Source organism: Zootoca vivipara, chromosome 3, assembly GCF_963506605.1.
Source record: "Zootoca vivipara chromosome 3, rZooViv1.1, whole genome shotgun sequence".
Classification (NCBI taxonomy): domain Eukaryota; kingdom Metazoa; phylum Chordata; class Lepidosauria; order Squamata; family Lacertidae; genus Zootoca; species Zootoca vivipara.
The window spans coordinates 90,463,054-90,607,232 of record NC_083278.1 but is presented as its reverse complement, the minus strand read 5'-3'; the positions used below and the strand labels follow the sequence as shown (position 1 = coordinate 90,607,232).

Sequence of the window (144,179 nt, the reverse complement as noted above, 5' to 3'; positions counted from 1 at the left end):
AGGAACTATTCCGTGTAAGCCACCAATATACCTTGTCATATTGAGAGAAATCCATAGAGTACCATTGACTTGGAAATGAAGCTGTGCCAGCATTTAAATAATTGTAGGTGGGATTGTAAGAACATAAGAAGGAAATCAGCCCTGAGTGCTCACTGGAAGGACAGATCCTGAAGCTAAGGCTCCAATACTTTGGCCACCTCATGAGAAGAGAAGATTCCCTGGAAAAGACCCTGATGTTGGGAAAGATGGAGGGCACAAGGAGAAGGGGACGACAGAGAATGAGATGGTTGGACAGTGTTCTCGAAGCCACCAACATGAGTCTGACCAAACTGTGGGAGGCAGTGGAAGACAGGAGTGCCTGGCGTGCCCTGGTCCATGGGGTCACGAAGAGTCGGACACGACTAAACAACAACAACAGGTGGGATTGTAAGAACATACGAAGAGCCTTCTGGATAAGATGAGCATCCTGTTCTCCCAGCAGCCAACCAATGTGGATCATGGTATCAAAAATAAAACCTGCCTTCACTTTTCTCAGTGAAAATGGCAAACAATGTAGAAAAGGACAAGGTGAGGCTGGAGAGTAGATCATACAATATTGGGGTTGTTGGATCAAAAGCAAGCCAGAATGCCCATAATAACTGTATGTATGAATGCTGAACTAGCTGAATACCAGTGCATTTAATACTGCCTATGGAAAATACCAGAGGAGAGGCAATTTTCCTCCGAGTATCAGTGGTAGTCAGACTTGAACAAAATAAGGTAAGTAGTGGTGGGGATGATCACAGGTAACAGCAGTCAACCAATATCCAAGCAACTGTGTTGCATTGCGGGGGACGACATACAGCATACCTCTGAGCCCTTAGGGAAAGGACACGAAGCAACAGGTTGAAGTGACAAAGCAGATTTACGCTGGATATCAGAAACTGCTTCCTAACATTAAAAAAAGTAAGGCAGTGAGGTGAGGCCTATGCTCTGGAATTTCCTTTCCTGGAGGGTTTTAAGAAGACTCGATGGGCACATACTGAGTGCAGCAATTAACTTCCAGGCGATTGAAATAGATTACCCATAATCTGTCTTCCAGATCCACAGTCCTATGATTTGCTGTCATAGCAATCATCTCACCGGCTTTTTATTACAGTTGCAGTACCTCTGGGTTATCCATCCCTTACTCAATTTACAGATGGAAGACAGAATGACAAAAATATGTACATGCCTGCATGCTGCCTATTAGCACTACAGCCCTCATGGTTTTAACATCTGCAGAGGGCCAAAAGTTGTGCTTTCCAGACCTTGTTACCCTTTCATAAGAATGTACAGAGAGTCCTGCCTGGACCAGGCCGAAGGCCCATCTAGTTCAGCACTCTGTTCTCAAAGCAGCTAATCAGATGCTCATACGCAGGACCACATTGGAACGGTCCTCTCACCACTTCTGATTCTCAGCAACTGATCTCTAGACTCACAAACAGTGGAGTTTGAACATAGGCATCAGAGCCAGTAGCCATTGGTACCATAGGCTGATCCTCCATGAATTTGTGTAATTCCCTTTTAAAGCCAACCAAGTTGGTGGCCACCACTACTCCATATAGGAACAAATTCCATGGTGTAGCCATCTTCCGTGTGAAGACATACTTTCATTTGTTCATCCTGTATTCAGCTTCATTGGAGGGCACTGGGTTCTAATATTATGAGAGACAAAACTTCTCTATGTCTACTTTATCTACACACCATACGTAATCTTCTACTCAGTCATATCCTCCCTGATTCGCCTTCAAAAACAACACTGAAAGGCTCCAAATGTTGTAGGCTTCCCTCACAGGGGAGATGTTTCAACCCCTTAATCATTAATCATGTTGGTCCTCTTTTCACATGATTGTTTGGCTTACTCAAGAGCCATGTTCTTTGTCCAAAACCCTTTGGAAGTCTTAAGTACACATTGTTGACTGGATCGCTTCTATTTTTCATAAAGTTGAGACAGGGCTTAAAGTATCCTTGGAGAAGCCATTCTCGTTCTTGTGAGCCGCCCTCGTTCTTCTAAATGCTTGGTAGTTGTTGTTTTTTAAATAAAGAGTGTCAGAACAGTTGTGGTGTGCGTCTTTTTTGTGCTGCACCAGTAGCAGTGGTAGCCCAAACGTAAATTAGGAGTCCACAACAAGGCTCTTTCACACACAAGTGCCACTGCTGCTGGGGAATGTGGCATGTGGCAAATAGCGGGTATAATGTGGCACCTGCAAGGTGAATTCAGGCTTCTGACAGGATCAGGTAAAGGTAAAGGGGCCCCTGACCATCAGGTCCAGTCGTGTCCGACTCTGGGGTTGTGGCGCTCATCTCACTCTATAGGCCGAGGGTGCCAGCGTTTGTCTGCAGGCAGCTTCCGGGTCATGTGGCCAGCATGACAAAGCTGCTTCTGGCGAACCAGAGCAGTGCACGGAAACGCTGTTTACCTTCCCGCCGGAGCGGTCCCTATTTATCTACTTGCACTTTGACGTGCTTTCGAACTGCTAGGTGGGCAGGAGCTGGGACCGAGCAACGGGAGCTCACCCCATTGCAGGAATTGATTGCTGACCTTCTGATCAGCAAGCCCTAGGCTCTGAATTCAGGCTTCCGACAGGATCAGAAATGGCATGTGTTGCAGTGGCTCTCACACTGCTAAGGTAACCTCTGAAACGGCCTTCAGAAGTCACCTCAGAATGGTTCTGAAAATGATGTGCGAGCAGCTTCCTCATGATGTAGACTTTGAGCTCATTTATATGGAAAAATTCTTTCCCATGCTCTCATTTCATGCTACTGTTTGCTTCATAAATAAATAAACAATTCCCAAGCCATTTTTAGGTCCAAGATGGTGTGCATTCGTTCGTGCCAGAATACTCCATTATTGTGTTTGAGTGGCACACTTAAACAGTATCTATAGTCCAGAATGTTTCACTTCTACTGTGGAGATAAGATGGGACGATGACACTGACAATATGCACGGGTGCCATGTACAAATAAAAATATAATATTTGTACCCAACTTCAAAAGCTCTGTGCAGGAGTATCCCTTTTGTGCCAGATGATTTAGCCAACATGATTTACCAAGACAGCTATAACAAATCTAGGATTCAGATCTAGACAGCTTAACATATTTCAAATCAACACAGTTATTCCTTTCCCCCAGTAGTTTTCAGCCACCAGGAATGTAAAGTGAGGGGGAAATAGCAACTCATTCTGAAACTTCTTGCTTCACTGCTCTTATTAATGATGAGGGTTTAAAAAATAACTGCTACTTGAAAACATTCCCCTCTTGCTGTTTTTCAACCACAGCAGAATGTTATTGCTATGTTTAAAGACAATGACAAGGTCTGAAGCTCAGGGAGAACCAAACAAAACAATCATCTGTCTAACATGAACTGAGAGCTGACTGAATTAATATGTTCCTGATCTATTGCATCTACAGACATGTTTTTATCTGCTAAACTCAGATTCCATGCAAATTGCTTGAAACAAATCCATTAAAATATCATCATTCTTTTTGGCACTAAAATGCAGAAAACAGGATAAATTTCCATAGTCAGTGTTCAGAGAATATGAAGTTTTGATTCTGGCTTTAAAAATAAAAAAAAGGAAAAAAAAGCTAAATTTTGAAATGCTAACAAATCTTAACAAGATTTGGGAGAGGCAGAGGCCCCTCCTCTTTGAATCACTGATGCAACAGCTTCAGGGGATAATACATCAGTGAGTGGCAGGATGTAAAAGAGGCTTGAAAATTATTTTGGCTTCAGGGCCTGTGTTGCTGTTTTGGTTCATTTAGGGGTTAGAATCATGACACAATCTGAGCACAGATTCTGAAGACGTACCCAGTTCACTCTGGTTGCATTTGACATCAGTGTAGAAGATTCTTTCTCACACACTCTTGTTCATCAGCAAACGTGATATGAAATTGGACCAAGGGGCATGGGCATGCTTCAATTTCCCTACTCCATCATGCAAAGTCTGCTGGTGCAACCGACATGGGTGCAGATATGCACTGTCATTTTGGAGTTAATACTGTATGTAGGATTTGCTTCAAACCCCAGGTCTAAAGGCTGGCTCTCGTAGGCACAAAATACTGTAAAAAAATTCCTTCAGTAGCACCTTAAAGACCAACTAAGTTTTTATTTTGGTATGAGCTTTCGTGTGCATGCACACTTCGTCAGATACACTGAAACAGAATCAACCAGACCCTTATTTATATTCAGGGGGTGGGGGGGGTGGGAATGGGTGATGGGCTGATAGGAGTGGTGAACCTGTTGATGGCTGTTAACGACTGCTGATGACTGCAATAGGTTCTGCGGGGGGGGGGGGGAAGCAAGGCACAAAAGAAAGCTAGATCATGCATAATGAGGTGCAAAAGAAAGCTTGATCATGCATAATGAGATAAGAATCCGATATCTCTGTTCATCCCAGGTGGCTCCGTGGTTTTAAGCTTGGTAATGAGTCCCAATTCAGCAATTTCTCTTTCTTGTCTGTTTCTGAAAATTTTCTGTAATAAAACAGCTGCTTTGAGATCTTGTATAGAATGTCCTGAGAGATTGAAGTGTTCTCCTACTGGTTTCTCTGTCTTCTGGTTCCTGATGTCAGATTTATGTCCATTTATCCTTTGGCGTAGGGTTTGGCCTGTTTGTCCAATATAGAGAGCTGAAGGGCACTGTTGGCATTTGATGGCATACACAATGTTAGACGATGAGCAATTAAATAGTCCTGAGATGGTATGTTGGATGTTGTTGGGGCCAGTAATGGTATTGTCCCACCCTCCCACCCCCATTCCCACCCCCCCACCCCCTACCCCCTGATTATAAATAAGGGTCTGGTTGATTCTGTTTCAGTGTATCTGATGAAGTGTGCATGCACACGAAAGCTCATACCAAAATAAAAACTTAGTTGGTCTTTAAGGTGCTACTGAAGGAATTTTTTTATTTTGCTTCGACTCAGACCAACACGGCTACCTACCTGTATCTCGTAGGCACATTTACTATACCAGGGTCACAGAACTCAACAACATGCATGCTCTGCTTGAGGTTTGGTCACAGAGGTATGATCTTACATGTGTGAACTTGCCTTCGAGAGGTCTGGCACATTTGATAAAGTTTTAGGCATCTTCTCCCCCCCCCTTTCCCTGCTGGTTTCAGGTATTTGGACTCGCCTACGAGAAGCGGGAGACTGATAGCTGGCCAAACCTCTGCTCTGAGGCAAAGGTTTGGATTTGGACTTCCAAACCAAAAGATCTATGGTTTATTTTATGGGTTTGCCAGGAAACAAATTGGGCTCAACATCCTATTTTATCCCAAATATTCTCTTTTATAAGAAAAAAGAGGTTTCAGTACTGTACTTGTTTGGATAGAGTTTATGCATTTAATAGGCATCTTCTCACAACATAAAAAGAAAAAGAAACCAGCTCTGTTTGCATGGCTTTCCTCACAGCCGGTTCTGATAGTATTTTAAGTCTTTGAGTAATGTGGCTGTAGAATAAATGTTTTGGGGTTTTGATATGACATGCTCTCCATGGAAGCACATTTTGAGGACATCCTTTTACTGAGTAGGATTTTGGTTCTGTTTGTTCACCAACAACCCTTGAATTTTGTTTTTGGTTACTTTTTAAATAGGTGGGAAGATTTTATCCTTGCTCCATAAATATGGATGAATAGTATATAGAAACCCTGTTCCATATTTAGGATCAGCTAAAACCGGGCACGGCTTCCCCGAGTGATTTGCCTACAAGTGAGCAAACAATAAATATCTGTATAGGGCATGCTCCAGCAATTTAGTTCCATTGGTTTTAATAGGCTTTCCCTCTGGTGTGTTTAGGATTGCAGACTTAATTGGAGATAGCCAGAAATAGACTGGGCTACGTTCTCCACCATCCGCAAGTTACCTTCTGCCCACATAAACCGTCCCGATTATCCCCATATAAACTGTCCTGGACTCTGCATTCATCATCTGAGGCCCTTTGAGTGCCCCCCCCCACAAGAGGTCCAGAAGGTGGCAACACGAGAACAGGCTTTTCTGTAATGGCTCCCTGTTTGTGGAATAAAGGTTTGCCTGGCACCTTTATTATATATTTTAGGCGCCCAGCAAAAACGTCCCTCTTCAACCAGGCCTTGGGCTGATTAATATTTTACAGCCTTTTAAATGTGCCTGTGGGAAGGCGGGAGGTGGGGTGGGTCATGTTGTGCGGATGCCGGATTATCGTCTTCCAAAGCAACTACTCTATTCCGAACTTAAAAATGGAAAGCGTAATGCTGGTGTGGTCAACAAAAGAGGTTTAAATATTCTCTCAAGGCAAATCTAGAAAATATATAGTATAAACACCAGCAACTGGGAAACACTGGCCTGTGAGCGCTCCAACTGGAGAACAGCCTTCATCAAGGGCTTTGAAGATGCTCAAACTCGGGACGAAAGGAAGAAACGTGCTAAGAGGAAGGCGCGTTTGACAAACCCTCACCATGATCAACTCCTGCCCTGAAACTTACATCCCCACTGTGGAAGGACATGTGGATCCAGAATTGGCCTCCACAGTCACTTACGGAGTCACTGTTAAAACCGTGTTTATGGAAGACAATCTTACTCGGCTGCGAGTGATCGCCAAAGGTAGTTTTGTTGTTTTTGTTTCAAACCTTGTGTTTTATTCTGTGAACCGTCCTGAGATCTTTGACGTACCACCGCATATAAATTTAGTAAACAACAACAACAACAACAACAACAACAACAACAACCTTCCTCCTTTTCCTGCTGCCACCAGAGATTGCTTTTAGGTGATATGTGTCTTTTATTTGCCACTACAAGACCCACACACGGGTGGCGCTGTGGGTTAAACCACAGAGCCTAGGGCTTGCCGATCAGAAGGTCAGTGGTTCGAATCCCACCTCAAAGTGCAAGTAGATAAATAGGTACTGCTACAGCAGGAAGGTAAACGGCGTTTCCGTGTGCTGCTCTGGTTCGCCAGAAGTGGTTTTGTCATGCTGGCCACATGACCTGGAAGCTGTATGCCGGCTCCCTTGGCCAATAACGCGAGATGAGCGCCGCAACCCCAGAGTCGGTCACGACTGGACCTAATGGTCAGGGGTCTCTTTACCTTACAAGACTATTTGTTGGGCTGGCTGGTGGGGAGCTATACATCTACAGTACATGCCAGGAGGCTGAAAACATTACTTGGCCACCAATGTTGCCGTGCTTCTATAGGAATAGGAGTGGTGGACTGGAGCCACATTTCTCTTGGGCAGCTATGGCTACTCCTGTCTCCTGCTCATTCTGCTTCACTGTAGTCTAAGCCTCTTGCAGTCTGGTCCAATGCATGTTTACACAAAAGCAAGCCTTGTGGATTTCGGTGGGGCTTGCTCCCAGGGAAGTGTGTATGATTGCAGCTTTAGATGCTTCAGCTAAAAGTCTTACTTTTTATAGCCATAATTAACTTTTAAGGTTTGAGTTGCAGCTGGTGCCAGGTTCCAACAGGTTTGGAAAGCCACACAGAATGCATAAAAGGCAAGTGGCTCTGCCAGGAGATCTCGCCTACTTACCATGCTGAAACCTTTACTTCTCTCTCTCTCTCTTTTTGCACTCTGCCATCTGTGTCTGTGAGTACATCACGTTTCCTGTATAATCAGTGTTCTACCAATTAGGATAAATTACCGTTTCATTACTGTTAAGTACACTATTAAAATGCCATTCATGTCTCTTGCTGACAAAGCAATGCCTGCAACTCTCCCCATTTTCAGGGAGATTCATCTAATTTCAGAATGTTGATGGAGGAGCTCATTCAACTGGCAGGATTTGCCAGCATTTTTGCGCATTAAAAGCTTTCAGGGCACTTAGTTGCATGCCAATTTCACTCTGGGGACAGGCCTTCACAAATGGCAGAAGATTGCACTGAAATGTCTGTCCAGGGCGTGATTTACAGTGTGAATACTTGGGGCAAGGCCTTAGGAGCTATGCTAGTCGATGGTTGAGGAAACAACACTTAGAGCAGGGCTGGGTAACCTGTAGCCCTCCAAGGACCGTTAACCACAGCACCCATCACCCCTGAGAATCGGCCATGATGTCAGGTGACGGGCAGATGGGCAGCCCCACCCACCTCAAAGCTGGCCTATAGGAGCTGGGGAAATTAGGGATCCAGCCTGCTGGCTGGATCCAGTTCCCCACTGCTGACCTAAGACATCCTTAGCCTAAAGGGGAGCTTTCCACAGCAGGGTTGTGTGATTCATAACACCATTAAACTGTGCTACACCTACAGTAGAGGTTCCTCACGTGTTTTTGGTGGCATTGGGCCCAGGATGTTGTAAAACATTTAATCTCTCCCATAATTTGCTTGGGCAACAGTCTTCCTCACACAGTGTACTGTACATGTTCTGGCTAGGCACAAGCTGTGGTTGGGAAATACAGACGAGCTGCCAGCTCTTCTAGATGTAAAATCCCCAAGCCAAACCCTAGGGCTTAAAATAGAACGTGTATCTCTGAGCAAACTTCCTTGATGTTCCACCCCACCCCCAAAAAAGTTGTCAAATGAGTGTGCATTTAGTATTTGAATAAAACTGTGGACTTAAAAATAAATTAAAAATCTGTGAGGCCCGTGTGTTCTGCCACCTAAGAATATGATGAATGAAACTCTTCAGAGATGAACACCTATGAAAAGGATACTGTTAAGTAGAAATGACCACAGAAGCTAGAGCACATGCTCCTACAAAATTTGCACAGGTTCTAAGTGAACCGTGTTGTCTCTGGTCCTGGTGATTTGGAAAATGTCCTCCTTTCCTGAAGGAACTTGAAACAGGCATGTCTTGTGTCTATAATTAATAGGGAAGATACTTGAGGTAATAGACTAGCCTGCTGGTTGGGGGTAATGGGAGATGTAGTCCAACAGACAGAGGAGGGGGCCAGATAACAGGACAAGGTGAGAAAAGCTACTGCTGCCTCATATTGCAATGCCTTTGCTTTTAAAATGTGTTTGTACTTCTGCATTAAATGGCGCATGCAATATTAAGCAACCCTGCAGGGCTCAACAGTTGTCGTGAGCTATAGTTCCGTTCTTGGTAGAGGGTGTTTGTTCCTCAAATTGTTCTGAAGCGCTTTACGCAACGTGCTAAACTTTCACACGTTTCACAATTTGCTCGAATCTCTGTGAATTAAGTTACTGTTTTAACTCACTTTGTTACTGTATTTACTCGAGTCTAATGAGCCATCGAATCTCATGCACACCTCAATTTTTCAGAAACTAGAAGCCAAAAAAAGAATTTGCTGACGAATGTAAATGCACCATCAAATCTAATGCACACCTTTATTTTCAAAACGTAATTTGGCCAAAAAAGGTGAGCGTTAGATTCAAGTAAACACGGTAGTTGTACTGAGCTCATGGAGGGAAAGTGGGATATGCATGTTTATTTATGTGACTTTGTTAATCATTTAATGTAGAGAGTCCTGAGAGAAAAGTCTTGAACGTGATTTACTGTGGAAACTGAACAGAAACAGCATATAATTTGAGGAGAAAGGAACGGAAAGGTTTTGTCATCCTTCTTTCAGCCTTGTGCATAACATTCAACCAAACATAGGAGCCAACTCCTAGGGGCTGAGGTCCCTTCGCACTCCCATAAAATATTTGAGGGGGCTGCCCCCACCCCAAGTTGATGGACACTGCCATTCAAGTGGTGTGTCTTGTGATCAATTATGAGGGGCAGGGTTTACCTGCCCGCCCCACAAACAAAATTTTAAGTTGGCACCTCTGCAACCAAACATATAGAGGAAAACTCCCTCAAGAACTGCACAGCCAATCAGAGCACACACTCCCTCAGTGAACAACATGACACTTTGCCTGGTTCCTAAGCAACACCTCCCCCCCTCCCCTCTTGGCAAGGTGACTTTTAACACTAACAGAATGACCCCTGCTGTTGCACTTCCCACATAAATAAGACACCGCTGCCTAAAGGAAAAGGCACAAATCAGCCCTAAACCATGTCTGACAGTTTAAATTTCAGAGAAAGCAATTCCCTCCTCTTTCCTAACTAAGGGGTTATTGGTTAGCACATGGGCGTACCCAGGATCAAAACTAGGGGGGGGGCAAGGGGAGGGGCCAAGGCACGGGAGGGGAGGGGCCACAAAGTGGGCGGGAACGGCGAACTCGCGCTCCGCCGGGCTGTGCCCCTCCCTAGAAGCAGGGCTGGTGGGCGGAGGCGGAGCCCAGCCCAGCGGAGCGTGAGTTCAGCGTTCCCGCCCGTCGCGCCGCACTCTCTGGTTCCCCGCCGCGCTTGGCCTTGCCAGAGGGCGCGACGGGGAGCTGGAGGGAGGGCGCAGCGCGGCGGGCGGGAACAGCGAACTCGCGCTCCGCCGGGCTGTGCCCCTCCCTAGCAGCAGGGCTGGTGGGCGGAGGCGGAGCCCAGCCCAGCGCGAGTTCGGCGTTCCCGCCCACCGCGCCGCGCTCCCTGGTTCCCCGCCGCGCTTGGCCTTGCCTGAGGGCGCGCCGGGCATAGCTGCCAAGTTCAGCATTGAAAAATAAGGGATCACAGACTCACCCAGCGGTGTGGCACCGGAAGTCGTTTCTACGCATGTCTGGACATGCGCAGAAGCGACTTCCGGTGCCGGCTCTGCACATGTCTGGGCACCGAAAGGACCCAGCGCCGGTCCTTTTCTCTCCCTATCTAATGCGGAGGGTGGAGGGGTTGCCCTGCAACCCAAGCACGTATAAGTTTGCACCTCTCTTCAGAAGCCACCCCCCTCCTAGGAATCCTGGTGTTGCTGCTTGAGTTTCTGAAAAATAAGTCAGCATGGGTTTCTGAAAAATAAGTCGTGTCAGACTAATCTGATCTCATTTTTGGACAGAATTACAAGCCTGGTAGATGAAGGGAATGCTGTGAATATAGCCTATCTTAATTTCAGCAAGGCCTTTGACAAGGTGCCCCATGATATTCTTGTAAAGAAGCTGGTAAAATGCGGGCTAGACAATGCTACCATTCAGTGGTTTTTTTAACTGGCTGACTGACCGAACCCAAAGGGTGCTCATCAATGGCTCCTCTTCATCCTGGAGAGTAGTAACTAGTGGGGTGCCACAGGGTTCTGTCTTGGGCCCAGTCTTATTCAACATCTTTATCAATGACTTGGATGATGGGCTTGAGGGCATCCTGAGCAAGTTTGCAGATGACACCAAATTGGGAGGGGTGGCTAATACCCCAGAGGACAGAATCACACTTCAGAATGACCTTAACAGATTAGACAACTGGGCCAAAGCAAACAAGATGAATTTTAACAAGGAGAAATGTAAAGTACTACACTTGGGCAAAAAAAAATGAAAAAAATGAAAGGCACAAATACAGGATGGGTGACACCTGGCTTGAGAGCAGTACATGTGAAAAGGATCTAGGAGACCACAAACTAGGTAGACCACAAACTTGACATGAGTCAACAGTGTGATGCAGCAGCTAAAAAAGCCAATGCAATTCTGGGCTGCATCAATAGGAGTATAGTGTCTAGATCGAGGGAAGTAATAGTACCACTGTATTCTGCTCTGGTCAGACCTCACCTGGAGTACTGTGTCTAGTTGTGGGCACCACAGTTCAAGAAGGATACTGACAACGTGTCCAGAGGAGGACAACCAAAATGGTCAAAGGCCTGGAAACGATGCCTTATGAGGAACGGCTTAGGGAGCTGGGCATGTTTAGCCTGGAGAAGTGAAGGTTAAGGGGTGATATGATAGCCATGTTCAAATATATAAAAGAATGTCATATAGAGGAGGGAGAAAGGTTGTTTTCTGCTGCTCCAGAGAAGCAGACACGGAGCAATGGATTCAAACTACAAGAAAGAAGATTCCACCTAAACATTAGGAAGAACTTCCTGACAGTAAGAGCTGTTCGACAGTGGAATTTGCTGCCAAGGAGTGTGGTGCAGTCTCCTTCTTTGGAGGTCTTTAAGCAGAGGCTTGACAGGCATATGTCAAGAATGCTTTGATGGTGTTTCCTGCTTGGCAGGGGGTTGGACTGGATGGCCTTTGGGGTCTCTTCCAACTAGGGCTAGACTTTGTTTTCCTTCTGCAAAATTTCTGGCCGTTTGCCGGCTCCCTCCACTGGCTCAGAGCTTGTGGCAGTGGAACGTTCTGCAAAATGTCTCTCCAGAATCCCAGATGTTTTACTAGCAAGCCGGAGAACATTGCTCAGCCATCGTTATGGCTCTGCTCCTATTGAGGAAGGCTGAGCTCAGCAAGAGATTGAGGGAGGCGGGAGACCTTGCATTTGTGCTCATTCTTGAAGGATTAGGGAGCAAGGATGGCTTGATTTGAGCCCTTGGAAACTAGTAAGCACACTTCTGAGCATGTGCAGAAAGTCATCTCTGCCTCGCCACTTTGCAAACACAAGCTGCCTCTGGGCATATTTTGTTGGAAGACAAGGTACATGCATAGCTCAGTTGGTTACAGCGTGGTGCTGAGAACGTCAACGTCACAGGTTCGATCCCCGTATGGGACAGCTGCATATTCCTGCATTGCAGAGGGTTGGACTAGATGACCCTCGGAACCCCTTCCAACTCCACAATTATATACAGTATAAGGTTTTGAGCTCAAAGAAAGCCCCCAAAAGGTGGCTTCCAACACCGCCAAGCAGGCAAATTGCTCCTGGTATACCTTATCACAGCCCTATTTATTTAATAAAATCATAGAACTGTAGAGTTGGAAGGGACCACAAGGGTCATCTAGTCCAACCCCCTACAAGGCAGGAATCATTTGCCCAACATAGGTCTCAAATCCACGATTAAGAGTCTCATGCTTGACTGACAAATTAAAAAATGATTTGCTTTATTGTATTATTGACTGTAAAACACAAAAAACTCAAAACAATAACTATCAATAGCAAGAATGTTTTTACAACTTTCAAAAGGGGATATTAACCCCATAATCTTCATTATCAATTGCAACATATTTACACACAAAATAACAAAAATTTACCTTATACTCAGAAGACCAAGAATCTCTGCAAAATTTGACCTGTTTTATCAATGCAGATTTTTAAAAAAAATATTTCAAGGGTCATTACAATGAGTTCTACAAGAGATGTTTTTAAAGAACATCCAGGCACCAAATGGGCAAATTAAAATCTGCTTATTTGTTTTGATTTGTAATATCAGCTAACATAGCTCCCCAAAACATATGTGGTCTCATGTTATACTGCACAGTATGGATAAATCCCTCTTCCCCCTATCCAAAATACAGTATTTTCTAAATGCCAGGTAGTTGTTTATCTTTCTGACCTCTAAATTAGTCATTTAAAACTCCGCTATATATACCTGGGCTGGAGACTTTGCCACAGCAAAGAGGAGTTTAAAAATAGAAATTTGCTGCTGCCAACATTTGTACTGAAGTTGTAGCTATTTCCCTTCCCAGCACAAAGCAAAGTTTAGAGGGCAAGAAACGTTAGCATGTTAATTGTAGCTAACATCAGGCTGCCACTGTATAAGACCACCACAGCCAACACAAATGAACAACCATACCCTAGGCCAGGCATAGGCAACCTTGGCTCCTCAGATGTTTTGGAACTACAACTCCCATGATCCCTAGCTAACAGGGCCAGTGGTCAGGGATCATGGGAGTTGTAGTTCCAAAACATCTGGAGGGGCAAGGTTGCCTATGCCTGCCCTAGGCCAACCCCAACATCTCTCACCATCAAAGGAACACAAGCGAACAGCAGAGAACCTACACAAGCGACGCCGACAAAAACAAGGGGGGGGAACCCCCCAAAACCCACATATATTAAGCAAAATAGAAACATCGTCACCCCACCCACCCTTCCCCCATCTACTTCTTTTCCCCTTTTCTTCCCAATGTCTCAACAAATAAAACTGATTTGCAAAAACGTTACAAGAGACATTGCACATATTTCTGTAAACCAAGAAAATCTTTAATAATAATAATAATAATAATAATAATAATAATAATAATAATAATAGGAAGAGCACACACGTGGCTCTTTGTTTTTAGCAATGTGTGAGACTGTTACATCTGTACTAACGAACTCATATCTGTGATTCACGAGGTATATTAATCCTTATGCACGACTGCTCTGTTAAAACTTCTGCAATTTAAATTCCTGTGTCCAGACAGGAAAAGCTATTATTTCTGTTCAATAATTGTTCATTTCTTGCAGACTGTTTTCCATCCTTACTGCCTGTATTCAAAGGTTCTTATTAATAGAATAGCAAAGCAAACAATGGCTTACCTGGAAAGAAGGAAGGAAGGAAGCACAGTAGATAATTGGCCTTTGCATAGTGAAATGAGTTAGGTTATAGCTGGAGCACCTTCTGCATTTGAGGAAGCCAAGGATACTTTCATGCATCACTTAAATTAGCCCTCAATCAGCCCAAAAGCGAGGCCTGATTGAGCCCATTTTGTGATTGCAGCAATCACAGGAGATGACAGAGATTTGTACTTCTTCTGGCATTCTGTTCATATATCCACTGAATGTTTTTGCTTGCTGCAGTCTCTGAATACAAGGACTCCTGGAGAGCTGCTACTGCAACTTCCTGCTGAGCACCAAGTAATGGCAGAATGCTGTGCAGTCTGCCACAGCTGCAACCCAGCTCCATTTCTGCACATTCATAGTGGCACAGTTGTGTGGCAACAGGTAGAATAGCCATTCAGAATGCAATCAGTGCAGGGACTTAGCATCTTCCTCCTGCAGGTTGAAGGCCTCTTGGCATCCAAGTACCAAGGTGTACAAGGCCTGATTATGGGGTTGCTCAAGTTGGCTCCCTACTTCCTATTTGCTCGAAAGCTCAAAACACTGCAAAGGAAGGAAAGTCCATCTCTTCCTGTTGCTGTAGTCTCGTTGCCGAGCGACAACGTGCAGAGCTAAGTGGGAGTGGGAGGCCAGGCAACCAGAAGATTCTCTGAGGTGTATTTGCCTGGAGGCAGAGTCAGCATCCAAAGTCCGGTCCAGTCCCAGGGGCAGGTGAACAGCAATCCACATGGTCAGATGGTCTAGGGGTCAGGGATCCCAATGACCATGGGGTCAAGACTAGGAGGAAGCAGCTAGGTAGGGCCAAGAGCTACAGGCGTTGTTACCAGCATCTGAAGGCTACTGGAAGCTCTGCTTAGGAAGACTGAAGCCAGCTGGTTCTCATCAGTACCTTCTCCTTTGTGTCATTGAAGGCTGATCAGTTGCAGGTGGAGTCACTCCTCCTTTCCCCCCTTCAGGCTGCAGTTCAGCAGGCGAAGCTGACTCCTAACCCATGACACCCGAACTCCAAAGTAAAGCTCACATATCCCTGAAACCCCAAATAAGTGCTGGGGTGCCCAATGTCTTATATCATGATCAGAGGACTCCCTCCTCCAAGCACAACAATGCAGATAATCAATCAAAACTATCATGATTGCAAAATGCTCATAAGTGCATGGTGACATCATGAAACCATATAAAAATTAGTAACTTAGTGTGCACTAGTTCCTGTAGCAAGGACAGGGGTGGGACTGAGCCTCTTGGGCTTGCTGATCAGAAGGTTGGCGGTTCGAATCCCCACGATGGGGTGAGCTCCCGTTGCTCTGTCCCAGCTCCTGCCAACCTAGCAGTTTGAAAGCATGCCAGTGCAGGTAGATAAACAGGTACCGAAAACGGCATTTCCGTGTGCTCTGGTTTCTGTCACAGTGTCCCGTTGCGCCAGAAGCAGTTTAGTCCTGCTGGCCACATGACCCAGAAAGCTGTCTGTGGACAAATGCCAGCTCCCACGGCCTGAAAGCGAGATGAGCGCCACAACCCCATAGTCGCCTTTGACTGAACTTAACCATCCAGGGGTCCTTTACCTTTACCTTTTTTTTACTAGTTCCTGTGGGTGCATGGCACACACTCAATGGCAGAGACAAAAAAATAAATAAAAATAGCTAACTTATGTAGGGGAAAAATATGCTTTGGGACAGGAAGAATCATACCCCAAAGCAAAGTGGGGGGGGAGTATCCACTATGCATGCCATCTGGCCCAGACACATTGCATGGTCAAGGGGAATCTATGCATACGGTAGCAATAATAGGCAAAGTGTGCAGGGGAAAAAATGTAACTGGGGGTACCCACTCCAAAATATGCTTCATGTCAGGGCAAGTCACACCCCCAAGCAAAGGGGAGAGTGTCTTATACAAGATGCCAGTGCATCTCACCTGCCCTGGATCTTTTTGTGGGTGCAGGGCATGAATAAAGGCCTCTGTGCACACCAAAAACAGCCAAAATACGTGACTGGTGATGCCCACCTCAAACTATGGTTTGGGCCGCCCACAGATATGAGAGCATGTTCTGTACAAGATACCGTTAGATCCTGCCTGACCCCGAGATTCCTGTGGACAAATCATGAGCTTATTTATCCAGTAGTTCAGGGACAGGTGAACTTTCATTCATTTTCAGTGCTTTGAACTTTCAAGAAAGGAACTGGGAAGTGGGAACAAGCTTTGGTATTGTCTGATAATGCCTGATTTTTGTGCCTGCTTATCTGAGTGTGTTTGCCTGGGCTGGAACGGATTGTGTCCTTGCAGGCCGATACCGTCTTCAATTTGCCTGGCTGCAGAGGTGCATGTGTGTGTGTGTGCATGTGGAAATTAGCCTATCCCACAAAGGGGAAATTGCTCTGCTCGCTTTTGTCTCTGGTGCCACCCCTGCCATGTGGCTCCCTGGAGCAAATGCAGCCCTCGACCTGAGAGAGATTCCCCACACAGAGTTAGATGCTTGCATTGTTTCCTAACCTGAGATTCTGGGAAAAGGGTGGGTTATAATTTTATTTTATTTTAAAGAGAAAATGACAATCCTACTGGATATTCTTCCCCTCTGTTACCCTCTTTCCCTTGTTAGGGGGAGAAGAAGAAATGGTGATAAATAATGCCCCAGAAGTCTAGATCTTTGGGGAGATGGAATCCCGAAGGGCAGAAGAAGACACAATCATAGAACTCATCTTTACCATCTTGTGGTTTCTGGTACTGAGTCTCTGGTCTACATCAGTTTTTCTAGGTCACGTTGACAAATAAACTTAACAGAGAATCGCTCAATCATACTCTGTGCCCCTGTTGGAAGGCTACTCTCTTTTCACGATAACATCGTTCATCTTCTGAGCAAAACTAGGGAGGGCGTCCTGAACAGGTGCCATAGAATTCTAATAAAGCTGTAATGTTCCCACTGGGGCTAAAGGGAATCCAACTGATAGTTATGAGCCCAAGTCTCAATTTACATGGGCTCAATTAATCAAGCCGTTTAAAAGCACGCACTCCCAGCGAGAAGCCTGGTGCAAGTGCTCCTTTCTTCCATTGTTGAAAATTGCTAACGTAGGAGACAGAATTGAGGACACCAGTTTAATAGCTGCACTGATCTCAAAGGGAACATAGCTCAGTCGGGAGAGCATGAGGCTCTTAATCTCAGGGTCGTGGGTTCGAGCCCCGTGTTCGGCAAAAGATTTGTGCATTGCAGGGCTTAGATGACCCTTGTGGTCCCTTCCAGTTCTATGATTCAGCAACCATTTTACAGCCTGCCTTTTTTTGTTGTTGCGTGGGTCAAATGTACCAATGTTATCTAGTTCAGCAATGTACAAGAGCCACAATCTCTCCTCCTCCTCCTCCTCCCACCAACAGCAACTAGCCTAGCCCTTGCAGCCTGCACCATGAAATCCACCGGGTCCTTTCCTGAAGGTGCTTTTTCATACAGCATCTCTACTCTGTACATCGGGGACGCCAGAACCGACTCGTGTACGTACACAAAATAAACATTCCCTCCAAGAACTGCTTTCGCTAGAGCAGGAGACGGGGGATTCTAAGCCCATGACCAAATGTGGACTCTAGCCATTACACCACACTGCCTACCCTCTCCCCCAGCTTCAATGACACACTCCTGCCAGGGGAAAGACACTTGGGGTATGAGGAGTATGACCTGGGGAAGGAAGTGTGGCCTACAAAGAGTTTTGAGGTCCTGGTGAGCATGGAGGGCCACATTTGAACCCTGGGCTGGCACTTCCCCATCCATGGTTCAGGGCTTAATCGACAGCCATGCTACCTCTTCTCCTACAGATATTAAGTTTCCATAATGCCATGAGTATTATATGGTGTTACCCATTTTTGCTGTTGTGAATGGTCAAAATGCTACATTTCAGCTTTTCGTAGACATATCAGAGATTTGTGTCTCTTGAATTTCATGGGTTTCTGCCCCCAGCTAGCAGCTTCCCCCCCCCCCCAATATAACCAGGTGTGTGTGTATCTGTAAAATTACTGAGTCAAATTCATTGGCTTAAGTGGACTCTTGTTTGTAAAAAAGCAAATGCCATCACAAATCTCTTAGCCCCATAAGGAACCACAACATGCCTTTGCTGGGATTTATTTGTTTTGCAATAATTTGTCATTGGAGATTAAAATGGGAATGCATAGAGCTGGGTCTAGTGAAAAATGAAATGCAGCCTGATAGAGGAAGTCCCCCCCCCAGAAGTCTACTTGGCAAAATTGCCTATTGAAATGCAGTGAGCAGGAAACTTGGTGCAACTGGCAGGGCTTTTAAAATCCCACAGCGCCACCTGCAGGACAAGGATGGTGCCACCACTTTCTAATTTTCATTAAAGAATCAGCAGTTTTATGGACAGAACCATGAGATATAAATTCTTCCCAAAATCAGTCATTTAATGTTAGCTTGAGTGGAGTTAGCTGCATCTTAATAAATGTAAAGATGTATTTGTAACTCTCATTTCTAAATATATTTGTAAGTATATCAGCCTTTTGAAAGGAAAGGATTCACAACAGGGTGCGATTTTCCAATTAAGCAGCAGCTAACAAAGAACATAAAAGCAACATTTTCGAAATGGCCATAACGAAAATACAGTATTGCCTTCATCTGAGCAAACATCCAGCAGAACTTTTATTTTTATCCATTTAATTATACAAAAATACAAAATATGCCAATATCATTATAAAAATGAATACACAAGCACAGCCCTCCCCCACTAACAGACATCATACAAAAAATAAGACAAGGATATAATCCAAGCACAGGACATTCCATTGGAGGTGATATGCCAAGGGCCACATGCCAGAGGTACGCATGGCCACCCTGTTTCTGCCTGCCATTCCCTTCTCTCTTCCCATCTTTCTCTCTCTTCCTCCCAATCCACTGGGTTGCTGAAGAGGGACAGATCACTCTTGCCAAACTGTTTGCTTACAGATACTTTTCTATCCCTCCGCCTTCCATCACACCAGCCGTTTCCCCCTCTTGCTTCCCTCTGTTTGGTTTCTCCCCTACTGCATAAAATTAGGCGGCATGTCTCCCTGTACACCCCTTTGGGCCAGTTTGGACAGCTGGGTAGAACTACTCACCTGTCCATCATCCGGCATAATGTCATGTGATTGACACCTATCAAAGTCAGTCTATGGGGAGGGGGGGCGTATAGCTCAAAGACGGGATGCGGGTGGCGCTGTGGTCTAAACCACTGAGCCTCTTGGGCTTGCCGAACGGAAGGTCGGCGGTTCGAATCCCCACAATGGGGTGAGCTCCCATTGCTCTGTCCCAGCTCCTGCCAACCTAGCAGTTCAAAGGCACGTCAGTGCAAGTAGATAAATAGGTACAGCTGCGGCGGGAAGGTAAACAGCATTTCCACGAGCTCTGGCTTCTGTCATGTTGTTCTGGTGCGCCAGAAGCGGTTTAGTCATACTGGCCACATGACCCGGAAAGCTGGCTGTGGACAAATGCCGGCTCCCTCAGCCTGAAAGCGAGATGAGTGCTGCAACCGCATAATCGCCTTCGACTGGACTTAACCATCCAGGGGTCCTTTACCTTTTTACCATAGCTCAAAGGGCTTGTTCAGTTCTGTCTGCAACACTTCTCATATGCCTGACAATCAGCTGCCCGCTGGATGCTTGGGAAGTCCTATGCAAAGGCTCTTTCCTTCAAGCCCTGCCCTCACTTTCCCTACACCTGATTGTCAGAGGGGCATGACTTGTCCAAAACAGCCTTGTGAGCCAAATGGGGAGGCCTACTGGCCCAAATCTGGCCATTCCTTGCCCCTGGTTTTTAAGGGGAAAGGCCTCTGGTAAAATTTTAGAATATGTGCAACATACTCAGTGCTTGAGATTTATCACCATCCTGCACACACATAATTCCAGAGGAACAAAGTTTAATCATTAATAATTGAATTACATCCATTGTTCCCACTAGGCTTTATGCAATTGCTGCAATTTTATTCATAGTCATTTACTTTATTCTCTCAAAGAAGAGGCCCTAATAGAATTCCATTATTTATTTATTATTTGCAATAAACATCCTGGCTGCTATGCTCATCTTAGTTACTGAGTGACCAGACCTGTTTCAGCCGATCCGCTTGCATCCCTGAACACCACCGGTTTAGTGGACGGAAAACCTGTCCTCCCCTAAAGCTTCCTGAATTGCTTATTCTTCCCCAACCAAACATCCAATCCTTCTTACAACCACCGACCCTGTATAAAACTTTTACACCTCCAGCACTGCATAGATTATTTTACCTCTTTGCCTCTCGCTTCTGGTTGCTCGGCTTCCATGCTGGATGCGATGGGTGGAGCTTCTATTGACTCCTCCATCCAGCAAAGGACCGGTGATGAAGGGACGGGTCGCTCTGGCCCTTGGTCACCACCAGCCCACTGCACTTCTGTGTGAAGGCTCGACCTGCATGCTCAGCTTAGAGAACAAGGGGCCTGTGGCTGAGGCTTGGGTGGCTCCATGCTCTGGTGCTGCATATCTGTGCTGAACATCTGGCATAGAAACACAGCAGAGGATGCTGCTGTGGGGAAGGGAAGGAAGGCAACTTTATCTCTTCTATGCCCAGTATAATGGGAATGCAGCAGGCTGCCAGAGGAGGAATGAAGCACCCCAGGCTGGGGGTGGAGGATGGGGTCTGTGTTTCCTTGCTGCTCAGCACAGAAATACAGTGGACTGCTAGAAGAGGGTCGTCTGTCAGCTCACTCATTTGCCTGGGAGAAATGCTGGGTTAGTTATGGAGCCCAAATGAGGAGGGCTTGATATCAGGCAAGACTGATTTATTCCATTTTATTTACTTCCAATAACATTCCTAAGCCAGCAGCTCATTAAAACCACATATAAGGGAGGTGTACCATAAAATCAATAAACCATCATAAAATTGCAAGATCATAAAATACAAAAACAAATTACCAACAGCGAATGTTATTAGCTCTCTTCAAAAGGTTTTCAGCAGGCGATGGAATATCAAGAGTCATAGGGCGCTAGCTTCATTTCAACAGGAACGGTGTTCCAAATAACTGGTGCCACTGCGCGACAAGCCTTTGTTCTCATAGAAACTAAATGAAGACTGATAGCCTGAGTTCCCATTCCCTTTCGAGCTGGTAATGAACATCTGTGAATCGCATAACTAATACCAGCTATAGATGCACAGCACCTCCGGAAGTCATTAAACTCAGTTATGCACTTAAGATTTCAGAACTTCACATTAAGCAGCAGTCCCAAGTTTTCTGCCTTGAACCAAAAAACCTAAACATTTAAATTCATTCAAGCACATGTACAATAACCTGATGTCTTTAGGACAAAGGACATTGCTTGAATTTTCCCTTTCTGTACGCATGAGGGGCGAAGAACCTGTGACCCTACAGATGTTGCCGGACTCTCATCAGCTCCAGCCTGCACAGCCAATAGTCAGCGACTGCAGTCAAACAACATCTGGAAGGCCACAGGGTCCCTCTGCCTGCTGTGCAGTCCTTCAAGCTCTGAGGTAGTTTGTTTGAAATACATTCAGGCAGGCACTGGAATTTGTAATGGTCACTATGTTTTAATCTGTATTATGTACACTATATAATAAAAGAGGTGCTGAACTTGGTTTCTAAACCAGTTCAAACCTTGAGGTAGTTGACATATAAAAATAGTTCTAATATAGAGTTGTTAGTTGCTTTCCCCCACACATGACAAACATCAGTGTGGGGCAGAGCAGGCTAGGCTCCAGCCCTGATTCGTCCAAGATGAATTCCACAGTGTGTCTCGGGTGTGTGTGTTCCCTATGGACATTGTAATGAACATAGATAGGTGAGGAGCGGAGTTTGCCATCACAATGCCACTTTCCCACTGGAGGTGTCTGCGCCTTGCGCATTTGATGGGCAATGAAAGACCAAAGAGGCCACCATCTTTCACTGACTCAATACTGATATTGTACAGGAGATAGGCAGGAGTAACCACCTCTGTTAAGATATGAAAAGGTCACAATGAAAAGCTATCTCATGTTTCAGTTTAAGGCTGTGCACTCACACTGCTTTTCAGTGCCAGGTTTTTAATACATATTCATGTTATCCAACATGCATACATATACCATACTTTTGTTATAAGATACTATGGTTTGATGCATCGTTTCCCAAACCAGCTTCACAGTGATTGGAGTCCCTGAGCCATTTCTAATTCGTCTCCAGCCAAGGTGTGAACACCTTTTTTTTTTAGGGTAAAGACATCCTCGTTCCATGAATGCCCACTGGTGTGTACACAAACAGAAATGGATTGGACCCTAATTAAGCTGTGCTGATGTGAACAGCTAGTCGGGAAAGAGCTTTGAGAACTTCACTGTGCTCTAAGGCAGTAGTGCAATTGGCAATATGTTTTCAGGTCAATGGGCAAAGTAGTGGATTCCCCCTCCCCTTTAACTAAGCAATTCTATGGTTAACAATCCTTCAACCAACAAAAGCTTACATAGTTGGAGCTCACATAATTGTTACTATAAACATGCAAACTTCCTTCAATTTCAGTCTGGTATGTGCAAGATTCCATCAGGTGCAACATACTGATCTTTGGAAAGTCTTGGCAGTGAAGGAGGAAATGGCATGAAGATCTCCAGAGTGCTCACACAGCCTTCCCAGTGCAGGATTTGCCTCGCTCATGTAGAGAGATTAGGGCTCAGTGTGTTTAAGGAACTGCATGCGGCCATTTCAATGGCCTGGTAGTTAGAATTGCCAACTAAGAGATGGTAATAACATTCATTTCCAATGTCTTTGATTTCCTCCTCTTGAGTTTCTTCTTCTTCTTCTTCTTCTGTTTCTTTTTCACTTCCTTCTTCTTCAGCATTTGGTGAGAAAGTGCATTTAGAAACCACTCCACATCTTGGGGGTCTTCGGGCCACCTCAAGTATTGACCCCTTTGCAAAAACACTCTGACTGGTTGATACTTCATAAGCTGATACTGGGAAAGCGATCCAGCCACCACCATTATGAGGACGTCTTTCAGGTCACAAAAATACCGACTCTGAGCAAAATTGAAAGCTTCGACGCACCAGCCATCCTTGAGAAACTGTTTCGTCACAATGCAAATCGTTTTCCTACAGTTCCAAATGGCATCACGAATGTTGCTGATATGATCCTCTCCTGGCAAGAAATCTCGCTCTTCAAAGCAGAGAGCAAATTTGTTTTTATCAGAATACTGGAGGTCTAGGTGCCTTATCAAGGAGTTTTGGACCCACTCAAAATCCTTGCTGCTGTAGCACATGTAGGCATCGTATCTATAGATCTCTTCCTGCAACGCTGGCTGTTGCTCCTTCAAGAATACTCTTGCCACAGTCTTATACCAAATGAAGCAAGTTCCTCTAAAGCGAGCAAAAACAATCACCGCCGTTAAGAACAGGGTCACAGCAACGGTGGTAAAAATGAAGAGCGACAACTGCAGAGGCTCCAATATCTTATCTTCATTGCAATCATCAACATTAAACTCATGAAGGGTTTTGCCAGCAAGATCAGGGGGTCCAAAACAAAACCTTTCATCTGGTGACCCAGCTAAGGTGACATTGGTTTGGTTCAGCCACACAATTAGGTCGCTTAAGAAGCAATTACAGTAAAATCTGTTATAGGTGATATCCAGATTGTCCAGAGTTGCAAAGAGCTGAGGATCTGGATAAAGCAGCTGGTTCGAGGATAAGTCAAGGTTCTTGAGGCTCACAGGAAAGGCACTGTGAGAAATGTAAGTTAAGAGGTTTGAAGCCAAGTTAAGCCTAACCAGTGATACCAGGCCATCAAAGATGCCCTCTGGAAGGAAACTAAGATAGTTATTATTGAGATGCAGGACCTGAAGCTTGGACAACGCCTTGAACACATCCAAGCACAAGCTTCTCTCCCACACAAGCTTCAACATATTGTCTCCAAGATCCAAGTAGAGCAACTGGTTGTCTTCTGCTATATCATTGTACCTGTAGCAATAGGAGAAGCGGTTATTTCTTAACAAAATATACTGTGGAACTGGATATCGGAGAAGTTCATAGAGGTCTCCCAGATTGTCCATCCTGTTTCCTCCCATGTCAACATATGTTGAATTTATAGCCACTATTTTACTGTAGTCTCCAGACTGTATCCGGTTGCCACCTAAAAAAGCATAGCTGAGACTTGGGAGTGTTAAGATTACTTTTAGGGCATTGTCGCTGAGGTTCACAGTGTGAAGGCTTGGCAAGCCTTTAAATGGAGCCCTATCGATCACCCCAATATGATTGTGTTGCAGAGCTATAGTATGCACATTTTGAAGACCGTCAAAAGTGTCATCAAAGAGTTCTCCGAGCAGATTGTATGACAGGTCTAGGAGTTGTAGGCGCCGGAGACCAAAGAATGCTCCTTTTTGAATTTTATTTATTTTATTTGAGTTGAGATCCAGCAATTCCAGATCACCAAGATATTGAAATACACCTGGCTGAAGAGAAAAGATAAAGCCATGTGAAATATTAAGCAGGCGAAGGCCACTCTGGGCCAAACCTGCAAATGTATTGTTGTTTGGGTCTGGCATGTTATTAAAGCCAAACGATGAGCCCATGGTGTGAGGCGATATCTTCAAACCCACAAGTGGTGTTCCCTGAATAGCTGCACAGAATTGCTGGGTTGTTCTTACATCCCAGCCATTGCTACCAACATCCAGTGTATTGAAGACTATGTTTTTGAAAGGATTGCCACAAGTTGCCCAGTCTTGAGAATCTCCTTTAAACAAACCATTAGAATTAAGATTCAACAATGTGAAAGCTTTTCCTTGAAAGCTGTAGAGGTCTCCCTCACATATGGTCTCAATGCGGTTTAATTTCAAGTCCAGAATCATTAACTTGTGCATGTTGCGCAATGAAGGGTGAGGGCGAATCCTCGTGATCTTATTGAATGCAAGGTGCAGATATTCCAGAGAGACCAAATCTTTAAAGTAATCCTTTTCCAGAATGGTTTCGTTAAGATCATTATAGTATAGCAGAAGGTTACTTAACTTCCCCAGCCCCCTGAAAGCCTGTGGATCCAGCACAATCATTTTATTGTAAGCTAAATCCAGTTGCAGAAGGTTTGGCAAATTCCTAAAAGCATTTTTTCCTACTGTGACAGGAGAGACCAGCTGGCTTCCAAGTGACAGAACTAACAATGTCTCCAGCAGTGGGAAGGATGTGGCATTCACTTGCTGGATGAAATTGAAATTTAGGGATAGTAAAGCAATGTTTTCAGGCAGAGGGGGAACCTCTGTGAAGTTGCACCAGTCGTAGTTCACAAGCCTGCCTGTTACGGCACACCGAGGATCTGCATTCATTTCTCTGTATGCAAATGTCAGTCCAATGAGAAATAGTAGGTGACCATGAAGCATTGTGCTCTTGTCCTAGAGGAGAGAAAAAACAGCATTGTAATTCACACAGGACTAGAGAAGGCTGGGCTAAACAGCACACAGAGTTTGCTTTACCAGAACTAACCAAAGGCTCTTCTAGCTCAAAAGCCTATTTCCAACAGAGGCCACCCACATGCCTTTGAGCTCATTATTTAATTTAATGGGATTTGTACAGTTCTTACTCATCAAAGCCCCTGTGCAATTTAAGCAGAATAAGCAGGGTATAAAGTTTATAGAGCACTCTCTGCTGTTGATGACCGGAGGGATGAGATCTGAAGATGAGTGCGTCTGTTTAGTCATTATAGCCAATAACTCAGGCGCTGGGGGAACCAGTGGCTTTCAAGATATTGTTGGACTCCCAACTCCTAGCCAGCAAAGGTAGTGGTCTAAGTTGATGGAGCTGGGGGTGCATCAGTAGCTGAAGGCCACCTGTCCAATATATCAGGGATGAGGAACCTTAGGCCAGGGCTCAAATGCAGATCTCTGGGCCTATCCAACTTGTATTCCCCACACACCACATGCCCCACCACCACCACGCCACACTTTTGCTTGGATGGAATGCATTTTTTAGCTTCTGCTAATGCCTCTTGCTGGGCTGAATGGAGGACAGATATGGTTATGCATGCTTCCGTGCGTAGAAACTAAACTGCTATGCAAAAGGTAGAATCTGCATCTCTTTTGCCTCTGATCTCACCTACTGAGATCATGTGGCCCCTGGAAGTTTGCACAGAAGGTCCTGAGCAGTGCCAGATTTATGTATAAGCTAAAGAAGCTATAGCTTAGGGCCCCACTCTCTTGGGGCCCCCAAAAAATTAAAGAAAAAAACCTGGATGTACATTTCCAAAATATAAATTCAACAATTACTTTGATATAATACATATTTTGTTATGTGCAAATGGCTATTAGGTCCGTAAATTACCATATGGCATATATTTAACACAAAAACCAGTGACAATTTGTTGTTGATAAAGGACAGATGGATATATAAAGTAGCTGGGCTGAGGGGAAGAACACAACAAAGAGGCTGAAGGACTCAATGTCTTCCTGATAAGGAAGGGTTGGTTGGGATCCTGGGCTTCCCACACCCATGATAGTTGTTATCTCTTTTCAGTTCATTATGAGTTGTTTGCACAAGCTTCTCACCTGCACAAGCTAAATGTTTATGGCAGGGTATAAATCCAGCAACAGATAATACAGAGCTGAATAATTAAACAGGACTGAAAATAATCAGCACTGCTACCACACAATGTTACAGGCTCCTCTCCTTTGCTATTAAGTTTGCCCTTTTTACTGTGCAAAAATGGATTTAACAATGTACTACTTCCCTAATCTGCTGGGAGAAATTATTCTTTTCATGTTTCCTAGAACTGGATATGGAACAACTGATTGGCTCAAAATTGGGAAAGGAGTACAACAAAGTTGTATATTGTCTTCCTGCTTATTTAACTTAAAGGCTGGACTGGATTAATCCCAAACCGGAATTAAGATTGCCAGAAGAAATATCAACAACCTCAGGTATGCAGATGACACAACCTTGATGGCAGAAAGTGAGGAGGAATTAGAGAACCTTTTAATGAGGGTGAAAGAGGAGAACGCAAAATATGGTCTGAAGCTCAACATCAAAAAAACCAAGATCATGGCCACTGGTCCCCCCAGAAGGGGAAGAAATGGAGGAAGGGAGAGATTTTACTTTCTTGGGCTCCTTGATCACTGCAGATGGTGACAGCAGTCACGAAATTAAAAGACACCTGCTTCTTGGGAGAAAAGCAATGACAAACCTAGACAGCATCTTAAAAAGCAGAGACATCACCTTGCCAACAAAGGTCCGTATAGTTAAAGCTATGGTTTTCCCACTAGTGATGTATGGAAGTGAGAGCTAGACCATAAAGAAGGCTGATCTCCGAAGAATTGATGCTTTTGAATTTTGGTGCTGGAGGAGACTCTTGAGAGTCCCATGGACTGCAAGAAGATCAAACCTATCCATTCTGAAGGAAATCAGCCCCGAGTGGTCACTGGAAGGACAGATCGTGAAGCTGAGGCTCCAATACTTTGGCCACCTCATGAGAAGAGAAGACTCCCTGGAAAAGACCCTGCTGTTGGGAAAGATTGAGGGCACTAGGAGAAGGGGATGACAGAGGACGAGATGGTTGGACAGTGTTCTCGAAGCTACGAACATGAGTTTGACCAAACTGTGGGAGGCACTGGAAGACAGGAGTGCCTGGCGTGCTATGGTCCATGGGGGTCACGAAGAGTCGGACACGACTAAACGACTAAACAACAACAAATACCTTCTGCTGGGCCAGAAGAAGCCCAATATATATTAAGTGGAATATTAATCAAATAAATGAAGGATGAGTAAATGAATCATTGGCAGCTATGGTCACATTCACACCAAATACCCTTAAAGCATCATGGAAGCACTTTAAATTGTTGCAGAGAGATGATTTTGCAACACTTCTGGAGTGCTTAAAGCAGCCTTGCCCAACCTTGTGCACTCCAGAGATCCTGGAGCTTGTATGTTAGTACCAAGTACCTTGAACTTGTCCCAGTAGCAGTTTGGTAGGCAGCGCAAATCATGCAAGCAGGATGTTTATATGCTGATGCTAGTTTGTCCCCACAAGCAACCTAGTCATGTTCTGCACCAGCTGCAAAACTCCCAACCAACCCTCAAGGGTAGCCCCACATTGAGTACATTGCAATAATCCCACCATGAGGTCACCAATGCATGGACAACTGTGGTCAACCTATCTGGAAGGCACCAGGTTGGGCAACACTGCTTTCAGCATTCCAGCAGGGCTCAAGATGACCCTTCGGGCTAGTGGTTTAAAGGCTAAGAGGACCCTGCTACAGAAACAAGCTTCCCACCAAGAATGTGAATTGTGGAAGAAACACCACTGTGGTTGATCCCATGTATATGGATGTGGGCCTTTCAACCAAGGATAGCAAATGTAGTGCCCTCCAGATGTTGCAGTCTACAAACTCCCACCAGCCTTCTCAATGATGAGAACATAAGAGAAGACATCCTGGTTCATGTAGTCCAGCACTATGTTCTCACAGTAGCCAACCAGATGCTGATGGGTAGCCCCAAAGCAGGATCCGAGCATAGGTGGGTGATGGGGGTTGTCCTTCACAACATCAGGAGGACACCATGGCAACAACCCCTGCTTTAAACATTAAAGCCATTATCATGGGATGAACCTACAGAAAGAGGCTCCTCATAACATGTAAATGGGCATGTAATAGTTTGTGTAGAACACTCTCGTTTGCCAGCACAGGAAGAGCCAGTTTTGTTTTTTTAGGAGTTTACTGAGATTATAGCTGGAATAAACGACAGAAAACCAGAGGATTTTTTTGTCCCCTTCAGCATAATGGTGTTCAAAGTTAATAAGCATAAACTGCTGTGGAACCGAAATCCCTGCAAGCCATCCCATAAATGTATGCTTTTGGGGGGAGCAGGGAGGAGAATTGGGCCACGGGCCAGTAATTAACAAATAGGCCAGGGCCATGAATTATTGATACTGAATTAACTGAACTGCTGCATTCACAGAATGGGCTGCCAGCATCTTGCACAGACTGCTTTTTGCAAAAGGTTTTCTGCTTGGCAAATGCTTGTGCTGCTGCTGTTGTTGTTGTTGTTGTTTAATTACTAGAAATGTTTGCAGTCTTTTGAACTGGTACAGATATCACTTAAGAGTTTATATTTGTGATAAAATAAAGAGCAACCTGCCTTTTTTACTGCTAATCTGGACAGCATATTTGGAATGGCTCTAACCTCAGATTAGGTTTAATCCAAAGCCACCACCAGCACGGAGAAGGGTTTTGGGGAATATATGGGCAACCAGACACTTCATTGTCCATTTTGGCTATTAAAAACCTGATAGCAGAAGTTCTCTCTCCTTTTTTTTTTACAGGGACTCCCATTTCTCCAATGTGCAAATTCCATCCATCCCCAGTCAACATGCCAATGCAGTGGTGATGGAAAATGTAACCCAGATGGCACCTGAAAGGCCACATTTTCTCCTTATCAGCTGCAAGGTAAAAGGAGGATATCCCAACAGCCTAAAAAGCATAAATTGTCAACCTCATCATATTAAAAAAAACCAAAGGTTTACTGTCCCAAACTCATTTAAAAACAACAACTATGGACAAGGTGATTCTCTGACAACTGCAATTTATGGATGCATATCAGATGGGTTAATGGAGATTGAACACATGAACTCAGTAATCAATTCAAGATGCTGGTTGTTACCTGATGTTATGCATAGCCCAATGATAACACTACCTGTGTTTGGTTTTCTTTGGATGGAGGTCACTGGAGGCTGGTTGGTGCTTTGCAATATTTGTGTTTATTTGCAAATATGCAAGTTACAAATATATATGGGGGTCTCATCCACATGGCTTATTCTTGTGCAAGCAGGAGGCCTCCACCTACAGATTCAGCAGTCTCTGTGTGAACTAAGGCTGCCCATCAACACTCACCACCTTTGATGTACATCCTTAATGTACATGCTGTTCTTGGCAAGGCTTCCATGCCAGACATGAAATACAAGATTCCTTGTCCCCCAGTGAAAATATTATTAGTGGGAGTACAGCCTCAAAGAACAAAGACAGCCAACATAGTGCCCTCCAGATGTTGATGGATTACAATTCCCGTCATCCCTGACCATCGGCCATGGAGGGTTGGGCCTGATGGTCCAACAACAAGGGTGGTGGGGTTATCACCTTGGCTACCCCTGCTCAAAAACATCAAGCTGAAGATCTAGATGTGGTCGAAAGCATTTCTAGAGTGCCATAAATTAGTGACACTGAAGAAACCACAGACGCACACAAAGAGGAACTTGGCATACTGCTGAGCTTGTAAAAACTGACCTGCACTGTTTGCACAAGACACAACCAGAACCAAGCTGTTCTAAGCCAACAGTGACTTCAGCTTTACTGCCCCCCTTCCCTGCCCCCACAGGAGAGCTGGGAAGCATGTGCAACTGGGTGTCTGCCCAGTTCCTTCCCTTTCACCAACTCTATCTTCCATTGCTTAAGCAACAGCAGGTGTCAAACAGGTCCTTTTTGCATGGGCATTCTGAATGGGGATGGGTAAAAAGAAAAGAAAAGCAGCCTCAGGAGGTTGGGTTTTGAAAAAAGGAGTGGCAGCATAGTGTGGGGATGTGTGCATGCGCACCCACCAAGACTTATCCCGACAGCTCTTCTGCTCAAAATAGTTCCAAACCTAGCTGGTTCCCCTGCAGATCTGAGATGTGTACAGGCCCCTCCCTACTTGTCCATGATCGATATGTGTATGATGTTTTCAGCACAAGGGGTCAGGGCAGGGGCAGAACGAGGTGGGGGGGGCCTTACACACATCCTGCTAATGCACCCTGTGCCTCAGAATGTAATCGCTGCATAAATAGGAAGCTGCCTATATTACACTTGTAAATGCGCATCTGGAAAAGAAGCTGCAGGGAACTTTGAGCAAGAAAGCAGCTAGTAGGGATTCCTCCTCCCCTTCTCCTTAACCCATTGCCATTACAGTGGTACCTGGATTACAGACGCTTCGGGTTACAGACTCCACTAACCCAGAAATAGTAACAGTCATCAACAGGTTTACCACACCTATCAGCCAATCACCCATTCCCACCACCCTTCTGAGTAATACCCCTCCCCACCCTCTCACTATATATAAGGGTCTGGTGACTTCTGTTTCAGTGTATCTAAAGAAGTGTCCTTGCACACGAAAACTCATACCAATGACAAGGTTAGTTGGTCTCTAAGGTGCTACTGGAAGGAATTTTTCTATTTTGTTTCCAGAAACAGTACCTCGGGTTAAGAACTTTGCTTCAGGATGAGAACAGAAATTGCGCAGCGGCCGCATTAACTAATGGTTAACCGCATTAACAGGTTAAGAACAGTTTCAGGTTAAGAACAGACCTCTGGAACGAATTAAGTTCTTAACCCGAAGTACCACTGTACTCTCTTCAAAATCTTTGCCTTCCAGCATGCTTTTCAGTTAAAAAACAAAAACTATTCTTATTCTTATTACAGTGGAACCTCAGTTTATGAGCACAATTGGTTCCGAAAGTCTGTTCATAAACTGAAGCGTTCATAAACTGAAGCGAACTTTCCCATTGAAAGTAATGGAAAGTGGATTAATCTGTTCCAGACGGGTCCGCGGAGTACTCAACCTGAAGCGTACTTAACCCAAAGCATGGGTGTAATTGGTTCCGGAAGTCTGTTCATAAACTGAAGCGTTCATAAACTGAAGCGAACTTTCCCATTGAAAGTAATGGAAAGTGAATTAATCCGTTCCAGATGGGTCCGCAGCGTTCGTAAACCGAAAATTCATAAACCGAGGTGTTCATAAACCAAGGTTCCACTGTATTAGAATTTATATACCGCCCTATACCCAGAGGTCTCAGGGTGGTTCAGACTAGTAATTACTTGTCCCTGATTCTTAAAACAGTCTCACCACAAACTATAACAAATACACAATACTGTTTGCAACCAAAAGACAATATTATAACCAAACCAATATACTGATGCCATCCTTTCCAATATCAAAGATGTAATGAGACTTAACATTATCATATATTCTTGGTGCCTCAGGCTGAGTTAGACTGTTTCCATTCCAAAAAAATAAAAATAAACATAGGGTGGGGAAGGGAATTTATTTTTCCCCACCCCGTAAAATTCAGACAACCTCAAAGTGGTTTACCAAAAAAAAAAAAAAAAAATGCCAGCAAGAAAAATTAACAACAATTTAAAACCATTCTGCCTAATAACTACTTGATCTTGTTACTGAAATTGGTCTGGGTTCTTGACATGCCCGTGATCTTGCTCAGTGACTTGCAAATGCAGAGACAGAAAAGGGGGTGGAGGGAGAGGTAGAGAAATTAAATGCCATATTCACACCACACACACACACACACACACACACACACACACACACACACTTGTGTTATTGTATCTGATTAACATTTAGTCCCCATCCTTCCTAATATAGCTTCATACAAATCATGAGCAAATTGAGCAATTAAATGAGCTATGTAACTTGTACTATTTTCTGAAACAGTAAAGCTGTCATATAGTATTTAAGAATTTATACAGTTATATAGCTCATATTCTTAAGTAGCGGAAAGGTTCTGTTTAGCTATATTACAGCATGTTTTATGGTGATAACTTTAACCTTAGGCAGGCACCCTCGCAATCCTGTTTTAGATACCTGCTAAAACTTTTCCAGGCACATAATTTAGCCACATATACTTATTTTTAAAGGTTGCTGATCTATGTAACTGATTTTTCTCCCTCTTTCCCTCTCTCTCTATGCCACTTGGCAGTTGTTTGATTCAGGTGTTTATAAATGAATCTCAAACAAAGAACAAGTAAATTAGTACACACATTTGCTGAAGAGAAATATCCAGTGTAGAAGTCAGAAACCTGATCTCAAATATCCACTGAGAGCAACCTTTTAATTGTCCAGAAATATAGTCCAGCCTGATCTAAAGGCTTAAGGAGTGTGGTAAGTATCAACCCCTACGAATCTCACCCATCTGTACAACAATCCTATGCTGTTATTCAAAGTGGAGAATCCCAGGCTTGGGACATGAATGTGGCCCTCTGTGCCTCTCAATCTGGCCCTTCACTCTCTTCAGCCACACTACCTCCACCAGTTGCATCCCTCAGCAGCTCTGCTTCACACCCTCATGTAATTTTGCCTGGCTGGAGAAGAGAGGTGTATTTTTTTGCTCGCTTTTGCCTGTGGCCCTGCCCACTACTGATATGTGGCCTATGGAAAAGTTGCCCAGAAGGGGAATGCAGTACTTTGACCGAAAAAGATTACTCACCCCGATGTTGATCCACTGCTGCTCCTGTTTCCATACAGGGAATCGGCTACTTGCCAGATCTGCTTTGGGTGGGGCTAAGGTTCCCCCAGTTAATAGGTGACCTTTCAGCCAGTGGATCGTATCTGCCCCTAGCAAACAGGAGGACCATTTGTCCTGCTCCCACAAATATTGGCAGGAATGCACAGCTCACATTGCAACAGTCAAAGTCCTGCCAGGCCCTACGTTCTCATTCCCCACTAAAGAGAAAAGTATTAAAGCAGGCACAGGCAAACTCTGGCCCTCCAGATGTTTGGGACTACAATTCCCATCATCCCTGACCACTGGTCCTGTTAGCTAGGGATGATGGGAATTGTAGTCCCAAACATCTGGAGAGCCGGCGTTTGCCTATGCCTGTATTAAAGGCACCTTATCATCCTTCTGAGATTAAAAAAAAAATCCAGTGTGACCCAGAGAACAGTTTTCTTTTTTTAACTGGAATGTGACATGGTTAAAAGGGATCTAACAACAGGGACACTTTATGCACACAGTATGAGTCAAATTGGTTTCCTATCTAAAATATTCCAGAGATTTAGCAAACTTCAAGCAGATGATTTGATTTGGGAGTGGGGGTGGTTTGAATTGGAAAGGACTGGATCCTGCACTATTAGTAAAGGCACGTCAAAATTACATTAAAGGGAAATGTAAAACCAGGGCCTTTTCAGTGATGGCACCAACCTGGTGGAATGCTCTGTCCCATGAGACTAGGGCCCTGCGGGCCTTGCTCTCCTTCTGCAGGGCCTGTAAGACAGAGTTGGCCACCTGGCCTTCAATTTAGCCTGATCCTCCATTCCCTTTTCCCTTCCCTTTTTCTATGAAGAAACCTTTCTGGGTCCCCACATCTAAATACTTCCCTGGTCTCCTTGCTGGCCATAGCAGCTTGGTCAGTTAGCCCTGGCGATGCTACATTTCTATTGTACTTTATGTTGTTTCTAAGCTGTTTTTAAGTCATTTTTAATCAATGTTTTATATTTGTTGTTAGCTGCCCTGAGCCCAGTTTCTGGACCGGGAAGGGCAGAGTATAAATAAAATTTTATTAATTATTATTATTATTATTTATTATTATTATACATTGTAAGGGGAACTTCAATTTCTACACTTGATTAATAAATTTGGTTTGAAGGACATAGGGTCAGAATGCAACAAGCACACCATAGTTTTAAATTCCTCCCCCCCCTCCAGTACATACAAGTCATTCAAGGCTGGATAATGTACGGCTCTGGAACTGATTTTGAGAGTTCAGCAGAGCACAGGGGGGCTGCGGGGGAGAAGAGAGGAGGGAAAAGTTATGTTCTGCTAGTGCACATCTATTGCATTGGATAACATCCCGTATTTGGGGATTTAAATACTTAAAAAGTCCAAACATGCCCTGTCTCTTTGTGCAGGTGTGATTTGAGCGCCAATCCTTAAATTAAACAGTTAAAAGAAATCAGATAGTTGCTATGCCTTCAAGAGCTAAGAATACAGCAGGTTTTTGTCTAGCTTTGCAAAAGAAATTATTTATATTATGCAAGGATCCAGGATTAGCGGCGCGAAAGGTAATAGCTGACGAGATTAAAAACACTCACACAACAATGAACACTCATGGTAGTCTAGCTATTCCAGATTACATGTATTTTATACTTAGGGGCTATCACCCAATTACAGTAATTGTGGTCAACCAAACAGCAAGATGTGATACAAAATATCCAGTTATTTCTTCATACAGTATGAGTAAAACACTAGTTCTCAAGCAAAAAGCATTCAAATTGTTGCAAATCACTAAGTGGTGTATGAAAATAAGAAGTGCTGGAAAAAAATGTTACAAACAGTAATAAAATTATTCTATTTTAAAGGAGCAACTTTGCGGTCGTTAAGGTTGAGGAAAATAGGCTTGAAAGTGGGTCAGCATTGCCTGCTGAACTTTCAAGTGCTAGGGATGTGGCTGGGTAAAATTTCAAGGCTTCACCAAAATCTTTTCACTTCCCTTGACTAACAAACACAGAAGTGATTTGAAAGCATGAGAAAATTCTGACCAATTGATAATGCAATAAAAATTGACTGACACTGATACCTATCTGGAATGGTTTACTCAGACACTGAATTTGTATTGTTCCTGGTTCTCACTGACAAACCCATCTGAATGCTTCCCCTTTAATAAACACATTGAACAATACTAGGAAGTTGTCTTAAGGATGTAATGTGGAACACCCAAAAGAAACAAGTTACAGTACTGTCTTTCTTTTTCATCAGCTGCAAAGATGTTACCTGTATTATTGTAACTTGTTGAAATTCTGGTTAGTAAGTTTGTTCTGTACATTACCCAATTACAGTTTCCTCTGTAACGGAAGCAGAATTGAACAACAGCTGCTCCTTGTCCAAGTGCTACCCTTAAGTTAAATTCATTGGCAAAGCACATCAATACACGATAAAGCTAAGGTATAACTTTAGGGCACAAACCAAGGAAACATGAGATCAAGGGAAGGATTCACCTAAGGACTCCTGTCTAGGATTGCCAGACTCAATAGAGGACAGGACTTCTGTGCCTTTAATTGCCTTGCTCTCTTTTGAGTCTGGAAACCTTAAAGAGAAACCAGCAGACCCTTTGCTTGGAAATCAAACAAAGGGTCTGCTGGTTTCTCTTTAAGGTTTCCAGACTCATAAGAGAGCAGGGCAATTAAAGGCACAGAAGTCCTGTCCTCTATTGAGTCTGGCAACCCTACGTCCTGTCAGTATACAGCAGAACTACTGCCTCATCTAATTCTAGTTTTGCGCTAGACTCTGCTCATGCAGGAAGCGGCCAAAACCAAAAATCTGTTATCATACGAAATAAATTTAATATATTTTTTATTCTAATAGCATCTTGCGGACCCCTCTGGCATAGCTCGCGGACCCCTGGGGGTCCCCGGACCACCTGTTGGGAACCACTGGTCTAGACTGCTGCAGCCAGGGTGCTGACTGGGGCCACTTACAGGGATCACATAGCTCCCTTGTTAAAACAACTTAACTGGCTACTGGTCTGTTTCTGGGCACAATTCAAAGTGCTGGTTATGACCTATATGGCTTGGGCCCAGGCTGCCTGAAAGGAGCTGCCTGGGTGCTAAGATCCTCAGGTAAGCACCTTCTCTTGGATCCATAGGCATCAAAAGCACAGTTGGTGGTGAAACAAGAGCGAGCCTTTTCTGTGGCTGCTCCCATTTAGTGGAATTCCCACCCAAGAGAGGCTGGATTGGCTCCGTCTTCGCTGTCCTTCTGCAGCAGGATAGCAACTTCCTATTCAGATAGGCTTTTGATAATTCAGGAGCAGATGATGCCGCTCACAGGGTTGCAGTTAGGGCAAACTGCATTTTAACTGCTAGCATTTTAACATGTTTTGGTGTGCTTTAATTATTGCTTTTCAGTAGTGTGTTTTTATAAACTTTGTATTTTACAATGTTGTTCTTAAATGTTGTGAGCTGCCTTGAATTCCCTTTTTTTAGAATTTTTATTGCAAAACGTTTCAATATGTACATGTGTGTTTTCAATAAAGATACAACATTATTACAAAACAACCTTTACAAAAAAAAACGAAAGATAAAAAGAATAAAAAGAGGAAAAGAAAAAGGAGGAAGAAGAAAAGAAGGAGAAACATAAAGAAACTCACAGTCAAAATCCAAAATATATCCACAACGTTTTGATACATTAAATGAAAATAATCGTTACCCCCACCCCTCCCTTTCCCTCCCCCATCCCCGCCCGTCCACCATCCTCTCCCTCAACATTAAGGAGTGGGATAAGGAGGTGGGCCTAATAACTGCCTCTTATATTTAATTTTGTTTCATTCCTCGAACTTCCTGTCTTTCCCCGATGCATTTTGTTCGTCTTAACTTTGAACGTACATAACACAATGCACTTGTCTACGTCAAATATCGGATGCGTTCTTATTTCTTAGTGCGCCAATATTTTGCTGTCAAGATTTCTACCGTCCCGCCACATTTTAAAATGCGGAAATGGCCATTCTAACCAATAATATACGAGGCAAATCAAAGCAAAATTTTGCTGCAAAGTGGGGAAAATACAAAATATACGTGGAAAAATATTGTAAAGGAATATTACCTCTACTAATGTCGGATTGAAATTTAAAATGAGCTGCCTTGAATTCCCATGTGGGAGAAAGGTGTGATATAAATTTCGCTGGTCATACGACAGCACACAGAGTGTAACAAGGACTGAGAGACTGCTTGGGGGGGGGGACTTGTTTAATCTCACTGTAAACAAGTGGTACACTGACAATAAAGTAATAGAAATAGATGAAAAAATATATAAATAATAAATAAATATCTGTCTGGTCCTCAGACCTCTTCGCAGGCCACACTCCTCACAGACACACTTTGCACCCTGGTCTTTTTGTGCAGATGGAATGTGTCCTTGAACTCCGATCATGCCTAGTTTGGATGGCGGACAGAGAAGAGTGTGTAGAAACTAGTACACTGTACAAAGGTAGTGTTTTCATGCCCCCATACACGTTTGCCTCTGGGCCCACCCACCTCTGTCAAGTGCCTCTCAGGTGGCTGCCCATAAGGGAAGGTGGCTCTGGGGTCTGAACCCTGCTTAACCTCTTGAACTTGTGCTAGTAACTTAGGCCCTCAGCATAATAAGAGAAGGCCAATATTTTCCCATTTTAGGGGACATGAAGAACCACTGGACAAAAGCTTGAATAATGGGTTTAAACAAAATCAACTGGATGTCAGAGTCTACAATAGAGATGCTGTGTTTTCATATATTAACACTCTGTACCCAATCTCCAAAAAGGTTTGAAATATGACCTTTCAGTATCAAGCTGCATCTACAGAAGAACATTCAGTTCTCTAGCCATTCGTATGTGTTCTTCCACACTCCCAAAGGCTGCATAAATCATCCCTCTCTTAGAAGCCAGCAGGAAAGAACAATCCAGCAAGTTTAACTTCTGCAATTCTCAGTTTACTGTGATGAGCCAGCAAGATAAGATTCGCTTCCCTTTCATGTTTTGATCAAAAACTTCCATAGAGCAGAGGTAAGGAACCTGTGGCCTTCCAGTTGTTGTTGGACTCCAGATGTTGTCTCATCAAACCCAGCCTGCATGGCCAAGGGCCAGAGATGGTGGGAATTAGGCTCCAATGACATATGGAGAGACATAGGCTCCTCAACCTTGAAAGCCAATATGACCACCCTCCCCTGTGTGGGCACAGATACTGCATGCAATGGAAAAAAATATGAAAAAGTAAAACCAGACAAATAATTACAAAATGATAAGAACTACAGAACTATAAAAAAACAGCTTAAAGTAAACACAAGAATAGATTAAATGGGTTCCAATATTTACATGCACATGATTTATTGTCGAGCAGTGTAATAGCCTCTACTAATAATATTATATAAACAAATGCAACAATCACCAAAAAGACCAGACTCTGCCTTGTGCCTTGTTTACTCTTAACATGCCTGCCTTTCTTTCTTTCTCTTTTTGTCCCAAACAGCTGCAGGGTCTGCAATCTGCTTCAGTGGGAAACTGACATCAGGTGAGCAGCTTCTTGCCTCTGACATTTTCTCCCACTAAACACCACCACCCTCCCCGCCTTTTCCCTCATGCAGAAAAAAGACAACAGGTCCTTGCATCACTTTCCTCATGGGGAAAGATTTAGGTAGGTAGCCGTTGGTCTGACACAGTCGATTATATATTGTCCAGTAGCACCTTAGAGACCAACTAAGTTTGTTTTTGGTATAAGCTTTCATGTGCATGCACACTTCTTCAGACACACTGAAACAGAAGTCACCAGACTTTATATATAGTGGGAGGCAGTGGCGGAGCTTCATGCTCCGCCACCGGGGGTGGAGAGCAGGCACACTACCCCCAGGGACGTGGCACATGTTCTGGGGGCAGGGCGGGGCGCGAGTTTTGGGGGAGGGGCGGGCAGCCGTGATGGCTCCCCTGGGATCGCGCCACCCGGGGCGCCGCCCCCACTGCCCCTATCTTCTTACGCCCCTGGTGGGAGGGCGGGGTTTTTCTAGGGAGGGTAGTAGGAGATGGGTGATTGACTCAATGGGGGAAAAGAGCAGCTTGGGGTAGTGACAGCTGATTTTAAAGGGAAGTCTGCTAAGAAAACTCTCTACTTCATCAGCTGTCCACACCTTTTGCAGCTGATGTAGGTTAAAAAAAACAAAATAAATCACCAGTACCTTAAACAACTAGCGGCGTTTGGCCTGAAGTCCATCCAGCAACCCAGGTTGGTTGATATGTATGGTATTGTTTAGGATGGAGCAAAATTTGATATAAAAATAACAACTCTGAAGACACTGTTCCAATAGTCATGGAACAAGAGGCAAGTCCTCTTGTGGATCAGGAATTGGTTAAGCAGCAGGAAAAACTAAGTAGGAATAAATGGACAGTTCTCTGAATGGAGAGATGTAGAAAGTGGAATCAACCAAGAACCAGTATTGGGACCTGTGCTTTTAAACGTATTCATAAACGAGTTAGGGGTTAGCTGTGAGGCGGCCAAATTTGCTGCTGATACTAAATTGCTCAGGGTTGCTAAAACAAAAAGAGATTGTGGAGAGCTCCAAAAGGACCTCTCCCAACTGAGTGAATGGGTGGTAAAATGACAAATTCAATGTAAACAAGTGACCAGGATCTTGGGGTTGTAGTAGAGAACTTGAAGAAGCTAACATGGCAGATGAGAAAAAGGCAAACTCCAAGCTACGAATCAGTAGGAAGCGAACCGAAAAATAAAACTGTTGCTATCATAATGCCGCTATACAAACCTATAGTTGCAACCACATTTGGAATACTGTGTAGTGTGCGCACTTCTTTCCCCTTCACCTCGAAAAGGAGATTGTAGAGTTAGAAAAGGTTCAGAAAAGGGCAACCCAAGTGATCAAGAGGATGGAGTAACTTCCCCAGTGAGGAAAGGTTGCAGCATTTGGGGCTTTTTAGAAAAGGTAAGAGAAAAGGTTAAGAGATAAAGTAAGAAGTGACTTCATAGAGTTTTACAAAATTATGCATGGTATGGAGAAAGGGGATAGTATAACTCTATCAAATGCTAGAACTCGTGGCCATCCAATGAAGCTGAACGCTGGAAGATTCGAGTGTTGCGAAATCCTTAAGTTTACCAATGGGCATTTTGCAATCTAAGGCAGAAGCGTTCTGCTTAAATCATTGTGGCCATTTCCCTTCATGGTACGGTTACCAAATCTTACTTAAAACAGTGGGCTGTTCTTAAAACAGCATTTTACTACGCCCCAAACACCTCCATGTTCCTTCACCAAACTAGGGGCACTAAAAGGTGCAGTATGGCTCAGGTGCTAAAGAAATATGCAGTGTCTTGCTCCCATCCCAGATATGTAGCCCAGCACACAGACAACTGGGGGAAAATGAGCTCCAACAGTATTCAGGGGTGCTTTCTTCATTTCACTTATTTTATGCATTTCTCTTTCGCTCTCCCGCCACACATGCTCTGAAGCACTTTTGGTGGTGAAACTTCATCTGGAGTAGATAGAGCTCAACCTGCCCAACACGGATGGAAATACACTTTAAACATGCTCAGAGGCACTAGCAGTAGTGCTGCTAGCTCATTTGACCCTCCTGAGACTAAGGTCTAGGGCTGTCTCCTAAGGAGGAGGGAATGGTAGCTTACCTTCGAGGACCAGCGAGGAGTCCGACGGAACAGGTGCCTCGCGCTGCCCTACCTGGACGCACCTGGATGCAAAGCAGGCACCCGACGCGACCACAGCGCAAGGGGTTGCCTAGGCGGAGACCCCTCCTCCCTAACGAACAATGTAGAGCTTCTCCACCCCCACCCCCCACCCCCCAGTTCCGTGGCCAACTGGTTCCGCCCAAGAGGGTGGCAAAAGCCGCGCGCCCCCTCAGAGGAGCGACCAAACGGTGCCTGTGCGCCTAACTCTCCAGGCACCGTCGTTCCTCCTCGACCCTCCTGAGGACTAGCTACGTGCGCTTGCTGCATTCAGCCCCGTCTTTCGCCACAGGGCCAATGCTGGGCAGAGGCACCGCCCTCTTCCTCGAATCTCCGCCTCCTTAATTCTTCCGCCGCTCAGCAAACTGGGAGTGTAGAAATAGGAAAGGCGCCTGTTTTCCGAGCCTGTAGGGGACTCTTTTTCTTTTTTCTTTTAGCAGAGAAGACGCTCTTTTCCTGCCCGGGAGCCTTGTCGCTGTTGCTCGGACTGCGCGGCCGCTTTCCGGGCCCTTCTCCCTGAGAGCTTATAGTTGTCGTAGCAGGAAGAGAAAGCGCCCCCCCCCCCTCTGTGGGTTTGCACAAGGCAGGAAGGCTTAACACTGCCACAAAAGAACTGCCCCAACTTTTAAGGAAGGCGACGGACCGGGTGAGCGGCCCGCGCTTTCTCTGTACAGTATATCCACACTGCAGCGAGGATCCTCGCAATGGATCCTCTGCGCAGCCCTGACAGGAAATCGTGCGCTTCGACAGCCAGCCAGCCAGGGAACAACAAATTCCAAATTCCAAAATCCAGGTGTTATTGGGGCTCCTGCAGAAAGTCGGCCGAAGGCCAGCAGAGGCGTGCTGGAGACCACTGAAATTGCCTATTCTCCCAGTATACCTTTAACACACATTCCAAGCACATTCCTTTTCCCCAAAGAATTATGGGCACTGTAGTTTAAGGGTTGTTGGGAACTGTAACTGAGAGGTGTGAACTACATCGCTCAGAATTATATGAGGGGAAAGATTGTGTTTCAAATATATTATTAAAAGTCTATCCGAAGGATTGCATGCTCTATAAAATGCTCTAACATGCTCCCACCCAGCATCTTCTTCTTTGGCGATCACTCATAGCCGAGAGATTGCCTTCCATAAAAACCGTTTTAACAATGAGTCCGTAAGTGAATGTTGTGGCCAATTCTGGACCTGATTATTGGCTTCCAAAGCAGCTACTCCAACTCCCAGCATAGGCTTCTACCAACAAGGGTGGATTATTTTACACACCTGCCAATATAAGGATTTGCTTATCTGTGATGTCTGCATTGGGGTGGGTTTTGATGGATTGGTTATTTAATTTTTATACTGCTTAATATATATATAAAAAATCTGTAAGCATTGCACAGAAAAGAGAAGCAACAACAGACACCTTAAACAAAATAATTCAAAAAAATGCACCATTACTTATAAAAATGCACCCCATACATTTAAGAGCATGTCCCCCAAAGAATCCTGACAGCTGTAGTTTGTTGGGAATTGTAGCTCTTTGAAGGGTAAACTACAGTTGCCAGGATTCTTGTGCGGAGTGCTTTACATTTATGGTGTACACAACAGCACCAGCAAAGGCACAATATGGAAAATAAAAGGCCCTAGACCTACTCAACAAGCTCAGCAGGAGGAAATGGGACTTTGACAACAATTCATGCATAACCACCCAATTGGTTGTGATGTCCTTCCTCCACAACTCTTTAAGAAAACATGGATCAGCATTGCTAGATTTAGACCCTAGATCTTATCTGCTGTCCTTTTAAAGTTGCACAATTAAAACAGCAACAATCCAGATTCATAAGAACAAGTAATGAAAAAAACCCAGCAGAATTTGTTTTTAAGAGAGATGGCTTATGTTGCGGATGTTCTGGGATAACAAGTTTTTAAGGCAATACTCAACCTTATACTTTTTTTTGACTTATTAAATATGTGTATTCATTTACTAACTAAAATATGTATGATTCACTTTAAAATAACTGAATGTTTAAAAAAGGATTTGTGTTTGACATCCTTAGAGAGGTTGGTGTATATGCATTTGCATCAAGCATGTTTAGGACCCTGTATAAAGGCTCCTACCAATGTGGATGAATTATTTCCTCAAAATCTAAGCATAAATATGGGGAAAGCAAACTACTTGGAAGAGGAGCTAATTTATAGAAGGAGCTGGTTCTCCCTTTGAAATGCCAGCCTTTACTAATAGGTGTTGTTAATGATCACCCATTTCTAAACTGTTTCGACATCTTTATTTATTCCCCCAAGACAACCCCCCACCCTCAAATTCTTTAGGGAAGGTGCTTCAACATTTTGTGGAACTGGTTATCTTGTTACAAAATCCCCAAACTATTACTGAGGAAGTTATTTCCTCATATTTAGCTTGAAGTGTGCTGCTTTTCAGTTTGACCCTTGGTAAATTGTCATAATTTTCTTGGGCAAACTGTCACCTTTCTCTTTCTTCTCAACCAGGGTTTCCCAAACTTGGGTCTCCAGTTGCTGTTGGACTACAATTCCCATCATTCCTGACTACTGGTCCTGCTAGCTAGGGATGGTGGGAATTGTAGTCCAAAACCAGCTGGAGACCCAAGTTTGGGAAACCCTGCTATAATGCAAGAATGGGTTACCTCATATTCTCCAGGCATCCGTTTCTGCACCTTGGGACTCTTCCCCAGGCCACATCCTTCACGGGACTGCAGGCCCTCCAGGAGTGCATTGATATGGCTGGAATGTGTCCTTAACTTGTGATAACATCTCTTGCTTGCCTGGATAGTGTGTGGAGTGTGTGTGTGTGTGCACACACACACACACAAAAGGGACCAGAGCTAGTGAACCAGCTGTAGCTGGAAAAGGGTATTCTCAGCCATCCAGGTCACCTGAGCCCCCAATGACAGTACAGTGGTACCTCTGGTTGCGGACACGATTCGTTCTGGGGTGCCGTTCGCACCCCAAAAAGTCTGCAACCAGAGCGGCGCTTCTGCGCATGCGGCGAAACCTGGAAGTAAACACGTCCGGGGTTGCTGCGTTCGCAAGCTGAAAAGACACAACCTGAAGTGGACGCAACACGAGGTATGACTGTACTGAACTTTTCCTTTACTGACAGCTACAACATGAAATGGTAACTTTAGCCGACAGATTCCTCAGGAAACACCATACATACAAACTCTAGCGCATTGTACTAGTTAAATATTAGCTAGGAAAAGGAGTCTTTCTGCTTTTCACTTCAGGTTACAAATATCTTTTAAGGCCAACACAGCAGGCCAATCCAAACAGCACAAGTCATCTGAGGGACAGAAATTCTTTCAAGTCTGAAGCGGACAACACTATCTTCCCCTGTTCCTGTTATACAGACAGCAACACACACACACACACACACTTTTGTGTAACATTCTAACACAGCCAGCACAATATTGGATCCCAATATTGTGAGCCAGTGTGGTGTAGCGGTTAAGAGCGGTAGACTCCTAATCTGGGGAACCGGGTTCGCGTCTCCGCTCCTCCACATGCAGCTGCTGGGTGACCTTGGGCTACTCATGCTTCTTTGAAGTCTCTCAGCCCCACTCACCTCACAGGGTGTTTGTTGTGGGGGAGGAGGGGAAAGGAGATTGTTAGCCGCTTTGAGACTCCTTCGGGTAGTGATAAAGTGGGATATCAAATCCAAAATAATAATAATAATTATGGCTATCATGTTAGTGGCTCGAAACACAATGAGCTTGTTTCTCCCTATGGCATATCAAGTCAAATTGTTACATTGCTGTATATACTGTTGGGTGGTGAGGATGTCTTCACCCAATATGTTTTACCTGATTTGTTTACCTGCAACTCCCCCCCCCAGCTCCAATTCAATGGACAACACCTGTCTGAAGTATATACAACACAGGATAGCCATGTTTTGTGTTTTCAAAGTAAATGGAAGGTGGCTTGGGGGAAAACACATCACATGGGAGTATTTCTCAAGAAGCTACAGAATACATATGGACTTATGACTAGCATCATGTGTGTTGGGCTTCAAACACCAGTGGTGAGAGCATATTGGAGCCCGAGTAAATGGAAATGTGTGCATAGCCTCTCTCTCAAGCTGCTGCTTATTTTGTTCTCTCGCTCACCTCCAATACCCATCAGTCAAGGAGGACTCATTTTCTCAAGCTTATGGATTTCAAATTTCCAGCATGCCAGATCTCCACCTTGGCCTCTGGCCATTAGCCCCCTGTAAAGAGCTGTCCCATTACCCAAACATCTTAGTTCGTTCCAAGCAATTTGCCTGGGAACGGGAGGTATGGCTAGGTCAGCATTCACAAGAGCCCTGCTGGATCAGGCCAGTGGCCCATCTAGTCCAGCATCCTGTTCTCACAGTGGCCAACCAGATGCTTGTGGAAAGCCTGCAAGCAGGACATGAGCACCACAGTTTTCTGCCCACCTGCAATTTCCAACAACTGGCGTTCAGACATATTATGCATTCATAACAGGAGAGGGATAAACTAAACCACTCAAATACCACAGACATGCTTTAGACATTCAGAGAGAGAGAGGTGATTTTTACTCAGGATGCTAATGATACAAGGAGCTGCCTTATACTATGTCAGAGCAAAGTACTATCAGCAATAATTTGTAACAGCTTTCCTTGATCTCTGAGGCAAAGGTTCCCCCTGGTCCCAGGTTTTCATCCAACATATATTTGCTAACTAGATATGTGGGGGATTTTTACTTGCAAAATATGTTTCATGACTCAACCGCTGCTCCCATCTTGCACTCTATCCCCCATGGCTTAAAATCTCCGACTGGTATTTTACTTCAGCTCTAGAACAGTGTTTACTCCTGTAAGTGCCCCATGTGACAGGAGAAAGGAAGGCAGATTTTCATAATTTATGGAATTAAATTATGTATTTAACCAGTGTAAACATGTTTAATTAATGTCACAAACAATTAGGGGAAGTCTGACTCTCTGCCTCATATGAAGGATATATGGTGCTGTCATGCTGAAATCAGACCAGCATTTCTAAGTAATATTTATTTGCCTGGAAGCAAAAAAACCCTCACAGATTTTATCTCAAATTAAACAGACTGAAAGGATAGATGAATCACCAACTATGCTGTGCTGGCAGCAAATTAAAAATTTAGTGTTACCGTGTTTCTCATATTATAAGACACGTCTTATATTTATTTTTTCCTCAAAAAAACACACTATGGCTTATTTTCAAGGGATGTCTTATTTTTTTTCTCCTCCTCCTGCCGCGGCCGGCATTGCTGCTGCGCCTATCACTATGTCTTATTTTCGGGGTATGGCTTAGCTTATATTCCTTGAATGCTTAAAAATCCTGCTATGGCTTATTTTATGGGTATGTCTTAAAATATGAGAAACAGGGTAGAACATGGTTCATAAGCGATAGACTCACGTGCTATAGTGGAACAATCACTCAATATCTGAGAATCTATAGTTTTGAAGAATTTATAGTGCTTCATTTTAAAAAAAATAGAATGCAGCTGTTTAGATATTTAGGAGTTAGCCACCCAAAGTTGCCCCTTTCTTCTTCTTCTTCTTCTTCTTCTTCTTCTTCTTCTTCTTCTTCTTCTTCTTCTTCTTCTTCTTCTTCTTCTTCTTCCTCAATTCATTTTTATACTGCTTTATATTTTTCAGAAAAAAATCAAAGTGCTTCACAACCTACATTAAAACATCCACTAGAACAATCCAGAATATAACCTTGCTAAAGAAAGTCAAATATAAAGTATACATCCAAAGCCACGTAATTAACAGGAAACTAAAATATTATCTTAAAAGATTTCAAAACAGAACATTACAAAGGTCAGCTACAGAATACATGTTTAATGCAGCAAAGTTAACAAACAAAATCTTAATTAACTCATGGAGATGTTAGATGTAACAAATGCAATCTAATATAATTCTGTTACCACCCTGGTATTACTGATGAACTGCCTTGGTGATATTGTGAGCGACCCTGGTATTCTTGATGCAGGGTGGTATCGAAGTGCTTCAAATAAAATTAACGCAGGGATAGGAAATATTTGAGACTGCCAACACTCCTATATGTGTTGAGTGCTTTTGTGCAGTGTTCTGCTTAGTTGATAGATAAAGTGATGAACCTATCAGTCTGTTTGTCAAGACAATGCCACTGAGCTTACTGTTTTGGCAGCGAGACATGGATGACTCTTAAGAAGGGCTGCTTGCCACACCTTCCTACAAGCTGCTGTTAAACAGGCTAATGTTCATTTTTCCAGAGCACACCTATGAATGGAGGAAGAAAACAGCTCTTTCTGAAGATTCTGAGGAAGGGAAGTGATTATGCTCAAACCAAGCAGGATTGGGTTGGCACTGGCAGGTGCTATGTGCAAAACATGCACCAGTGTAAGCTTTTAGTGCACACTGGTGCAAAACGCTACAGCCAGAGCCTATTGCTGCCAACGTTCTTCCCTAAAACATCACCTTCCTTCCATAGCATGAACATACATGATGTCCCAGTTTGAACTGTATCCAATGGTTGTGTGAATGGGAGGCAACTCACACAAATGATCTTTCTAGTTTTCATTTGCTCTTTACAGCCCCTGACAACAACAACAACAACAACAACAACAACAACAACAACAACAACATTTTCAGAGAGATGGGGAGCCCTCCTTAACAGTGTATATTGTATGGTAAGGCTCTGTGTGTGTGTGTGTGAGAGAGAGAGAGGGAGAGACTGAGAGAGAGAGAGAGAGAGAGAGAGAGAGAGAGAGAGAGAGAGAGAGAGAGAGAGAGAGAGAGAGAGAGAGAGAAATGACTCAAAATCAGGCAGAGAAATCTTCTGCAAGCTACTTACTAGCAAATAGAGATGCAGAGATATGTAATTTTATGTTATTCTTACTTTAATTGTATTTTACCACTTTTATGTTTGTGAGCCACCCACAGAATTGTTACTGAAGGGCCTCAAAACAAAATATAACAATATAATAAATTCATAAATGATGCCTGTCTCTTAAGTTTTTGTTTGCTGATTTTAAATTCACAGGTTAAAGTTAAAAACACAACAGGTCAAATGCCTTCCACAACACAAACGCCTACATGCAGCAATGAAAGGCTAAAAAGAGTGGGGTGTTTGTGTCAGCTAGACCTCTTTGGCCAGCGTGCTCTAGAGCGTTGGTTGTGGCAGCAGAAGGTCCTGGCTTAGCATCCCAGCCAATTCCAACTTAGATGGAAGATGGTCTTTCTTAATCATTATCCCTTTCTGGGGAAATTCTCCCAAGGTCAAGTTGACCACAAAGCAAACTGGTGTCTTTACATTGCCAAGATTTCCCCACACCAATCTAACATGTGGGCATGTTTTGTTGAAGACTCATGCAAGTCTGGTTGAGTAGGGTTTAAGCAGCTCAGTGCTCACTCACACGAGTTCATGCTTGCTGGGTGACACAAAGATGAAGAAGCAGGCTCACTTTCCACGGCATGTTTCCAACATGGGAGTGATTTACAGGAGCCCTCCTCTAACTGACATGCCTCATATGAGAAACAGCCTCCAGAGATAAGCAAATCCAAAGGATTCTCAGTTAGTTGCTGACAAAGGAATTGCTCCTGGCATCTGCTGCAAGGTTTCATCTATTCAGCACCAGGTGGAGACAAGTGCATCAAATCAGTCTTCAGTTATCATTAATGCATTCCTAGCTGCTTTCCATGAAATGCAGATTATGAAGTGCAGGGTATAGTAGCGCTAAAGAAAGCTAATCACATTAACTGGCTTAGACTGCAGAAGATATCACACCAGCCATTTCTATTACATTATTAAGCCAATGCAGAGGTCTCTCTCTCTCTCTCTCTCTCTCTCTCTCTCTCTCTCTCTCTCTCTCTCTCTCTCTCTCTCTCTCCAGTGTCTGACGCATCTGAGCCACCAAGGGACCATATTTCTAAACCACTTTAATGTCCCATGTACAGACCTTGCAAACTGTTGAATGACAGCATGCCCATGTCAACAGAGGGAAGATAAAAGCACCACGGGGAGCCTGTTTTTGCTTAACGCCCCTAGTTGTCAGGCAATGACGACACAGGCATAGAAAGGGTAATTAGCAGGGGGAAATACAAGGCATCAAATCGCTGCAAGACAGTCACAATATTGTCATACTGGAGAGGACAAGAAACACATGAAAGCTGGAAGCATCCCAAAGACCATAATGAGAAAGAGAAAGAGAGAGAATAAGGATGAGAAACCACACAAAAATGGCAAACAGGGGCATATGCACTTAGATAATTCAGAAGCAAGTGTGTGCGAGAGAAAGGAACACACAAAGACGGTATAGGGGGCCTTATATGCCTGGATAGGTCAGAAGCAGCAAAGCTGCGGCATAGAGGCAGCACCTTGCCCCCACTTCCAGGGTGGATGGCAGAGAGCACTGCAAAATGCATTTCAACAGATTTTGATGCATTAGCTTAATGTAGTTGGTTGTTGTTGAGCTGGCAGCTCAGCCATATTTTTGCACATTGATAAGACAAAATATTAATGTAGGTGCATAAAATAATGGAGAGTTACTTCTTTGAACAGCTCAGTAGTCAGTGCAGCAAATGGAGTTTTCACAATAGAGAATGGTAAGCAAAGAAATGGAGCTAGTGTTATTCATAAAATGATCTGGACTCTTAAGAAAATTGTTGTTGTTGTTTTAAAAAAATATGTTAGAGATGTTTAATTGCCTTGGCCATGCTGAAGAAGAGGAGGAGTTTGGATTTGATACTCCACCTTTCACTCGCCTTAAGGAGTCTCAAAATGGCTAACAATCTCCTTTCCCTCCCCTCCCCCCACAATAAACACTCTGTGAGGTGAGTGAGGCTGAGAGGCTTCAGAGAAGTGTGACTAGCCCAAGGTCACCCAGCAGCTGCATGTGGAGGAGCAGAGACGCGAACCCAGTTCACCAGATTACGAGTCTACCGCTCTTAACCACTACACCACACTGGCTGTACTCTATAACCTCGGGATCTTTATTGTAGTTTGAGTTCATCAGTATAAGATCATAGAATTGTAGACTTGGAAGGGATCCTGAGGATCATCTAGTCTACCCCCTTGCAGTACAAGAATCTCAACTAGATCATACATGACAGATGGCCATTCAACCCTTCCTTAAAAACTTCCACCTCTCGTGGAACAGCTCTTCCTGTCAGAAAAGTTCTTCCTGATGATTAGTCAGAATCTCATTTCCTGTCATTTGAAGCCATTGGTTTGGGTCCTACCCCCTGGGGCAGAAGAAAAAAAGTTTGCTCCATCTTCCATGTGGTAGCCCATTAGATGTTTGAAGATGTCTATCATATCTCCTCTCAGTTTCTTCTTTTCCAGGATAAACAAACCCAGCTTCCTCAACCATTCATCATCATGTTTGGTTTCCAGACTCTTGATCATCTTGGTCCTGATTCTTTCTTCAGCTGCATTGCCTACCCCTCCCAGAAAAAAAGTGGCAAGTGGGGTGCTGCAGTGCTCATAGACTGTTTAATCACACATTCAAAGAATGCTCACTATGAGCACAATGTGAGTGTGGGGTTGCTACGTAAAGCTTTTAAAAATATTTTCTAGAACCAGTTTTAGGAGTTCTCCATTACAAAATAGCTGTCTATAACATATATCATGCCCCAAAGCCTTTGTTCCCTTCCTGCAGCAGAGTTACATTTTTAAAAGGTCAGTGTTTAAGCATCAGAGGCGTCACTTGACTGTTTTATTGCAACACCTGAGGATTCAGTAACCACAAAATGAATCAACAGGATAAGTTCAAAAGGGTAGCACATGTGGCTATTGAAGACTTTGATTTCTACTTCTTTTTTTTTTTTTTTTAAATATTTTTATTAATTTTCCAATTAAAACCAATTATATCACATTCAATATTTCAAATTATACACATATATATATCAATCAAACCGAATGTTATGCCAAATCATCTAAATAATTTATTTTTGGGTTCCCATGCTTCAAGAAATTGGGAATTCCTCGCAACTGTCCACTGCCGTCTTATTTCTAAAGTTCAAATCGTCCTCCAAGCTCATAATATTCCAAATCTTCCCCTTACAGTCACCTAGATGTTTTCCACTTTCATCCGATTGTTCCAGCTGCTGAGATAAATGTCAAACGAAGTTTCACAGATGTTCTTTCTCCTGTGTGAGTTAATCAGTCCAGCCTCCCCATAAATCTTCTTAGTGGAGCTCCCTGTTGCGACGGAGTAGCAGCGCCATCTTAAAAGGCTCAAATCACTTTCATTTTCTCTCATAGCCATGAAGATTTACGATTTATTTATCTTTATAGAATTTACAGCTTTTTCAGGCAGGAGACCCAAACATCCAACCATGAACTCTTGGTAAATTAATGGATCTCCTTGCCCTATAGCTGAACTTAGCTTCAGGTCGCTGCTCCAATTTAAAGTGCGTCACAGCTCATAAATCCTCCGAACGCGTCCAGAACTCCTTCCGTCTGACTAGGGGGGGGCTTTTCTCATCGGCAACTTCACATCTTTAAGAAATATGCTCAGTAACAACAGCTAACAAAGTTCAACTCACACAGTCTTTTGCTTCTCTTTCACTCCAAACAAGCCAGGACATCGCGTCCGGGAAGATACGAGGCAACAATATGAAGAAAAAATAAAAACTTGCTTCCCTTATCGCTCCGTCCCCATCAATCCTTCTTCCAGATGCCGTACATTCTTTGACTCCTCTCGCTCAGCAGCATAAAATTCTCAGCAGTAAACAGCGCTTCTTCCCCTCCTTCTGAAGTATGTCCATAGATTTAAGCCTAATTATCTTCTTTAACCATGGAAATCCCCGCCATGCAGATTAGCGTCCGGGAGTCCTGGCCGTCGTAAGTGCTCAGCCCAAGCTCCCCCCACTCCAAAAACAGTCGGAGTGGGTCTGGGGGCATCGCGGGCCAGCGGCCCCTCTCCGTAACCCCCGGAGAGGGTAGGGGGTTGCCATTTACTCCCCTAGCAACCGCCAAATTCCTTACGAAGGTCAGAGAGATGGAAAACAGGTCCGCCATTCCTGCAGGCGGAAACCGGAACCTCTTGATTTCTACTTCTTTGCACTGCAGACTCTAGTTGCCTAAAATGGTGATGGTTTATGGTTTAAGGAGAGGTATTAAACAAAAAATTGCTCTTACCTGGTATTTCCCCACCTCATCTCAGGTGCTCTTTGCCAGCAGCCTGAGACAGATCTGCTCCTTCCAGTCATGAGACAGGTTCAGATGAACTGTTGTTGCAACATTTAAGAAACTTGTAGTATTTTATCTAAAATGTCTAAGATCAGACTTGTAAACTTCCTTAAAAAGGTAAAGGGACCCCTGACCATTAGGTCCAGTCGTGACCGACTCTGGGGTTGCGGCGCTCATCTTGCATTATTGGCAGAGGGAGCCAGCGTACAGCTTCCAGGTCATGTGGCCAGCATGATTAAGCCACTTCTGGCGAACCAGAGCAGCGCATGGAAACGCCGTTTACCTTCCCGCTGTAGCGGTACCTATTTATCTACTTGCACTTTGACGTGCTTTCGCCCTTACTGGGAGCTAATGCCCATTAAACTCAGCAGGATTTACTCCTGAATAAACAGGTATAGGATTGGATGGTGAGTTGCGTAGAGACAAAAACTTTCATGGATGAAATGCTGCTGCAAACTGTAATCTGATACCCAGTGTGTAAGAGATGAAAAGCTGATTTACACATTCAGAATAACCACATGGCACAGCCAACTTGACTCAGTCAACTCAACCCCCCCCCCTCGGGTAGTGAACCCAAAATTGCAGCACTTAATCCTTATACACACTATGCAAATACATTTACTTGAATTTATATCATATCTTTTGGATTTTTCTAGTTATAATTGGGAGGTGGGCGTTAAGTGCTGAACTTTCCTTAGCCTCAGGACCAGTAATAGAGGACCAAGTGGGGATGGATATATCAAGAGATCATGATGTAGCGCAGGAGAGGGATGGCCCCATTTATTGGGAGCAGTCCACCTGAAATGGGACTCTCATGAGGTCTTTATCTCCAACATTCCTCAAAATCAACAGACATGAAGGCAAAATAAATGGAAGATTTTTGATACATTAGAGTAACACTTTTCAACAGACTTGGAATAATTGGATGCCACTCAGCAGCTGTAAAACATCGACAAAAATACATGCTGTGTATTCCATGACAGTTTCCCAAGGCTGTTTACACTGTTCAGTGCATGGTTCTTGAGCAGCCATTGCTTTCAGACAATTGCAATTGACTCAAATACCCCTGCATTGCAAATACATTTCCATGATGCTTTGGGTCTTATTTCAAGCATTACTTATTTTCATTACCATGAGCAGTAAAATAAAAACATAAGGCACAATAGCTTCACTGCCAACCTTCAGAATCCCTCCTTCCCATTTTCCTATAGTATTCATCTTTTTTATCACTGCGTACCTACACAAGTGGACTCTTCAGAGCATTTTCATTGTGTATGTGGATGATTCTACACTTAAGACTGAATAAGAAGTGGTTCAGGATCTTTAAGAGCTTTTACAACGAGCTCTTTCTTCCACTATAGAAAAATGAACCATATATATCTGGATTGGTAGTAAAGGTGGTACTCCTCCTGGGCTTTTTTTAAAAGTCATGATTTAAAATCTAAAAGCAACCTAGTTGCATTTTCTCTGTGCTTTACTGTGAGACTATATAATGGCAATATGTAGCTAATATGTCAATAGCATTTGTAATCTGCAATGCTTGTACAGTTGGGCACAGGTATTGTTTCCTAAGCCAACCAGTAACAAGCTATTGAGAAAATTCTTCTCCGAAATTACATACACTAGAGAAGTAAAAAGTGCACACATTTGGGAAGCATCCAAAATTGTCTTATTTAACTGTTTGTCTAGATATAGACAATTTGTTATTGTCACAGGTCAAGATACAGGTGCCCCATGCAAATATCTTCCTATCTGCACAAGCATTTTAGATAGGTTTTTGCTCTGGATTTTCTGCTATTTTGGGTTTTTTGCATTTTGTTCCATGCGTTTGTTCATTTTAAGCTGTATTTATGTTGCAGTGCTGTGTGAATTAGTCACACTTGCATTTCATCCCTAGAATCTTTTGAAGAAGTGTGGTTAAGAGATATTTTAAATAAGTAAAATGAATGCCATTGTATTATGGAAGATAATTTTTGTACTTATCTTCAAATATTTGAGCATGTGGAACTAGGAAGCCTAAATGAGTTGGATTTAACAGTAGCTGAAGTAACAGCTTAGATGTATTGAATGGGGAGCAGAACTCTCCCCTTGCCCTCCCTGAAATGATATCCATGCTTCCCTTTTGTGTCAAAAGAACAGCAACAACAATCAAGACCATGGACCAAAAGAAAAAGGTTAATCGACACAGTTATCTGGATTGGGAGTGAGGAAGAAGTTGAGGAAAATTCCAGATACAGTGCTACCTCGGTTTACAAACTTAATTCGTTCTGGAAGTCCATTCTTAAACCAAAGCATTATTAAACCGAGGTGCGCTTTCCCTACTGAGGCCTCCCGCCGCTGTTGCCCTTCCACCATTCGGATTCCATTCGGCTTCCTGGGCAAAGTTCGCTAACCGGAACACCTACTTCCGGTTTACCGAATAGTTCATTAACAGGGCTGTTCATAGACCGAGGTACCACTGTATAGAGTCTGGCATTTTGTGTTAATGGAAAAAAGGAAGAAAAATAGGAAGCTTGTTGTTGTTGTTTAGTTGTTTAGTCGTGTCCGACTCTTTGTGACCCCATGGACCAGAGCACACCAGGCACTCCTGTCTTCCACTGCCTCCCGCAGTTTGGTCAGACTCGATAGGAAGCTGTCTTATACCAAATCAGACCATTGATCCACCTAGCTGCAGAGTTTCAGTCTTTCCCAACCCTTCTTTCTGCATGCAGAACATGTGCTCTGTCACTGAACTATAACCATTCCTGATTATACCATGTATAGTATGGCTCTATAAAGTTCTTAGAACAAACCTCAGTTTAGGTGTGAAAGCACTAGTAACTAGTAATAGTGATATCTCACAACAGAGCCAGCCCGGTCTTCCTCCAGGATGTTCCTCCTTGTAAGTAGCTTGAACAGGCCAATTAACCTCCCTCCCTCCCTCCCACCCACCTCACCAATTACCTCTTTTCCTTTTTCAGCAGACATTCAACATTCCACGATTCTTAGATGCCACTGAGCATGCTCATTCCTCACTGACCTATTTAAGCAGGAACTTCCTCTTTGAGTTTATACTTCTATATGCGTTGGGGTTCAACCAATACCATTGCCTTCCTCTTGTTTCTCAGTGGCCTCATTAATCATGGATGCGAGACACTACAATTTCAACATTTGCCTAACTGTGGCTTTGGAACTTTTTTTTTTATAACTTGGAACATTCATGAGAAAAAACGGGTCAAATGCAATGCAATTGTGATAATGTTTCATAAATACTTCTCTTTTATATCTTTCTTTCTTTTTTAAAAAAACACCTTTAAATCATGACTCAAGCCTCTTCTTTCCTTTTATTATACGTTTACCCAGAATAAGTTCTTTCTTGAACTCAGGTCCTTCGATGCTGCAGCCACCTCTTTAAATGACATCACCACAAGAGTTTCTCTCTACAAGCTTGGTTAAAACAGACCATTCAGGAATGACCTTTCCCCAATTTTAATTTCAACACTGTTTATTTCCCTGCACCCCATAAATTAGGATTCCTTTGTAAATTGTGGTCCATCATAAATATTTAGCAGCTTCAATAAAGCAAAATTTACATCATCTGACATGCTTTCTTTAGGCAGTTTGTACCTGTGCCACAAACCACTTTCACTGGTGTCTCTAAAAAGCAGTTAAGACTTCCTGCGATGCAGATACACTCATCACTATTCCATAAATCTATAGTTCTTTTGCAGTGACTAGTCTCATCAAATCCTCAGGATTCATTTTGTAAAGCTGCCGTTGAATAGCTGATGCTCTCAACCCCCAAAGTTGATTAAGATATGTGCACAAAAAAATCTGGTGACATCATAATGTGGAAGATTTATAAAAAAACCGAAATGCCCTCCCCCAATATTTAGCCAGTCTTTATATAGAGATTTATATAGATATATAGGTATGTTTGTATACATATGTGCATGATTCTTTTACGCCCTCCTCCCCCCAAGAGGTGTGAGCAGGTAATGATCAAGATTTGTGCAGATTAAGGGTCTTCATCCATCAATGGAATTTCTAGAAAATAAAAGAAAGAGTTAATTGGGTTTTAATAGTGAACTCTGTGAAGGGAGGACCTGAAATGTTATTTTGCTATAACATGCCATTAACAGGGCCACTGTTGCTAAGAGGTTAAGGCACTTGATTATGCATGGAGTCAGACATGCATTTTTTCTTTTACTTTACTACATAATGACCTGGTGCAATCACAAAGTACGCTAAGTGGCTGCATACAAATCAGACTAATTGTTCAAAGCACTTTGCAGGTGGCTGTGCAGTGAAGTAGTCCTCTAATTATTCTTTCTTAGGCCAGGCTAGTTTTCAGAATGAGAATTAAATGAAGACTCATTTCCCCACCTGTTCAGCTTGTGTGCTTGAAGCCTGGCACACATCCATGACTAATTTGGAGTCATTTAATTAGTATGTTGCATGAAGCAGTTCAACATGCAGAGGAATAAGAGGCAATGAAACCTTCAGCAAGCCAATTTTTAAAGATGGCCAAAAATCACATTGGCTGTGGAACCTATTCAATAATGTTGGATCCTAAGAGTAATCTTACTGGCTGGGGAAACCCAGCCGGATGGGCAGGTTATAAATAATGAAATTATTATTATTATTACTATTATTATTTGCTCTCAGCATAAAAGATGACTTAGCGTATGTCTTCATTAGAATACGTGACCATGAAAACCTGCCCTCACTCCTAATGAATTGCTAACACCAGTTTGCCACTGACTCTGACTTTGAGCATTACACAAACCACAGTAAACTATACATAGCTCATTGAAATACACAGCTGGATGTTGAGAAAAATCAATATTACAACAAGGTAATTGGATTGGTCTTTCTGACAGAGTAACAAAAAAGTAGGTAGATACTATGTTGAATTTTACTGTCATGTAGTGTGTGTGCTCATTACTTAAAAAAAAAAACAACCAAGAAAAAAAGAACTAGTGCATAGGCTGCTGAAACAGGGCATTTTTGGCTACTTTCATACTCCAGGCCCAGACTATAACTCCTCATGTTTTTAAAGATGTGCCGTGTACCCAAGAAAACTAGCTAAGCTGACCTCCAGCAAATGTTCAGTAGTTTGCAGTGGGGAATGTGTTAATCCTCTCCTGCCATAAAGAAATTTTTAGGCACAAATCCTTGGTAGAATCTGATGCAAGGTGGTGGTGAAACTTTGAGCTGTAAAGAATTTGCTGTTGTTGTTGTTGTGTTTTTTTAAATAAAAAAGTCAGGAGCAAAACAGACATAGGCTGGAACAGAAAGAAAGACCCAATTTGAGGTTAGGTTCCTTCTCCAAAGCACAATCTCATAGCTTCTTCATATTGGGGGGGGGGGAAATTCTGACACTAAAGTGAGCTCACATAATGTTCAAAAATCAAAATTACCATCTGCAATGTCAATGCTTGGGCTGGTTGATGCTACTTCCCCGGTGGTGCTGTTGATGGCATCAGTTCTCTCTGAGACAGGATGTGCTCCCACTTGACACACAGAAGATGTGTACAAACTTTGAAGAAGTTCTGAAGAGCCTGAAATGCTGTCACAGGTATCAAATTCCGCTGGCAACCTGCCCAAGTCATCTGGCCCCGGATAAGCTGGAGGGTTCTGATCATCAGCCTGTAAAACATACCCCTGGCCAGCAGGGGACACACATCCAGGTGCCAAGGCATTCAATCCACTGCTCACAGCTTCATCGTAGGAAGGTAGCATCACAGGAACACCGTCCACCACCACGAAGTCGGGGCCACTGCTGCAATTCTCTTGAGCTCCTCTATATTGGAAGGAGAGAAAAAGTGTGTGTGAGAGTGTGTGAATGGCAGAATATCATCTTCCAGCAACATGTGAGGTTCACCACTTAGAAAGTTTTTAATAACCTGAAATTGAGGCAATGCATCATTAATATTTACTTCAAATATGCCCAGGTATCTGTTCAGACCGATAGCCATGTGCAATTTGTCACAATAAGCTAAATAGCTCCAGCAAACCGGGGAAGAGCTGGGAGAAGGAAAGCAAGCAGCTGGGTGGCACAGATAAGGAACTCTCTTATTCCTCATTCTGTACTGTGAACACCAGCCTACATTAAGATTCCCAGAATCACAAGTTAGGCTGGGAAATCCAAGGTTGGCAGTGAGAAAATCTCAGCTAACTTTCACGGCATCTGTATTGTGCATTAAGGCGACGGACACATCAAGTGCAAACAGTAACTTTATTTACTTTTATTAAATTCGTCAGTTGCTTTATATTGCCCAGGGCAACCCAAAGCGACCTACAATTAAACAAATAGACAATAAATCCCACACGAGAGGAAAGAGAAATATTTTAAAAACATCCCACCAACTTCTAAAAGGTCACAGATAGTTAAAGGCCAAAGGCCTGGTTATAGATGAAGGTTTTTGCCTACAGATACATAATGATGGCTCCCTGGGCAGAGCATTCCACAAACAGGGAGCCATTGCTGGGAGCCACCCTAGTTTAAGATAAGAGGGTTGAAAGTACTACATTATTGATTTGCTTGTTCATTCAGGGCTTTTGTTTACCACCCTTGATGATACATATAAGAGAGTCCTCAATATTTATTAAATTAAATAACATAGTGCAGTAAAATCAAGTAAGGATTAAATACAGTACCACACTGCCAACTACTGGGAGAAGGGGAAGGAGGAGAATAATAATAATAATAATAATAATAATAATAATAATAATAATAATATCTACACCCCGCCCTTCTCAGTCAAGACCGGGCTCAGGGTAGCTAACAACAAAAATATCAAAACAAGCATAAAAGAAACAATTCAATTAAAATACAGATTAAATACAATGTTAAGATTTAATTTTAAAATTAGGAATCTACAAGTGGAACCTCATTTAAATATCTGTAGGGCAAAACCTTAGGGGAGGGTAACACCGCGTAACATAACAGAAAAGCGTTACTAACCTTGGAAGAAAGCGTGCCTTAAATTTGGTCTGGAACATTCTGGCAAGAATAACTAACAGAAGCACCAGAAGAACACTGGTAGCAGTGAATGCCACAATCTTCCATGTTGTCAGGAGAGTTTCCTGTGTATTTGGCCAAGTTTGTTCTGCGGCACAAACGATAATGAAAAAGTGTCATGTCAGGTAATAATGGCTTAATACTTTCCATTAGAGCCATAAAGGATCATGCAGATGACGCAAAACTAGGAGAGGCAGCTAAACAGAATCAGGATTCAATATGACCCTGGGAGATTGGAGAACTGGGCCCAAACTAACAAAATGAATTTCAATAGGGATAAATTTCAGGTTCTACATTCAGGCAGGAAGAACCAGCCCATATAAGATGGGAGACACTTGGATTGCCTGTGGAACATGCAAAAAGGATCTAGGGGTCTTAGTATACCACCAGCTTAACATGAGTCAACCATGTGATGCAAGAGCAAAAAAAAAAAGGGCAATGCTAATCTAGGTTGCATCAACAGAAGTATAGTGTGGCAGTCAAGGGTAGTCATAGTCCTGCTCTATTCTGCCTTGGTCAGACCACACCTGGAGTACTGTGTATATAAAATATGCCCTTTAAAAATTATTTGCATATATACACGTCAATATATCAACAACCAAAGCCAAAATAAATGCTACATTAGTAAGATTTTGCACAGTTAAATAGGGGGCCCTACCTTTCCATTCCTATTTGCCTGAATGTTTACTGTCTAAACCAGGGGTTGTCAACCTGGTCCCTACCACCCACTAGTGGTCGTTTCAGGATTCTAGGTGGGCGGTAGGGGGTTCTACGGCACAAGCTGAATCCTCCTTCCATCAAGCACTGGTGGGCGGTAAGGAAATTTTACCATCAAGAAAGATGCATTAGTGGGCGATAGGTATAAAAAGGTTGACTACCCCGGTCTAAACTTTCATGTACAGGTCAGATTCTCAAGTTGTTGTTTATTACCTGTTTTGACACAGTATACTTGATATGACGGAAACCATTCTCCATACTGGCAGGTGATATATTTGTAATCATTGGTGAGAGTGTAGCCAGGATCACAATAGAACTCAACCACAGTCCCATGGTTGTAATGCTCGCAAGGCCGCGGGTGGCAAATGTAATCTCCATGAGTCACCATAGGAGGTAGTGGACAAACTTGGACACAAAAAAAACAAACATTTGTGAGGATGAGTGAGGTATAACATTGCACGACTGACATCAATAAATATAAACTGAATGCAATGTTGGATAATAATAATAATAATAATATTAATAATAATAATACAATTATTATTATTATTATTATTATTATTATTATTATTATTACCCTGCCCATCTGGCTGGGTTTTCCCAGCCACTCTGGGCGGCTCCCAATCGAATATTAAAAACACAGTACAGCATTAAACATTAAAAACTTCCCTAAACAGGGCTGCCTTCAGATGTCTTTTAAAAGTGAGATAGTTGCTTATTTCCTTGACATCTGATTGCATGCAATCTCAATACACAAACAAGCTTGTGCACATCCCTTTATTTATGCCATTTACAAACCAATATATTAGCAAACTACATGCCTGAGCCCTGTGCAATGGCAATTATAATTTTCATACCAAGGCAATAAAACTAACAAGGCACAACCCAGCAGACTGCAGAGCAATTTCTACCTTTATTCTCCCAGTCATTTTAATGATTATTTTGAAATGGTTTTGTGGTATCTTGTGCTTTATTGCACCTATGTATATGGTTTGGCACAAGCTTGAAAATTTATACGAGTGGGCAGTCTATAAATATTTTCATAAATAAGTAAACAAATAAAATGAGGGTGGTTGTTGTTTTTTTAATAGAAGAGGACTACCTAGGCATTTAAAATTCAGCCTTGACATCTCTAATGTAATTCAGGCAACAGAAGTTTATCACCTCCAGCTGTTAAAGACTACAGAAAGCTCCAAGTACACAAATAATTATTTCAGGCAGAGGAAGGGGAATAGTAGTAGTTCAATTAGTTTATTGGTTTCTATCCCTACTGGAACTTGCTATTTGTCTGTGGTGCAGATATACATATACAAAACATTAAATGCTTCCTTGGAACCTCATAAAGAAAGTAAAGTTCAGAATACAGAAGCACTTCCTAATAACACCAGGAGGGGATGAATGCTGAGTACAATCCTGAATGCTGAGTGCAATCCAGCACAAGGTACCGGTAGGCATATGTAAAACTCACTGAAACTGATGAAATTGATGAAGTGCACAGCAAAATACTCATCCCACTGATTTCTGATTTTTATTTTACCATAATTAAATGTGAAGGGGTAGCCATGAATGCATCACCATTTACACATTGCTCCAATCCACTAGCATTTCATTTATTCTATGAAGGTTGCTTTACAAAGAAAAGAAGCAAGCAACAGATGTCTAAATTGGCATTTTGGTGTGCAGAGTATTATATAAACATTCACTAATACATCAAGTAAGGCAGGTAACTGGCATTCCTGTTTTACAGATACAAATATTTGAATTCATAGTATTTTTACTAAATATAGTTGTACATGCACATTAGGAGCAGTTTTGCAGCTGTTTAGAAAGCACTGGATAATTTAGCTCCATACCGTATCCACACAGACTCCAGAAACTCTCCATTTGCTCATTACTAAATAAAAGGTGGGATGCAGGTGGCGCTGTGGCGCCTAGGGCTTGCTGATCAGAAGGTCGGCGGTTCGAATCCCTGCGACGGGGTGAGCTCCCGTTGCTCGGTCCCAGCTCCTGCCAACCTAGCAGTTCGAAAGCACGTCAAAGTGCAAGTAGATAAATAGGTACCACTACAGCGGGAAGGTAAACGGCGTTTCCGTGTGCTGCTCTGGTTCGCCAGAAGAGGCTTTGTCATGCTGGCCACATGACCTGGAAGCTGTACGCTGGCTCCCTCGGCCAATAACGCGAGATGAACATGCAACCCCAGAGTCGGTCACGACTGGACCTAATGGTCAGGGGTCCCTTTACCTTTACCTAAATAAAAGGTAACCACAACCACTGTATCTTAGATTAGGGCTTCCAGGCAAGAGGATAAAACTAATGGGCTGAATTCAGCCCTGATGCCTTTCCTTTTACAATTTAAGAATCACCTTTTACCAATGTTACATGCTGCATTAACCATTTACACAGATTCAAAAGAGCCTTTTTTTGGTCTTAGCATCATTTGTGTAATTTGTGGATCTTTAGAGACTAAAAAGCAAATCCGCTACCTCAAGCCAAAATGGTTAACAGAACCCCATTCAGATAAGTTCCAAAAGGACTTACTCTCAGGTAAGTGTGTATATGACTGCAGTCTGTGTGTCACAAACTCTGCATGCTGAATTCCTGCTACTAGCATTTTCATTTCAATAGCTGAGCTTGCAGAATATCAATTTATTATTAAACAGCAGCAGGTGCCTAGTGCAATGGAGATAGATTTGGGTTACCTAAAAAAGGGTCAGGCTCGGCTCCTTTCCAGGAAAGAGCAAATTTGTTCACTGCTTCCTTCTACAGGCTGCTGTGTTTGGATTTCATGCCTCTATTATGCAGTAAAGACCTACTGCATGGATATAAATAATGCACGCATCAATTCACAACAGTAGATTTCCCACAGAAATCACAATTCAGTAACTTCTCCCTATGCATCTACTTACATGAATAATGTATTTCAAAAGTAATTCCCTACCTCACCTACCCAAAAGAGCACAACAAGACATTAAACGAACCTTCAGAAGAGCCTGATTGTAATGTGCAACACTTTCTATTCTGCATGCCCTGGAGACATGGCTTTGTTTTCATTTTCACTAGGCAAAGCTTTATAAATTAGAATATCTGGAAACTAGAGCACATAATCCACACAGAAAGCAATATTCTACATCTTTTCCAAGCTGGACTCAGCCAAAGGGAATGCAAGATGATTCATTAGAAAGGTCTGAAACACTTTCCTTGTTTGGCTTAAAACAACTGCTGTAAATGGGAAGGAACCAAGGGAAAGAAACTGCTGATAAGCTCTCTCAATGAGCAAACCTCTCTGACAAGAATAATCTTAGCTGATTACGGGACACTATATTACCTGCTGTCCCTAGTCATTTCTCTGCTTCTCTATCTAAACATCTTTGCAATAGTGTTGATCGCAAGGGTCTGGCATAGATAACAGGCTGTCAGAGATGTGTCAATACAGAACAGCCATCCAACGCCAAGCAACATGAAAATATTTTCCACCAGAGAGATTAACTACTTTAAAGAAGCAAAATTTCAAGCCTGCAGCAATGCCACCTGCTGCCTCTTCTGACATTCAGAAAGGCCCGGTGCCTTAACCAAACTGTGAAAAAGACTCCATGAATTTGAAAGTGAAGACACTAAACATAAAAAGGTAAAGGTAAAGGGACCCCTGACCATTAGGTCCAGTCGTGACCAACTCTGGGGTTGCACTGCTCATCTTGCTTTACTGGCTGAGGGAGCCGGCGTTTGTCCGCAGACAGTTTTTCCGGGTCATGTGGCCAGCATGACTAAGCCGCTTCTGGCAAAACCAGAGCAGCGCATGGAAACACCGTTTACCTTCCCGCCAGAGTGGTACCTATTTATCTACTTGCACTTTGGCGTGCTTTCGAACTGCTAAGTTGGCAGGAGCTGGGACCGAGCAACCAGAGCTCACCCCGTCGCAGGGATTCGAACCGCCAACTTTCCGATCGGCAAGCCCAAGGCTCTGTGGTTTACACCACAGCGCCACCCGCTTTTCCTTATTTGTTTGTTTTGTAACACAAGAAAATCTTTTTTTATATAAAAAAAAACTTAAATAAAAACAGTATTAAGGAACCAAAAACAATAGAGTGGAAGTAAAAGGAACAATACCACACAGGCTCGTGCATCTATTAGAAATTACCATTTCCAGATATTTGATTATAGAACAGTGGTGTGCAGGGATGAGCTCCCACAATCAACTCCCACTGAAGTCCTACTACGTAGCACAGATCAGCTATAAAGCCAAATGTCTTCAGAAGACTACAAGAGGAGAGTCAAGGCACGTACTACAGTAGAAAGAACAACACACTCTTTCTATCTGTGGTAACGAAAAGCAACAATTATGTTAGCTAGCGTATTGTTATCTTTTGGAGAAAAGAGGATGTGTGTGTATTTTGGACCTAGAATGCATTGGAAACAGACACAAATAATACATACATACATTTTAAACAGGTAAGGCAAATGCTATTTTTTTCTTAAAAACAACAACAACCACCTCTTGCCTGCTGCTCTCCCCCTCCCTCAAGTAAGGACATGGGCCACAGATGAAAGAATAATAGAGCAGGTTTGAAAATAACCAAGTTATCCTTTATTCAAATTGTACTTCGTTTTTATTGTAGCTACACCCATGGGAATAAAGGCTTTCCATTCACTCAGTAATGAATTTTATGCTAATGCAGGCAAATTCAGTCTCTGCTTTCCAAAAATCTTTGTGTGCACTAAGAGACACATTGTTATATTTAAGCTCACAAATTGAGATATTGATATTTTAATTGATAACCTGCAGCGTCACACAGGCTTTTTCAAAAGAAGTCAAGCAAGTGAGCAATTCTATAACTAAACCTTTTTAAATCCAAGCAGGTGCTGGACATCAAACAGCCGTAATATTCCCAATTCTGTTCCCAATACGCTGTACATCAATCATGCTAGAAGACTGAGCCATCATCTGTCAAAGCCACTAAAAACATTACTGCTTCATTCAACATTATTAGCGTTAAGACCCATCTTTTGCAGACTATTAATTCAGAATAGAAAGAGCCGGTTAGGTGATGCCTTTGAGATAGTCCTGCGCATTACAAAACTTCTAGCCTAACCAAATGAAGTGGGTCGTGCTGTGCAGTGCTTTTGCCCGGAGCTCTAGTCAGCAATGCTTTCTTTCATAATACTTATTTCCACCCTCACTTGAGTCTTCTGATTCACACTGACACTTTGCATTGTGTAACACTGAGCATGCTCAGTCACAAGAATGAATGCAAGATGAGCCTACTGGTTCGGGCCAATGATCCTTCTAGACAAGGCATCCCCAAACTTCGGCCCTCCAGATGTTTTGGACTACAATTCCCATCTTCCCCAACCACTAGTCCTGTTAGCTAGGGATCATGGGAGTTGTAGGCCAAAACATCTGGAGGGCCGCAGTTTGGGGATGCCTGTTCTAGACCAGCATCCTGTTGCCACAGAGATTAACCCTCCCATGATTCCCAGTGGAGATAGAATATAGCTGTCAATGGCTAGTGGCTGTTGATAGCCCTGTCTTCCATGAGTGGATCTGAGCCTTTTAAGCCATCACTGCTTCCTTGGGGAGTGAATTCTCCATTCAACTGAGTTTTGTTTCTGTTTTTTTGCAGCAGGGGGAGGAGGGATGCCCTCTTAGGCTATTTTCATAAACATTTTTCAACTTCTACAAACCTTGGGCTTCTCAGTAGCCCCATTTTGGCTACATAACCTGCAGAAACCCTGAGCTCATTAGTTGCGTTTACTGTATACATTGAAAGCTGCTGCCTATTAGGGCTGGTAGGAGAAAGGATGGGACAGCTTACAGCAGGTGGCGCCAGGGGTAGGCAGAACACAATGGACAGAGTAGTTTAAGTGGTGGTGAGGTTGAGGAAGGGGAGGGAAAGAAGCAGCAACTTTTAAGAGATGAGAGGGGGAAGGAAGTGCAAGACAAAGGGCTGGGAGGTGGCAGAAATTGGCTAAAAGGTGGTGCTGGGGACTTTTTTGTGCTGCATTGCAAGAAAGGAAGGTGCTGCCTTGCAGTGCAGCACAGAAACCAACACGACCCCCTGCTCCTGCTTTCAATGAATTCAACACCACCTGCCTCTCCAAAGTGGAGTGTTGGCTATCAGTCTCACAACAAAATGCAGCAGTGATTGGTTGAAGCACCCTGCATGAATTCTGATATGGTCAGAGGCAGCAGTGCTTCTGAATACCAGTTGCTGGAAACCGCAGGAGGGGAGAGTGCTCTTGTGCTTGGGTCCTGCTTGTGGGGCGTCCCACAGGCAACTGGTTGGCCACTGTGAGAACAGGATGGTGGACGTAGATGGGCCACTGGCCTGATCCAGCTGGCTCCTCTTATGATTAGTCCTGGGCCACAATCAGAATCAGATAGGTGGAGATATTTCTGAAGAGCTTCCTGTGGTTCTGTTGTGGGAATCTGTCTGGAAGAAGCCACTTTATGCAAATTGCAGGCAGGGCCATCTTAAGCATATCTGGCGCTGTGGTGCAAAGATCTCTCCCCCCCCGGGTTTCCCAGAGTTGTTGACCTTTTCCCAAGCCTCTGCGGGGATCGCTCTCCTCCTGTGGAGGCTTGGGAAGAAAGCTGCATGCCCGCCAAACACATCTGTTTCCCCAGAAAAGCAAAGGGCAACCTTTTGCCCTTATAGCTGCAAAGTGTATGGGCAATGCCTCTCCAGTGTAATCTCGCAAGTTAAGAGAGACTTTGCTCTAAAACTTTATGCCACTACTTGTGGTACCAGGAAGAGAGACAATTATGCAAAAGAATACACACTGCAAACAAGACTATGCAGAGTAAAAAAGAATGCAAATACAAATTCAGTTTCTTACTGCAGAGTTTCTTTTACCTTGGCACAGCATTCTAACATCATTTTTAGGGACAGAGTACATGCAGGCTTTGGGATCAGTGAACAGCAGCCAGTCAAACCACCATACCTGTCTTTTGTTCACAGGAAGGAGTGCAAAAGGGCCGGAGCTTGAAGGAAATGCAAGCCATCTCTTTAGGATTGCAATGGGCAGAGATGAGGGAGGTGCCACGTGATAGTGGAAATTTGTGTACAGGGATAGAAACCATAGTTCTACAGAGCAGCAGGAGTGTAGTTTGGAAAAGGGAGTAAGAGGTTAAGTACAGATGTTATGATTTAGCTTCCTGCCTCGATAAGTGATCTAGGCACATGAGAATAGGTACAAACTGAGTAAGAAGGAAGTAGCTGATAAATGAATGCTTGAGGAGGAAAAATATGGAGATGGGAAGCACAATGCAACCTTATGGCAAAGGGCGCTGAACAAAAGGAAAATGCAGTATTAAGGCAGGGTGCTGATAAATGCTTAAAACTGGTGAGGGACCTTTGGCCCCCCAAATGCTACAGAAGTAGAACCCTCTTCAAACCAGGTCATTTGCCATGCTTCCAAGAGCTGCACTTCAGCAATATTTGGAGGACTAAAGGTTCCCCACACCTGGTTTACTTTAGAACATTACGGTACTTGCTTGGGAGGGAAAACTTCTTGTTTCCTCCTGGGCTGGGACAAACTTCCTCTACATGTGACTAGAGGGGGGGGGGTTGCCTTACCTGTGCAGGTACAAAATAGCACAGGGGAGGCAGCCATCTCTCTCTCTGACTCCATTCCTTGAAGAAGCAACATCTCCTTAGCCTGAGATGCTCTCTTGGCCTCCAGCCAAGAGAGGACAAAGAAACCATCTCCTTATGGGATAGATTCCAAGTGTATATCTTTTGTAACCTAAGTCTGCCTTCTGGGATCCATCTGTGAACAGAATGTGTGAGTAAACTATTTTATACTTTTTATACAAGACTGAGCCGTGTCTATTCTTTTTAGGAGGGAATAAAGGGGAATTACCAGGAAATTTATTTTAGAGGCTTAAGCAAGCCTGGCAACAAGTTATCCGCTGTGTAAGTTTTAAACGGGAATGTTACTCTGCTAAGTTATAGAAATTGCTAACACGTTGCGAAGGATATTATTAAAGAATATATCCTCTCCTGCCTCCCTGATTATGCCCTGATTGCTGGTGAGCTAGGGCCCCTGTTGTTCTTATGAAAAAAAACACCACTGATATTAATGTCCCACAGAACTGTAGTGTACTTGCCTTTGGTCTTCATTCTGATTTTACTAGGCATTGTGATCCAAAAGCATCTTCCCACTGTACAAAAGAAGCAGATGGCAGCAGAAAAAAGCAATTCAAGTTCAGCAAGAGATCTGCCTGTATGGGTTTAGAACCAACCAGATAATCTATTTTATTAGCAGAGGAAATGCACAGGAGTCCTTGCTCCTTAAACCTTTGCTTCCTTTCGTGAGGCTTATCACCTTTCAAAAATGCTTTAGAACCTTTGAATAAAAAGGCATTACATTCCTCTCAAATCCAGATTAGCTGCTGAATTACAATGCACAGGAAAACTGCTGTTCAAAATACAGTACTCTGGAATTCATAGAATGCTTTTCAAAATAAATCCTGCCTAACCTATTATCCCAAACAGAGGGAATCTTGCCTTCCTCACAGATGCATCCAGCAGTTAATACAGAATCTTATTCTTCATTCTGGTTTATCAAGTTTACAGTTCCATTCCTTTTGCCTCCAAGATTATAGTGCAAACACACTCACTATGACCAAAACCTTGTCAAATGCATTTTTCTCAATTGTTGTGATGTCATAGAATATTCATTAAATATAATTGATGAAAACATGGTCCAGTATGGGATATTACAGATTTAGAAAATGCAATGATAAAAGGACAAAGGTTAAGGTTATGGAGCAAAATGTATGGAATTGCTGTGATATTTCCATTAATATTAATAATTAATATATATCAAAACATGGGTTCAAAACATGCTCCATGTTATTTCAAATGATGTATGGAATTGGGGCTGTGTACAAACTATATATTTAAAGCACATGACTTCCCCAAAGACTTTTGGGAACTGTAGTTTGTTAAGGGTGTTGGGAATTGTAGCTCTGTGGTGGGTAAACTACAGTTCCCATGATTCATGTGCTTTGAATATATGGCGTGTACGTAGCCTGGGTGTGGCAAAATGTCCCTCATCAAACACTAAGTTTCGTTAATGGTGATGCTTGACACCTGTCAGACTGAATCAAATATACTCAGGAATGGATAACAAATGTTAGAGATGTAAAACATCAAATGATGTATTTTGATCATAATCTAAAATAATGGTTTTCTGGACAAAAAGCTTCATGCAGCAGAGCTTCATAATAAAATTAAATATATATTTGGCTCTAAAATAAAATAAAATAAAATAAAATAAAATAAAAAGATTCATTTTTTAAAATGTAAGTACTGTATATAAAGTCACAATGTGTTCTTATCAGTCTTTTCTATCCTTCTAAGCAGTGCAGAATGTTATTCATGCAAGCTGTTATTCATTAAGAAATAAAGCAGAACAATTTTTTAAAATGTACATCTCTGTATTAAAAAGTGCTACCAGAGCCATGAAATGGGAATCTCAATTTAAAATCTCAATTTATATTCCAAGCAACCTGGGTACAAGATTTGCACACTCATTCAGGTGTGCCAAGGCAAGTTGGAACATCCTTGCATGTGAGACTGATGCTCTGAGTGGGAGAGAGAGATCATTCTACAGACCGTCCTAAGAAATAGGTAGGGACCCCGTCATAAGAAATAGAAAGGGACCCCTGACCATTAGGTCCAGTCGCGGACGACTCTGAGGTTGCGGCGCTCATCTCACGTTATTGGCAAAGGGAGCCGGCATACAGCTTCCGGGTCATGTGGCCAGCATGACTAGGCTGCTTCTGGCAAAGCAGAGCAGCACACAGAAACGCCGTTTACCTTCCCGCTGGAGCGGTACCTTTTTAATTACTTGCACTTTGATGTGCTTTCGAACTGCTAGGTTGGCAGGAGCTGGGATCCTAATTAAAGAATTGATATGACTGCATTGCCATATTTAGTTGCCTCTAGCACAAATATAATAACAGTAGCAAAATCTAAACTACTGTCATAGTCTTTTGTGTTATCTGACGAAGTACTAACCAACTGTATAGCGGCATGAGTATTTACTAGAAGTGTGTACTGGCTGTGTGTGAGCTGAAATGAATAAGGCAGATTCAGTAATCTCCAGCCCTCTACCGCCTCTCCTGGTATGCCCCCCGGAGGCCCTTAAGGTGTTGTTATTAAACACTTTGAAGGTCCTGAGCCTCAAGGAGGTTAGATTGGTCTCAACTAGGGCCAGGGCCTTTTCAGGTGGAACTCTCTGTCACAAGAGACCAGGGCCCTTTGGGATTTGACATCTTTCCGCAGGGCCTGCAAGACGGAGCTGACTCCTTATATGGGATTTGGTATATAAATTTTCCCTTGGCTTTTTTTGCTGGCCCATGTAGGACCAGCATGGATAGCTGGCTCGGGTGAATACCCGATGTTTCCTACCTTTATGGTCTTGATTGATGGGCTACTACTAAAATGAGACTGTATTTTAAACTGTATTTTAAGCCGTATTTTTATTATATTTTATTGTAATTTATATTTGGTGTTAGCCACCCTGAGCCCGGGCCTGGCCAGGTAGGGCAGGGTGTAAATAAAAATTATTATTATTATTATTACCATTATTATTATTATTATCATCATCATCAAACTATTCTTTCACAGCAATGTTGTCAACATTTACGTGCGAAAATCATACTCCTGTTGAAATATAGACTCGATGGGGCTCACTATTTTTCTCAAAGAATAGGCATGAAAGGGAAAGGACAATAGAAAGGAAATTGCATCAAAGCTGATTAGGGGATCTATTGCTAATGTTGACAAACAAGTTATATAAGGATAGTATACATTTCCCCTTCAGCTTTCCATAGAGATTTCAAAGTACAAAGATTAGTGTCTCAAACCTCTGACTGGGAGAAGGCTAATCTTACTAGATTTTGTGCCTTATTTACTGCTGGCATTTGCAGCATTTAATACAATTTAATACAATTAAAAACCAGACCATACACCTAAAACTACGGAGAAAGCTGTAAAATGGGATTGGTGCAGGGAAGCTTGGGAACAACTATTCATCCAAGTGGGTGATTATGAAAGGCACTCTCCCCATCATAACCCCCAAACCAATTGAGTTCAAGCAACCACCCCCTACTGTTAATTTGTATCATCGATGGGGAGTTCCGCTTCCGCCTGCAGGAATGGCTGACCCTTGTTCCATCTCTCCGACCTTCATGAGGAATTTGGCAGTTGCTAGGGGAGTAAATGACAACCCCCCTACCTCTCTGGGGGTTATGGAGAGGGCCCGCGGGCCCGCGATGCCCCCAAACCCACCCCGACTGTTCAAGGGGTGGGGTGGGGCTTGGGCTGAGAGCACTCATGAGGAGCCGGAACTCCCGGACGCTAACCTGCATGGCGGGATCTCCATGATTAAAGAAGATAATTAGGCTTAAATTCATGGACATGCTTCAGAAGGAGGGGCAGAAGCTCTGTTTACTGCCAAGGAATTTGTGCTGCTGAGGGTGAGAAGTCGAAGCTGTATTTTATCTGGAAGAAAGATTGAGGGGGACGGAGTGAGAAGGGAAGTGAGCTTTTTTTATTTTCTTCATATACTCTACCAGTTACTTCATACCTTCCCGGACGCGATGTCCTTATTTGTTTGGAACAAACGAGAAATAAAGGATACCTGAGTGAGTAATGAACTTTATAAACTATTGACATTGAGCATATTTTTTGAAGTTGTAAAATTGTTGAAGAGAGAAGCCCCCCTCTAACTGGATAGTCAGAGTGCCTGGAATGCGTTCGGTGGATTTATGGGGTGTGACGCACTTTGAATTGGAACAGCGATCTGAAGCTAAGTTCAGCTACAGGGCAAGGAGAGCCACAAATCTATCAAGAGTTTATGCATAATGTGACGGCTGTGTCTTTTGCCTGGAAAAGCTGTAAATTGTACAAAGATCGCTAGTTTAAAAAAGTTTTGAGAAGAAGCGAAAGTGATCTAAGCTTCCTAAGATGGCGCTGCTCCGTGTTGAAAGACTGACGCAACAGGGGACACTCCACACAAGAAGATTTATGGGGGGGCCGAACTGATTAAAACTCACACAGGAGAAAGAATATATGTGAAATCTCGTTTGATACTTATCTCAGCAGCTGTGGAAAAATCGGATGAAAGAAGAAAACACCTTAGTGACTGGTGGGGAAAGATCGGGATTATTATGGACTTTGAGTGATGATTTGGACTTTAGAAAAAGATGGCAGTGGACAGTTGCGAGGAATCCCCAAATTTTTGAAGCATGGGAACTCCGAAAATATTATATGATGTGGCATAACATTTGGTTTAATTGATATGTATTTGTATAATTTGAAATAATGGATGTGATATAATTGTGTTTTAATTGGAAAATTAATAAAAATAGATTACAAAAAAAAAATTGTATCATCGATGGTTTGATGGCTCTCTTCACAGCTGTTTTTTTTTAATGCTAATTATACAAATGTCTGTAGTGGCAGTTGGAGGTTTAAAACAGCTTTGGATTTATATATGATCACTTTTAGTTTGTGGTTTTATTTAATTGAACCAATTATTATGTTTTCTGTTCTATGATATAAATCGCCTTCAGATCCCGTAGTGTAAGGCAATAAATAAAGTAGTAACAGCAACAGCAGCAGTCTGGAAAATGAAATTATCTGAGTATCATTCAAGGGTAACTATAAATGGCAAAATACTGACTTTTGAATCTCCTCTGTGTTAGCTGAGTTTGAAACTATGACTGACAGTATAGCTTCTAATACATACAAAACCTTCAGTGGGAATAAAGCAAATTCCACTGATCTGGTGTTCAATCAATCAATATGGTCCAAGATGCAAAAACCGTAATACAGCTCTCCCTCCATAAGCATGCTATGTAAGTTCAATATTAAAAGGCAGGCCTCAGGGAGTAACCAGCTCTTTCTCTCTTATTGCCTAACCCTTTAGCACAATTTGATAGTCCAGGGAGGAGGGGAAATGTATTTTTCAAAAGATATATATTGCAACACTTTGGGGAAGAAAATGCACCTTAAAAAAAAAAGACGCTTAGAGATTTGATTAACTAGAAATTGTACCAAGGGGTTTCTACACAGAACACACAGTTGACAGTAGGAATAAAATACATAGTGATTTAGTCTGACAACCCTATTATCAAACTGGAATAGAAGCCATAAAAGGAGACGCAGATAACAAGCCAATATTTTGTTCTCTTAGCACTGTACAGCATTGTGTGCATGGCATCAAGAATTATAAACATTCAGCAATGGAGAGGTGGGGAGGGGGAGAACTGCTGTTAGGATATGTAACAGGAATGAGTCACTTTGCAGCCTCTGCCCCCTGCAGAGCCTACATCAAGCCTACAATGTCCACAGGCAGAAAAAAAATATGTGTTTGCAAACTTACGACAGTATGGCATATTTCAAAACACTTCTATTATTTCAGCAGTAATATGCGTACCAGGATGCCATAATGGAGTGGGGCGGGGGAGCAACCAAATTGGGTGTTTATATGCACAGATATGACAGCCTTCAAAAATTGATAATATAATTTCATTTTATTCATGTGACACTAACTCAGTATTATTTTATTTAGATTTATTACCAGTTGAAATGCGAAAAAACTGTCTCCGAAAGAAGAAAAATGCAAACCTTGCAAACGTGTTAGTATGGAGTAAGAAAGAATCCTACATAAACTAGGCAGATTTTGAAAATTCTTCTTATCTCCTGGGTTTTTATTCTACATATAAAATACTTTGCACTTATCTGTAATACTGATCATTTGTGTATGTATAAACAAGCAACAAGCAACAATACAATACAGGTATAATTCCATAAATATTTGCACCAGTGTTAATGCACAGATCAAGATAAAAATTGACATGGTAACGGCCAACTAAACCAATTTTCCTGACCTTCAGCAATACCAATTATATCCAAATCATTCCTGACAGATCATCTAATTATCCTTTTTTAAAAGCCTCCAGTGCTGAAAATCTACATGTTCACATGAATATCTGTTCCTCTGCCAAACCATTCTTGATAGACAATTCTTCCTGGTTATTAAAACCTTAATTGATCCATCTTCCAACTTAAACCTGCTGCTTGTACCCTCCCTTCTCACTACTAACCACAGGAAGTAACTTTTCCCCCTTCTGTCTATATTTAGAAACATAACAAGGAAATAACAAACGTAATTTCTGGAGACAGGGGCTAAAGGAAAAGAACAACCCTGCCCCTCTATCACAGACACACTATTCATTTTTAGAAGCCAAGCAGGAGCTCTGAACAAATTTCACAGGTGTGTTGTTTGTACAGCACACTGAACTGTGTGCACAAACAAGAATAAACTGTATGGGTATTAAGTTAGAAAGAAGTATCAATAGAGTTTTATCCTAATTTCCACACCCTGTTTGCTGAAATCTCCTTTTGGCAAAGCTTGATAATCGACAATTGGGACACAGAAAATCAGTCACAGGTACTCATTTATTTTTCTATTCGACAATGCATATGTTTAAGACAAGTTGTTGTTGTTTTACTACTTGTATATTATCTTTAGAACTCAAGAGTTGTTTATATCGTTTGCTTTTTGTAAGCTCTCTGAAAACCAATAAAATACAGTTGCAAAAGAAGAGGAAGGAAAGATGCCAGAGAATTGATGGGGGCTTTGGACTACTGAAGGGCAACAAACCAAGGACAAGCAAAATCGAAGACATATTGCCGAAATATTACATTGTAAGACGCTCATTCTATAGGACTGAAGGTGATACAGTTCAACACAGTGCCAATGAACATGATCCCTCCATCTTCACACAAAAGTGAGCACCTACATAGGGCAATTCTTTTCAGTTGGTTAGTTGTGCTGAACACTATCACTAATAGAAGTTCCTGCAGAAAAAAGGTTTCAGAGGAAATCAATAGGTCCAACAGCAATAATTCACCAGGATCAGATACTGTTTCATCCAGGGTTTTGAAGAAACTCAGATGTATGAAATTGTTGAATGATTGGAAGTGATATGCAATCTCCACCCCACCCACCCCCAATTGGCCTATGTATTGGAAGGTTAGGAAGTAAATAATGCACTACAAATTCTTGGAACAGGCTTGAGAAATGATCCTCGAAACCAGGAGTACTATTTCCAGATGCCATGACTGAGGAGGACATATTCTCAGCCAAGATTAAATGGAAGCATTCTTTTTTATACATTCACATTTAAATTTTTAAATAAAAGCAGTGTATTTTAAGGGCATTTGTTTGTACCTCAGACTAAACTACATTAATGTTATTACTATTCAGAGAAGGACTCATATTTGCTGGACCTGTCAAGAAATGCCAATTGGCGGAAAGACTGAAGGATAGAAGAGAAGCAGAAACAGTCTGTTCTCATGGGCATGTTTTCAATGAGGCACTGCAAAGAATGTGAGAGAGTCATGTGCACACATTTTACACATGTTGATAAAAAACAGGTGAGAACAAATGCGGGCGGGGTGGGGGGGATAGAGACAATAAATGCATTCAAGACAGTTAAGGGGGGGGTTCATATTCAGAAGAATCAAGTGGTGTCCAGTCCCCTTGGAATTGTACCATTTCAGAATGAAAATAGGTCATGAATTGCAGGAAGGTTTTTCAGACTGAGCTAGGCCAAAATTGTTATTTGGTATGGAATGCACGGAGCATATTACTCTCATTCACTCCAATGGAAGCTTTTTACACAATGCAAATACAGTGGTACCTCTACTTACTAATTTAATGCGTTCTGAACGCACATTTGTAAGTTGAAAAAATTTGTAAGTCGAATCCCATAGAAATGCATTGGGAGAAAAAATTCGTAAGTAGAAGCAACCCTATCTAAAAAAATCGTAAGTAGAATAATCCTATCTAGACCGCATCCAAGATGGCGGACAGAGCTCCATTTGTAAGTAGAAACATTCGTAAGTAGAGTTGTTCATAAGTAGAGGTACCACTGTAGAAGGAATGGGGGCCCCGACCTGAATTGGCACTACAGCAGCAGGGAGAGGGTTAAGGGGCTTTTTCCCCTCCCATGTCAGACTGGTCCCACTTTTGGTTTCCCCATCCCAACGCCTGCAATTTATTTTTAAAAAAACCTTCCACATAATAGTTAATTGTGTGAATAGAACATCTAAGTTTGGCTCTAGAGAAACGTGAAGTGGAAAGTCATTAAATGAAGTAAAAAATATACCAGATATTATCTGATAAGTAATAAATATTTTAAAAAGAAATAAGATGTTTTACCTTCCACATCAAGGCACCTAGGTGGGCTATCTGACCAGATAAGGTTATACATGCACTCAAGGAACTCTGTCCCCTCTAGTTTATATCCAGGAAAGCACTGAAAATATATCATAGTTCCTACTGGGAAGGAGGACTCGAACTCAGATATGTTAATGTAACTATGAGGAAGAACCAATGGCCTCAGGCAACCTGCAAATTAAGAAGAAGGAGGTATCTTATTATGAGACGCTTATTTTTAAAACATCCCAATTACAGCTATCAGGCTAAAATATATATTCCCTTCTCTCCCCACAGCGAATGTTACTCCTGCTCATCTGACTCGACTCTCAGATTCACCCTGCAATGTGCCAAATCACTACTCCTAATTGTTTAGCGTACAGTTGTAGCAAATTACAATATACTGTCTGCAAAAATCAGCACAGGATTAATTAAAAATGGCAGTATTTTCTCTTTTTCTACATTCTGCCCCCCCCTTCAGTTTCTAGTTTAATAATTATTCTTTTTCACATGGAATCCTTCATTTTTAGACCGATACTTATCCAAACAATTGCTTGTTCACTTCAAAGGTGTGATACTCAGCATCTTATATATATTGTAATCGGTGCATGCAGTTAAGAAAGGAATATTGGCTAGTTCCAACTAGTTGCAATGGATATGAACATCCACACTAAGAAGCTTCCACAGTTACCCACTAGCTGCAAAAATATTTAGGCAAGCAAATGAATGCTGCTTGAAAGGAGAGCTTTGTAGTGGGCAGCAAACTTTATTCTTACATTCTCCATCAACCAAAACAAGCTCAAAGATTCGTAAAACGATCTCAATGAGCACCACGTGCATTTTGTGGGCCTCCTATTCTGAGCTTCATTTAATATAATAAATTTAATGTACCCTTACAGCCATAACCAACATATTTTTAGCTGGCAACAAGAGATCCCCCATGAGGATAATTCAAATAGGAACTTACAGGTTTCACCCTGTGTTAGCCATCATAGTCAAAGTATGGAAGTTAATAGACAAAACTAACTTCAGTCAATTCATTTCAGTGGATCTGCTGAGTAGAAATTAATCCGATACAACCCTATTTAATTCTGTGAGTTTTGTGACTTTGCCATTACACACACACAACAGGATATTATCTGCTTTGAGGGGTACACTTGGTTTACATTTGCTTACAGTGTCAAAAGGCACCCTGGCCTTGTATATTATTTTTGTAGTGCAATTTGTGCCCCCTCAGCCAAGCATAGCCCATTTATTGTAATTTGCCCTGCTTGGAAACTTTAGCTAACAGGGCATGGCAGATCCCCACCTGACATGGATTTGAATGTCAGTCATCTATCTACACTGGCATCCAATTCCACAGCATGATACAAGCTCCAGATTTACCTCAGAAACCGCCTCTCCTCCTTATGCTACAAAATGTTCCTAGACACCAAGAATACATTCTTACCACCACCCCGACTGTGCAGATGCTTATAACTGACACTAAGGCATTCTTGCAGGCCGCTTCATAAATATGCAACTTTCTTTTTCTGGACATGTGGGGCTGCCTTTGAAGTACAGAAACTTAACTGCGAAGGAATGCTGCCACCTTGATGTTTGTGATCAGAGCATGCAAAACCTATTCTTCACCAGCTTTGTGTTTCCAGGACCAACTGAAAGTGCAGGTTTTGACCAAAACAATTGGGGACCAAGTTATATGAAGGACTTACACCCAAATGGGTCTTTCCCAAGCACGTATATTTGCTCATCTTTGTTTCCTTGGTCAGTGCCGTGGGAGAGAAGGCCTTATTTGTGGTTGCCCCAGTTTATGGAGCACTCTCCCCATGGAAATGGAGATTGCCTCAACTTCTCAAATTTATAGGAGGGTTTATTTCAGGCAGCTTCCCCCCTTCTTTTAAGTCTTTATTTTATGAGCTTAAAATAGAAAGCTGCTTTAAGAAGTGTAGCTCTTTAGCAGTGAGAATCTGCACAGCTATTTATTTTTAATCGACCTGTGTTTAAACAAGTTTGTACAGTTGCCATTTTAATTATATAGCTGTGCTTTAAAACTGTATTGTGTTTTTATGGAACGTGGGGTGCCTTGAGTGAGCTATGCCTAAAAAGGCAGTCTATAAATAGATTTTATAAACAAAAATACAAACTCCTCTCCCTTCTAGGAAAAGAACAATATTAAGAGGTTGCTTCCCTCACACTGAAGGAGAGAATGGGAGTATGCCTTAGGGCTCACTTTTTCCTTACCTGCTCTCCAAGACTTTTTAAATAAAATATATCTGCTCATTTTCACTTATGGCAGGGAAGCATAATAGGCACTGCATAACTCCACCAAAAGTAAAATCTGAAACTTTTTTAAAAAAGTTTAAAACCTAAAATAAAGCAGTCCACACCTGAAAATAAAGCTTTCCCTGTCTAGCAACAGGGGCAACTAAAATGTAGCTAGAACTATTCTCTAAATATATATGCAGAAATGTTATTCAGTGTACACTAGGCATATGCAAACTTTATACAAATCTAACATCTTCCATCCACTCTTTAGGTGGGCATTTTATCTTCTGTGGTGATGTGCAAGTGGTCATCCTAAAACAGGAGTAGAAAAATCTTTCCCCCACCTGTGGTTGGTGCAAGACATAAAAGAGAATGTGGCCAGAGGCATAAATGGACAAAGTAATGGATGTTACTTTTTCCTTTGTATAGTAAAGCTACATTTCAGCCACTCAAAAGCCAGAGGTTTCTATCCACACACTGCCCCATTCCCTGTATCCTCCAACCAGGCAAGCAGAAGACACTGCCACAGTTCAAGGACACCTTGCAGCCAGGCAAGAGTATTTGAGGAATGCCCATTACAGTGTGTAGGGTGAGAGGTAGGGCCTTGGGACCGAGTGTGGCCTGGGCAAAGTCCTGAAGACTGAGTAGAGTGGTAAGAGTGCTGAGCTGAGGTTCCCTACCTTTGTACTAAACCAAGTGGTATGCAAATATGTTTTTTGCCCATGTTCATTGAAAAAAAGTCATTTGGCAAAAAGGTACTGTATTTCTGTAGTAAAACTATAGGTAATCATTATCTCTTTCAGCAGTAAAAGAAGGAAGAAATAAGAAAGATAAATAGGCATGTTACACTGAGACAAGGCGTAAGGTCTATAAAAGAGGATGTTCTGGTGTACTAAACCTTGACAAAGGGGCAGATTATCCCACGTTCCATCGTCTTGACACACTGAAACCATGTTGTCTAAATCAGGGTAACGGATCTGGAATCCTTCATGACAGCTGATTATTAATTTATCTCCAGTCCCATATGTCTTGTTATGAACCTCTGCATCTTCAACAACAGGTGCAAGGCAATCTGTGGCTTCATAAAGAAATTATATATTATTAACTTAAATGTCAAAAGTTGACCAGCTATGTGAAAACACGCTTACACAAAGTCAACCCAAAGTAGCAGTTATTCTTAGACGGATCTGCAAACTTTTCTGCCTAAGCTGATTTAACACCACATTTCCATTAGCATCGAGACTATTATAGGATATTACATCCTGTGCATTATAGGCAAGTTCTCAACAATCTTTAATATTGTATGTATAGTTAAACTACCTTTACAGCAAAATAAAAATACAACCACTCCATCAACAATATTACTATAAAGAGTTTTTTTTTAAAAAAACACAACTGGAGGTATAATATGAAGAAGAGTTTGAAATAATTGAATTTATTATTATTATTATTATTATTATTATTATTATTATTATTATTATTATTATTATTTACCGGGGGGAGTACTGGCAGCAATGGTGCCTACCTGAGAGGTGCCGGAACTGCACTCCGGCTGAAAAAAACCACTGCTCACATACCAAACTTATCTGCTACTGTATTAGACTAACTGAAAGCTCAGTAATATGTCTTCCCTTTTATGAAATGTATTTTTAAATAATGTATAAATTTATAATGCGTCAGTCACATCCATCCCCATCCTCAGTCATCTTCAAACCTCAGAGCGCCTCCACAGCATCAGATTATTTCAAATCCCTATTTACTTTGTTATAAGAATTTTGAGGTCATATATATATATATATATAATAATTGTTCATAAAACATGTACATGAATGTACAGAAACATGTCTGAAGCAGCACAGGAAAACAGGCCTGACTGACACCATTTTGACTCTCTCTGACCAGGTGTTCCTCTGCAAGGAAGAAGTGGGGTGGGGGGAACCTTCTCATTGTCTCAGGAATTAAAGTGATAACCCTGGCATCCTGATACCTGAGTGCCAGACAAAAGGGTGTGATTAACTTGGCTGGGAAACAGGGAAATGTAAATATCTCTCAATTTTGTTGATTAGGTTTTGGGGGCAGGGGGCAGGGTCCAGACTGCTCAGATTACTGCCACCAGACCTCCCCTTTCATGATGTACCTATGATGAATCTAGGGAGGGGGGTCTTGGGCTACACCCCTTCTGTGACATATGGATGATGCTTCTGGGGGGTGGGCTGAAACCAATTTCAAATTTCTTTTTAAGGGCAAGACACCTCTGTTTGGTGTTCCTTCCTTGTTCTCCTGCGTGAGAGGAAGGACCCTGTTGCAACAGTTTTTATTCTTTAATAAACTGTACTTTGCTTTTGACAGCCTTAGTTTGGTCTCTGTCATTCTACGGCCAGCGGCAACATCGTGCCTGCTTGCCTGGATCCTTGGGCTCTCCCTGGGTCAGGATCCATTTCTCTGGGTTCATAGGAACCAGCTTAAAATTTTACTGCAACTTCTTTGCATCACAAGTGGCATTAAAGGAGTGTTTGCATATTTATACTTTAGTTTCCTTCATAGCTGGTATTCCTTCTGCTCCACATTACTATGGATTAGTTTACTCATTCCCTCCCCCCCCCTTTGTGATTTGCACAAGATTCCATTACAAGCTGCAGCACAAAAGTACATTTAAGGTCAGGAGCTCAACCCCCACCTCAACTCTATATCTATCCTATAGATTAGTCATCAGTTGATTTATAGCAGCAGAGGCTCCTGCATTCTTAGCTGGAAAAGGAGTGGGGAGGCAATTTTCACAGATTCCCATCTCATCAGAAGCCCCAGCACTGCATCCAACAGCACTCTGATTGGCCTCCTAATTCCCTTTTGGGGAAACCAAGGAAAATCTGTGATATGCTGATGTTTGGTTTGTGCTGGGTGATGTGAGCAGTCTGCTGAAATAACCAGTTACAAATTTTCTGGATTTATTAATTTACTCGCTGGCCCGGCCATGCATTGCTGTGGCTCAGTCTGTTAAATGGACCATCAGAGTCCCCCTTCAGACTCCCCTCACCTTCAATCCCCCTTCATTTTGTTGAAAGGTTTTACGCGTGTTCTGTTTACACAGGCTCATCCCTGTGACTCCCCCCACCCTGTCCCAACCCATGAGCTATCCCATCCCCTCCTCCCCCCACCCCCGGATCATCCCTGTGGTTGTCCCCACCCTGTCCCAACCCATGAGGTATGCCGCCCCCTCCTCCCCCCACCCCCACCCCTGCTTATCCCTGTGGCTGGGCATACCCTGTCCTGACCCATGACCTATCCCGTCCCCTCCTCCCCCCACCCTGGCTCATCCCTGTGATTGACCCCACCCTGTCCCGACCCATGTCCTATCCTGCCCCTCCCCCCTCCCCCCACCCAGGTGAGCCCCCACCTTCACTCGGCCCAGTCTGGAAAGGCGAGCCGAGATGCTGTGGATGAAGGCTGGTCCTTTGAAATGTTCCAGAACTCTTAAAAAACAAATCAAATATTTGATTTTCTTCAGAAAGAAAACCAAGGCAGAGCAAGGATTCCTATCTTTTCTGCTAACTTTAGTTTTTTCAACCTCCCCAGGCTCAGGTGACACATACACACCAGGAGTACAGAGCAACATTTTGTTGCAGAGCCCCACTTGCTTGTCCTCTAATATTTTTAAATATAGTAGATAATAACACAATCACTTAAGAAGGGCTTGCAGAATGCCAAGTGTTATTAAGGATACTAGGTGTTCTATGTCAGCTCTTACTGAACTGTGCCTTTTTTTAATCAATTTCTTTTTATACGTTACATTTCTATTGCATTCCTTTCCCCAAACACCCTTTGAGAACTACAATAGTCAAGTAAGGTTATTTAGACTGAGAGGTAACACAATTTGCCCAAGGCCACTCAGCGGTCTTCTTAGGCAAGTGGAAACTGTGAAACACAATTTCCTCACGCACAATGCCAGCACTCTACCCCACTGCATTATGCAGTGTGGGGAGGATATAGGGCATGGGCTCTATCCACAGCAAGCAGTGGGGAGGGGGCACAAGACCAAAGAAGCAAAACTGAGAGAGGAAGAAGAAAGCACAACATCTTTTATCTCAAGAGTGACATATACAGACCAACTGTGAGCAAAACCATCAATGAATACATAATTGACTTGTGGCTTGCTGTTGTCTTGGAGTCTTGCTGTTCCACAAATAGACACGGAACATAACTGAGGTGAAATATGAGATTTTCATTTTCAAAAGCAAGAAACATTGATCCTGTTATACAATGACTCCATTCTCATTTATTTCTGATGATGGCTTGTAGATTGCACCATTTTAATTGTGTGGATGCTGGCCAGAAACGCTGCTTCTTTCACTGAGCTGTTACTGGGCTGCCATCCCTGCAAATATCTTCTGCTATTAAACCAACTTCAAAGCTTCAGCCAGAGGAGACTTGTTCAAGGAGAAAAGTCTGCTGAACGCTTATGTACAAAGGATGAAACTGTACAGTTTGTTTGTTTTTTACCCAAGACTCTAAAATATTTGGGGTGGGGGAACTGTAACTACTAGCTCCCACTCCAGCAACTGGGGTAAGTAAATACATATTCTATATGGAGCAGCTCAGAGTTAAAACAGAAAATTTAAAATTCCTCATTTGCTGAAAAGATGCTTAGCCCCTCTATTTCCTCAGTAAACACACTGTTGAAAGCCCAAAACACAATCTCTAAGCGGCAATCGAAATGAATATTAACATGCTTTTCTCTAGACAATTTCTTTTAACTATGATATTTGTGCCTTAAGATATGCAAGAAGCAAAACAAAACAAACCCAACTCTAGCAGATCAATGTGGTGCTTACCTTTTAACAAAAATAAACAGAGAAAATGCAAGCCCTGAAACCCCCAAGTATAATATTCTGTTACGACAAAAGTATAGCACTACATCTAAGACAGCCAACATTAACGAGCCTGAGAGGTACTTTGCACATTACATTTTGCACATGACCCAGTCCACTGTGGCCAAGGTGGCCATGCACAGAGCCCTGTTTCTCCCCCCCCTTCTCCCACTTATGCACGTAAGTAACACAAGCGTTGTTAGGGAATAAGAGATCTGTGTGCATCATTCATATGCTCACTCAGCCATCCTCTGCTGCCTCATGCAAGTTACTTGTGTTCCATAACATGGGACGCAGGTGGCGCTGTGAGTTAAACCACTGAGCCTAGGGCTTGCCGATCAGAAGGTTCCATAACATGCATACACACAAAAACCAGAGAAGTGGGAGAAACCACAGTAAAGAGAGCATCACAATGTATATAAATAATAATAATAATAATAATAATAATAATAATAATAATAATAATAATTTATTTGTACCCCGCCCATCTGGCTGGGTCTCCCCAGCCACTCTGGGCGGCTCCCAATCGAGTGTTAAAACAATACAGCATGTATAGGGCTAGTGAAGAGGAGAGGCATAAGCAAAGCAAAACATTCAAATTCTGCACCCTCTAAATAATAAGTCGAGTCAGGACATGAGTGCTGCGAGAGTAGTAAGTGCAAATATACAGTATTGTGTTTTCTGTTTTCTTGTAGATTGATCACACTTGAATTATTTACAAAACACAGATGCTTGTGCCTCCTGTCCCCTCTACATTTGAAACTGCTCAGAAAGGTGTGTTTTTCTGTCAGTGAATAGAAGCAGTATAAATCCCCAGCTTCTTTTAGTCTTAAAAGGAGCATAGTATCCAGGTTTGTGTCCTGAAAAGGAGTAGCATATGTTAGTTTGCTATGTTGTCAAATCATGCTCTAGTTATCTCCTGCTTGGACTACTGCAATGCGCTCTACGTGGGGCTACCTTTGAAGGTGACCCGGAAACTACAACTAATCCAGAATGTGGCAGCTAGACTGGTGACTGGGAGCAGCCACCGAGACCATATAACACTGGTCTTGAAAGATCTACATTGGCTCCCAGTACATTTCTGAGCACAATTCAAAGTGTTGGTGTTGACCTTTAAAGCCCTAAATGGCCTCGGTCCAGTATACCTGAAGGAGCATCTCCACCCCCGGACACTGAGGTCCAGTGCTGAGGGCCTTCTGGCGATTCCCTCATTGCAAGAAGCCAAGTTGCAGGGAACCAGGCAGAGGGCCTTCTCGGTAGTGGCGCCCACCCTGTGGAACACCCTCCCATCAGATGTCAAAGAGAAAAACAGCTACCAGATTTTTAGAAGACATCTGAAGGCAGCCCTGTTTAGGGAGGATTTTAATCTTTAATCAATTATTTTATTCTTCTGTTGGAATCCGCCCAGGGTGGCTGGGGGAACCCAGCCAGATGGGTGGGGTATAGATAATAAATTATTATTATTATTATTATTATTATTATTATTATTATTACCACCTATTTGCCTGGTTTAGGCTCCAGTTTGTAATATGTGACAGCATAACAAACTGAGTTCCATTTCTGGGAGTATTCTTCTCTGGCTAAGAACGTAAAAAAAAAAGCTTCTGAGCTTGTGCGGTGCAATTGTCTTCTAGAATGGGTTTCTTGTATACTGAAAGGATTGTAGCAACGCTAATGTTGTCCCACCCAGTCTTGACATATCAAGTACCAGAACTGTTTCCACAATAGACATTTAGTGCAGAATTTCCACACTTTGTTCACTCACTTTTTACAGGGCATCTATATGGTGTACTGATGTTTCCCCTATGCTCATTCTGTACTCTGCCCCCTGCCCCCCGACAGAAGAAAATCCAACATTTAAAAGAATAATGGAACAGTCACACAAACATCCCAAGGGTAGATTGACATGGGTTGATCCAAGACATTTTGGAGGCCGCATTTTCATATGCAGGGGAAAGTCCCTAACTCACTGAGGTTTTGAGACCCACTGGCTACCCTCACCTGGTTTAGCCGGCCAGTCAAACCAATTTCCTAAGGTCTGGCTGCTGCTGCATGCTGACCGCTTCTAAGAGCTACAGCTGAGAACTGAATGCAGGATGGGGACCAAAGGTGTACAAACTACCCCAGAAGAAGCACAATGTGACCCCTGCCAAAAGTAATGCCCCTCCACTAACATCTATACACCCTGAAAACGTACTGCAGGATTATTCCTAAAAGGAGGAGTTAGGCTCAAAAGTGTTTATTCCTGATATAACTGAGTAGATACCTTGGTTGATAGTTAGCATTAAGATCTATTAGCAACCTATCAATGCAACTCAACTTGTTTTTTAGGTATTCTTCTACCTCCCAACGCACTCAGGATATGGTTTGATCAAAAATTTACAAGCCAATATTAAGAACTTGTGACCTGTATGTGTTATCAGATTGTTAAAAAATGCTGCTGTGGGTTTTGCCACCAATATGATTTACAAATCCATCTTATCCGTCGGGGCAGAGGATGTGGTTCAGTGTTTTTGGTGCTGCAAATAAGCAAATGTTTACGTTTCCTCATTGACAGCAATTCCAGATCACACCAGAGCATTGGTGAGAGGCCATGGGGGGGGCAGCACATGCTCACACTGAGAGTAAGTGGGGCCACATCTAGGCACCTAGAAGGCTGGAAGCAGTGTTTTTTTTACTTGTTAAAAACAACGAGAACATAATTACAAGGCTGCAATAGGCAATCTTACATTGTAGATATGCGGATACATCATTTGCCGCCCCCCGTCCCCAACCATTTAAGGGTTCTGCATACACTGTATGTCACTTCATCCTTTACCTTGATATTATATGACTTCTAGTGCCAGTGTCTGCAAAGGTGTGTGGGCATGGACGAAGAACAGTGCACAAGTGCAAAGCAAAACATAAATAAATACTTTTCATGAGATTACTACCACAGCATAAAAATGCACAACCATCATCCTAAAGAAAAATTGTCTTCTAGGCATAAGAAAATTAGATTCTGTTGTCCTAGAAGCTTCAAATTTATGCCTTTTTGTTTTGCCTTCAGAATGTAATAATGTGAAAAACAAGCTTAGTATGCACACAAAGCTTGCTAACTTGAAGCAAGAAAGATACAGTGTAAAGTGTGGCAAAGAATCTCAAATATAGTGTCACTGCCACGAAGCTAATCATCATGGCTCAAAGAAAACAGAACAATCTGCAATCCCAAAACCATTGGGTTCTACACATTATTCAGCTGATAGAAACAAGGAAGGCTTCTGGTTGACTTCTTTGAAGAGCTGGCGCTCCTCTTGACTTCACTATTCTCATAATACACTATTGCTTGGGACTCCATGCTACTGATGACAATAACTTGTCATTCCCCCCTTCTGAACCATCACAAATGTCCAAAATATCTATGCCAATTTTGCTTTAGCCAATGGCAACTTATGAAATAAACATTTCACACCTCCAGTTAGGCCAATACCACCTTGTTGGCAGCTGCAACACAAGGAGGAGACTTAAAACATGACAATACTTGAAGCGTCACAGAGGAGGAAAAACAGGTTCCTCATCTCTCTGCACACCCACCCCACCCCAAATGTTCAATTGATCTAATTTGCTGCAAATGCATGTATTGCTCATGACAAGGGCTTGATCAACACTATTAAAATACATAGCAAGCCGATTCTTCCAGCAAAATGGTATCTGAACATTTTTAGTGGTGTGTTTATCCATGTTTGCGCATTCATGCACAAACACACTAAAGGCAGCCCATATTTTTAAATTTCTTGATCACAACACCATCACTGACAAGCACCCAATAAATCAAAGAGCTAGAGTTTTAGTGCATGTTGTTTAATAAATGGTGAAGCTTTTCCACAGACAAAGATTTTTTTCCAAAACTGCTGCTGGCAAGAGCCAGAGTTAGACCAGCAAAAATTGTCAAATATGTCTGAAACAGAAAATGAGCATAAGAAAATTGAACTAATTACATACAAAAGAAAACAAGTTCTTTTATTCCCACAGATGTGTTCCTAAATATAGAAGAAGTAAAATTGCATTATTACTGCATTTTATAATCTGGCTGCCATTCTTTTCCAAACCCAAATGAATAATTTACAACATCCCCCGCAATACATAACTGATTTAATACTCCGTTTAACACATACCCTTATCATCATTATAAATTTAACCATAATGCCCAGTAAAACATAACATTAAAATTTTACAAAGAGCATTCATTTGTCAGAATAGTAATTAAATACAACCAATAACATCAGATGAACTTTTCATCTGTTCATTAAGATGTATCAAGAGACTCCTGAATCTTCTGCCCCAATTCAGAGTCCACCAAACACACAGGGATAAGAATGTACCAAATTTGTCAGCACACAACATTCTTTATAAATATTTTAACTTTAATGATTGTTTGCTCAAGAGGAATTGAAGGTTTTGCCTGGGGAACCTAGGATAACCTGGAATACTACTGGTTCAGAATGAAAATGATATTGCATTTATTGCCTGGATTCAGATAGGTCTCCAGTTTCCATTTGTTGTAAAAAGTCTTCTCAGAAAAAAAAAGTTGAGCATGATCCCGTGAGCTGGAAGTACATATTTGATAGAAATATGGAGTTTTCACAAGCAAAGTTTGTTGGCAGTAAATAGACTTACCTTCTTGGAGGCACACGGGTTTCTCGCTTGGCTTCCAACTTAGGGAGCCGTTGAAATGTCTCTCACAAAGCTTTTTGGATGGGCCCTTAAGCCTGTATCCTTCTTGGCAATGGAACCGGACTACTGAACTTTCAAAGAAAACACCTGCGCCAGGCATCTTATATCCATATTCAGGGAATCCAGGATCAGCACAGGCATGGAGTTCATCAAAACCTACGTCAACAAAGAGGCAATATATTTTAAGTTTGGTCAGAAATGTAGACAATGTTCTTCCCATCTCCAACATCTGCCAAACTGAGATTCCAAGGCAATGTTACAGTCATACTAGTTTCATAAAGTGACAAGTGGGGTCTGCAGTGAAATACCGCTGCTGATTCCCAGGTTACTCTATGTGTTCACTTTGTTTTGCCAATATACAATCCTCTCCACTGCCAGGCCATTTTAATCCCATTTCTAGCTTCCAGCCTTTGTTTGCTAAAATTACATCTTTTCAAAAATGGTGTTCAAGGCAGCCAACAGCAGTAAAATACAGATCAACAGGTTTTTTTTTTAAAAAAAAAGCAAATAAAATGCATCAATGAATCTAATAGAGATAACAGCCAGTTTAACAAATTGCAACACATTTACACTGGCTGTAACAACTCAATCAAAGCCCTGTCTGAAATAAGACTATCCCTGTCTCCTGGTGGAAGCTCATTAGAGAAGAGGTTAGGTGGGTCTTCTGCGTTACGTTGCCTGTAGATGCAGCTACCAAAAAGGCATTTCTCTTGAGTTTCCAACAAATGAACCTCAGCTTTTGGTGGGAGAGAAAAAGGAGCGCCCTCAAATATCTTAAAACATGAACAGGCTGAGTCTCTTACGGAAGAATATGCTCTTTCACTGCAGCAACTTTCCCTCTGATCCCTCTCTTTGCTGACTGCCTTTCAAAGGCTTTTTCTCAACCACAGACATTGAACCCCTGACCTCAATAACCCCTCCCTTGAACTCTCTCCCAGGTTTTCAACTCCATATTTCTATGCACCCACCCCCATTCTGACCTAACTTTTGTCTTCTGCCACATCACTTTCAGCACCAAAGTTACATTTTAGAAGTCTCCCCACCTTTGCACACATGTACACCCCCCCACACACAGCAGAGGTAGCAAAGTGCATCTAGAGTAGCAGCAAATATCATCATATAGAATCCTGCAGACACTCTTACCTACATACTTATCCCGGTACCCTGATTTCAACTAAGTGTTTTGTTCTACAGTACAGTTTTGGTTTCCTGTCAAAAGCAGATTTCTGCCTGACTTCTACCAAGCTGCAATGGAAGCTGGTCCATTAGTGCAAATGAGGCCCTGTGGCACCATTCTCAGCTCACCAGAGAGCTCTCTGCTTAGCTGCCTCAGGGACTAGTTTCTACTGCTACCTGAGCTTTATTTAAAACCTGGGCTGGAAATACTCCAAACTCTGGCAAGGTGAGTTTTTGGGCAAAGAAAAAGCAAACAAAAAATTGTATTTGTGAAACCTAATGTAATATTAGGAATGTGAGAAAAACAACCATAAAAGCAGTATGTTGACATGTTATACTCTGGAGGTAAGGAACGACTATATCAGGGCAAGACAGCTGGAGTTACAGCAGCTTCTTAGAAGGCTTACAACCCATTGCAATTTTACTCTCAACCAGAGAAAAGAGGAGCCCTTTTCCAACTGATCTTTCTTAGTGCTGCCCAGAGGAAGGAAAAACAACATCCTTTGTAGGAGGAAAGCTCAGTTAAAGGTGCAGATAGGGCCAATTGACACAGCTGCTAACCTGTCTATTGTTAAACTGGCAATTCAATTGTTTAACTAAAAATGCCAGAAGACCTGCACGTGGGCCCATACTTCATGTACAAAATATCATGTTGTGACAAAGACTAAATCCCTGTGATTCTTGCACTTCAAAAAGGAGCTGATTGCAGTGCATTGTGCGACGCATGTGTTTTGCCTCCAAGATTGCCCTACCAATGCCTGAAACTACATACCTCTACAGTAGCCTCTCTGACCACTGCCTTTAAAGCTGACAATTCTATGATTCTTTTATGATCCAGCTGAGATTCTTGCATTGCAGGGGGTTGGGCTAGATGACCCTCAGAGTCCCTTCCAACTCTACAATTCTAGATTCCATTAATAGTGTGTGTGTGTGTGTGTGTGTGTGTGTGTGTGTGTGTATGTGTGTGTGTGTGAAAATCCCAATGTATCTAGGCCGACATCATATAGGAAATTCCCCGATTTAAGCTGGGAGAGTGATCATGTTGCTCAGGTTTACATGCTGGATTTCATACACATTCATATAACCTATTTTCAATTGTCACTCCTCTGCATGGGCATCAAGTGGCCTTCTTCGCTGCATTAAGCAGTTGGTCCATTACCTCTCCCGCCCCGATCTGGCCACAGTGATCCACGTGACGGTCACCTCTAGGCTTGACTACTGTAATTCGCTCTACGCAGGGCCGGTGCGTCCATTTAGGCAGACTAGTCCATTGCCTAGGGCGCGAAAATGGAGGGAGTGCTGCCGAGCCTGCCCCACAAAACCCCCGCGCCACCGCTGCCCTCCCAAGGCATGCACTCGCGCTCCTCCTGCCTATGGAGGGGACGCCGAGAGCTCCCCAGCGGCAGTGGTAGTGGTGGCAAGCGTCCGCCGCCAAAGCCTTCAGCTATGGGCGCTGCTGCCGCCCGCCCGCCCGCCCACTCACTCACCGAGGAGCCCCCAGCGTCCCCTCCACAGGTGGGAGGAGTGCAAGCCAAAAGGAGAGCTCAGCGCCCTCCCGCCCACGGAGGGGACGCTATGAGCTTCCCAACAGCTGCAGTGAGCAAGCGGCGGCAGCGCCCGCAGCTGAAGCCTTCAGCTATGGGCGCTGCTGCTGCTGCCACTGCTCACTCGCTGGAGCCGCCGCCGCTGAGGAGCTCAAAGCATCCCCTCCACAGGCGGGAGGGCGCCGAGCTCCCCCCTTGGCCCGTGCTCCTCCCGCCAATGGAGGGGACGCAGGGGCATCAGCGGTGTGTGTGTGTGTGTGCGTCATGACGCATGTGTCATGACGCATGCACCCGGGGGGGGGGGCACCAAAAGGTGTTTTTGTCTAGGGCGCAAAAAGCCCTAGCACTGCTCCTGGCTCTACGCGGGGCTGCCCCAAAACTGTCCCAGAAACTCCAGCAGGTACAGAACGCTGCAGTGAGGCTCCTCACGGGGTCCCTGCCATGGAAGCATATTCACCCAATGTTTTACCAGCTGCACTGGCTCCTGGTGGAGTATAGGGTCAGGTTCAAGGTGCTGGTTTTGACCTTTAAAGCCCTTTCTGGCTTAGGGCCCTCATATTTATGGGACCACCTCTCCTGGTGTGCCCCGTAGAGGACCTTAAGGTCCATGAATAACCATAGTTTAGAGGTCCCGGGCCCTAAGGAAGTCAGACTATCCTCCACCAGGGCCAGGGCCTTTTCAGTGATGGCCCTGACCTGGTGGAATGCTCTGTCCCATGAGACTAGGGCCCCACAGGATTTAACCTACTTCCGCCAGGCCTGTAAGATAGAGCTATTCTGCCTGGCCTTTAATTTGAACTCAGCATGATCTTTTATTTCCCTTCTCTTCCCCCCTCCCCCTTTTTTATGAAGATTACCCACTCTGGGACCCCACAGCTAATTCTCCCCTGGCCTCCTCGCCGGCCCAAGTAGGTCTAATTTAGCCAGCTAGCCCTGGTGACTATCTAATGTTTATTGGATGGATTTCCCCCAAATTGATTTTTGAACTTTGAATTTTATTGTTATTTGTGCTTTTATACTGTATTTTATGCTGCTTTTATGTTGTATTACAATTAAGTGTTTTAAATTTGTTGTTAGCTGTCCTGAGCCTGGGTTTCTGAACCGAGAAGGGCGGGGTATAAATAAAAAAATATTATTATCATTTATTTATTATTTTAATGCTTTGATTTTGAATGAGATGTATCTTAGGGGCTTGCTATTTTCTGTACATTAAGCATCAAGAGACACCAAGGGAGAAAAGTATCACAGTGGCTCAAAACAGAGAACAATTTTCTCCTACCCCAAAAAGTCTGTATTGCATGGTAAAGGTATCAACAACAGCAAATCCCACCACCACACTACGCTAAAAGCTGAGAGAGGAACATCGGTCCCCCAATGTCCCCAAGGGCAAATGATGCTGTCACAATTAACTTTAATTAGGATGAGGATATAATGTTTCCTAGCCCTAGGCACATAAATTCTCTGGTGTATAAAACTGGAATCCAACATCATTTGAAGAGCCACAGGTTACCCACCCCTGGGATAGAGCCTATTTGTGAATTTATAACCCAAGGTCATAGTTTATTAATGCTGATCGTGTCACATTTATATAAAGGTCAGCCTTAGGAAGAAGTGTCCAATAACATACAGTATAGCTGTGTATGTGTGTTGTAATGTTTTTCATATGTAGACTCCTCTGAACAAAATGCAAAATATGACCATGCTGGACTTCATAGAACTTGAATAAAGGCAATATTAACACAGATATTTTTACAGTTTACAAAGCATACACTCGAAGTAGTTAAAACTCAAAGAACATCAGCTTGCCAAGAAACAGTATTAGCAAGGCCAGTTACTATTCAGAAGAGAAAGATGCCTGCAGCAATCTTGAAATACATTTTTAAATGGAAAGAAAAGGGGAGGTATCATTAAGACTGCCTGGATAGGTTATCCACTCGTGGGTGTTTCTTCCTCCTCTTTCTCCCTCTGAAACATAAAGCCTGCCTGTTCTGTTAGGTAATTCACCAAAAAAAAAAACATAGATAAAATGTAAATATAAATGCTTTTAAAGCTGCTAAGTAGTCCCAACGTTAAAGTCAGTTATCACAACAAACCCTTAAAGGCCACTAAACATGCACTACATTAAAGAAATGTAACATAAAATGGGCTGCTGCAATCCCTAAAAGTCTGCTCAGGAAAGAGATACTGTGCTTCTAGCAGAATACAACCTTGTGAGTAGTCACTGTGGGTTTACAACCCCCCCCCCATATTTTAAGCTTTAATATAATTATCAGTATCTGTACTTTTTGCTTCTAACATGACTGCTTACAATTTGCCTATCACTCTACAACCATGTGGCTCTACCTGCCAACTCAAAATACCACTTTGTGTATCTGATGAAGCAGACTCCAGTCACTGAAAGTTTATGCCATAGCAAATGTGTTAGTACTTGTGGTCCTTAAACAACCTAACTTGGTGCATATTGAATTTTCAAATGGGGCACCCAAAGGATTTGTGCATTTTGCTCCAACTTAAACCAGAGGAAAACACAAACAGATGCCTCTTTAAAGAATCTTTGTAAATAATCTCAGAAAAGTTACTAAGCTGGGGGGGGGAACCAAACCCTAGCCCACTCAGAGGCTAGTAGCCTGCATTTTTATGCTGGCCTCAAAAAAGAGGAAGCTCCCTCCCCTATAGCCAGTAGGGTTGCCAGACTCAATAGAGGACAGGACTTCTGTGCCTTTAATTGCCCTGCTCTCTTTTGAGTCTGGAAACCTTAAAGAGAAACCAGCAGACCCTTTGTTTAATTTCCAAGCAAAGGGTCTGCTGGTTTCTCTTTAAGGTTTCCAGACTCAAAAGAGAGCAGGGCAATTAAAGGCACAGAAGTCCTGCCCTCTATTGAGTGGCAACCCTAACATGGAAACACAGGATAACAGCATCTTACCAAGATAGTGATATAGAAAAAAAAACTTCTACCAAATAGGCTGGTGGAAAAGAGAAGAGCTGAGGGATGTTTCCTTCATTCACAGCCAGGACAGAAACCATATGATTCTATCATTCTTCCACCAGTCCACTCACTCACCAAGTGGAATTCCTAGCTACCTTGCTAGCTTTTACATAAAAGAGTTCACTGGCAGAGGGTCTGAAGGTCTTGTCTTCTTTCTCAAAGTTCCACCCTAGATATACCTCTCACACTGAAAGCATAAGCACCTGATCCAGTGTACACCGAGGGCCATTTTGCAAGAATGACACATCCACATACTTGCTATGAAGGCAGGTCAGCCCAAGATGTTTTGCTGCCTCAAGTAGACAAGCAAATGGTCCCCTCTCGCCTGCAAATCAAGGTGCATAGTACCCACAGCTGACCAAATTATTCTGGCATCTGGGGCAGAATAACTTTTCCCTGGGGGTGAAAACAAAATAATAATAAATGGTTGCAAATTGGCTGCCCTTTCATAACACCCAAAATCAGATGCCTCCCTCTGCCTGAGGGTAGGACCGGAACTGGTGAAAATAACACTAATTATGCACTTCAGATGATATGAGATACTCTTATCTGTACACAGAGATTACCACTAGATAGGAAAAATATAATGTGAAGCGTTGGGTGTGAAATAGAGGATTAGAAACTAGCTTCCCACCCATACTGCTTGCTGCATTTATCTGGTGCAGCTAGTTATCCTGTGTGATGAAAGATAGATTTTTTTTCAATATATCAGGCATCCTGTTACTAAAGATATCCTGGGATGATGATAGTATCAAGATATCAGGCTTCCATTTTATTTAATAGCACATTTTTATCATCTCAATAACCTTCTTTCTATCCAATCATAACAGATAAAAATGTGCTCCCAGTAATCAGTTTATATAATGTTATGGCATTTAGTGCTTTTCACTGACTACTCAAAAGCCTCCTCCTATTGCTCACCAGCAAATTCAGAAGAGTTAAAGTTTGAGCAGCTCTTTCACATTAAACATATTAAATTAACTCCAGTGTTAGTGTAAAGGCCTTGACATCTGTTGCCCTGGTCACTATAGAACATTTTTAAATCCAGCCAGGAGAATTTTCAGAGATAAGCCTTTGAAAAGAACCATGAAAAATGTTGTAAGCATGAAAACTAATTGAGCTGGTTCCAGCTGAAAAGCCTTATCTTGCAGGGAAGGTTATATCCAGCTAGGCAAGAATTGCTTTAGAACCAGGTCTGAATCCATTTCTCTGTAAACTGATAGAGAAATAATACAAGTCTTTATTCTATTTTCCGGAACCCTTCTTGTTGCTGTACTGAACAGCCCATGACCTACCGACAGAATAAAAACCCACAATATCAACTGTAAAAGCCCTCACAATATTATAAACTTAGAACTGGGTTGCTGTTTGTTTATTTACTGCTACAATGTTTGTAATCTAAAGAGGTTAAAAGTAATGTCAAAAACCCTTAAGGATAATAAACATAAAATCAGCAAAATTAAATAAGAGCAGTAGTTTTCTTCCCTATGTAACCACAAAAAGCGACAGCTGAACAATGTCCAATGACCATATCAGATGCAGTGGCCACAAAGCAGCATCTTGACACCACTTTGATGTCTTCCCTACCAGCAAAGGATGGAAAATAATGGCTTGAAGTTAGACAAGGTGGGGGAGTTCAGACCACACCAGTAACTTTCTCAAAGGATTTTCATTTTCCTTAATTTTTAAAATGAATGTGTTTGTCATTTTCACATCCATTCATTCATTTGTCTGTTCCATCCCATTTCCATATTACTCTGTGAATGTTTTTAAAAATCTGCATGAAAACGCAGATCTAAATATGTTTCTTTATCCAAATGCATATTAAAGTGCTCTCAAAGCCACCAACATGAGTCTGAGCAAACTGCGGGAGGCAGTGGAAGACAGGACTGTCTGGCATGCTCTGGTCCATGGGGTCACGAAGAGTCAGACACGACTAAACGACTAAACAGCAACAACATATTAAAATAATATTTATCTCAATGTATGAGATATAGCAACAAGGTTATGAGATATAGCCACACATTAAAGTGTGTTTGTGGTAAAAAAATATTTGTGAAGGCTTTATCAAGAGTGAAACTCACTTTTTTTGACAGCCCAGCAGAGAAGAGAATCTTGAGGGTTGAGTAACATTAGCCTAGAGACTGACTACAGAGGAATTGTGAGACTGCTATGAGCCAGAGACAATATAGCCAGAGCCCCAAGAGACAATCCTCATTTTCAAAAAAAGATGGGAAGCAAAGACATGTATCCAAGGCAATTCTATCATCCTTAAGAACAAAACCGCGTAGATCTGAGCATTGTCCATCTCTCTACTTGCCAAGGGTTCGCCTTGGTTGAACCCACTTTCAAAAGCAAGTTTTCTCTTAAACTAATTCAATTTTATTTATTTGGCTTCCAAATTCACCTGGCCTTTTTTCTCTGTTGCTGCATCAGGAAGCATAGGCTTTGCTGCTGACAGCAGGACATGATCTTCTGCTCATGCTACTCATACCGGTATTCACTCAGTGTACACTGCAGCTGCAGGGTTACCTCAGATCAACTTGCAACAAAATGCTGCAGAGGGACTACAGCAGAAGGGGCACAAATGTGCAGTGTGTCACACTAAAAGAGAGAGAAGCCATTAGAGCCTCCTGAACAATCGCAAGCACTAAGAGCCCCTTCTTTTAAGCATGCAGATGCAGAGCTCTCTGCCTCTGGGTGGTTTTCTCCCTCATTAGGGACATTAGCTGAAGTGCCCACTTACAGCTATGACAAGAAAAAAGGACAGATGTGGGCAGATTAGCAAGCTTTTCCTTAGGTACTGAATGCCACACTTACCATTTAATCAGAGAAGCAACTTCTGCAATTGCACATGTGTGTGTGTCTCCCACACCTATTCCTTAGGGGTTTCAAAATAAAAAAATTCCTTCAGTAGCACCTTAAAGACCAACTAAGTTTTTATTTTGGTATGAGCTTTCGTGTGCATGCACACTTCTTCAGATACAGTGAAATGGAAGTTTCCAGGCACTTATGTAGAGAAGGGGTGGGGAGGGGTGGGGATGGGGAGGGGGGATCACTCAGAAGGGTGGTGGAAATGGGTGATTGACTGACTGATAGCTGTTGATGACCGCAAACGACTGCAAATGGTTTTGCATGGAAAAGCAAGGGTTGAGATGGCTGAAGATCGCTTATCATGTATAATGAGATAAGAACCCGATATCTCTGTTCAAACCAGGTCCCTCCATGGTTTTGAGCTTGGTGATAAGTTGCAATTCAGCAACTTCTCTTTCCAGTCTATTTCTGAAATTCTTTTGTAGTAAGACAGCTACTTTGAGATCTTGTATAGAATGTCCTGGGAGATTGAAGTGTTCTCCTACTGGTTTTTCAGTCTTCTGGTTCCTGATGTCAGATTTATGTCCATTTATCCTTTGGCGTAGGGTTTGGCCTGTTTGTCCAATATAGAGAGCTGAAGGGCACTGTTGGCATTTGATGGCATACACAATGTTAGAGGATGAGCAATTAAATAGTCCTGAGATGGTATGTTGGATGTTGTTGGGGCCAGTAATGGTGTTGTCTGGGTGTATGTGGCAGCAAAGTTGGCATCTGGGTTTATTGCAGGCTCTGGTACCAGTGTCCATGTTAAGTCTGGTGGTTGTATTATTGTGGGTGAGGAGTTGTTTAAGATTGGGTGGCTGTCTGTAGGCAATGAAAGGTCTTCCTCCCAGAGCTTGAGAAAGGGAGCGGTCATTGTCCAGGAGAGGCTGTAGATCTCTGATGATGCGTTGTACTGTTTTAGCTTGGGAGCTGTATGTGATGACTAGTGGTGTTCTGTTATTTTCTTTTTCGGGTCTGTCTTGCAGCAGGTTCTCTCTAGGTATCTGTCTGGCTCTGTTGATCTGTTGTTTAACTTCATCAGGTGGATATTTTAGTTCTAAAAAGGTTTGCTGTAGATCTCTTAGGTGAGATTCTCTGTCTGTAGAGTTGGAACAGATGCGGTTGTAACGTAAGGCCTGGCTGTATACGATGGATTGTTTGGTATGTTTGGGATGGTAGCTAGAAGCATGTAGATATGTTTGTCGGTCAGTTGGTTTTCTGTATAAGGTGGTGTCTATACGTCCATCCTGTATTTTTATAGTAGTGTCCAAAAAATGTATTTCTTGCATAGATTGGTTCATTGTTAGGTTGATGGTGGGGTGAAAGTCATTGAATGTCTGGTGGAAGGTTTCCAGGGTCTGTTGTCCATGTGTCCAGATAATAAAAATATCGTCAATGTATCGCAGGTACAGGAGAGGTTTGAGTGGGTAGGAGTTAAGGAAACGTTGTTCTAAATCTGCCATGAAGATGTTGGCATACTGTGGGGCCATGCGGGTGCCCATGGCTGTGCCGCTGATCTGGAGGAACAGGTCATCACCAAATTTGAAGTGGTTGTGGGTAAGGACAAAGTGGCAGAGTTTGGTAGCAAAGTCCGCTGTGGTTTTATCTGAAATGGTGTTCCTTATGGCTTGTAAACCATCATTGTGTGGGATGTTGGTATATAGAGATTCCACATCCATAGTGGCTAGTATAGTATTGTTAGGAAGATTGTTCAAATATTGTATTTTCCTCAGAAAATCTGTGGACATAAATCTGACATCAGGAACCAGAAGACTGAAAAACCAGTAGGAGAACACTTCAATCTCCCAGGACATTCTATACAAGATCTCAAAGTAGCTGTCTTACTACAAAAGAATTTCAGAAATAGACTGGAAAGAGAAGTTGCTGAATTGCAACTTATCACCAAGCTCAAAACCATGGAGGGACCTGGTTTGAACAGAGATATCGGGTTCTTATCTCATTATACATGATAAGCGATCTTCAGCCATCTCAACCCTTGCTTTTCCATGCAAAACCATTTGCAGTCGTTTGCGGTCATCAACAGCTATCAGTCAGTCAATCACCCATTTCCACCACCCTTCTGAGTGATCCCCCCTCCCCATCCCCACCCCTCCCCACCCCTTCTCCACATAAGTGCCTGGAAACTTCCATTTCACTGTATCTGAAGAAGTGTGCATGCACACGAAAGCTCATACCAAAATAAAAACTTAGTTGGTCTTTAAGGTGCTACTGAAGGAATTTTTTTATTTTACTTCGATCCAGACCAACACGGCTACCTACCTGTAACCAGAACTATGGAAGGCACCACATTGAGCCGCATGAAATGGAAGTCCATCAACCTCACCAAGAAACTTGCCCAGATACAAACTGACATCCTCTTTCTATCTAAATGCAAAAACCTGGACATTGTACCTAAGGGTCTTAGAATTAAGAACCCTCTTCAATCAACTTATCCCACAGAATATGCCAGAAAACTATGCCACACTTTATCTAAGAAACTGCTGAAACATCTTATCGGCGTTCTGTATTCCAAACAGAAGTTAATAAAGGAGGAACTCTCTGCACTGGAGAACTCCATCAGGAATCACCCGGCCTGGCAGAAGTTCCACAAGGAAAAACAAACCATTTACCACTCTCAACTGGAGTTACTGAAGAACCAGAAAAATAAAAAACTCTGCAACCTTTCCAACCTACAGGCCACCAATCAAAACAAGATCAACAACATTGTCAATCTTTCACAGCAAACACTCAGCCCAGCTGAGGAATCCGTCCTTTCACGGGGACTATCATTCTGCCCTGCCAAATCCCAACACATGATTCAGTTCTGCGGGGACCTGGAAGCATTTTTCCGCCGTTTACGCCTGAAGGAGTATTTTCATCACACACAAGAACAAGACAAAGTAGAACAAACTACATCCCCACAACACAACACCTCTCAACTTACTGGGGAACAACCATCACCCTCCAAACGCATCAATGAACAGAACATTGACCACCAACTACCACCGAAAAGAAGTTACACAAAAAGGGACTCCACATGGACCCCTCCTGATGGACGCAATACCACACTAGATCTGTACATCGAATGCTTCCGCCACAGAATCCAAACGGATGTGACCAGAAAACACCATCGCTTACAACAAAATCTAAACCATGCTGAAAGGAGAGCCATAGAAAATCTCAGGAACAACCCAGACATTATAATTAAAGAGGCAGACAAGGGTGGAGCTGTCGTCATCATGAACAAAACTGATTACATCCAAGAGGCCCACAGACAACTTTCCAATACTGCCTTTTACATGAAATTGGACTCAGACCCCACACAAGCATACAAAAAAGAACTGAACAAGATTATTAAGGAGCTACCCCTACACATCCAAGAACAGATCCTCACAAACACACCAGCGGAACCTCGGCCAGGAACTTTCTATCTTCTACCCAAAATACACAAACCAGGAAACCCAGGACGCCCCATCATCTCAGGTATTGGCACCATTACAGTGGGTGTTTCCGGCTATATGGACTCTGTTCTGAAACCATATGCTATCAGTGCTCCCAGCTACGTACGTGACACCACAGATTTTCTGAGGAAAATACAATATTTGAACAATCTTCCTAACAATACTATACTAGCCACTATGGATGTGGAATCTCTATATACCAACATCCCACACAATGATGGTTTACAAGCCATAAGGAACACCATTTCAGATAAAACCACAGCGGACTTTGCTACCAAACTCTGCCACTTTGTCCTTACCCACAACCACTTCAAATTTGGTGATGACCTGTTCCTCCAGATCAGCGGCACAGCCATGGGCACCCGCATGGCCCCACAGTATGCCAACATCTTCATGGCAGATTTAGAACAACGTTTCCTTAACTCCTACCCACTCAAACCTCTCCTGTACCTGCGATACATTGACGATATTTTTATTATCTGGACACATGGACAACAGACCCTGGAAACCTTCCACCAGACATTCAATGACTTTCACCCCACCATCAACCTAACAATGAACCAATCTATGCAAGAAATACATTTTTTGGACACTACTATAAAAATACAGGATGGACGTATAGACACCACCTTATACAGAAAACCAACTGACCGACAAACATATCTACATGCTTCTAGCTACCATCCCAAACATACCAAACAATCCATCGTATACAGCCAGGCCTTACGTTACAACCGCATCTGTTCCAACTCTACAGACAGAGAATCTCACCTAAGAGATCTACAGCAAACCTTTTTAGAACTAAAATATCCACCTGATGAAGTTAAACAACAGATCAACAGAGCCAGACAGATACCTAGAGAGAACCTGCTGCAAGACAGACCCGAAAAAGAAAATAACAGAACACCACTAGTCATCACATACAGCTCCCAAGCTAAAACAGTACAACGCATCATCAGAGATCTACAGCCTCTCCTGGACAATGACCGCTCCCTTTCTCAAGCTCTGGGAGGAAGACCTTTCATTGCCTACAGACAGCCACCCAATCTTAAACAACTCCTCACCCACAATAATACAACCACCAGACTTAACATGGACACTGGTACCAGAGCCTGCAATAAACCCAGATGCCAACTTTGCTGCCACATACACCCAGACAACACCATTACTGGCCCCAACAACATCCAACATACCATCTCAGGACTATTTAATTGCTCATCCTCTAACATTGTGTATGCCATCAAATGCCAACAGTGCCCTTCAGCTCTCTATATTGGACAAACAGGCCAAACCCTACGCCAAAGGATAAATGGACATAAATCTGACATCAGGAACCAGAAGACTGAAAAACCAGTAGGAGAACACTTCAATCTCCCAGGACATTCTATACAAGATCTCAAAGTAGCTGTCTTACTACAAAAGAATTTCAGAAATAGACTGGAAAGAGAAGTTGCTGAATTGCAACTTATCACCAAGCTCAAAACCATGGAGGGACCTGGTTTGAACAGAGATATCGGGTTCTTATCTCATTATACATGATAAGCGATCTTCAGCCATCTCAACCCTTGCTTTTCCATGCAAAACCATTTGCAGTCGTTTGCGGTCATCAACAGCTATCAGTCAGTCAATCACCCATTTCCACCACCCTTCTGAGTGATCCCCCCTCCCCATCCCCACCCCTCCCCACCCCTTCTCTACATAAGTGCCTGGAAACTTCCATTTCACTGTATCTGAAGAAGTGTGCATGCACACGAAAGCTCATACCAAAATAAAAACTTAGTTGGTCTTTAAGGTGCTACTGAAGGAATTTTTTTATTTTACTTCGATCCAGACCAACACGGCTACCTACCTGTAACCTTAGGGGTTTCAGTTACCTACCGTTTCCTGTTTAAGATGCAGGCATACAATAACCCTGTTTAAGATGCAGTTTGCTTACCTCTTTTGTCAGATGACTTTCTGGGATGGGTCTGGAATTAGCAAGCACAGGGAGGATAGCCTTGGCTATATTATGGTTAGGAAAACCAAGACTGATGTGGGATGAGCCATCCAACAAGCCTGGGACAACTACAGGGCTGTTTATAGGGTAGTGTGAATAACAGGGAATGAACAAAGAGAAACAAAGGAATAAGAACAAGGCTGCAGAGCTTGGTGTTGGCTATTATTAGAGAAATGTAGGCAAGAGCCATTGAACAGAATACCAGTGGCTTCTTTTAATCCTGCCACCACCCCAACAAGAAAGAAAAAAAGTCTCAGGAGGTTTAAGGAAGGAGCTGACATCTCCCTTAGCAAGGAAGCCAGAAACTGTGAGCCCCCAGAGCCGTGCATCAAAATGAGTGTCAAATAGGACCTGGGCTTAGATTCCTGCCTCAGCTGAGAAACTCACAGGGTGACCTTGAGCCAGTCACTCTGCATCAGCCCAAGCTGAGGCAATCAACAAACGGCATCATTTGCCACACAATCACAGCAGAGCAGAATGCGATGTCATTCACAGCCTCAGAAACAGTCCTGACATCTTAATGAAAGAGTCTGGAAAAGGAGAAGCTGTTGTCATCATGAAAAAGCTGGAATACATTACAAAAGACTGAGAGGCAATTATCCAGCACCATATTTGTCGTGACATGTAAGATAACAGACCCAGTTCAGGGCTCTCAACCGGCTGCTGGAGATCAAATCACTGTGCCTGAGACTGTTCGAAAGGAGCCCCCAGAATAACCTCCTTTACCATCAGGTTCTTTGGGGCCAGATTACGATCCTCACAGGTGCCTTCTGCTGAGCTTAAGGAAGCAAATGCCTCTCTCAGTAGTACCACACTAGTCCAGCAGAACAGGACACACACCAGGTGGGAGAGCTAGGGAACAGAGGAGTGCTCAATTCCAGGCCCAGAAAGAAGTTCTCAGCAAGGGGGAGGTTGTCTGGAGGCTGAGGTTTAAGAGCCATCAGACTCTTAACCTCTCAACCTCTGCAAGAGCAAATTGCTCACTCAGAGCTATCCATGGTCCTGCAACTCCTGACCTGCAGCAGACTAAAACACAGCCATATTTTACAGGCTCTAGTGAAGAATACCAGAAAGAATCACATATCCTGATGAAGGAATTTGCTACAGATATGCAGAAGCAATCCTATACTGACACACTCAAAGAGCCTTGGCCAGGGGGTCTACTACCCAAAATAAAGATGCCAGCAACTATTGTTGTGTATTCATGTTACGGTATCACCGTTTGGTTATATTAACTCCATTTTTTGACCACATGCTACCAATACTCCAAGTTACTTGTGGAACACGACTGATTTCCTGATGAAACTGCAGCACATTGACAGTCTGCCAGAATATACCACCATAGTGATCATGGATGTTGCGGCTCTTTAATAAACACCGCCCCCTATAAGCCATCAGGAATATCATCCCTGATACAACATATCTAGCTACCAAATCTGACCACTTTATATTTACCCACAACTGAAGACATATGCCGTCCTTTATATAATGTGTTGAAAAGGCAATACTTGGGTTATATTGTAGGGAGAGATGGGGAGATGAGGTCTGACCATGACTCAATAATTAATCTTCTGGTGGACAAGATAAATATACAACTGTGGAAACTGCACATTTTCTGTAGAACTGTAGTAACTGACGGGAGGAGAAAGGTCTTAATAAAGAATGCTTTGTCTTGACTGGGAGATTCAGAATTCAAAGTTTGCTTCATGCCCCTTTTCACTTAGGTTTTATATAACTTTATTCAGATTTGTGTTGTTTTATTTTATTCGATTATATTTCAATATTCTATGTTAATATTCTATGTTAATATGTTAATATTCTATGTCAATATTCTATGTTACAAGAGGAACAGTTGTGAACTGTTGTCTTTGTCCATGGAGTTTTCTTGGCAAAATACTGGAGTGGTTTGCCAGTTCCTTCTCCAGGTGGATCACGTTTAGTCAAAACTCTCCACTATGACCTGTCCATCTTGGGTGGCCCTGCATGGCATAGCTCATAGCTTCTCTGAGTTATTCAAGTCTCTTCGCAACGACAAGGCAGTATGTGGACCGAGAACTCCCAGAAGTGCAAGCTGGATTTCGAAAGGGCAGAGGAACCAGAGACCAAATAGCAAACATGCGCTGGATTATGGAGAAAGCTAGAGAGTTCCAGAAAAACGTCTACTTCTGCTTCATTGACTATGCAAAAGCCTTTGACTGTGTCGACCACAGCAAACTATGGCAAGTTCTTAAAGAAATGGGAGTGCCTGATCACCTCATCTGTCTCCTGAGAAATCTCTATGTGGGACAAGAAGCTACAGTTAGAACTGGATATGGAACAACTGATTGGTTCAAAAGTGGGAAAGGAGTACGACAAGGTTGTATATTGTCTCCCTGCTTATTTAACTTATATGCAGAATTCATCATGCGAAAGGCTGGACTAGATGAATCCCAAGCCGGAAGATTGCCGGAAGAAATATCAACAACCTCAGATATGCAGATGACACAACCTTGATGGCAGAAAGCGAAGAGGAATTAAAGAACCTTTTAATGAGGGTGAAAGAGGAGAGCGCAAAATATGGTCTGAAGCTCAACATCAAAAAAACCAAGATCATGGCCACTGGTCCCATCACCTCCTGGCAAATAGAAGGGGAAGAAATGGAGGCAGTGAGAGATTTTACTTTCTTGGGCTCCTTGATCACTGCAGGTGGTGACAGCAGTCACGAAATTAAAAGACGCCTGCTTCTTGGGAGAAAAGCAATGACAAACCTAGACAGCATCTTAAAAAGCAGAGACATCACCTTGCCGACAAAGGTTCGTATAGTTAAAGCTATGGTTTTCCCAGTAGTGATGTATGGAAGTGAGAGCTGGACCATAAAGAAGGCTGATCACCGAAGAATTGATGCTTTTGAATTATGGTGCTGGAGGAGACTCTTGAGAGTCCCATGGACTGCTAGAAGATCAAACCTATCCATTCTTAAGGAAATCAGCCCTGAGTGCTCCCTGGAAGGACAGATCGTGAAGCTGAGGCTCCAATACTTTGGCCACCTCATGAGAAGAGAAGAATCCTTGGAAAAGACCCTGATGTTGGGAAAGATTGAGGGCACTAGGAGAAGGGGACGACAGAGGACAAGATGGTTGGACAGTGTTCTCGAAGCTACCAACATGAGTTTGACCAAACTGCGGGAGGCAGTGCAAGACAGGAGTGCCTGGCGTGCTATGGTCCATGGGGTCACGAAGAGTCGGACACGACTAAACGACTAAACAACAACATGTTGTGAACTGCCAGAGATAGTCAGCATTTTAAGTTTATACTGTAATTTAATTGGCTCTGAGTTAACTTCTGTTGATGTTACCTTATGTTACTTTCATATTGTTAAACTTCTGTTTGGTGATGGCTTAATAACAAGATACATCAGAAGTAACCAACATTACACCCTCCATGCAGCTGTGGAACTAAAACTCCCATCCTCCTTGGCCAATGGGCATGTCAGCTGGGGAGCAATGGAAGTTGTAGTCCAACAGTATCTAGAGGGCATCAGAATTTTTTCTTCTTTTTTTATAAAATAGGCCTGGGATTTTCCAGACATTACTGGGATTTCAAAGGTAGAAGTGGCTTTTCCTGGATTTTCAGCAAGTAAACTGAAAAATTGTGTCTCTTGGCCTTTTTTTGTAACTTTGGGGTTTGTCTTTAAAAAAGCTCAACTTTTGGGTTTCCTATAAAAGCTCCCCCTTCACGGATCACTGCCTTGTTGTGGCAAAGGGTCTTGAATAACTCCAAGAAGCCATGAGCTATGCTGTGCAGGGCCACCCAAGACGGACATGTCATAGCTGAGAGTTTAGACTAAATGTGAACCACCTGGAGAAGGAACTGGCAAACCACTCCAGTATTTTGCCAAGAAAACTCCATGGACATCAAGAAGGAGAAGCTTTGAGAAGAAAGTGAGAGTTTCCAAGGCATGCTCTGGTTCATGGGGTCACAGAGAGTCAAACACGACTAAGACGACTGAACAACAACAACAACAACAACAAATAAAAGCTCAACAATTTTTGGGATGTCCTGGTTTTTACTTTTTGAAATATGGCAACCCTAAAATAGTTTTATGAGCAGCTACATTTTAGTAATTGGTTTCACACTACTTATTTTTCCATTGGCTTTTATTTGTTTGTGAACCACCTTGGTGTATTTCTAGAAAGTGGTATATAAACAACAACATTTAGTTTGAATAAAAAGATGGAAAATGACTCCAGGCAGCAGCAGTACTCAAAACTGAGCTTTGGATTGAGCTATTCATATACACAAGGCAGATTTTAATGCTTCCAGCCATTTAAAGGAAAGCAACATGACAAGGCCAACTGCATAATTTATGATTGCTTGTTAAATAGGTGTTATGTACTATTCAGCAATTCCCTGGATTTAGTTGTTAAACAAAAGGCAAGAAATTTACAAAGCAAATCTGCCAAAACTTCTTTCAGAGCATTTAGCTCTTACTAGCATAACTTTTGTTTCCCTATGAAAAGATTGCTATAACTGTCAGAAATGGTTTACTGTATGTGTATACTACTTCCTCCCCTCAAGGGAATTTTTAAAATTTCAGACAGAAGGGAACAGGCCTGCAAGTCTCGAAATGGGTTTTATTGGTTATGCCACCAATAAAAATAAATGTAACTTAAAAATTAATGAAGAAAGAAACAGAATTATGACATCAACAGTATTGTTACTTCTGGGTGTTGATTTTAGAAAATGCATTTAGCGTTCATTTGAAGCACTATAGTGCTGAAGCTCTTGCAGTTTATCTGTCACATTTTGGAGCAGTCTGGAGGGGGTACAATTAATTACTATTGCCATTCATTAGTTTGAATAATTTTATACTGCACATGTATCCCTTAGGAAATGTAGAAAAACAGCATCAGAAATGGTGTGTGTGTGTGTGTGTGTGTGTGTGTGTGTGTGTGTGTTGGAATTCAACATCACACTATTCTAATCATTTAACCTGTGCAAGCATTCCTGCTTGCCAGATGAAAGGTTCCCCCCTTCTCCTCCCCCCACCATGCTCTGGTCTCAGGGCTCTCAATCCCCAAATCCAATTGGCAGGCAGTGTGGGAGAAGGAGGAGGAGAGGGAGAGGGAGAGGAAGCCCCATTGTGATAGTCTTTGTGTATGGCTTCCGCTGATGGGGCTGGTTAGGTGGACCTCACTCATATGTTTTTATTTCTAGGCCAATAGCACAAGTATATGTTAAAGAAAATGCAGAGTAATTAAATGGCACTTACTCCATTCAATAGAGGGCCTGGTTTCTTCAAGGCTCTGGAATCAAACACAGGTGTCACTTGAAGTTACAGCATTAAAGTGTAACTATTACAAAGCTCCGTTGTACACAATTCACTATTTTCTTTTTGTTTTGGACATAATAGCAATTTTGCATATCTATGAGAACTTCCAGAAATTCTGCACCATCCCACATTAAGAATATCTTTCCACAAGCAAATTGTGGTTTGGGTCAGATTCAACATACTCAGGTCTTTTTGCTGTTTCTGAATAATTGGAAAGAACTGACAACTTAACAAGGACAGGGCCTCCTGTAGTACCTTCTTGCAGCTAACATCCTGTGAGGCAGCTACCTGACCCTTTCAAGATTTTGGATTACCTTCGCTGCTATACAGGCAAATGTTAGTGTGAACTAAACTGCACGTGCAAGGCCAGTCCTTACATTAGGCAGAATGAGATGGCTGTCTCAGGTACGCAAGTGCAGGGGTGAGGACCGGTGGGGAACTGTTGATGCCCACAGTTGAGGGCACCATGTGGCCTGCGCTGCACCCTCTAAACTACCCACCTGCTCTTAGTTGCAGTGGAGACAACCACCAGTGTTCTAGTAAGATTAAGCTACCATTCCAAGAAAACTGGAGGGGTGAGTGTTGTGTCTTGTTCTTTGCCTCAGTCAGCAACATGTCTTGAATGGCAACATGAAAAGGTGATTTATTTGTTTATTTTTAAAAGGAGCAATCGGGTAGCTCAAGGGTGCGAGGGGAACTTCGCATTTCTTGAAAATGCCGAGGCTCAAATTGTGGCAGACATCCATGAAGTAGTATACTAGTTTTAGAGCAGCCAACAGTAATTCCACTTTTTCTCTATCCCTAGTGACATTTGCAGGTAAATGAGAATGTAGTCTTGGCAGATACTGGATTCTGTTTGTGAGATTACTACTTGGCTTCAGGTATCAAACAAACCCACCAGGTCAGTACAGTATTGTGAATATGCCTCACTTCAAAGTTTATTGAGGGCACTAAGAAGCCCCAAACCAGGTAGAGTATTCTGCCTTCATTCCTTGCCATCTAAGCATGATTTTATTTACCCGTATATTCCGGCGTATAAGACGACCCCCAACTTTTCCAGTTAAAATATAGAGTTTGGGATATACTCGCCATGTAAGAAATACGACCCGGCATATAAGATGACCCCCGACTTTTGAGAAGATTTTCCTGGGTTAAAAAGTAGTCATATACGCAGGAATATACAGTACTTATTTGCTTCAGTAATATTTCTTATAGCCCTACAATTTTGATTTGTGCACAGTTCATAGTTTCCATCAAATTTATCTTTGCCGTCATTTAAATTTCTAAAGGTTTTCACCTGGTTTTATATTATATTTATGCTGCTCCTTGTTTTCTATACTTCTGGCAAGCCCCCTTTAATTAGTCACATGAGAAATCTTGCCCCAACCTTTATAGTTGCTCTTTGGAGATGTGCTAGAGCTTTTATTTTCAGCTAAACACTCCTCTGAGATGGAATGACCAAAATGAAACCAAGCATCTGAACTGAGGGCAGGAACAACCTGTGTCCAAGTAACGTCTCTCAGTTTTGTTTATTTCTCCCAACCCCAAAGCCTTTCTTTATCACCCTTTAGTAAAAACTCATGAGGTACTCAGTGTATATATATATACATACATATACATACATACATACATACATACATACATACATACATACATATAATACTGTAGGAATAAAACCAACGTTTAAAAGAAAGCCATACATTTCAGTAGAACTGGTGAAACCACAATCAAGGAAAGTTAACAGCACGTGCTGTGCAAATTAAAAGGGTCTTTTTCTGGAACCAAAATGACAAAGCTGATATCAAGAGAACCTCTTTGGGAAGCTCCAGTGCTTTCTCCTCCCTCCATGTGCCAACCTTCTCCATGAAGAAAGACAGGCTGCAGGGCTCTGGGGCTGTGTGTGTGTGTGTTTTAAAAACGCAACATACATAATATTGTACTCTTCATAATACTGTATTGCACACTGTAATTATTCTGGTTCATTAAGAAATGCACAAAATAAATGTGCTATCTTAGATATAGGAAATATCCTACCATAGCTGCCAAGTTTTCCCTTTTCTCGCAAGGAAGCCTATTCAGCATAAGGGAAAATCCCTTTAAAAAAGGGATAACTTGGCAGCTATGATTATCCTACTGCAGTCTTCTTTCCTTGGCAATTTTTAAAGAACAGGTACTAGAGACACATCCTGCTTGCTTCCATGATTGACAAAACAGAAAGAGAGGAAACAGAAAAGAATCCAGGATCTCTCTTGAGATAATGAACTATTCTTGTCACAACAAAATGACCACATTACTGAAATTCTACATTATCAATTCTCTGCTGCACAGTGAATCACCCTGTCTGTGGTTTGCAGGTTGAAAAATTCTCAGAATTAGGACAGAATGGATGTGCACTTTTTGAATCCCAATTAAAAGCATGCATCCCTCCATCCAATGTGGAAGGCAGAAGACACACAATTAGAGCTCATCACAATGAATTGCAGTCATGTCTGGCCAAGCATTGGGGCAGCAGGGTCTGGTTATGACTTAATTAACCTAGTCTGCAAAGGACTGAATGCTAAAGGAGGAGCTTCAGTGCTTAGTTCTCAAAGGGCAAAGATGCCAGTGGGGCTGATATTGGAAGTCCCCCTCCTCTCAGAGACCTTGAACAAGATGAAATGTTATGCATTTCCTATACAGACATTTCTGAGTAAAAATAAAATAATTGCATGGAATTGTGTCACATCTATCAATCACAAGCACACGCACTCCCCCTTTGGCTGTGCTTACACTTACACACACACACACACACACACACACACACACACACACACACACTACTTACAAAAGTATGAATATGCTGCCATTTATACTTCAGAATCAGGGTGGTGTACAGCAGTAAAATGTAAAACATCAATAAAAACAGCCTAATGCAATCATTAAATGACTGGCCAGTAAAATAAAAGCTACTAGGAAGCCGCAGTTTGCTACCTATTGCAACTTTGTGCAACAAAATGCACACATTTCGTTATTCTTTTCTACATGGAAATGCTTTCCATACAGAATAATTAATTACATTTGAAGCAGATCTTAGCCTTAATTGCAGAATCTGAGCAGATCTCACTATGAGCTTAGCAGGCAAGTCAGAATTCTGTCACAGCTGTTCCAGCACATCCCCTTTTTCTAACACTCTGGATCTTGTGTTTAAAGGGACCATTATTACAAATTGATTGTGCCAGTTAAAATGAGGAAGGAACTTCAGGGCAGCCAATTTTTGCTGCCCCTGGACTCCAAGCAAAGATTGTGTCTTTGCTTGGAGCTTTTTGCAGCAAATGGTAGTGTTAACACAATTAACTGTCTCAAGGAAAATTATAAACAACAACAATTGGGGAACACTGGCCTGCGAGAGCTCTAGTTGGAGAACAACCTTTACCAAAGGTGTCATGGACTTTGAAGACGCTCGAACTCAGGATGAAAGGGAGAAACGTGCTAAGAGGAAGGCACGTTTGGCAAACCCTCACCATGATCAAATCCCACCCGGAAATCTATGTCCCCACTGTGGAAGGATGTGTGGATCCAGAATTGGCCTCCACAGTCACTTACAGACTCACTGTTAAGACCGTGTTCATGGAAGACAATCTTACTCAGCTACAAGTGATTGCCAAAGAAGAAGAAAATTGATAGCTTAACTGGAATCAGGGTGGGCAGGTGAAATGTATTTTCTTTGCTTTACTCCAGGCCAATTCAAATCTCTTGCTACTCACAATGCCTTGTCCAAATGCTGGGAAAACATTATAGTTCATTTATAATGCAAAGGAGAGATAAAGTTGACTTACCAACCTATTGTCTATGTAGCACAGATCCACATTGGTTTGGCTCAAAGAATCCCCTACCCATCAGTGAAAAGCAGAAGAAATTGGGGGAAGTACAGAGAGGGTGGCACCAAATAATAGGCTCCAGAATGAAATCTAATTGATAATGTTATCCATGAATGCTTCAAAATCATCCCAAAATGGTCCCAACATGTGGGGTCAAACCAGCCTGATTCATTCATATATGGTTAATCTATAAGGGGGGGGGGAAGGACAATTATTGGTTTGTGATTTTTTTTGTTCTTGATTTTATCATGTATATTGTGTTTTTATGTTGTAATTTGATGTGAATTTATTGTTGTTGATGATGTTGTTGTTGTTATTAGTTACATTGGCCATTTCAGGCACAATTTCTGGTGATACCTGAACAACTTGGACCCAAATATGTGAAGGAGCATCTGTATGAATTTGCCTGTTCTTTAAGACCTTCTCCCAACAGCCTTCTCTATGTCCTTCCTTCATATGAAGTATGAAGATCACCTACATAGGAGACAGCTTTCCCAACGGCAACGGCCTGATTCATAGCTGCCAAGTTTTCCCTTTTCTCGCGAGGAAGCCTATTCAGCATAAGGGAAAATCCCTTAAAAAAAGGGATAACTTGGCAGCTATGGGCCTGATTATGGAATGTCTCACCCTGCTATCATTCAGCCTCTAGGCAAACATAATTTTTTAACCAAGGCATTTTAAGCTATTTTATTGATTTACTCAAGCAGGTTTTGGGCTACTATCATTTAACTGTCAGACAAATGCATTTTTGTTTACCCAATCACTGTAAAGTACTGTACTGTATTGATTTACTATAACAAGTTTTAGGCTGCACTTCTATATACACTTACGACTTGTCCACATTTCCGTTTGTCCTGTGTTTACTTCCGTTTGTCCCATGTTTTCTATGCATGTGTCCAAGAAGTTTTTCTTTTGTCTCAACTCTTTCCCCAGGAAATCACCCACTGTTTACTGCTGAATCAGAACAAAAGTTAATCCCCAGAAAACTTGATTGATTCAGTGGTAAACAGCGGGTTTTCCTGGGGAAAGTGGTGAGACAAAAGAAAAGCCTCTCTGACCTAGAACTAGGGTTGCCAGACTCAATAGAGGACAGGACTTCTGTGCCTTTAATTGCCCTGCTCTCTTTTGAGTCTGGGAACCCCACCTAGAACTCACAGTAGAAAAGGAAGTGGGCAAGCCCATACCTACCTTCTTTTCATATAGGCATGCATATAATTGTACTTTTAGTCTTTTAAAAAAATTCCTTCAGTAGCACCTTAAAGACCAACTAAGTTTTTATTTTGGTATGAGCTTTCGTGTGCATGCACACTTCTTCTTCTTACTTTTGTAAGGTTTTGTCTGCTGGTTTTATCTTCTGTTCTCTTAGGTTTTGTTGCAGGGTATGTATTACACTTTCCATCATCCTGAAATCTGGTATTATGAAAGGCAGCATAGTTTTTAACAAATAACACATCCAGGGCACAAGTTAAAGGAACCTTTTACAAAGGAGAGGCGTAAGAATAGGGCAGACTGTATGTGTTTTTAGAACAAAATAAAAAAATTCCTTCAGTAGCACCTTTTTACTATTACTATTACTTCAGTAGCACCTTATTACTATTACTATTACCTTATTACTATTACCTTATTACTATTACCTTATTACTATTACCTTATTACTATTACTTCTATTACTTTTAGAAGTAATAGTTTTTTTGTTGCTAATTAATGTACAGTAGCTCAATTAGATCTGGAGAACCGTTTCCAATTCCTAGGCACCAGCAACAAACTTTTATAAGCCAAAATCAAATGATTTGCTGACAGCCCTACACAAACAATACTGCGAAAACAGAGCAAAACAAATTATTAGGTAATAGCATAGAAGCTATAAGACCTGGGCAACCAGTCACAGGCAATTTTTCAGTTCTAGAGATAATGACTTTCATATGCCAAGTTTTAAAAAAAGGCAATAGAATAGCAGGATTTTGAAATGACAGTTTGCCTCAAATTAAGTGGATTCAAATGACCACATTTCTCTTATTGTGAATTAATTTATGCAACCCAACCACCACAGCACAGTCACAATGGAACTGTACAAACTGAAAGGGGCAAATGCATGAACTCTGCTAGATACTGTTTTCAGCAAACTATTTTTTAGCAGGTTGCAAAAAGATTGGCAGTATCAGAAGAAACTATGTACTGCATCCCTTTTGGTGACTCCCTTCCATACAACTTCCAGTGACTGAAAAAGTTAAAATCTATGGGCTGGATACAGATCTGTTGTTCCATGATTAGACAGACCCCTCCAGTTTGCAGGACTGTGCCAGATGCAGCAGAGGCTCTTGTTATGAGAACTGGATGCTCACATAGGTGGAAAAACAGCCTCCTGCTGTCCTCCTGCCACTTCCCACGCTGTTCTGAAGGTTCAGGCCCTCAGGGGGTTGCAGGTGGGAGAGAGAAACCAGAAAAAATACCTCCCATGCGATCTTATGTTGCCTGAACTCCTCCATATGTAAGATCCATAACCCAAGATGCAAAGAAAGCAAAACCCACTGAAAATCCATGGAAAGGTAGTTATCTTTTGTGCATTCTACAGATTCCTGGGTGCCATCACTTTTTCTGCCATGTGATATTCTTCTACCCCTAACCCATAATATTTTATTCTGATTCTGAACTTTCAGCGACCACAGATTCCCTCCATCAAATATATATGGCACTAAGGCACTAATGATTGGTGGAACCCAGGGCCGGCCCTACGGCAAGGCTGGGTGGCGCAGGACGCCAGGGGGCGCTGCGTTGCGTGCCCGCCAGACAGCCGCGCTGGGAAACGGGGCAGGAGGGGCGCCGGAGGGATCTTTGCATCATGGCGCCAGGGCGACAGATATGCTTAAGACGGCCCTGGTGGAACCACAACAGAGAATCCATGAAGTCTGATAGAAAGATCAATCATTTAAGAGACAAGAAGAAAATAAGGATTGCAGCCAAACTAATCAAGTTCCACATGAAAGCACTTGCTAATTCAGAGTGCATTTGACTTTAACAGAGGTTTTTGGTAAAAGGAAACTTACTGCGCTATTTGCTCAAGTCGGTGACTAGAGCAAAAATAAAGGCACATTAAAATGTTTCTTCTTCAGCAGCTTAAATTTCTCATAATTAGGATCAACACACTTGACCACTTTAAATTGAGCAGCAAGCCACTGAGTAAAATATTTGTCTCTGTAGCAACTATCTTAAATTTAGATCACTTTTTAAGAATGTATGCTTTTCTAAAGGAAAAGGGCTGCTAAGTTTGTGTAGATACAATTTCTTTGTTGTTGCAATGTAAATATACATTTATTATGTTTGTGCGTATTCCCATGCCCTACTGCAGTCTTTGTTGACTGGGGCTTATAGGAGTTGTAGTCCAAAGCATATAAAGGGCGAGGCTTCCGGTTGACCGCGCCATCTTTGCTCAGACGGGGGTCCGATCAGCGGAGCGGACCTCGGCGCTTCAGAGGTGGAGGGAATTGCTCCAGCAAAGCAAAACCTCCTTAAAAGCCCCAAATCGAGCTTTTTGGGGACGGATTTTGCCTGGCGGCGCCAAAAGCGGGCTCTCTCCTCCCCGGATCGGCTTTGTTTAAGCCCCCAAGAGCGAGGAGGTGAACCGCGGCGGACAGGCTGACACTGCTGCTCTGAGAGCGCGAAGCTGCGAGTCTGGGAAGTGGAGGCGGCCAATTCTTCCAAGAATAATTAGCAAATGAATAGACTGTGAGTAATTTGGATTGTTTGGAATTTAAATTAAGGCAATTTGGATTTGGGAGAGAGGGGGAAAAGAGGAAGCCACCCCCCCCACGGTAACATAAGAGACAGTAAATAGAAACCCGAAGCCGTAAACAGAAGATCTTAACTTAAAAGGATCCCTCAAAGGCATCAAAGAGAATCTCCCCTAAATGCAGGGTGAAAGGGGAGAGAGACTGTGGTTGTGAGTGCCCTGCAGCAAGAGGTAAAGACTAAGAAAAACCTTTCTTTTCCTCGGGAGCCGGCAGCCCAGACAACCCAGTGAGTTGATCAGGATTTATAAGTCAATTTTTATTTCACTGTATTTCTGAACTTTGTGGAAATTCTTTTTTGGTTTAAATGTTTGTGAAATGTGAGTTCGAACTTTATTGTCAATAAGACTTGAAGAATGCAGCCAGCTTGTTAAAATGGAGTCGAGAAAATAAACTGTGATCATATTCCACCCCACGTGACAAGTTTTGACCTTGGCAGGATTGAACTATGTCAACAAAAAAGTGTTCCCCTGAGTTCCAGCGGTCTGTTTTGACCTTAATGTGGGAAACAAGAATAGAACTATGTCAAGAGGAGACAAAACGGCAAGAGTTACAGCAACAATTTCAGATGGTGATGGCAGAATATGATTTTCTAGAAGATGAAGCTTTTGAAACTGAAAAAGATGAATGTGAGAATGACAATGATGGTGACTGTGATTTGGAAGAAAAAGATGAAGATGAGGACTGTGATGATTCAACACAAAATGAAGCACACCACAAAAAAAATGATGACTTTACTCTACAAAAAGTTGGATGGAGTGCCCTGCATTTGAGGGGGGCACGATTGGTATTACTGGAACTCCAGAACACCCACAGGGAAGAAGGAAAAAATATGCAGAGAAGAGAAGAAATTCAGGGGTCTTGTATGGTGGCCTGGATGGCAAAAGACTATAAACAGGGGGTGGGGTGAAGGGAAAGTGATGTTGTGATTATAAGGATGGATTAACAGGTTTATAACTGGTCTGCTGATTATGGAATTTGCTGGATTGGGGGGGTGGAGCCGGTAATCGGGGATGTAAGGTTAAATTGAGAATAGTTATAGTTTTAAAAGTGAATGGATTTTGGAAAAATGTGAAAATATGGAGGCTTATAGAGGGAGTAAAAATTAGGCACGGGAAGATAAAATGGGAGTTTGATTTTTCAGTGATTTGAACATTAGGTGAAAATGATAATAATTGATTTATAAGTTGTATAAGATATAAAGGTGTATTTTTATAAAGTAAGAAACTGTTAAAGATGATAAAAAAGGGATGAAAACCGGGGAAGGGGGGGGAGGGGAAGCCCACAAAATATGGTTTTACAATTATGAATGTAATAAAAAAAATTTCTGTTTTGTACTGTTCTTTTTCTCTTTTTTTGCTCTTTCTTTTTTCTCTTTTTTCCTATTTTAATTTTTTTCTTTTTTTTGGTATGACAATAGATGGTTGGATGGATGTCCTCCTGCGTACTGCCCTGGTTTGCTGGAGCTCCCTGGTGGCAGGGGGGGGGGCTTTGGGGTCAGGGGAGGGGGAGGAGGACAGAAATCCAAGCATAAAATGGACCATCTCTGACTGTTCACCTACATGAGATACTTCTGTGGCAGGGGAGGATCCGTGTGGGTGGGTGGGAAGGAGGTGGAAAAGGTGTTTATGTATGTACCGTTTCCTTTTTTTTGCTGTTTGTAAAATTAATAAAAAGTATGTTTAAAAAAAAACAAAGCATATAAAGGGCACTAGATTGGCAAAGGCTGTCCTATGGTAACCAAGCCTGGGACCAGGCCTAAGTACATGTAACTGAAATAGCAGCATATTCCTTCCCTGTATACTCTGCCTACACTTCCCATTGGTGGTACTATACCATTTTATACATTTATACTATACCATTTATACATACATTGATGTCTGCCATGATCCAGAGGAACTAGGAACTCGCATGTCTTGAGGGAAAGGTGTAGTTCCAGTAGAGAAGGAGATCATGAAAGACAAAATGCTATCAAATGCAGATACTGAAATCAGTAATGCCGTTCACTGGATTAGAGTTAGACGAATCTCTCATTTCCTAGGAATTTCCTTTCCTATCATTTTTCCAATACTTTTCCCCATTTCCACATCCATTCTAGATTGGAGAATTTTAAGAAGTGTGGATTTCAAAACGATACCTTTGTTTTGGTTCATCCATTGGTTCAGGAAGCGCAAATTAGGGAGGTTAACAAACCAAACAAATTTCTTCTCCATCCCTTTCCTTGAGTGAACAGCTCAAGCCTTCCAGGAGATCTACTCATCAATTATCCAAACCCCACACTCCCCTGTATATTCTTGCATTATGCATTGATCTGAGCTGAGAAGCAAGAGTACCACAGGGACACAAGGCTTCGGGGGGCGCAGGACCTTTCAGCCCAGGACAGAACATCAATATAGGGCTCAGTAAGGTTTTGCAGGTTGCAAAAGCAATCTGTCAATCTTAGAACTGATCCATCATCCAGCTGATCTCCCTTTGATTCAGACTAGGACTCAGTTCTCAAAGAAGCAGAAGAGGCAGTAAATCTGTTTCTAGTTTATTATATCAGTTTTGACTGCTAGGTACGAGGGAGGAGAGTTTGAAACTAGTTTTCTTCCCCACATGCCATTTTTCTATATGTAAGGATCATTAATTTTTAATGGGGTAGCATTCCATTATGTAACATTTTACACCTGGACCTAAGTGAAACAGTTCAGACACTAGTTTACCTGTTCAACTGCCGCTGGTAAGCATAAACTGCAGAACTGCTATTGGCATCTTTCTTTGCTGCCTACTCTCTTCCCCACCAATTACCAGTTGCCATAGCCTTCTGCCAACCCGTTATCAAAGCCAAGGCTCAGAAGAACTCACATTGGTACCTATGGGGCCCAATCAGCCAAATCAACTCCTTCCTTTTAAGGAACCCAAGATGGATATAGACTTTCTCATTTTACACTCATGACTGCCCTGTGAGGTAGGTTAGGTCAGGAAATACTGACTGGTTTCCATGGCTAAGCAGGGATTTGAATCCAGTTTTTCCTGGCTCAGGTCTGATACTTTGTTCATTGCTCTGGATTGATTCATGAGTGCTTTCAGGAAAATGGGGAAGAGGGAAAAAGAACCTACATTAGCTACAAAATCAGTGATTTTGTACACAAGCTAACGTATCCACCTGACTGGCTCCTGAGTGCAAGCTGCACTTGAATATTGATAGGTTGCCCTGAACCAATTTCCCTTGAATACTTGCATTTCTCTGGAACGAACAGTCTCACTTGTGCCCAGTCTTAAATGGGTGGTTGCTGGCCTGCCCTTCAGCCTCCCAGCCATGCTAAGTTAGCTTGTCCATGAAGCTCAGACAGTATAGACCCCCTAGATATAAACAAGCCAAAGGTGATGGCAGCATGGTTAAATATCAAGATTAAGGATAATCCAGAAAGCTGCCTGCTTTGTATTTAAATGCCAGTCTACCATGGTCTGGAGTTTCAAACGTCTGTAGGAGTATTTCCATTATTAAATCCAGATGTAGATTTTATCTCATGGAGCAGGTCCACCTTCCATAATTCTTTCTGCCCTACAATATATTTAGCATAAGATTGGTTTCTTAAATTCCCATTTTGGTATTGCGGTGTTGCAAATAGTTCCAACAGGCATCTATAATACAGGCATGCATTTTGCCTCTTGTCCAGTCATCTAGGGTGAGGGCGACCATAAAGTATACATCAGTTGACCCTAGGTAAACAGTTGAATGGTAAAGAATGCCCCTTTCTGCTGTTAGCTTGTTCATTGCATCACTCCTGGCGCAAGGCAGACACAAAACAAAAGAAGACACGTAAAAAATGAACACCAAGTAGTAAACACTGAAGTTGGCACAGATAAGATGGCAAAGTAATTACATCTGAATTCCTCCAGAGTAATTACACCAGAATTGGGTGTAATTACTCTGAGAGTAGTTGAAAGGGATTATGGGCAAACATGACATTATAAAACATTTAACCTGATTTCTTAGTTTGCTTATAATTTAAAGTCGCCAGCCTTTTACAAAAGTATGCTTTTCTGCTGAATGCTCTTTATGTAGCAATAAGCCAATCTCCCCTGTCTGAACTCATTGCATGCAAACTTAAAACATCCAGCACTGGAACATCAAAACATAAAGAGATACGCTTTTAAGTCTCCTTAGAGTTGCTTTTCAATTGCTAGCTTGTGTGATCAGATGGCTGCTTGAACCACTCCCTGAAGGTGCAGGGGAGGTCATTCTTATTTTCAGTATGTTGGACACATGCCGCGAGCTGAAGCTTGTCGCTCAAGGTCATAGCCCAACTGCAAAGACTAGAGAGTCCAATTATTTATTTAGGGAAATTGCACCCCATATTCACTGAAACACAAGAGTTTCCTCATGCTATATGGCTTTGGGCTGGCTCACAGAGTTAAATTATCCTACATGCAAAAATGTATTTAAGGGAATTATATCCTACTTTATAAACACAAGAGGCTCTTGATGCAACTTAAAAAAAAACTAAGGAAAAACAGACTCCTAATTATCTAAAACATTGGACAACATATTAGTCAGGAAATTACCTGTGTGCAAAGTCATACCTTGGTCATCCAACCAAATCTTAACATGGAACAGGCCTAGTGGGATTCTCTGTGGAGCAAGTTGTCTATACTGCCAGCAGCTCTCCCAGGTTTCTGGCAGGGAGCATGCCCAGCCCTATCTGGAGAGGCTGGGGTTGGGGTTGTGCTTTCTAGTGGTGCTAAAATTTGCTTTCTTCTCCTTATTTTGGAGGTCCAGCAAGCACTGACGGAGGAAGGCGGGTGCGGTGCACACCAGGTGTCCGCTGTGAAGGCAGGTGACATCGCCGCGCCACCCCCCACTCCGTTTGTTGTGCGGGTGGCGCCCCCAGACGCTTGCTGCATGGGCAACGGGGCGACAGGGACGATGCAGCCATGGGTGGCTAGCGGCGCTCCCCCCCCCCCAACGCTTGCTGTGCAGGCAGCAGGCAGCTAGGGAAGCTCACTGCATGGGCAGCTAGCAGCGCCCCCCCGCTCCCCGCACAGGTGGCTAGCGGCGCCACCCCGACACTCATCGCGCAGGCAGCTAGTCCCGCCCCCACACTGCTCTTGGTGCCAGGGCAGGTAGCTCTGCCCCTGGCAGCAAGGATCTCACTTCTAAGAATCTGATAAAGAACCTCCTTTTGGCAGACGCGTGGAGCTGGGATTACACTGGAAAGATACAGATGGATGTGCTATCCAGAAGTGGTATTATGCTTGGCTTTGACTTATAAACTTATACAACACTGTAGAATGATGTGTGGAGAAACAAAAACAAAATTATGGTTAGCTTGTGTTTATTTCTTTTATTAACTGTCACCGAGGAACCTAGACCCCATGTGACTCATACATCTTTTTGGCTTGGTTTTTTAACTTAACATGCTGCTATTATTTTCAGGCCTTAAACACATCATGGCTGTATTTTGCTTTGTTTCTGGCGACCAATACTTGTTGTTTGTATTGTTTCATGTCATCCTTAACAAAAATGATATTAGGAAGGAAGGAAGGAAGGAAGGAAGGAAGGAAGGAAGGAAGGAAGGAAGGAAGGAAGGAAGGAAGGAAGGAAGGAAGGAAGGAAGGAAGGAAGGAAAAAATGGGCTGTTGGAGGATATTGCTCATATACAGCACTGAAATTTAAGGTTGAAATTTCATCCAGGTGAGCTTACCTCTCCTAAAGATTCATTGCTTGCCCTTTGCATCTTGTGGCTTGAATAATTTGCATGGTTAATTTATCACCAACCTTGCACTGTATCAAAGCAGACCATGAGCACTTCATGTACCACCACCATGGAGCATCACTTACAGTATTAGCAAAGTATTGCATGGATGTGGTTATGGTCATACGCTGATGTATGCATATGTACTCTCTCTGTGCCTTTTACATTCTCTTCTGGTGGAGAGAATAGACTGGCAGTCACCAAAGACCTTTGTTGTAAATACAAAGAGCAGTTCAGCTCTTTCCTTGCTGCACAGAGTGCAACGACGTCAAGGCTGGCTTCTTAAGCTATTACCTCGGCAAGCACTTTCTTTAATACAGTTGCTCTCTACCTGTGCCCAGACTGTGGGGCCTGCTATACAGATGGCCTTGCTGCATGGCAGAACTTGGCAATGCGTAGATTTCTTTAACTCTATATTTCCAAGTACTATTCGTCCATTAAACTTAAATCCTTTGAGAATTAAGGATTTCCTCTTAATCTTAATGACAGAACTTTTGAATGATTACAACCATGACAAAATATCCACGAACCCCCCCTGGTCTAAGTGTGATAATACATGACCCACTTTAAAAAGAAACCTGGGCTAAAAAAAAACCTCTGCTAAGATATGAGGGTCCAAGGATTCTTGAGACTCTTTTTGGGGAGAAAGGATTGCACTGGGCAAGTCAGGTAAGAACCTTCCTGGCGTAGTCTTCCTGGGACAACTCCATGGGGAAAGAGCAAATAGCAAAACTTTTTCATCTAATTCAAAAATAGATTTCTTATGTGTGTCTGCACCCATGCCATTAGATTATTCACTAATCTTCCAGTGGACAGTGTGAGAAGGTTAATAGTTCAATAATCCATTCTTTTTCACTGTTAAGATATCTCTGGAGATTTCCCAAGGGTACAGAGTAACTTGTCTATCCTAAGTCAATATAAAGAACTGCCCAATATGAATATAGCATATAGCATTCAGACATCTCCATGAGATATCCCTGGATATATTATTTTGGAATAAGCTAAGAACCAACACAATAAATAAGCAGTATATTGAGCAGTACAACATAAGCATCCATTTGCTTCATCTGTCTCCCCAACACCAACTCTTTGATTATCTATCAGAAATGACAGAAAGTTGTATGTGCCATGAGATTTTCATGTAATTCAGCTGCCTTGTAATCATTTTAAAGGGCTATTGAAAGCCAGACCAAGAATTATAGGGATATCCTGTTCTGAACGCCAAGACACAGGTGGCGCTGTGGGTTAAACCACTGAGCCTAGGGCTTGCCAATCAGAAGGTTGGCGGTTCGAATCCCCATGACGGGGTGAGCTCCCGTTGCTCGATCCCAGCTCCTGCCAACCTAGCAGTTCAAAAGCACATCAAAGTGCAAGTAGATAAATAGGGGAGGTACAGCAGGAAGGTAAACGGCGTTTCCGTGTGCTGCTCTGGTTCGCCAGAAGCGGCTTTGTCATGCTGGCCACATGACCTGGAAGCTGTACGCCAGCTCCCTCGGCCAATAACACGAGATGAGCGCCGCAACCCCAGAGTCAGTCACGATTGGACCTAATGGTCACGGGTCCCTTTACGTTTACCTGTTCTGAACACGAGCAGGAGCCCATAGACAATGTATACATTGTATACACTTACGGTAGTGTATACGATTACCAGGTCCTGGTAATACTTGCAGGACCTTGGACAGCTCCAAGCAGAGAATTGGTTTCAACTGGATCTTCACAGATGAGAGACTCTCAGGCTCCACTTCCTTCTTGAAGAGAGGGAAGTCTTAAAGGAGTAGTCTTCTAGCCTGGAGATTAGCACTCTGTCACTTCTCAATCTGTTCCTGCCTTGTTAAATTGTCTGAGCTGGTCACTGGGCAGCAATGAATAGGCACTAATGAGTACAAAGAGGGACCATTTCCTCAGAGGAATATGGCTCAGGGTACTTTCTCTAGGGCAGGCATGTCCAACGTCCGTTTGGGGGGCCTAATCCGGCCCGCCAGTCTGTTTAATTCGGCCCCTGTGGCAGTTTATTTCCTGGGTTAAAATCCTTTTAAAAAACCTTGACAACTTCCATCCTAAAAAAAGGCGAACAACTTTGGTTGGCCATTTGGTTGGCCCTCACGGCCCTTCACTTCATCAAATCTGGCCCTCTTTGAAAAAAGTTTGGACACCACTGCTCTAGGGGTTCCAGTTCAATAAGCTCTTAGCTTACAGGCTCCAGATCAGTGCTAGGACCTGAAATGAGCACAACTTACCTTCCTAATCCAGCTGATTCAGAGTCCTGGCTGCTGCTCAGGGTCAGAGTCATAACAGAGGAAGACCTGAACCTAAGAGGGAGGGCACACATGTCACATTTACAAGGTCCCAAGTTCAATCTCCAATTAAAAGGTTAATGGGGAAAAATCTCTGCTTGAGACCTTGGTGAACTGCTGCCAGCATGAGTAGAAAATATTGGGCTAAATGGACAGCAAGTCTGATATAGTTTTCAGCAGTTTCCTGCATTCCTAGCCACTTGACATGGGTGCGTGTGTGTGTGTGTGTGTGTGTGTGTGCTCTTCTGTACAATGATGGGTTTAAAATTTGAACCACCTCTTTAATAGATCCAAAACGAACACTTCACTTTTACTTTTCTTGCCAACATTACAGTTTATTTATAAGATAAGTTTACTGAAGAACTTTAAAATTACAGCTCTTTGAATGGACTTCACACACAAACACAGCTGAAAAGATGGGGATGGTGTCCCCCACCTACAATTGCTTAGGCACTTTCATAATGTCAATGTTTCACTACAGCTCAGAAAATAAGGTACTAAAACAGAAGAGATTATGAGTAAATGCCATGCTAGTTTTGCCCTGTGGGGATGAAAGAACAGATGGACAAATTGGCATGCATGCATGCATGCCAAAGCTATATCTAATGCAACATCCTACAAATCCTATAGATTAGATACATAGCAGAGGAATTAAAAATTAATACTATTGATATGCCTAAAGAAACCTGCCACCTCTCTACAAATTCTAAAATTATTTTATCCAGTAAATAATCCATAATTTACATTATTGTGGGATGTATTCGATGTGAATTATGATCTCAAATATCACTTCCGAGCTCCTCTGCAATTAGATGATATTGTGATCCTTCTGCAGAGAGTTTATGCAAGTTCAACTCCCACAATGTTGCTTTTCCTTGAGGGTAAACTACAAACAACAACAACAAAAAAGACATACTACACAGAGGCAGCAAGGAGGCAACAAAGTACACCCACAGACCCTGGCATATTTAGCTGCTGAATCACTGTAACACTCACAATTAGGCAGGATGCCTCCATGCCAAGGAGACTTTAAAATCACACTGTTGTGGTTGTAGTTACAGGTAGGTAGCCGTGTTGGTCTGCCATAGTCTAAACAAAATTTTAAAAATTCATTCCAGTAGCACCTTAGAGACCAACTAAGTTTGTTATTGGTATGAGCTTTCATGTGCATGTACACTTCTTCAGATACTGTTGCAGTTGGATTGCTTCAGTTTGCCTCCCAGTGCTGAAGGAATTGAAGCTGCCACTTCCAATCTTTGAAAACTGCTCATGTATGTAAAAGATGTGTGCATACAATCAGGGCTTGTTCACACTACCACTTATACCATGCCTGGAAAGCATGGGTCTGAGTGGTTTCCCCCTTGCCCCATGCCTTTCTCAGGGAAAACCTGCTCTTTAGTGCCAAATTGGAACAACCGTCAATCCAGAGGAAATCCAAATTGTTGTTTGCTCCAATTTAGCACTAAAGACTGGCTTTCCCTGGGGGAAAGCAGTTGGACAAGAAGAAGTGTGGGTGTACAAGTTTAAAAACAATAAGCAGGTGTGCATAGACAGAGATTTATGCTGCAGGATAGGAAGCAAATATATGCACAGCCAAAAGAATACCATTCTGTATGCCATTCTGCTCCGTATACAGACTGTACTTTTTTGAGAATTTTAAGGAAAAATCATCTTCCACAAAAGTTGCCGCTTGCCTTCTATCACTGTGCCATTGAGAGCGTGCTCACTTATGGCTTATGTGTGTGGTAAGGAAGCTGTACTTCTCGGGAAAGGATTGTGTTGTGCAGAATTATTAAAACAGCAGAGAGTATCATTGGCTGTTCACTCTCTACCTTAGAACATATCTATACCATCAGGTGCCACAGAAAGACATTAGATATATCAAGAGACCCATCGCATCCGGGTCATCGCTTCTTTGAGCTCTTGTCATCGGGACGGAGATATAGAACAATGAAGACGAGAACAAGCCGTCTCAAGAACAGTTTCTTTTCTAGAGCAATCTTGGCCTTAAATGAAAACTCTGGACTCTGAAGTCATCTTATTTATTTGTTATATTGTTCTGTATTGTATTGCACTTATTAGTATTTTAATTTATGTGGAGTGTCTTAGTTGAGTTGAGTTGAGTTGATATAGCAACTGAGAAATTTCATTGTTCCTGCAAGGGGACAATGACAATAAAGAATCTATTCTATTCTATTCTAAAATGTTATACCATTAGCTCTATTTTTAAAAATATGAAAGATGAGGTGCCCTAATGCAGAGTACCCTGGGGTTTTAAGCAGCAGAGCTGAAGCACAAACGCTATACCCAGCTATTGTTTACAGACACTGTCTTTGCTTGAATATAAGATTGCCACAGTCAATGTTGAAAGAATGCCAAACAGTTTCTCCAGGAGAAACTGTCAAGAGTAGATTCTTCAAATGCCAAGGTCAGCACTGATTTAGGTTATCAGCCATTACAAGGCTGAGTTAAGTTGAGACAGGCAGAAGGAAAGCATTCAATGAAATGTCCTAATACCCGCACTTGTTCTCTTAAACGTGAAGTTTCCAGTTCACACATTGCACTTTCCCCAGTCCTCATCCTCTGCAAGTTCTCTTATTTATTGTTTTGCCCACTACTTTCTAAAACAGAGGTCTCTAGCCCAACACCCAATGGTATTGGCCTTTTCCAGATGCCTTTTGTATGTATATAGACTTCTATGATCACAACACACAGACCCAATTAAAAAACCACAACAACCAGTTATGGTGCCAATTCTGTCTCCATCAGAAGTGGCTTGTTTGGTGCATACCAGGAGGGAGAGAGGTGAGGGTGTGGAGTGGTTGGCATAATGCAGTGGCTGAGTCAATCTGGTAATCTTGCTGCTGTACTCACACTATGCCAACCTTCCCACCACATTGTTCCTTCCCATCCTGGTAAGCACAGTGGCATACCTGAAAGGATGCTTTCTTTGTGGCTCTGCCTCACTGGGCAAACCACACCTGTCCCCCTTATCTACTGGGACAACACCTCCAGAAGCTTCACACAAATTTTCTAGAGTGATACAAGCCACAATATGCCAGCAATGCCATAACACCATTTCTGTGGGTCAAATAGGCTGCCTCACATGATGATGATTCTAGGGTGGTTCCCATTATGTCAGGATAGACTAGTATGTACACAAGTGGATAAATGGACTCACAAACAACGTAAAAAAAATGATTAACAGAAAGAAACATTGGCCTGGTTCACATATAGCACTAAATCATAAGTGTGGCTTGTTTGGATGTTCAAACCCAGCCCTGAAGACCAATCATGGTTTGTTTTCCAATAACTAACTATGATGTGAAGCCATGTTTGTTGTTGGCCTATGACCCATGGCTTGTTTTGGCACCATGTCTGTACCCAGCAGCCATATTTAACTGTGATTTGTTTGGCCACTCCACTCCAGATGAAACTACACAGGGTCAGAGCAGTTGGATAACAAGCCAAGCTTTGGAGGAAATAAGACATGACTCTGCCCTTTAAAAGCATATGAAATTTATTTAATAGCCAAGAATTGGAAGAATGAAGAATTACCAACGGCGGATGAATGGTAGAAGAAGATGATAGAATACATGGAACTGGCGGAGTTAACCGGGAGACTCCGGGATCAGAGGAAAGAAGCGGTGGAAGAAGAGTGGAAGAAATTTAAAGTTTATTTAAAGAATAAGCATATTATTGGATAGAACTAATTGAAGTGAAGGAGGTACAGAGAGGTTGTAGAAATATAAAATGTAGAGGAGTAAATATATTTAGATGTAGTTATAAGTTTGGAAAAGGATTTGAAATATATGTTGTTGTTGTTGTTTAGTCGTGTCCGACTCTTCGTGACCCCATGGACCAGAGCACGCCAGGCACTCCTGTCTTGCACTGCCTCCCGCAGTTTGGTCAAACTCATGTTCGTAGCTTCGAGAACACTGTCCAACCATCTCGTCCTCTGTCGTCCCCTTCTCCTAGTGCCCTCAATCTTTCCCAACATCAGGGTCTTTTCCAAAGATTCTTCTCTTCTCATGAGGTGGCCAAAGTATTGGAGCCTCAGCTTCACGATCTGTCCTTCCAGTGAAATATATGTTAAGTTATAATAATATAATATAAAAAAGGTTTAGTTAAAATGGAAAATAAGTTTAAGGTCAAGATGTAAAAATTACTAAAGATGATTTACAATGTAACGCAGTTGGAGGAGGAATGAGGAAGTCAACAGTGTTAGATTTGAAGTAAGATGTAGAAAGTTTTATTTTTGTGTTTTTGTGTTTTTTTGTATTTTTGTATTTTCTATTTCTGTATTTTTTTGTTTTTGTTTGCTATAAAATCAATAAATATATTATTTTAAAAAGCATATGAAATTTATTAGCCTTCCTTGTGTTCCAAATCTCTTCTGCTGTTTTCGATATTTGGGGGGGAAGCATGCGTATAAAATGTTTATAAGCAAACACCAAAAAATGCTATTTCTTTTTACTATTATTTTGTCATGGTTCTATCATTAAGTATCTACGTCCGTTAAGTGTGTGGCTTGCCATGAAATGACCAGAAACATTTCAAGCCCAGATTAAAGGTGTCAAAACTCAGAAAACATGTTAGAATTTAGACACAGGGCATCATCGCCGCCACTGCCCTGTGAACTACAAACAATCAGTAAGAACAGGAACCAGATGACTGGAATCATCATTTAATCTGTCCTACTTTTTTAAAAAAGCATTATATATTTAGATGCAGTAAAATCCAAAAGCTTGGCTGCGTTAGTATTATAATTTTAGTCTTGTCTGAAATACAAATAAACCCTTTAGAAAACGACGACCCTGAAAACTCTCTCTCATTGCCAAAAGGGAAAGAAAACTCTGTACATTTAGAACACCTTTAAGCAGACGTCTCTCCCCTCCTTCCCTTATTCTGTCTTGGCATATTACTTTAAATTCACATCCAAAAGGCAAAGTTGTTGATCTTGGTACTGCTTTTTCAGCTTGGAGGTACAACACAGTTAGTTGTTTATTTTGTGTGTTGTTTGGGGAATAACCCTCAGTTTTTGTTATGTTTATGAAGGAATGAAAATATTCCTCATGCCAAGATTTATTCTTATATTAACTTGGCTGCCAAGAGTGGGTAGCATTTAATAGGCATATTAAGAGTAGATTTTAACAATATTTGGTCACAGTTCCTGGGGCTACTTGACATGCGAATTCCTGTATATTCATGTTATAGCACTTCTCACCTGTCTCTTTTTTATCTACTATGGAAGTTGATTGAGTTTAGTTGAAAGCTTGTGGCGGTAGTAGACAGGACAATAACAAGTGGGAGGACCTACTTATCTATTGGTATTTGAATGATCATAAAAAATTAAATAAAAGTCTAGTTAAATTTGCTGGGCCTCCCATAAGACAACCACTTTATATGCAATGTTTTCTCCAAAAGGCTGTATATACTAGTATATGCGGAAGATTCTATACACTAGAGAGTGCTGCCATGCATACCTGCTATTGAAAGCATCAAGGAAATTATTTAAAGTGTCTCTTGTAATGTGATAATTATTTAGAATATAATTTTATTCATATGCACTCCCACAGCAGGGGGTAAGGAGAACCCAACTGGGCTGCCAATAATAATAAATTCTGAGCTTCTCGGTCTTGCATATGATTCAAAGTGCTGGAATGACACAAACTTCTAGCAGCAGAGCAGCCATGATGTTTCAGTCATTCACAGGTGAGTCTTGGCCTTCTTCTTCTTTGGCGATCACTCTTAGCTGAGTAAGATTGTCTTCCATAAACACGATTTTAACAATGGGTCCATAAGTGACCTACCTGTAACGGTCTTAACAGTGAGTCTGTAAATGACTGTGGAGGCCAATTCTGGATCCACACGTCCTTCCACAGCGGGGACATTGGTTTCCAGGCGGGAGTTGATCATGGTGTGGATTTGCCAAGCATGCCTTCCTCTTAGCATGTTTCTCCCTTGCGTCCTGAGATCGAGTTTCTTCAAAGCCCACGACACCTTTGGTAAAGGCTGTTCTCCTGGCCTACTACATAGGAACTGCAGGAAAACACTAGAATTTCAACAAGACTGAAGTGGGGAGGGGGAGGTTTGCTTTTCAAATCCATTCAAACTCAAGCTAAAATGCCATCTTTGACCCCATTTACAAGACTAGCTCCTCCTTGAAAAATTGGCCAATTCATTAAGAGCATAATTACAGCCCTGCTGGATCATCTAGTCCTGCATCCAATTTTTTCCTGTAGCTAACCAGATGCCTCTGTGAAACACAAGAGCAGAATAAGATAGCAATAGCCACCCCAACTCTCATTTCTCATCAAGTGCTATTCAGCAGCATGCTCCTTCTGAACCTGGGGAGCTCATACAGTCACTGTGACTAGCAGCTGTTGAAATGCATCATCCATTACAGTCTCCAACATGTTCATAGATGGATTAATTAACCTCTTCAGTCAATGGTTGAACCAAATCAAGGAAGAAGAAAACCACCCCAGTGTATCCACAACTGGATTATCCCATACCATGTAACACAGGAAAAGCTGCCATGTTGTTGGACTTCCAACTCCAACTGGTCATGCTCAAGGTCTGGTGGATGGGAGTTGTAGTCCAGCAACATCTGAAGGACACCACATTGCCCACCCCAACGTAGCACAAGCACAAATATCAGGTCACCACTGCAAACATGCTTGAAAACAAGGTCAACTCCCTATGATGTTCATCAGTCATGAGCCAGAAGGCATAACTCTGCTCTCCTGGAGCAAGGAATCTACCCATAGCTCTTGGAAATCACATTGCAAGACTTATTAGCCTGCTCACCTGTTCTTCTACTGCCACCTACCTGCTTGTGCCTTTACTGATCCTCCTTTAAGACAGAGTGCACACAAATACCAGCAACAGCTATAGATCAGTGTTTCTCAACCTTTTTTGGGCCAAGGCACACTTGTTCCATGAAAAAAATCACGAGGCACACCACCATTAAAAAAGTTAAAAAAATTAACTCTGTGCCGCCCTATATTGACTATATAATTATGACTGTAAGAAACACTTGCCAATTGCTGTGTTGGTTGCAATCTCCTGTAATAAGGCTTCACAAGCCGCTGATTTCTCTGCCAGCACAAACCTTTGCGCAGCAAGTTTCAGGTTGAGCTCATCCAGCCAGCTTCTTTAAGTTTGTCTAAATTTTAGTTTAGTTTGTCTAAATTTTGCCGCGACGTGCGGCAACGAGAAGGGCTATTTGCATTGTCACGTGCCTGGCGGCCACCAATATACAACACTGACCCACCGGAAAGGAAGCCGGCCGGGTCACGACGCGGGGCGAGCGCAGCTCTCAACAGCCACCACCACGGGAGACAATGCAAATTGTGACAATGCAAATCGCCCTTCTCGTCGCCGCACGTCGCGGCACACCAGCCAGCGTCTCACGGCACACTAGTGTGCCGCGGAACAGCGATTGAGAAACGCTGCTCTAGATCAGGGGTCAGCAAACTTTTTCAGTAGGGGGCCAGTCCACTGTCCCTCAGACCTTGTGGGGGGCCGGACTATATTTTGGGGGGAAATATGAACTAATTCCTATGCCCCACAAATAACCTAGAGATGCATTTTAAATAAAAGGACACATTCTACTCATGTAAAAACACCATTCAGGCCCCACAAATAACCCAGAGATGCATTTTAAATAAAAGGACACATTCTATTCATGTAAAAACATGCTGATTCCTGGACTGTCCGCGGGCCGGATTTAGAAGGTGATTGGGCCGCATCCGGCCCCCGGGCCTTAGTTTGGGGGCCCCTGCTCTAGATGATCCAGCACTCCCTAGATCAAAAACACAGTGAACCCCTGTGCCTCCTGCTCATGCAGCCAGAAGGCAAGAAAGAATCCACACTGGAATTCTAATGCAAGCCAAAACGAGCAGTGGAGGGTAATAGGTAGTTATTTTGCATCCACTTGCTCTCCTGTGTTGGCAGTTCCCTATTCCTTACTGCACTTCCAGTTCCAGCTCACGTCTATCTTACCCCCAAGTCTTTCTGTACCATCAGTATTCACCTCCTTCTCCTTTCAGTGAACTTTTTTTTGTCCCACATACAGAGTGTGGATCCAAGGTCCCCAGCAGAATGCATATAGACACTGCAAATAAAACACAAAGAAGCAGAAACACTCTGCCCACAAAAATAGGACATTTCCTCCAAATAACCACCCCTTGCAAAAACAACAACCCTCAGTTTAAACAATGGTAAAATTTTGGGAAGGGTGTCCACAAATACCACACTTGAGATGCCACCAGGAGACCATAAGGGACTTCAGGTTCAAACATTTCTGCAAGTTGCTTCAAGCCTAGCATAGAGAGAGGTGTGTCTCTCAACAGATTGCTTCCATTTATCCTTTTGGAGTTTCTTTTTAGCCAGACCTTTCCCTACAATTAAGTGCCACTTGGCATACCTTTCCCTGTCCCCACATGCCCCATAAGCAGGTGTTTTTAGTCATCTGCAAAGAAGTTTCTTCCGCTGAATTACCTTATATAGTGCAACACTGCCCACAGAACACGAAGAGCGAAAGTGACTGTGTAGACTTCACCCACATTTCGCCTACAATGATAAGCCATTCGTTTGCCTCACTTGTCATTTTGTTCCCAGGTTGTTGTGGTTAAGGTTAATAAGCAAATTAGTCCCAATTATGCTGTTCGTAAAGGGCACTTAGAATTTCAAGCTATACTAGCAAAAAAAAAACCAACCAAAACACCCCTAATTACTACATTATTTATTTGTCTTTTGGAGTGGGCTGAGTCTTTTCAGTTTTACATTGTGCACACAGGGTCTTAAAATATTGCAGCATTGTTTGTGTGATGTGATGCAGAGAAAAATGTCTGTCTCTTTCATAAGTACTTATGCTGCTTGAATACTAATTATTAGTGTTACGAGAATGTTTTATATTGGCATCTAACACATTGCTTCATACGCTGCATGCCAATAAGTAGACAAAATAGTGTGATCCTACTTCTTTATTCTGAGTTAATGCCTCATTTCATTAACTGGTGGATTTAGCTCCACTACACTTGTTGTGGGGATTAAATGAGGAGGAAAACCCTGTATGCCACCTTTAGTTCCCTGAAGAAAAAGATGGGATATAAATGCAGTACAGATGAGGACCTTAGTTGTGCTCTCTCTTCTGAAGCCAGTGCATTTGCTGCCGAAGATACAGGTGTCTTTTCTCAAACTAGCACTTGTGTTGCAGGAAAGTCGCATGATACCAGCACCCAAACCACAATGGTCTGGTGATAGAAACAGGTACAGTGGTACAGTGGTACCTCGAGTTAAGAACTTAATTCGTTCTGGAGGTCCATTCTTAACCTGAAACTGTTCTTAACCTGAGGTACCACTTTAGCTGCCGCGCCGCCAGAACACGATTTCTGTTCTTATCCTGAAGCAAAGTTCTTAACCCGAGGTACTATTTCTGGGTTAGCAGAGTTTGTAACCTGAAGCGTCTGTAACCCGAGGTACCACTGTAATTCTCAACCCACTTGCTGCTTTCTTTGTAATTGTTAAATTTTAAGTGGACTGCAATTTTTCCACAAGTTAATTGGGTACCTTGGACAGTGCCCATGGCAAGTAGCACAATCTCTCTCCCCCACCCCACCTTTCCATCTCACATTATTTGGTGTACCTTTTTAATAGCTTTTAAATATAAATTAGCTTGAGTGCACAAACACTTGCCACAAGACTCATTAAACTGAAATAGCAAGCGTCAGCAGGATTATCTCCTTTGCAGCAACTCCAGTTATTTAAGCCCTTCTGGTTTCTTTATTAAATTTTTATATTATATTATATTATATTATATTATTATTATTATTATTATTATTATTATTATTATTACTGAAACCCTACACCCCCTTCTGCAATGCAGGACATGTCTCCCATGAGCACAAGAACATCTTGTCAAATTTATTTCTCAGCTTTCAATACATAGCACAGGTCAACTTGATAAAGCTCCATATACACAGGACTGCATTGCTGTGCATTGCTGCTGTGTTGTTAACTTTGCCATTGGTTACTTTTGTGATATTATTATTATTATTATTACTACTACTACTACTATGTAAAATTCACTTGCTTTAATTGTGAGATTTTTTTCAATCCACCTTGGGACCATTTGGTGTAGAGAGGCTATAAATACAATTAATAAAACATTTTAAAGAATCAGAGGCTTACTGAAGATTGCAAAAAAAAAAAAAGAGCAGCCTACTCAGAGTAGACATTGAAATTAATGGATATGACTAGCCTATGTACATTACTTTCGATGGGTCTACTCCTACCTTAGAAACAAACCTGTTTGAGGCTGGCACTTTGAAGAGCTATCTCACACAACTACTGTACAGTAGTCCTTTACAAGTGCAACCCATTTCCCATAAAGAAAATTAATCTCTTGGTTCAATTAAGTAGTATTCATACAGAACTCCAGATATCAGAACTTGATTCAGTTAGTTGTTGGAGTTGGAGTATGCAGGTGGCAGGAGAAACCTAACATTAATATGTCTGAATTTTCTCTCTGGTGTGCAAGCTTAAATTGGTTTTCCTAATTATACATTTAAGTCACAGGAGCAAACCTGAATGTCTATGCTGTGCTCAGATGGGAAAGGTTTATATACATGCCTATTTCTGGAAAAAAATATCCATGTAATGTGCCAAGTCATTCCATATAAAATAAGACAATATGACATTGGTTTTAGGAGGCTGCTTCCTAACTCCTTGTCAGAACGACCAGTCATCTTAGCTGCCAAGTATCCTGTTTTTCACAGGAAACCCCCGGATTTAAATCCATTTCCCACTGTTCTCCCGAATGGAGAAAAATCCTGGAAATCCCCTGGATTTCCTACCTCCCATGGAGCCTCCATTTTGGGTGCTGCTCTGACCATGTGTGGGCACCGGAAGTAGGGCAGAGCAGCACTGGAAGTCGCTTCTACACATGTCCGGTGGCCATCTTGGTGGTGGCCGCATGGCGGCGGCCGTAACCAAGATGGCCACCAGGCATGCGTAGAAGCAACTTCCGGTGCCACTCTGCCCTATTTCCGGTGCCCACACATGGTCAGAGCGGCCCCAGAAGTTGCTTCTATGCAACCTCCGGTGCCGTGCCGCTGCTCATCCCACATTTTTCAGCGGGAGACTTGGCAGGTATGCCAGTCATGCTGTTAATGGTCCTGTGGACTTTGATGCACAATATATGTGTTGCAAGTCAGATAAGTCATTAAAAGTACAAGGCTGCTCTCTGTCCCAGAATACCTTGTGAAAGTGAAACTATTCTGTCCTCCACTACAGAAACCCAGTGGAAAAATATGGAATCTATTCGCAAGGTGCCGCAGAGCTTATTGCACAAGTTAGCAATACAAACCAACCAGCTTCAGAAACAGAACCAATTATCTGCATACCTACAAATTAAATGCATCCATTCATGCACTCTTTAAAGGGTAAATTCATATTAAAAATGAATATGAACGTATTTGTAATTAATGTTGATGTGAATTCAAATATGCAACCCTCTCCCATTAAGCCTATTAGGATAACTGCAGCATGTATACTGTGTATCAATGAAAAATCCATGGGACCATGAACATCATGAATTGAGCCTTTTGACAAGGTGTTAGAAAACAGTTTCCTAAGACCCATTTTATTATTAACTAAAGTGAAAGATATTTCTATATCACCTTTCACTGCAGCAACAAGACGGTGTACGGAATAATAATAATAATAATAATAATAATAATAATAATAATACCCCCAGCAGCCAATAAGTCAGTGGAAAACAAACAGAAGCCAACTGGTATTGCTTGCTAGCAAAGGCCTCAGAATATAAATGGGTTTTCAGCAGGTACTGAAGAGGTCTAGAAACAAGGGGAGGTCCAAAAACAGGGATGCAAGTCAAGGATCTGGTATAAAGTTGCTGTTCCAGCAATCTGTGCCCTAAACGAAAGACTTTTAAACCTGAGCCTTCAGTGCCACACCCAGAATGCAGCTGCAAATCATCCACGTTGCCTGCAGATTTGGTTTACTTCTAAGGCAGGCATCCCCAAACTCGACCCTCTAGATGTTTTGGGACTACAATTCCCATCATCCCTGACCACTGGTCCTGTTAGCTAGGGATGATGGGAGTTATAGTCCCAGAACAACTGGAGGGCTGAGTTTAGGGATGCCTGTTCTAAGGAATAGCTAACTTACGAGTCCCAAGGAGTTCTTCCTCGGGCAAACTTTCCAGCAGCTGACCGCTGATGTACTCTGCACCTTCAGGTGCTTGTGCTCCTTAGGACTTAGTGGCCACTCTGGTTCCCCCTCATGTTCTGTGTCTTGAGGTGGTTAGGTTACCATGACCCCGAAGGCCCTGGGTCCCTCCTGTTCTGCCTCATGGTCCTTTGATGAGGACTGCTGCATTGCGATGTTTGCTTTGGGAAGCACTAGTCTAGGTCATCCTCTTAAAAGGATTCCTCCAGTGGAGGCATGACAGGGAGAAAATGCTCTTAAAGTGCTTAACGTGGACTACATTATGCCTTAAGAAGTTTCGTAATGTTCTTAATTGAGCAAAGGTGGCCAAGTCCAATAAGGAACTTAAACATGAAAATCCAGAGTTTTATAAAGGCTCTATACCTTTCTGTTAAAAGTCCATGTTTATATGTAACTTATTCACACATCCACCATCATCAAACCTCCCCAATAAAATGTGCTGTTTTATTATGAGTCTACACTGTGAATCATTTATAGACAAATCAGTCAACAGGCTCTCTAAACACATTGAAATGTAGCATAGCAGATAATTTCAGATTGACAGGATTATTAGAATAAATGGTCTGTGTAGTTTCTTCAGTGTTAAACTTTCCCACATCAGTTGGCAAGTTCCATCGCTCCAGTGTTTCATAGACAGAACAAAATACATTAACAATTGCACCGAACAAAATAAGTTACTCACCACAAACACAAATTAAAATCCCCTTAATCATTTTCCTATCAGAGATAGGTAACAAGTTATATCACTTTCTTAATCCCCCCATGTATTTAAGGGTTTTGTATTATACCAGTAGACCCTGGTTTGCATCAAGAAAAATATACAATAGCCTACAACGAAATATAATAAAAACAATTATATGAAGTCCCAACACAGGGAAGAAAGACAGCAGCATTAAATTACTCACCCCACCCCTCCTCCAAAAAGAAAATACCGAAAGAGGTATATCTTGACTCGTTTTCTACAACAGCGTAATGAAGAGGCCAGGAACAAGTCAGCAGAAAGTGAATTACAAAACACAGAGTCGCCTTCAAAAAGGCCCTTCCCTGAGTCCCTACTACGCTATGTACTTTCTCCAAGATCTCAAGGCGCAGGCAGGTCTGTATGATTGAAGAGTTCTTTTAGATACTTAGGAACCTGGTTATTCAGAGCTTTAAACACAAGGGTAAGCACTTCGAATATGGTCTGGTATATAGGCTTATATACTGCACAATAAACAAAGTATATTGGCAGTGAACATAACACATCCATAAAATAGGATAAAAATGCTTAGTCGACATCTAGACAGGGATACACAATAGCTGATCGCTGAACAATGCATCAGAAAAGATCTGAGTAAACAGAAGAGTCTTAAGCAGGTGTTTGAAACAAAGTACTGATGGTGCATGCTTAATATTAAAGGACAAAGAGTTCCACAAGCTAGGCACAGACACACCAACTGCCTCATTTATTGCTGAAGCAAGGCAAACATCATGCATTACCCTTAATAGTGTATCACTGGCTGAACATAAAGATCTGGAAAGAATGTATAACTTTCCTAGGTGTTTTTCATTAAGATTTATTTATTGAAATAATTTTATTTTGCATCTTTTTCAGGTCTGTGTCTTTGGGAGCAAAAATAATATGGAAGCAGAATTATTCTTTACAGAGTTACTGACAAGAAAAAGAAAACGTTTGCATGTTATATTGATTTGGGGTAAAACAGCAGAGCCTTGCTGTCAATAGAGGCTTCAGAGCAGGAAGATATAAAATAAAAGGAGTTTAGAAGTTAAATTCTGTCCTCAGGCAACCATTAATTGAATCCATTACAGAACCAAACATTAAAACAGCCAGGCACTTCATTATTACATGGAACAGTTTGCCTTTGCTTACTTTCTTCTAAGCATTTTAGAGTAGCGAGAGAGGTCAGCTTTCAACACAATTCTTTCATTTTTAAAAATGAATCTGTTTCTCTTCTCTACAGGAATAATATCTTGTGCAGATTGTATTTGTTTTAATTATATTTTATTTTGCTCTTTGGCAGAATATATATATATATATATATATATATATATATATATATATATATATATATATTAGTGTCTTGCTGTTAAATGTCTGCTAAAAATGTTTGTAAGGTTTGCATTGTATTGACTTCGTATTGAGTTAATTATGTACTTTTCTCCATCTATTCTATGGTGGCCTGTGGCTGACAGCAATAAAAATGAATTGAACTAGGCTTATTTCTATAAAAGCTCAGTTCTTCACATTTAGCTTTATTATGTACACTTTAATACCATTAGACCTAGAGAACACTTATATTAGTACAGATGTTGGGGGGTGTGTGTGCACTGACCACAAGATTCAGTTCAGATCCGAATTTGGCACTTGAGAAAACAACCAACCTCAAGCTTTGCCGGCCGCCTGATTCTGCTCAGGGACTACCCAAATTTACTTCATTTATCTCTGTTTGTTACATATTCACCAATGGAACTTTAAAAAAAAGATTTTTAACTTTTATTCCTTCTGAAATAACTTGATGAAATTGCACACCAGCCCCTCCAGATTGGATAAAGCCTGCCAATTTACAAACATATAGGTCCAGGGACTTTTATTGTGGGTAACATTAACCTTTTGTGTTCTTTTTTAAAAGGAAGTATTTATAACTATTTCATTTGGTGGCAGAATTAGATTAAAATTAGCAGGGAAGTTCACTCATTCTCAGGGCATGAATCCTGACAAAGGTCAGAAGGATAGCTGTCATGGTTCACCTGCAAGGGCAGACATTACAACCTGGGGGTAGGTGGGTTTTTTTAAAAAAAAAATGAACTCCATTTCCCTTTTCTGGTTTGAATATTGCATGCACAGGAGAGATGCCCTGGGTAAGAAAGACTGCAGCCTCAACAAAACCAAAAGAAACAATGCAATCTGGCAGCAGTAATGATGGTTTCTTGTAATTAAGCAATGCCCACAGTGGGATGAAAATATGTAAAAACATCAGTGGTTACAAAGCTGTTTCAAATCTTGGCCATCTGGCACAGCACTTAACATCATGCCATAGTGCCTAGGTCAGGTAGCAGCCCCACCTACTGAAATCTGAGAAATGGGGAAAATATGGGAATCGCATGCACAAAACAAGCCTTCACTGCCAGGTTTTGAGGAAAGCCTTATCTGCAGAAAGAGCTGCCTCATTTGTCTGTCACTGGCTGGCCCACAGAAAACTGAGTGACACTATCACACATTTCACAGCACTTCAAAACATTAGTATATCCCTCTAGTTTTTATTTTCTATATGAGACACCCTCATTTTTTTTAACATCACTTTGTTTGTGTCCTTGGATCTCCTGCCAAAGTAGCCATATAAGCTTCCTGCGAACTTAAAGAGAGAGTTAGCAGAGTTAAATGTGTATAAACCCATTGGTTTCAATGAGCTTAAATCCATTTAGCTCTATGTTGAATTGTGCCTGGATCATTCCCATGGGATCTCCTCTATTAAGCAGCTCCAACCTTGTAAACGTACAGCGAAGCATAGCACAAAACATCTGACCACAGATGCAAACTTAAGCTGGGTGCATACCAATGATGACCGTCATCACGGCCACCAAAAACCTTCAGACTCCAGTTAAAACCAAGAGGCATTACAATACTATTTGATTCCCAGCTTGGCACCTAACCGTGAAATGCATCTCATTTTTAACCACCTCTACATGAGAAATCCAAGCAGTTATTTCACTTGCAGACTTCCCTTCAGTAAATGTGAGGGATTTGATGACCACATCTGGACACAGCACTATTACATAAACCAAGGATGTGGGCTCCCCAGATGTTGTTGGACACCAACTCCCATCAGCCCCAGCCAGCATGGACAACAGTCAGGGACAACTGAAGCTGCAGTCCAGCATTAACTGGAGAGCCTATTTGAACCAGTGGTAATAGTTTGTCTTGCTCCAAACATATCACAATCATAGATTATTAGGGAGAAACAAACAAACAAACAAACCATAAGTGCTGGTTTGGAAATAATAACCAAAACCTTAAATCCTAACTAAAGTGTTTTCAAAGTTGATGGAATAAACAAAGATGTGAAAGTTTCCAGTATTATCCCCAAATGGAACAGTACTCATCTGAAAGCATGCAAGGACCTTCCTCTGGTGCTGGCTCCAAAAGTTAAAAAGTATCTCACAGAAGACAAATTTCTCTTTAGAAGAGCCGGGGGGGGGGGGGAGTCCTCAGTCCATTATACCTGAAGGAGCGTCTCCTCCCCCATCGTTCTTCCCGGACACTGAGGTCCAGCACCGAGGGCCTTCTGGTGGTTCCCTCACTGTGAGAAGCCAAGTTACAGGGAACCAGGAAGAGAGCCTTCTTGGTAGTGGCGCCTGCCCTGTGGAACGCCCTCCCACCAGATGTCAAAGAGAAAAAGAACTACCAGACTTTTAGAAGACATCTGAAGGCAGCCCTGTTTAGGGAAGCTTTTAATGTTTAACAGACTATTGTATTTTAATATTTTTTGGGAAGCTGCCCAGAGTGGCTGGGGTATAAATAATAAATTATATTATTATTATTATTATTATTATTAGCAAAAATGACACGTGCATATTTGCTCTAACAGCAGCATTTAGCTCAGCTAGTACTCTGGACAGCTAATAGTCTCATAGTAGGGTCACTGTGAAAAGCCAGTTGGGGTTGGTGGACTAAGATCTTCGCCTCTTCTCATTGGCCCTTTCTGGCTACATAAGAAGTCTCACTGCTACAACAATCCCTCACTGCCAGTCTTGACTCGGGGTTAGCCACAGGCGGTTGGGTTTTTGCCTGTATCGGATCAGACTCCAATTCCTGGCCCTCAATAGCTATTGTTTTACCTCAGCCTATTACTCTGAAGAAGGGGGTGCAAGACTCCCCAATATTTAAGGACTGGTTTGTTCATATCATTGTTTATAGATGCCTGGTGTATACCAGGGGGATTTCTAACCATGTGAGTGGATGTCTCATATCACTGTGAGAGGTGTTTTTTTTATCATTAGGGCCGAGAGGAAGTCTTTTCCCCACTGAGCATCTGTGTGCAGCCTTTCCTCATGTACATTTGGGAAGTGCAAGGGTGCTTGGACTTCCTCTGATTAATATCTCTTTTTCTTGGAAGGCGGAACACAGTGGTTCTCCCTTTAGCACATAGCTGCCAAGTTTTCCCTTTTCTCGCGAGGAAGCCTATTCAGCATAATGGAATTTCCCTTAAAAAAAGGGAGAACTTGGCAGCTATGCTTTAGCATGAAGTAGAGCATGAACAGATTGATTACTATGTGCTTTCCTGAAGAAGAACCTTCTGTGCTTGAGCGGGGTGGGAGAAGATCCTTCCATGTATCTAGAGGGACAGAAGCATCTTTAGAGGAAGAAACAGATTTTTCTGCTCTTTACAAGCAATCCTCATTTTGAGTACATTTAGGAAGCAGTCATTTTAAGAGGTCATTCCCCTGAGCATTTGCAATGAGGGGAGTGGGGTGGCCACTCTGCCTTCAAGATGGGATGGCTGGGTTTCTCCTTTTTTTTGAATCAGCTGATTTGAGAAGCAGCCAGGCAAGACCGTGGGATGGTCTTTGTGCATAGGAGATCAATAGCCGGAGGCTTTCTCCTCCTACGTGAAGAGGGAACCTGCCCGTCAGCAGCTTGCCAGCCTCGCTCCCTCCCTCCCTCCCGGTTCTGCCTGTCACACGAGTTCGCCGCTCACTCACCGCCTGTGATCTGCGCGGGGCCAAAGCACAGAGCCAGCTGGAACCACAGGACCACCAGTGAGAGTCTGGACTGCGAGCGCTGAAGCAGCGGGGGCGGTGGAGGCGGCGGCGGTGGCTGCTGCTCCTGCTGCCGCCGCCGCTTCTCTAGGAACGGATCCCCGCTGCTCGGGTTCATTCCATGATACATCTTTCATCCGCAAAGGGCATCGGGATTGCAACGGTCTGCAACGACAGGAACAGACAGCTTTGCTTCAGCAGCACACGGGCAGTTTCCTCCGCACACCTTCCCGCCCTCTCCCGGAGGAGGCGCCACTCACTCACGCAGCGGCAAGCGGCACTTTCTGGCCCTCTGCCTGCAAAAAGGAAAACCTACCCCACGCCGGGTCGCCCCCGGCGCGCTGCCCCTCCGCCGCGCGCTCCCTGGCGGCAGGATGGTAGTGGTGCTTTTGCATGCAGAACCGGCCTGCCCTCACCAGGCAATTCTTCGGCCCGCTTGGCGCCGGGGGGCCACCCCCTCCTACCAACGTCACCTTATCAGAACCCAGGGGGGAAAACCCCCGCTCCGGCGGCAGGAACTTCCGTCCCCTTTCCTCCTCCCCTCACCCCGGTCCCTCGCCGGCGACGAATACGTCGTTCCTCGGCGCCGCGGCTCCATTCCCTTCTCCCTCTACGACGAAAGTCCCGCCGCTGGAGGTCTTTCTCTGAACGACCCGCCCGCCCGCCCCTTCTCAGGAGCTCCCGGTCACTTTGGGAGGCGCGCGCCGGAGTCCCCCGCGCGGTTTTTGGCGAGGTACCGAAGGGGAGAGAGCGAGCTGCGAAGTTCTTTCACCTCCTCGGGTCTCTCACCTTCCCCCACCGCCGCAACCCTCCCTCGGTGGCCACCAGCCCCTCTCGGCTTTCCTGCCTCCTCGTCCTCCCCGCCCGCGGCGCAGTGCGCCCTTCCTTACCTGAGAGCTGCCCGCCTGCATGAGGGAGCCTCTTTGCTGCCTTCCCCCTAGCCAGGCTCTACCGCTGCAGGGCACGCGACCCTTCGCCGCCGTCGCCGCCTCCAAGTCCGCACTCCCCTCAGTCGCTAGCGGAGGAGGAAGACGGAGAGAGAGACACGGCGCGCGCCGCTGCTCGCGCTCATCCTACCTGTCTGCAGGGGAGGAGGAGGGGAGCGAGGGAGAAGGAGGCAAGAGCAGAAACACCCGCGAGGCGCCGGCTGCCGCAGCTGCTGCCAATCAGGAGGCTGAGCGTGCACCTGCTTAGTGCACGAGCCGCCTGCTGCCACGCTGCTGCTCCCGGGAGGGGGGCCCTCCGGCTGGCGCGCGGAGCGAGCGGCTCTTGCTGCTGCGTTTTCCCGGTGACGAACGACGAGCGCCAGGAGCGCGAGCGGAGGAGGGCGAGGAGGAGGAGGAGGACGAGGAGGAGGCGGCGGCGGCAGCTGTGGAAGCCATCCTCTGTACCACGGTGGCTCCCGAGGCTGTCACCAAGCCTGATCTGGGACTGCTGCAAGAGCGGCGAGCATTTCGGAGAAGGAGGCGCCTGGCTGGGCTGCCAGCCTCCCCGCCCCACGCGCCTTTCAGCAAGGGGAAACGTGCCTTTGGAGTCGAAGCGCGAGGGTGATGCTTGGGCGAGGGGCACGTTCGTCGCGATCCCTTATGGATCGCCACCAACAGTAAAGGGGCATGCAGCTAACTCCTATGTGGCAGCTCTCTTTTTTTCTTTTTTCTTTTTTTGAAGTGGCGGCCATTTTCCAAAACTGACACCCGGAGAGGTGGAGATGGAAGCCGAAGGAGGCGGTTGGCATTTAATAACTTGCTTTAACATTGTATACTGGATGCGATTTCACCTCCATTTTCAATTTGCAGGAGGAGGCCGCTGGGGGCGCTGTTTCCAACCTTTCCTTCGGCATACTGTATCTAGACTCGCGCGCCCGCGGTTGGAAGTTTAGGAATTTTGGCCTGTGGCCGGCTACTACGTCTAAGAAAAACCCTACCGACCATAAATATTGTTGAACATAAAAAAACCGCTGGTTTGGCTCCGGGGAAACATAGTGCAATTTCATAAAGGAAACCGGCTCCCTTTGCAAACCCACAAGCCCCATCCCCTGACCCCCAAAAGTGTTCGCCAAGCCACGGGCTTGTATAGTTAATTAACACAAGGACTGATTTAGGGACTGAATCTCCCAGATGTGGCAGGTGGCAGATTAATTTGTCACTAGGAGGGTTTGTGGGAATTTGGCTCAACCATAGTGTTTTGGCTCCTGAGAACACATTGACATCAGGCCAGTACTCCTTGCGAGCAGCTTTAGTGATAAGATTTATTGCATGTAAATCATACCCTGTTCATTCTGAAGTGCTTGGTTTCTGAGCTATGTTTATTAAGTTTGTTAATTGCTTTACAATTTTAGGTTTCTAATTAAAATGTGTGGTTTCAACGAGTAGGCAAATGTCATTCACAAATCAACATGGCATCCACAGCAAAGGAAATCAAGCACGTTGCTCATGTAACTGTAAGAGATTAGCCATGCAGTGATAACAGCATTGCCGTTATGTGGCCTGCATGGGAGATTTGTTAAAAGAAACAAAACAAAACAAAAACTTCAAAGCTCGGTACAATTAAAATTCAATTATCTGTCTGAACATTCCAGGCAGGAGTCTTTCTAGACCCTACCTGGAAATGGCAGGGATTGAACCTGGGACCTGCTGTAAGTAAACTATGTGTTTCACCACTGAATTATGAGCTATTAACAGCCTGGACCTGACATTGCTCAGGGATTCTAAGAAACAAAAAAAGCAGTGCTATTTTGAAAAGTTCAGCCTGCCATCTTGATTCAAAATGGTGTCGTATCCAAACCTGCTCCTTGTTGTCATGAATCATCATACAAAATTTGGTTACAATATCTTAAGAGGTGTCCAAGTCCATAACTAACACTTTCCAAAATATATAGTAGATGACCTATCTCCTGTTTTTAAGTCACTCTCCAAAATGTACAGAGCTTGTTTCAAATGATTAAGTTTCAACAACATTATTAAATATACCCTGATTGTAGCCATTGCTAGTCTCAGGATCAGATCTCAGGGGTGAGATGTACTCCTGGTGTTTGAAAATGTCATAAGAGAAGTA

General features: G+C 42.7%; 2 protein-coding genes across 6 annotated transcripts; both read right to left on the bottom strand.

The window, feature by feature from the left end:
- Positions 1 to 20,974: 20,974 nt before the first annotated feature.
- TLR5 (toll like receptor 5) lies at positions 20,975 to 41,707 on the bottom strand. 2 transcript variants are annotated; one of them, XM_035111412.2, is made up of 2 exons: positions 41,065 to 41,707; positions 20,975 to 25,559 (listed from the first exon to the last, which is right to left on the bottom strand). In XM_035111412.2, exon 2 carries the CDS (start codon positions 25,545 to 25,547, stop codon positions 22,920 to 22,922), a length of 2,628 nt encoding a protein of 875 aa, XP_034967303.2. In that variant the 5' UTR covers positions 25,548 to 25,559; positions 41,065 to 41,707; the 3' UTR covers positions 20,975 to 22,919. The 2 variants fall into 2 exon arrangements, with proteins under 2 accessions (XP_034967303.2, XP_060128965.1); XM_060272982.1 differs by lacking the exon at positions 41,065 to 41,707 and adding an exon at positions 33,401 to 33,682.
- Positions 41,708 to 55,225: 13,518 nt separating this feature from the next.
- Positions 55,226 to 142,365, bottom strand: SUSD4 (sushi domain containing 4). 4 transcript variants are annotated; one of them, XM_035111413.2, is made up of 9 exons: positions 142,016 to 142,365; positions 141,069 to 141,290; positions 88,044 to 88,256; positions 79,421 to 79,600; positions 76,261 to 76,449; positions 60,229 to 60,420; positions 59,242 to 59,386; positions 57,695 to 58,077; positions 55,226 to 56,318 (listed from the first exon to the last, which is right to left on the bottom strand). In XM_035111413.2, exons 2-9 carry the CDS (start codon positions 141,253 to 141,255, stop codon positions 56,290 to 56,292), a joined length of 1,518 nt encoding a protein of 505 aa, XP_034967304.1. In that variant the 5' UTR covers positions 141,256 to 141,290; positions 142,016 to 142,365; the 3' UTR covers positions 55,226 to 56,289. The 4 variants fall into 4 exon arrangements, with proteins under 4 accessions (XP_034967304.1, XP_060128963.1, XP_060128964.1 ...); XM_060272980.1 differs by lacking the exon at positions 142,016 to 142,365 and adding an exon at positions 128,921 to 129,149 and having other exon boundaries at positions 141,069 to 141,180; XM_060272981.1 differs by lacking the exons at positions 141,069 to 141,290; positions 142,016 to 142,365 and adding an exon at positions 123,051 to 128,906.
- Positions 142,366 to 144,179: the final 1,814 nt, after the last annotated feature.

Coding starts and splice junctions, on each gene's coding strand:
- TLR5 (XM_035111412.2), bottom strand. CDS start 25,547: ATGCTTCATGGTCACCTACTATTTCTCATTGGACTGACATTTGCATAC.
- SUSD4 (XM_035111413.2), bottom strand. CDS start 141,255: ATGTATCATGGAATGAACCCGAGCAGCGGGGATCCGTTCCTAGAGAAG. Junction 60,421..76,260: donor TAGGTGCCTTGATGTGGAAG/GTAAAACATCTT, acceptor TTTGTGTCCAAG/TTTGTCCACTACCTCCTATG. Junction 58,078..59,241: donor AAGGCACGCTTTCTTCCAAG/GTTAGTAACGCT, acceptor CTTCCAATATAG/AGGAGCTCAAGAGAATTGCA.